Source organism: Mobula hypostoma, chromosome 5, assembly GCF_963921235.1.
Source record: "Mobula hypostoma chromosome 5, sMobHyp1.1, whole genome shotgun sequence".
Taxonomy (NCBI): domain Eukaryota; kingdom Metazoa; phylum Chordata; class Chondrichthyes; order Myliobatiformes; family Myliobatidae; genus Mobula; species Mobula hypostoma.
The window spans coordinates 191,774,995-191,919,173 of NC_086101.1; the positions used below are offsets into that span (position 1 = coordinate 191,774,995).

At 48.2% G+C, this 144,179-nt stretch overlaps 2 protein-coding genes across 6 annotated transcripts; one reads left to right on the top strand and one right to left on the bottom strand.

Annotated features, from left to right (window-relative positions):
• Positions 1–5,038: 5,038 nt before the first annotated feature.
• Positions 5,039–54,303, bottom strand: hmgcs1 (3-hydroxy-3-methylglutaryl-CoA synthase 1 (soluble)). 4 transcript variants are annotated; one of them, XM_063049594.1, is made up of 9 exons: positions 54,218–54,303; positions 21,759–22,216; positions 18,091–18,216; positions 16,804–16,968; positions 13,629–13,797; positions 12,027–12,197; positions 11,698–11,930; positions 9,539–9,705; positions 5,039–5,703 (listed from the first exon to the last, which is right to left on the bottom strand). In XM_063049594.1, the coding sequence occupies exons 2-9, from the start codon at positions 22,204–22,206 to the stop codon at positions 5,614–5,616; spliced, it is 1,569 nt and encodes a 522-aa protein (XP_062905664.1). In that variant the 5' UTR covers positions 22,207–22,216; positions 54,218–54,303; the 3' UTR covers positions 5,039–5,613. The 4 variants fall into 4 exon arrangements, with proteins under 4 accessions (XP_062905664.1, XP_062905665.1, XP_062905666.1 ...); XM_063049595.1 differs by lacking the exon at positions 54,218–54,303 and adding an exon at positions 45,218–45,422; XM_063049596.1 differs by lacking the exon at positions 54,218–54,303 and adding an exon at positions 29,337–29,431.
• Positions 54,304–75,120: 20,817 nt separating this feature from the next.
• On the top strand, positions 75,121–119,013 carry znf131 (zinc finger protein 131). Of its 2 annotated transcripts, none has more exons than XM_063047743.1 (7): positions 75,121–75,202; positions 85,504–85,642; positions 87,079–87,180; positions 101,926–102,070; positions 109,435–110,207; positions 116,575–116,705; positions 118,757–119,013. In XM_063047743.1, the coding sequence occupies exons 2-7, from the start codon at positions 85,513–85,515 to the stop codon at positions 119,000–119,002; spliced, it is 1,527 nt and encodes a 508-aa protein (XP_062903813.1). In that variant the 5' UTR covers positions 75,121–75,202; positions 85,504–85,512; the 3' UTR covers positions 119,003–119,013. The 2 variants fall into 2 exon arrangements, with proteins under 2 accessions (XP_062903813.1, XP_062903814.1); XM_063047744.1 differs by having other exon boundaries at positions 75,133–75,244.
• Positions 119,014–144,179: the final 25,166 nt, after the last annotated feature.

Here is a 144,179-nt window from a genome sequence, read left to right on the forward strand (position 1 = left end):
CACCTTCCCGACCCACAACCTCTACCAGCACCTTCCCGACCCACAACCTCTACCAACACCTTCCCAACCCACCATCTCCACCAGCACCATCCCAACCCACCACCTCTACCAGTACCTTCCCAACCCACCACCTCCACCAGCAACTTCCCAACCCACCATCTCTACCAGCACCTTCCCAACCCACCACCTCTACCAGCACCTTCACAATACACCACCTCTACCAGCATTTTCCCAACCCACCATCTCTACCGGCACCTTCCCCACCCACCACCTCCACCAGCACCTTCCCAACTCAGCATCTCTACCAGCAACTTCCCAACCCACCATCTCTACCAGTACATTCCCAACCCACGATCTCTACCAGCACCCTCCCGACCTTCCATCTCTAACAGCACCTTCCCAACCCATCATCTCTACCAGCAGCTTCCCGACCCACCATCTCTACCAGCACCTTCCCAACACACCACATCCACCAGCACCTTCTCAACCTACCATCTCCACCAGCACCAACCCAACCCACCACCTCTACCAGCACCTTCCCAACCCACCGCCTCTACCAGCAGCTTCCCAATCAAACACCTCTACCAGCATTTTACCAACCCACCACCTCTACCAGCACCTTCCCAATACACCACCTCTACCAGCACCTTCCCAACCCACCATCCCACCCAGCACTTTCCCGACCCACCATCTCCACCAGCCCATTCCCGACCCACCACCTCCACCAGCACCTTCCCAACCCACTACCTCCACTAGCACCTTCACAAGCCACCATCTCTACCAGCACCTTCACAAGCCACCATCTCTACCAGCACCTTCCCAACCCATATCTACCACCACCTTCGCAACCCACCATCTCCACCAGCACCTTCCCGACCCACAACCTCTACCAGCACCTTCCCGACCCACAACCTCTACCAACACCTTCCCAACCCACCATCTCCACCAGCACCATCCCAACCCACCACCTCTACCAGTACCTTCCCAACCCACCACCTCCACCAGCAACTTCCCAACCCACCACCTCTACCAGCTTCTTCCCGACCTACCACCTCTACCAGCACCTTCCCGACCCACCATCTCTACCATCAACTTCACAAGCCACCATCTCCACCAGCACCTTCCCAACCCACCACCTCTACCAGCACGTTCCCAACCCACCACCTCTACCAACACCATCCCAACCCACCATCTCCACCAGCACCATCCCAACCCACCTCCTCTACCAGCACCTTCCCAACCCACCACCTCCACCAGCACCTTCCCAACCCACCACCTCCACCAGCACCTTCCCAACCCACCACCTCCACTAGCACCTTCCCAACCCACCATCTCTACCAGCACCTTCCCAATACACCATCTCTACCAGCACTTTCCCAACCCAACACCCCTCCCAGCACCTTCCCAACCCAGCATCTCTACCGGCACCTTCCCAACCCACCATCTCTACCAGCACCTTCCCAATACACCATCTCTACCAGCACTTTCCCAACCCAACACCTCTCCCAGCATCTTCCCAACCCAGCATCTCTCCCAGCACCTTCCCAACCCACCATCTCTACCAGCACCTTCCCGACCCACCATCTCCACCAGCACCTTCAGCACCCACCTCCACCGGCACCTTCCCGACAAACCTTCTCCACAGCACCTTTCTAACCCATCTCTACCAGCACCTTCCCGACCCACCACCTCTACCAGCACCTTCCCAACCACCATCTCCACCAGCAGCTTCCCAACCCACCATCTCTACCAGCACCTTCCCGAACCACCACCTCTACCATCAACTTCCCAACCCACCATCTCCACCAGCACCTTCCCAACCCACCACCTCTACCAGCACCTTCCCAATACACCATCTCTACCAGCACTTTCCCAACCCACCACCTCCACCAGCAACTTCCCAACCCACCACCTCTACCCGCTTCTTCCCGACCTACCACCTCTACCAGCACCTTCCCGACCCACCATCTCTACCATCAACTTCACAAGCCACCATCTCCACCAGCACCTTCCCAACCCACCACCTCTACCAGCACGTTCCCAACCCACCACCTCTACCAACACCATCCCAACCCACCATCTCCACCAGCACCATCCCAACCCACCTCCTCTACCAGCACCTTCCCAACCCACCACCTCCACCAGCACCTTCCCAACCCACCACCTCCACCAGCACCTTCCCAACCCACCACCTCCACTAGCACCTTCCCAACCCACCATCTCTACCAGCACCTTCCCAATACACCATCTCTACCAGCACTTTCCCAACCCAACACCCCTCCCAGCACCTTCCCAACCCAGCATCTCTACCGGCACCTTCCCAACCCACCATCTCTACCAGCACCTTCCCAATACACCATCTCTACCAGCACTTTCCCAACCCAACACCTCTCCCAGCACCTTCCCAACCCAGCATCTCTCCCAGCACCTTCCCAACCCACCATCTCTACCAGCACCTTCCCGACCCACCATCTCCACCAGCACCTTCAGGACCCACCTCCACCGGCACCTTCCCGACAAACCTTCTCCACAGCACCTTTCTAACCCATCTCCACCAGCACCTTCCCAACCCACCACCTCTACCAGCACCTTCCCAACCCACCATCGCTACCAGCACCTTCCCAACCCACTATCCCCACCAGCACCTTCCCGACCCACCATCTCTACCAGCACCTTCCCAACCCACCACCTCCACCTTTCCAACCCACCATTTCTACCAGCAACTTCCCAACCCACCATTTCTACCAGCACCTTCACGACCCACCACCTTCAGCAGCACCTTCCGGACCCACAATCTCCACTAGCACCTTCCTGACCAACATCTCCGCCATCACTTTCCCGACCCACCACCTCTACCAGTACCTTCCCAACCCACCACCTCTACGAGCAACTTCCCGACCCATCTCCACCAGTACCTTCCCAGCACACCATTTTCACCAGCACCTTCCCGACCCACCACCTCTTCCAGCACCTTCCCAACCCACCACCTCTACCAGCACCTTCCCGACGCACCACCTCTACCAGCACCTTCCTGACCCATCTCCACCAGTACCTTCCCAACGCACCATCTCCACCAGTACCTTCCCAACGCACCATCGCCACCAGTACCTTCCCTACCCATCACCTCTACCATTGAGTTTCCCTCCCGGCCACACATCATCCTGAATTGGAAATACATCCCTGTTCCTTCACTGTTACCGGGTCCAAACTCTGGAACTCCCTCCCTAACAGCACCATGGGTGTAACTCTCACCTCAAGGACTGCAGCGGTTCAAGAAGGCATCTCACCAACACATTCTGAAGGACGACGAGGGAGGGGTTAATGAAATAATGGCTCGACCTGCCAACCTCACATCCCCCATATTATTCACAGAACAGGAGCTGGTCCTCTCACCAACACTTTCTGAAGGACGACTAGGGAGAGGTTAATTAAATATTGGTTCAGCCTGCAAATCCCACATCCCCTGTGTTATTCACAGAACAGGACACCACAGGAACAGGCCCTCTGGCCCACAATGTTATACTGAACACATTAAATTAATAATTGAATGGCTAACCGATCTGTTTGCCTACAGAATGTCCATATCCCCTTTTTCCTCATATTTATGTGCCAATCAAAATGTCTCTTAAATGTTCCAAATGTTTCTGCTTCTACCAGCACCAGACAGCACATTCCAGGCACCCACCACTGCGTGTAACAACTTGACCCTCACATCTCCTTTAAAATTATCCCCTCACCTTAATTGCACACCCTTTGCTAAGTCAAGTCACTTCAACCCTTGAAAAATGGTATTGTCTGTCCAGTCTACCTATGCCTCTCATCTTATAAACTCTTATCAGATCTCTCCTTATCTCCCACTGCCCCAGAGAAAACACCCAGTTTGTCCAACCTCTCATGCCCTCTAATCTAGGTCAACATCCTGATAAACCTCCTCTGAACTCTCTCTAAAGCTTTGACATCCTTCCAATAAATGAACGACCAGAATTGTATGCAATACTCCAGATGCAGCCTAACTACAGTTTTATAAAACCACAACATAACTTCCTGATTTAGTCGGCAAAGCAATCCTATTACCTTGTTCTTCCACAGTTACTACTGGTATCACCTCAAAATGCTTGAGATTCAAGCTGAGAATCTCACTGCCAGAGTTCACATCCTCTTGCTCACAAACACCTTCTCTCAAGGAAGCATCTCTGGAGGGATGTAAACAGTTGCAGACCGAGGCCCTTCATCAGTACCGGCAGTTCCTCCAGCATTTTGTGTTTGTTACTCTGGGACCCCAATCTTGTGGCTTTCTCAGAGATGGGGCAAGAGGAAGTTTAGATACAAAGTCAAGGCAAGGTAAATATTGGAGTCAACACCAAAGACCTCAGGAAAGCAGGCACTCAAAGAGAATGACTGAGATCATTCTTTTTAAAAAAAAGTCTTAAGGTTGTCAGAGTCAGAGGGTGGGGAGGCATAGTGAGGATATTAAATGTTCCCAACAGCATGCATCTCAAATAGCCTCTGACAACCAAGTCCAGCTCCCATCCTTCCCATGTGGCTTGGCTACTAAGCCCAGCAGTACCGTTTCTACTGGCAGAATGGACAAAGGCAGGTTACTCGCACCTTAAAACCAGTCGCTTCAGGCAGATGGGGCTCATCAGCTGTGGTTGGCAGTTCATCTGGAAGGAAAAATCAGATCTCAAACCTCCGCTGCCTTGGGGCTATACCCACTCGTGGGTATAGCCGCAAGGAGTAAACCCAGAGGTAAAAATCCAGAGCTGGTGTAAGGCAGTCCTACATTGAGTTCAACACTGACTGGCAACTCCTGTGACGCCGCCGATGCCAAACTGCACCGGTCTCTGCCGTTCCTTTAGATTCATCAGCTGCATGGAGAGGGGAAGCCTGGTGCATGGGCAACAGTTTGCTCTCCATATCGTACTGCCCTGGTTTGCAGATCAAATATAGATGGCTAGGACACAACCTCATGATCGACCTCAACCAACAGAGGCCTCACTCCCCACCTCCCCTGCTCCAGGAAACCAAATTCACAAGCTGTTTGTATATATTTTTATTTAAAAAGAACTTTACAATGGATCCTAGATTTGTTAACACATTTTGTGTTTTGGATGTAGTTTAATTAACGTTTCTTTTTACACAGCGGATTAAATTAAATCCCAACAGCTCGATAGTCACAAACAGCAGCTGGGGGTAGGGGGGACGGCTGAACAGCATTGCACGTCATTGACTCTGGTGCCAACTCACTGTGCATACTGAACTCTCAGCTAGAATATCGAACAGCTAAATTACAGAGCATATAAACAGGTGGGGGTACAAGGGGCAGCTCCAAACGCACCCCAGCACCAGACAACAAACAGAATTAAAAATAATTACAGCGTCTGATTGCAAATAAAATGAAACAGCCGATGGGCATTGGGGGCAAGGGGTACACACACCAACTGTACATCAAGGCAACCGGCCCGCAGAATTCCCATGCAATCCTTCCCTGGATTCCGGCCGTGACCCAGTGACCTTGCTTCTGGAAGGATCGATCTCCGGTCGCAGTGGGGTGGTGCTGGGCGGATTCTCTCCCCCTCCCCACCTATCCCATCCGTGGGGGTGTGTGGTCAGTCAGTGGCCTCCATTGGTGACGCTTGCGGTGCCAGGCTGGGAGGCCGTCGCTGGGATCCTGGGCATTTTTTTCGCTGGACTGGGTGCAGACTGGGAAAGAAGGTGAATATCGTTAGACGCATGGTTGTGAAGATAGTGCTGGTGTGTGGAGACTGCCCCCTACAGGTTCACTCACTACTTCCATTATAATCGTCCTACACAGAAATCCAAGTTCTGTCTTTACAAATTACTAATAATGTTCTTTCACCCTTTATTTAGAAACTTAGAGACACAGCACAGAACAGATCCTTCCAGCCCACCAAGCTGCACCGCCCAGCAACCCCTGAATTAACCCGAGCTCATCACAGGACAACGTACAATGACCAATTAACCTACAAACCCATACGTCTGTGGACTGTGGGAGCAAACCCACACGCACAGGGGAAGAAGGTACAAACTTTTTTACAGAGGATGCTGGATTTGAACCCCAAACTCCAGTGCCCCAAGCTGTAATAGCATTGCACGAACTACTACGTAGTTTGTTTTACCCTGTTCCAGCTCAAAGCGCTGTGGAATGATTTGATCTGTATGGGAGACTGAGAACTGAACCTCAGTACATGGTGACCATCATAAATCAGTGCAATGCGAGATACTGCCAATGGTGGGAGGGATGTGTCCATGTGACATCAGGTAGTGTAGCGGCTACTGCAATCGCTTTACAGCGTCAGTGATAACCGATTGCTGTTCAATTCCCACCGCTGTCTGTAAGGAGTTTGCACGTTCTCCCAGTGACCGTGGGCTCCCTCCCACAGTCCATAGACATAGTTACGGGCAGACTACGTTGGCGGCAGAAGTGTGGTGACACTTGCATAATCCTTACTGATTTGATTTAATGCAAACAAAGCATTTCACTGCATGTTTCGGTGTTTGATGTACACGTGACAAACACAGCTGATCTTTTTAAAAAAAAATCAATAAACTTATGACCAATTTGCTAATCTATTACCGTAGTTGTGACAAGATAACAGGAACTCCTGACCTCATAATCTACCTTGTTATGACCTTACATCTTGTCTGTCTGCACTGCACTTTCTCTGTAACTGTTACACTTTACTCTGCATTCTGTTATTGTTTTCCCTCGTTCTACCTCAATGCTCTGTGTAATGATGTGATCTGTATGAACAGTACGCAAGGCAAGATTTTCACTGTACCTCGATTCATGTTACCAATTGAAGCCGCCCCCAGCCCCGAGAGTGTCCTGCAATTTGTCCACAACCCCACACCACCTCAATTCAACCCCTCCCCCGAGAGTTCCATGCACCTCACCCACAACCCCACACCACCTCAATTCACATGCCACTGCCCCTCGGTCATCACCACCCACCTTTCCCCCTACTTCACATCCCCACCCACCCAACCCCTGCCTCCGGCCCTCAACCACTCTCCTAATGCCCCTCCATCCCCCTCTCTCAACCCAACAGCTCGCTGTAATCCCAATCACCTCCCATACTCCACATACAGTACAACACCTTTCAGAGAATATAAAACTCTACAGCAGAGTACATGTCCCTTGGCCCATGACCTTTTAGCCAAAGCCACAATCCTTCCCTCCCACATAGCCCTCCATTTTTTTAAATCTGTGCCTATCGATGGATGGCAGGGTGGAGATACGTCTCTACCAAAGGAGGTGCAAGGCACTCCTTCCCTCTGCTGGACTGCAGGTCACCCTTGGGCAAGTATCACATCTGCTTAGCCCCCTGATCAGGATCACATGAAGCCATGGGAGCAGGCGGTGGATGGTCAAATGAGAAACTGGTGCATATCAAGTCCTGGTTATGTGACCACTGATGCCAGGCAGACTATCTCTGAAAGTATTGATAATGGCCAGGATCACCCATCTTGTGAAGGCACTGCCTGGAAGAAGTTAATGGTAAACCACTTCTATAGAAAAATTTGCCAAGAACAATCATGGCTTTGAAAAGACCATGATCGCCCACGTCACATGGCACGGCCCATAATGATGGTGATGATGTGTCTAACTAGGAGTTGTCCCTATTATATCTGCCTCTACCATCATGCTTCAACTGCTCTGTGTAAAAAAACCTACCTTTGACATCCCCTCTATATTTGCCTCCTTGTTCATCAGTCACTGAAAGTAAGCATGCAGGTACAGCAGGCAGTGAAGAAAGCTAATGGCACATTGGCCTTCATAACAAGGGGAGTTGAGTATAGGAGCAAAGAGGTCCTTCTGCAGCTGTACAGGGCCCTGGTGAGACCACACCTGGAGTATTGTGTGCAGTTTTGGTCTCCAAATTTGAGGAAGGACATTCTTGCTATTGAGGGAGTGCAGCATAGGTTCACAAGGTTAATTACAGGGATGGCGGGGCTGTCATATGTTGAAAGATTGGAGCGACTGGGCTTGTATACACTGGAATTTAGAAGGATGAGAGGGGATCTGATTGAAACATATAAAATTATTTAGGGATTGGACATGCTAGAGGCAGGAAACATGTTCCCGATGTTGGGGGAGTCCAGAACCAGAGGCCACAGTTTAAGAATAAGGGGTAGACCATTTAGAACGGAGTTGAGGAAAAACTTGTTCACCAAGAGAGTTGTGGATCTGTGGAATGCTCTGCCTCAGAGGGCAGCGGAGGCCAATTCTCTGGATGCTTTCAAGAAAGAGTTAGATAGAGCTCTTAAAGATAGTGGAGTCAAGGGATATGGGGAGAAGGCAGGAACGGGGTGCTGATTGTAGGTGATCAGTCATGATCACAGTGAATGGCGGTGCTGGCTCAAAGGGCTGAATGGCCTACTCCTGCACCTACTGTCTATTGTCTATTGCCTCCAATCATCCTAACATAAGGATGCCTCCTTATATTAGCCATTTCCGCCCTGGGAAAAAGTCTCTGGCTGTCCACATGGGCGATGTCTCTTATCATCTGGTCTACCTCTATCCAGTTGTCTCTCATTCTCCCTCCTTATAACATTCAAGGCCATTTGGCCCATCAAATACCTGTAAGATCTCAGATCAATCCCAGTAATCCCATTCACCACATTTCTCTCTCGTGTCCACCAACACTCTTTACGTTCTTCTACCTCTCACCCTCTCACTCCAGTGGCAATTAACCCCTGACCCACGTCACTGGGATGTGGGAGGAAACCCATCAGGTGTAGAACGTGCAAACTCCACAGGACAGCAGCAAAGGTTGGGATCGAACCTGGCTCTCTGGAACTGTGAGGCAGCATCCAAAACTACATTGAAGCCCCTCTCCGCTCTCTATCCTCCCTCCTGTTGTTCCTCACCCCTCATTGTGTTGTGAGGAGAGAATCAGAACACCCAGGAAAACAGGCAAACCCCACACAAGGATAGCAGCAAATGTCAGGTTCAAACCCGGTCTCTAGAGTTGTGGAACAGCAGCTCTAACCAGCGTGCCACTGAGCTGCTCCAAACTACACTGGAGCCTAGTTCTCTCTCCCTTCAGCTCCAGAACATCATCCACCCTCCTCCACTGCACCCCTCCAATACCAACCCCATCCCTTATGCCTCTGTTCCCCGCCTCACCCCTCTGTCCACTCGCATCCATTGCCTTCCTCCTCCTCTCCTACTCTGACACCTGCCGCTGCCATTTCCCCATCTGTATCCTACCCTATTTATTTATTTAGAGAACAGGTCCTTCCGGCTCTTTGAGCTGCACCACCCAGCAACTCACCAATTTAATCCCAGCCTAAACACGGGACAATTTACAACGACCAATTAACCTACTAACCCATACATCGCTGGACTCTGGGAGGAAACGCACACACTCACAGGAAAGAATGTACAAACTTGTTCACAGAGGACACTGGAACTTTGATGCCCCGAGGACACAACAGTGTGGTGCTAACCGCTAGGCTATCTTGGTGCCCCAACCCTCCGACACCGCCCCCCACCCTCACCCTCCCCTACCTCTGCAGTGGCAGGGTTGCTGTGGTGCGTGCCGACTGGTGCCTCGAGGCTCCCGTTCTCCAGGAAGGGGCGACGTGCATAGTCCCTCCGGTGCTTCTCGTCCACACGGGTCAGGTACCAGGTGCCGGGAAACAGGTCCTCCACTGCACCCTGGGGCTGCTGTCCGGCTGTAGGGTGAGGATGGGGGTGGAGGTGGGGGGGAGAGGAGACAACATGATCAGCAGATTCAGCAAACATTCAGCAGGGAAGACTCATCTCTGAATATGCAAAGGCTTTTGGTATGTCACCAGACTCTTGCAAATTTCTACAGATGTACGGTGGAGTGCGTTCGGACTGGTTAAATCAGCGTCAGGTATGGAGGGACTACTGCAGAGGGTTGCAAGCTCAGCCAGCTCCATCATGGGCACGAGGCTCCCCAGCACCGAGGACACCTTCAAAGGTGGCATCCATTATAAAGGGACCCCATCACCCAATACATGCCCTCTTCTCATTGCTACCATCAAGATGGTGGTCCAAGACCCTGAAGACTCTCACTCAGCAACTGAGGAGCAGCTTCTTCCCCTCCGCCATCATATTTCTGAATGGACAATGAACCCTTGTACACTGCCTCACTACTTTTTCCTTTATTTTCGCTGTCTTTTTGCACGATTTATTTAATTTAAATTCTTTATGCAGCACTGTGCAAAAGTCTAAGATATATATTTTTTTTATATATATAAATAAAAATATATACACACACAGTTAGGGTGCCTAAGATTTTTCAACAGCACTGTATTACAGTCAACGTGGCACAGAGAGTGAGTTTGTAAATCTGGTAGGAGCAAAGGATGTTGGGATTGGCGAGGGTGGAGTGCTGTGGGAGGGGTGGCGGAGAAGGAGTGCAGGGGTGGGGGGGGGGGTTGTGGTGTGGGTGCAGACACACCCAGCCCTGAGACACCAGGCAAGGTCATTTGATTCCAAACAATTGGTTTATTGATCATTACAGAATGTCTCTCTGGTACTTCCCACTCCCTCCTCTCTCCCTCCCCTTTCCCCAACCATGATTCCCCTCTCCCTGCCCGCTTCCCACTCTCAGTCCACAACAGAGACCCATATCAGAATCAGGTTTACCATCACTCACATAGGTCATGAACTTTGATTTTTTTTTGCGGCAACGGTACAGTGCAATACATAAAATTACTACAGTACTGTGCAAAAGTCTTAAGCACTCTATGTATGTGCAGGAGACAGTGCTATATATACATTTCTTATTGTAATTATGTATTGTAATGTACTGTTGCTGAAAAATAACATATTTCAAGGCATACACAGATATTAAACCTGATTCTGATTCAATACGTGAGGGGATGCACATTGGGAAGAACAGTCAGGATGAGTTACAGCTGCATAGGGCAGGACCCTGGGAAGTACTAAAGAACAAGCCCAAATCCAGCTCCAGGTCTGCAGAAGACAAGCCTGTCCTGGGGTTACGGGACTGCGTACGTGTGTGGGTGGGGGAGAGGAACAGGGCTTGTTTTTGTTGTTGTTTTGGTGCTGTTGTGGTCTGCTGAGCATTGTGGCTGTGCTGTATAGGCACCTGAATGTATGGCGATACTCTCGGGCTGCCCCTACCCATGGGTGTCTCCTCTTCTCTTTTTCTTAGGCCAATCACCTCCGTCCTGGGCCAGTCCTTCACGTTGTCCCCAGGTGTAGTCCATCTTTAAAGACCCTTCCCCTCCCAGGGAGGAGGGCATTGGAGATTTTGCAGCTCTGGGTTTTTAACGGGATGGGGATCGCTCCGATGGTTGAGAAGGGGCTGGTCTCAGCTGAGCTACTGACCCAGGGAGGCTGGTACCCAGGCCGGCTGCGACTGAGCTGCCCCCACCCTCTCCAGCGCTGCGGGGCAGGGAGTTCCAGCACTTGGACAAAGCAACGATGAAGTCGCGGTGACGTATGTCTGAGGCAGGATGGGGGAAGCAGCAGCCGCAGGTGATGATGCTCACCACGCCTGCAGCCCCAGTCCTCCTTGATGGGAGAGCCCCAGGGTTGGAATGATAACCTATTGGGGGGTCGGTGGTGTTGAGACAGGGGTGCAGCGGAGGCAGGGGTTGGGACAGCAGAAGGGAAAGGGGGGTTGAATGTGAGGAAGGAACACCCCCTACTTGAGCCAGTGACCTTACCCAGGTGGTGGGTGTCCTCTCTCATCTTCATACTGGTGGCGAAGACCTCCGGTGCAATCTTCTTGCGCGAATTGAGTCGGGCCTGCAGGTCCGACAGGCTGCCCGCCAGCCTGTCCAGAGCCGAGCCAGGGGCTGCGTCCTGAGTCACCCGCAGGGAGTAGAGGGTGGCAGCCAATCCCGATCCATAGGAGAACAGTCCGATCCTCTGCCCTGCCAGCTGCTTTGCCGAACGCCTGCGGTGGTGGGGAAAGAGGGGAGACGTCAGCCATCAGAGGCGGAGTGTGGTGTACAGAAAACGCGGCTCTCTTCTAGAGTTTCGAGGTACTTACTGCGCCAGGATGGCGGACAGGCAGCCGTAGACGGAGGGTGTGTACATGTTGCCATTCTGGTTGGAGACCATTAGCGAGGGCTGCGTCTTCTCTTTGAAGATCTCGGCGCTGGCCTTCAGAAAGGCCTTTTCCACGTCCCTGTCAAAGTACGTGTCCTCCAGCTTCACGTCCCTGTCACAGAGTGCACACAGCTCGTTAGTCCCAGCAGGCGTCCCCACTCGCAGCCCGCAATCCCAGCAGGGCCACACAGCTCGTTAGTCCCAGCAGGCATCCCTGCACGCTGCCCACAATCCCAGCAGGCATCCCTGCACGCTGCCCGCAATCCCAGAAGGGCCATACAGCTCGTTAGTCCCAGCAGGCGTCCCTGCACGCTGCCCACAATCCCAGCAGGCGTCCCTGCACGCTGCCCGCAATCCCAGCAGGGCCACACAGCTCGTTAGTCCCAGCAGGCGTCCCCGCTCGCAGCCCGCAATCCCAGCAGGGCCACACAGCTCGTTAGCCCCAGCATGACTCCCCATGAGCTGCTCTCAATCTCTCTTACTAATCAAGAATCTATCAGTCTCTGCCGTAAATAAAAGCGATGATTTGACCTCCACTGCTGTCTGTGGTAACTAATTCCTCAGATTCACTATCCTCTGGCTAAAGAAATTCATCTTCAGCTGTGTTTATTTTAGGTATTTAGAGATACAGTGCGGAACAGGCCCAATCAGCCACGTCACCCGGCAACCCACTGATTTAACCCCAGCCTAATCGCAGGATGATTTACAATGACTACCTTACTGGCCCTTACACCTTTGGACTGTGGGAGGAAACCCACACGTACAGATGGGGAGATTGTACAGACTTTCTAATACAGGACGTTGAACTCTGATGCCCCGAGGTATAATAGTGCTGCACTAACCACTACGCTACATCAGAGGGGTGTCCCTTTATTCTGAGGCTGTGCCCTCTGGTCCTCGACACTCCTGCTTGTGGAAACATCTTCTCTACGTCCTTGCAAATAATCTATTTCCCTCCACAGATGCTGCCTGAGTCACTGAGTACCTCCAACTTCCAGTATCTGCAGTCACTTGTGTCTCATTCATTATTGAGTGGAAACAGGCCCTTCAGCCCATTGAGTCTGTGCTGAACAGTAGGAGCTTGAGGAGATTTGACACGTCACCAGAAATTGTTGCAAATTCAAACAGATTTATGGTGGAGAGCATTCTGACTGATTGTGTCAATATGGAGGCTCCAACAGGCCGGATTGCAAAAGGTGGCAGAGGGCTGTAAACTTAGTCAGATTCATCAGTGGCACAACCTGGATATGCTCAAAACGCGATGCCTCAAGAATGGCAGCAACCATTACCACTGAGGATGTGCTCTCTTCTCATTACTACCATCAAGGAGCAGGTACAGGAGCCTGAAGACACACACAGCCTGTCAGGAACAGTTTCTTCTCTACCATCAGATTTCTGAACACTCCGTGAACTTACCTCACTATTGTTAAAAATACATATTCTTATTGTAATTTATAGTAATCTTTATGTCTTGCACTGCATTGCTGCCACATTTCACAAGGAGCCAGTGTTTATTAACGAAACCAATTGGGAACCCACTCACCTGAAGGCCTCCAGGCCACTGAAGATGCCGCTCTCAGTGTTAGGCTTCGAGTCACGGAGGAAGTCATTGAGCAGCAGGCGGGCCACTGACTTCTGGACCAGTTTGCAGTAGGGGGTGTGGAACACCAAGTAGTCGAAGTCCTGCAGAGTGAACCGGGCATCGCTACCCTCTGAAACACAACGCACAGGATGCAGCACTGCCATCAAAACCGTACCGGCTGGTCAATTCACACCCACCACGGGAGGGCCATTCACCCCATCAACTCCCTCCTTGCACCTTCAGAGAATTGCTCCTGCACACAAAACTAACCTCAACAAAGCTCACCTCTGTCCCAGGATACTGACGGACATTTACCGCTGTACCATTGACAGCATACTCACCAACTGCATCTCAGTGTGGTATGGTAATGGTTCTGTATCGGACCGCAAAGCACTCCAGCGTGAAAACTGCCCAGCGGATTATCGGCACCCAATTGCCTACCACTGAGAACATCTACCATAAACGCTGCCTGGGAAGGGCGAAAAGCATCATCAGGGATGCATCTCACCCTAACCATGGACTTTTTACTCTCCTCCCATCCGGTAGGCGCTACAGGAGCCTCCACTCCTGCACCAGCAGGCACAGGAACAGCTTCTTCCCTGAGGCTGTGACCCTGCTGAACCTCTCATCACAGTGCTAAGCAGTATTGCATCAGTATTGTCCTGTCTCAGTACTTTTATATTTGTGTGCTGTAGCACTTTTTTTGTTCGCAGTTATTTTGTAAATAACACTATTCTTTGCATTTCTGGTCAGATGCTAAATGCATTTCATTGGCTTTGTATCTGTACTCGACACAATGACAATAAAGTTGAATCTAATCTAATCAGAACCAGAGGCCACAGTTTAAGGATTAGGGGTAGGCCATTTAGAACGGAGTTGAGGAAAAACTTTTTCACCCAGAGAGTGGTGGGTATATGGAATGCTCTGCCCCAGAAGGCTGTGGAGGCCAAGTCTCTGGATGCTTTCAAAAAAGAGACAGATAGAGCTCTTAAAGATAGTGGAATCAAAGGTTATGGGGATAAGGCAGGAACTGGATACTGATTGTGGATGATCAGCCATGATCACAGTGAATGGCGGTGCTGGTTCGAAGGGCTGAATGGCCTACTCCTGCACCTATTGTCTATTGTCTAATCTACCATTCAGTCACAGAACATTAAAGAATAGGAACAGGCCCTGTGATTAAACTAATTAAATTCCTCACTAAACCAATTCCTTCTGCCCACACAATATCTGTACTCCTCCATTCCCTGCATTAAGAGCCTGTCAGATGCCTCTAAGGCATCTACCTCCACCACCACCCTGAGCAGTACTTCCAGGCAACCACCACCCTCCATGGCAAGGCCACCCTGAGGTCAGAGGAGCAACACCTCAGATTCCATCTAGGTAGCATCCAACCTGATGGCATGAATATCAACTTCTTTTTTCAGTAAGATTCCCACCCCTCCCCCCTCTTCTTCTATATCTCGCTCTGGCCTATCACCTCCCCCTGGTCCCCCTCCTCCTTCCCTTTCTCCTATGGTCCACCCTTCTCTCCTATTAGATTCCTTCTCCAGCCCTTTACCTTTCCCACCACCTGACTTTACCTATCACCTCCAGCTATCCTCCTTCCCCTCCCCACACCATTTTATTCTGGCACCTTCCTTTTCACTCTTGGCCTGAAACGTCAACTGTTTATTCAGTTTTATAGATGCAGCCTGACCGGCTGTGTTCCTCCAGCATTTTGCATGTGTTACTCACCGCTCATTGTGTAAAAAAACTTGCGACACATCTCCCTGAGCTTTCCCTCCATCATCTTAAATGCATGCCCTCTCACATTAGACGTTTCAGGCCTGGGAAAAGGATGGCAACACACACCAAAGTTGCTGGTGAACGCAGCAGGCCAGGCAGCATCTCTAGGAAGAGGTACAGTCGACGTTTCAGGCCGAGACCCTTCGTCAGGACTGAACGCTGCTGTGTTCACCAGCAACTTTGATATGTGTTGCTTGAAATTCCAGCATCTGCAGAATTCCTCCTGTCTGGGAAAAGGATACCCACTCTCAACTCTATCTGTGCCTTTCAATTTTATAAGCCTCTGTAAGCCTCTCCTGTTTCAGAAAAAACAACCCCAGCTTGTTCAGCCTCTCCGCATACCACAAGCCTCTAATCCAGTTAGAATCCTGTTGGCTCTTCTGCACTCTCTCCCAAGTCTCCACATCATTCCTATAATGGGGCAATCAGTACTCTACGCAATGCAGCCTAACCAGAGTTTAGGAGAGTGGGAAAGGGTCCATTTGTGTAATGTCAGGCCTGTATCACACACATAACCCAACAACCGAGGAGTGGACTTGTAGAGGTTTATAAAATCACGAGGGCATAAATAAGGCGAATGGTGACAATCATGACCCCAGGGAAGAGCAATCCAAAATGGAAGGGCAGAGGTTTAGTTCGAGAGAGACAAGATTAAATGGAGACCTGAAGGGCAAGCTTTCAGCAGAGAGGATGAGGGGTATATGGACCAAGCTGCCAGAGGTTCAACATGCACAAGGATAGGGGTGGTTAAAGATAAAGATTAGCTTTATTTGTCAACATGCACAAGGATAGGGGAGGTTAACGATAAAGATTAGCTTTATTTGTCACATGTACATCAAAACACACAGTGAAATGCTTAATTTCCGAGGGTGTGCAAGTGTCACCATGCCACCAGCATGTCCACAACTCACAAATTCTAACCCGTACATCTTTGCAATGCAGAAGGAAACTGGAGCACCCGCAGGAAAACTATGTGGTCACTGGGAAAACGTACAAACTCCTTATAGACAGTGGCAAAATTAAACCCCGATCACTGTCCTATGAACTGTGATATGAAACACGAGCCCACCATCCCAGACAAGTTTTCAACACACAGGATAGTGGGTGTAGGAACGAGCCAACACAGCAAGTGGTTGAGGGTCACATAATTATAGCATTTAACAGACATTAAGCCAGGTACAAGGATAGGAAGGGTTTAGAGCAGGGGTTTCAGACCATGGACCAACACCATTAACTGAGGGGCCCGTGACCCCAGGCTGGGAACCCGTGGGCCAAACACAGACAAATAGGACCAGCTCATGAGGCAACTGGGCCAACATGGGCTAGTTGGGCTGGAGAGTCTGCTCACCTTTCTGCTTCTGTGCCTGGTACTTGTTGCAGTAGAACCTGTAGCAGTGGTCAAGCGCACTGAGGTAGCACTGAATGGAGAGCTTGCCATCCACCACAGGGTACTCTGACACCATGTCGGGCTTGTAGAAGTCGTACACGTGCTGCATGTGGGTCCCACGCAGCCCTGTGGGGAAGGGTACAGTCAGCATTTACAATGCTAGCCCAGGGCAACCACAGAGGCAAACAACCTTCGCACGAGGTGCACACAGACACCTGCATTCAGCAATGAGCAGGCCCCACACACTCACTCACGACTGGCTGGAGACTTACAGAGATGCACAAGGCCATTCAACCCATCAGATCCATGCTGGCTCCCAACGATAAATTCAAGTTTTAAAGAAAATCTTTATTTATTTAGAGATACTGTGTGGAATAGGCAGTTCCAGTCCAATGAGCCACACCAACCAGAAACTCACGTTTTTAAACCTATCCTAACCATAGGCTAACTTACAATGACTAATTACCCTACCAGCCGTTACGTCTTTGAACTGTGGGAGGAAACCACATGGTCACTGGTAGAATGTACAACCCCTTACAGATGACACCAGAACTGAACTCCCAACTGTAATAGCATTGCACTAACTGCTACAGTACTGTGGCACCCAAACTAGTTCATTGTCACCTGACCATACATATATACATCACACACAGCACATAAAACAAAATATTACCACAAATAAGTTAATAAAATATAATTCAAAAAGCATGCGAAGTACATATCAAAGGTCGCTGTCCTAGTGATGACACCCCAGTGTTGGCAGGATATTCATCAGTCTCACTTATTAATAATCTCATCAGTCCAATTCCCACCCCTCGTATTCTCAGGGTGGAGGAGCAACACCTCATATTGCATCTGGGTGGCCTCCAACCAGATGGCATGAACATCAATATCTCTAACTTCCAGTGATTTCTTACTACCCCGCCTTCTCTCTTTTTTCATCCCCCCTCTCCCAGCTTGTCTCCTCGTGCCGACTTTGGGCTCTGGGCTCACTGACTTCAGTCTCTGACATTCGGGCTGCCAACTCACAGGCCTCTGAGCCTGGGACTCGCTGGCCTGGGGAGACGAGGCAGTCGGGAAGGTTCTCTCCTAATGTGCTGAGCACCGTGGGAGGTGCCCTTTGAGGGGATGGGGGTGTTCTACCTCAATGCACTGTGTAATGAATTGATCTGTATGAACAAGCAAGACAAGCTTTTTACTGTAGCTCAATAGAACTCCACATTTGGAGGGAAATTCGTGCTAACGTACCTCGCTCTAATCCCAGGGGTGCGTCAGGTCCGACCAGCATTGCAACGGCGCCGGCCCCTCCCGTGGGGCGTGCACTCCCGGTAGCGTAGACAGCAATGTCACCGGCAACGACCAATGCGTAGCGTCCTGCCGAGCCACAGGCAGAAAGAAAGTGTTAAGAACACGGATCTCCATCACTCCTACCCGCACCTGCCCCTGAATCATCGCCACGGTGTGGGATTTGGTTTCACCGTAAAGTCAGTTTACCTCCTACACAAATCCTCCTCCTCTGCACACCTGTCTGTTCAACAGACTCCACTGTAAGGGCCACAGATCTCTCAGGCAGAGATACGGTAATGGCCGTATCTCAGATTGCGTTAGAGAAGGTTTCATGCTATTTACAGAATTGTCAGATATCACCCATTGTGTCTTACATGTGCACAAGTTAAGATTTGAGAATTTATATTTGTGTGCTGGATATGATCAAGAAATAGGTAATTCTGCAGTAGCACATACTCCTATAACGTAATGCAAAAGTTTCAAATGAGGAACACTGCTTGTATTATAAGGCCAAAGGAGCAGAATTAGGCCACTTGGCTCACTGGGTCTGCTCTGCCACTTCATCGTGGCTGATCTATTTTTCCTCTCAGCCCTGAACTCCTGCCTTCTCCCCCTATCCATGCATGCCCTGATCAATCAAGAATCTATCAGCCTCTGCCTTAAATATACACAATGACTTGGCCTCCACAGCCGCCTGTGGCAACGAATTCCACAGATTCACCACCCTCTGGCTGAAGAAATTCCTCCTCATCTCTGTTCTAAAAGAATGCCCCTCTATTCTGAGACTGCGTCCTCTGGTCATGCGCTCTCCCACCATAGGAAACGTCCTCTCCACATCCACTCTATCAAGACTTTTCAACATTCGATAAGTTTCAATGAGGCCACCTCTCATTCTTCTGAATTCCAGTGAAAACAGGCCCTTTATATGACAAGCTTTTCAATCCTGGAATCATTTTTGTGAACCTTCTCCAATGTCAGCACATCCTTTCTGAGATGAGGGGCCCAAAGCTGCTCTCAATACTCCAAGTGATGTCTCACCTGTGCTTTATGAAGCCTCAACATTACATCCTTGTGGGCTGCTTTTGTGTAGCTGAATTAGGTAAGGACATAACGCTGAGGCTTCATAAGGCATTGGTCAGACCACACTTGGAGTGCTGTAAGCAGTTTTGGGCTCCTTATCCAAGAAAGGATGTGCTGGAATTGGAGAGGGTCCAGAGGAAGTTCACAAGAATGATCCTGGAAATGAAAGGGTTAACACGCAGTACTGTGCAAGTCTTAGGCACATGTAAAACAAATTCTGTAAAGCAAAGATGCTTTCAAAAATAATTAAATTACAAGTTTTCAAATATCAAAAAATTTACTACGAAGAGCAGCAAACAAAAAAAAAAATCAAATCAGCATTTGGTGAGACCACCGTCTGGTTAGAACTGCTTGCATTCTCTTAGGTACACTGTCATGCAGTTTATTAATAATAAAGAAATTTTTAAAAATCGGATAGTAGGTTCTTCCAAGCATCTTGGAGAACTTGCCACAGTTCTTCTACAGACTTTGGCTGTCTCATTTGCTTCTGTCTCTCTCCAGGTACTCCCAGACAACCTCAATGATGTTGAGATTGGGGATCTGCGGAGGCCGTAACATCTGAAACCATATAAAAAATGTCGGGTGCCTAAGACTTGCACAGTCTGTATGAGTAGGATTTGATCGCTCTGGGCCTGTACTCGCTGGAGTTTAGGAGAAAGGGGGAATCTCACTGAAACCCATCAAATATTGAACAGCGCAGACAGAGTGGATGTGGACCGCATGTTTCCTAGAATGGGGACGTCTAGGACCAGAGTGACGTTGATTTAAAACAGAGGTGGAGAGGACTTTCTTTAGCCAGAGGGTGGTGTATTTGTGGAATTCATTGCCACAGATGGCTGTGGAGGCTGTCATTGGGTATAATTAAAGTGAAGGTCAATAGGTTCTTGGTTTAGGCAGCGTGTGAAAGGTTACGGGAAGAAGGCAGTAGAATGAGGTTGAGAGGGATAATAATCAGCTATGATGGAATGGAAGAATTGACTCAATGAGTAACAAACAATCTGCTGGAGGAACTCAGCGGGTCAAGCAACATCCATGGGCGGGAAGGAATCACTGACGTTTCGGATTAAAACCCTACATCAGGAGTCAGGCACAATCCTTGTCCTGGAGCAGAGTCCAGAGCTGAAACATCAACAGTTCCTTCCCCCCACACATTCCTTGACCCGCTAAGTTCCTCCAGCAGATTGTAACCACAACAGGCAGCATCTACGGAGGGGAACAAAGAGTTGACATTTTGAGCTGAAGCTGTTCATCAGAAATGGAAAGGCAGGATCTCCAAGTGGCTACTTACTTCAATCAGCTTTCCATTCCAAGTCTAACAGGTTGGTCGATGGCCTCCTCTACTGCCACGATGAGGTCACACTCAGGTTGGAGGAGCAACTTGTCGAGGTAGCCTCCAACCTGATGTCATGAACAGAATTTCCCTAACTTGCGTATATTCCCCTTCCCCTTCTCCCATAGCCCCAACTTCGGCCCGCTTTCTTTCTAGTCCTGATGAAGGGTCTGCCTGAAATGTTGACTCTTTATTTCTCTCCATAGATGCTGCTCGACTTTCTGAGTTCCTCTGTGTGTGTGTGTGTGGGTGTGTGCGTGTGTGTCTTGTACATCTTTAATAAAGGCAAAGGAGATTGATGTAGATGGGTAAAAAAGACGCAGTGGACGTAGGACCTGCTTCTGTGTGTTTTGAACAAGCTGAAGTTGTGAAGGGTTGTATTAACAACATTCATTTTGAGATGCTTAGAATATAAAAGCAAGAATGTGAAGCTGAGGCTTTACAAGGCATTCATCAGCACTGTGAGCAGTTTTAAGCCCTATTAAGAAAGGATGTACTGGAATTGGAGAGGGAACAGAGGAGATTCTCATGAATGAAAAGGGGGAACGTCGACTCAGACCATGAGAGGCCTGCGTCAGGCATTTTCATGCCTTACAAGGAACAGGTTGGAAGTCTGTGCAGGGCGCCACTCCTTGCACAGACTAGAGCAATGTGTGATTAAGTGCCTTGCTCAATGGCCCAAACACGCTGCCACAGCTGAGGCTCAAACTAGCGACCTTGAGATCACTAGACGAACGCCTTAACCACTTGACTACGTGCCCAAAATGAATGAAAGGGTTAATATATAAGCAGTATTTGATGGCTTTGTATCTGTACTTGTTGGAGTTTAGAAGAATGAGGGGGATGTAATTGAAACCTCTTGTGTATTGAAAGGCCTAAAGTGGATGTGGAGAGGATGTTTCCAATAGTGGGGAAGTCAAGGACCAGAGGGCCCAACCTCAGACGAGTGGGACATCGCTTTGGAACAGAGATGAGAAGCAATTTCTTTAGCCAGAGTAGCCAGAAGGTGGCGTGTCTGTGGAACTCATTGCCACAGACAGCTGTGGAGGCCAAGTCACTGGCGATATTTAAAGCAGAGTTTGATAAGTTCTCAATAAATCCGGGTGTCAGAATGGCCTAATTCTGCGGCAGTGTAGTATGGAAGTCTCGGCGTGTAAGACCAGAGACTCATGGAGATGGGATGCAGCAGGTGGGGGTGAGGGAGGGAGCATGAACCCACCATCCCAGGAGCTGGACTCCACCCAGTTGACAGAGTTGAAGAGAGCAGCCGTGCCCCCATAGCAGGCATTGGTGGTGTCGATGCCCTCGATGTCGGTGTTGCCGGACTCCTCGAAGAGCTGCATCAGCACGGTCTTGACGGACTTGGACTTGTCGATGATGGTCTCGGTGCCCACCTCCAGCCGCCCGATGCTCTCGTAGGGCAGGTTGTTCTGCTCCAACAGGCGCTGCACCACCGTCAGGCAGAGCGAGTTGATGTCCTCGCGGTCCGAGCAGAAGCCCATGCGCGACTGCCCCAAGCCTACTGTGTACTTGCCGGCGTCCACCCCGTCGAATTTCTCCAGCTCAGTCTGCTCCACAAACTGCGCCGGGAAGTAGATCTCCATGGCGATGATGCCCACATCTTTGGGCCAGCGGGCCTCGGCGGTCACGGGAAGGGATCCGGGCATCGTGGAAAGACTAGGGAGACAGAAGGAGAGAGGGAATGAAGATCAGGCACAACAGCTCACACAGCCCCAGGATAACAAAGTGAATCCTGCACACTACGTACACAACACTCCCTTCAGCGATATACTACCCATGAGCTACAGGAGCAGAATTAGGCAGTTCAGCCCATCGAGACCACTCCTGATACCTTTCTCTCCCAAACCATTCCTACCTGAACCCCATTACCAGCCAATGTATGTGTACCTTCTGCCCTCCAAGACGACCACAATCACGTTGTGGTTTGGAGGCCTATGTGCTGGCTGTAATCAGCTTTGGCTCTTGGTAGGGCACCTGGTCCTCGAGGTAAGGGAGGGGAGTTCAGCTCAGGATAACAACCCCGACTGGTAAAACAAAATTGTTACAGAAACAGAAATGAAGAATCCTTCTATGTCTGAATGTTTCAGTATGCAGAACTTCCCACTATTCAGGACATTTACAGAGACAGGTGTGTAAAAAGGGCCCAAAGGATCATCGGGGACCTGAGTCACCCCCAACCACAATCCGGGAAATGGTGCCGCAGCATAAAAGCCAGGACCAACAGGCTTCAGGACAGCTTTTTCCACCAGGCCATCAGACTGATTAATTCACGCTGATACAATGGTATTTCTATGTTATACTGACTGTCCTGTTGTACATGCTATTTATTACAAATTACCATAAATTGCATATTGCACATTTAGACGGAGACATAACATAAAGATTTTTACTCAGGTACGTGAAGAATGTAAGTAATAAAGTCAATTCAGTTCCTGAGTCTGCACCCAGGATCTGCATGACCAACAGTAGTGAAAACCAAGGAAGGTATTGACATGATGAATATCACCAGAGATGGAGGACCTTCATTACTGCTCTAAACACCAGCGGCATAACAGCCAGTAAGTAGCTTCTGCATCAGACATTTCAAGTTCTCCTCTTCTTAACCTAAATAGCAAGGATCTCTCTCTGTACACACCACGCTCTGACATTGACTGGTTAACGGAGCACAGTTCAAACCCATGAGCCATTGTTGCAGGGGTCTCTGCGACAAGGCAGAATTGTCCCAGGACACGATCTGTCAGTGACTGCAGTTCAGCATATCAGCACTTAACCTTGGTGTGAGAGCACGTTACCTGGGACTTGACTGACTATGTCAGCGCAAGCCTTTACTGTCTCGAAATCTTGGCAAATCGTGGTGAAGCTGACAGATACCTGCACAGGCTGCAGGTGAACACAGTAAATCACAGTCTCACACACACAGAAAGAGGGGGAGGGAAAGGAAATTGTGAAGGGAGAGAGACACGCAAAGAGGGTCAGAGAAAAAAAAACATAAAAAGCAGAGGGAAGGAGAGAATGGAGGGACACACACACACACACACACACACAGGGAGGGTGTTGGAATAAGGGAAGGGTGAGGAGAGACAGAAAGAGGGAGAGAGAAGGAGAGAGAAAGGGAGACAGACAGACAGACCAACTGTAATGCAACAATGATGTAGGGCAGTGAGACACTGTGTGGAAAACACACCCATCAATCCCAGATCACTGAGTCACAAGCACACATTTCCGCTGGCACGGAGTATCACATATACATGGCAAGTCCTGACAATCCAAACTTCAAGCAGACTGTAATGCCTTATCAGCCACAAATCACCAGAGAACTCAGTGAATGAGCAGCTTCAGCACAACAATGCCTCCTCCCTCTCGCGCTCTCTCTCTCTCTCACACACACACACGCATACACACACAGTACCTGTAGGCCGTGGGAACGGTGTGGCATTCCACTGCATAAATGCGCAAAGCTGCAGACTGTTAGCAATCCACCCCCGGGCCGCCCACAGTCTGGGTCAGCACGGTGTGGTGACTGGGGCTCAGCCAATGTGCTCCGAGCCCTGACGTAATGCAACACGATCAACACTGACAGCTCAGGGGCGGAGGGGAGGATGCAGATAATACCGGCCCTCGGGAAAGGAGAGGTGGGGGAAGAGGCAGATAGGCAAACAGAGAGAATGCAGGTAACACGCAGCTCTGAAGGAGAAAAGGTGGAGAGAGGCAGGGACAGTAAATGTAGAGGAGTGTGTAGATTTGAGGACAGAGAGAAGCTGTTTAGACGGAATGAGGGGAAACTGCCTGCAGTCCTACACTCTCTGAGAAAGCTGTGATTGTTAGATGATCCAAGGTTTACCCTGCACAGACCATGTTCCAAGCTGCTGAATTTCCAGGCTGTGTAAAGCCCACCATAAACCTCTGCAGCTGACAGAATTGCTGCTCATAGTCGCTCATTCGGTTCAACGTAACGTGTTCATCAGGAACCACCTTCTGAAGTATCTGGGATATTTTTTGTACTATATCAAGGAGACTCTGTAAATGCAGAGAGTCCGGGTGGTCACGGGGAGAACGTACAAACTCCTTACAGACAGTAGCAGGGATGGAACCTGGGTCGTTGGCACTGTAACAGCATTATGCTAACCACCACACTACTGTGCCAACCCAGTAGTGATACATTCTAAAGCATTTTTCAACTCACAATAACAGTAAAGTAGTTCATGGCATTCATTAAAAGCTGGATGACAATTGATGTTAAAGTCAAGATTCAATGACCATAAGACATAGGAGTAGAATTAGGCTTTTCGGCCCATAGTGTCTGCTCCACCATTTCATCATTAAAGACCCCTCACACCCTCTCTGTGAACTGTTTGTTCTACCATCAGGCAAACGTTACAGGAACATCAAAACCACAAGGTTACTAAACAGCTTCCTCCCACAGGCAGTCAGACTCCGAAATAGCTGCTCTACCTGACTCTGCTTTGGACACTTTTAACTTGCACTGGACACTTATAACTTGATTTAACTGACATGTGGCTGTTGTGTTTTACTATTTATTGTTATGTGTATTATTTAGTGCTGCGTTTGTTATGTTATGATTGCACTGCTCCTGAGAAACGCTGTCTCATTCTGCTTGCAGAGCTGATGTACGGTTAGAATGACAATAGAGTTTTTGAATCTTGAATCATGACTAATTTATTATTGCTCTCAACCCCTTTCTCTTGCCTTGTCCACTCTTCAAGAAGAGGGAGAGGCAGAAGAAAGGAAACTACAGGCCAGTTAGTCTGACCTCAGTAGTCGGGACGATTGAGTTGATTGAGGATGACGTTTCAGGGTACTTGGGGTTACATGATAAAATAAGCCATAGTCAGTATGGTTTCCCTAAGGGAAAATCTTGTCTGACAAATGTGTTGGATTCTGTGTAGAAATAACAAGCAAGATAAATAAAGAAGAATCGGTGGATGTTGTATACTTGGATTTTCAGAAGGCCTTTGACAAGATGCCATACACGAGGCTGCTTAACAAGCTATGAGCCCACAGTATTACAGGAAAGATTCGAGCATGGATAAAGCAGTGGCCGATTGGCAGGAGGCAAAGAGTGGGAATAAAGGAAGCCTTTTCTGGCTGGCAGCTGGTGACTTGTGGTGTTCTACAGGGGTCTGTGTTGGGACTGATTATTTTTATGTTATTTATCAATGACTTAAATGATGGAATTGATGTCTTTGTTGCAAAGTTTGCAGATGATATGAAGATAAGTGGAGGGACAGGTAGTTTTGAGGAAGTAGAGAGGCTACAGAAGGACCTAGATAGATTAGGAGAATGGGGAAAGAATTTGCAGATGGAATAGTGTCAGGAAGTGTATGGTCATGCACTTTGGCATTAGAAATAAAAGTACTGACTATTTTCTGAATGAAGAGAAAATACAAAAAACTGAGGGACTTGGGAGTCCTTGTGCAGGATCTCCCAAAGGTCAATTTGCAAGTTGAGTCTGTGGTGAGAAAGGCCAATGCAATTTTAGCATTCATTTCAAGAGGACTAGTATATAAAAGCAAGGATGTAATGTTGAGACTTCATAAAGCACTGGTGAGGCCTCACTTGGAGTATTGTGAGCAGTTTTGGGCCTTTTATCTTAGAAAGGATGTGCTGACATTGGAGAGGGTTCAAAGGAGGTTCACAAAAATGATTCCAGGATTGAATGGTTTGTTATATGAAGAGTGATGGCTTTGGGCCTGTGCTCACTAGAATTCAGAAGAATGAGGGGTGACCTCATTGAAACCTATCAAATGGTGAAAGGCTTGATAGGGTGGATGTGGAGAGCATGTTTCCTAGGGTGGGAGAGTCTAAGACCAGAGGACACAGCCTCAGAATAGAGGGGTATCCTTTCACAATGGAGGTGAGAAGGAATTTCTTTAGCCAGAGGGTGGTGAATCTCTGGAATTCTTTACCACAGGCAGCTGTGGAGGCCAAGTCTTTATGTATATCTAGGGCAGAGGTTGATAATTTCTTGATTGGTCAGGGCATTAAGGGATTTGGGGAGAAGGCAGGAGATTGGGGCTGAGAGGAAAATTAGATCAGCCATGAAGAAATGGTGCAGCAGACTTGATGGGCTAAATGGCCTAATTCGGCTCCTATATCTTATGGTAACCTTTGACACCCTGACTAATCAGGGACCTATAAAACTCCACTTTAAATGACCCAGTCTCCACAGCCGTCTGCGGCGATGAATTCCACAGATTCACCACCCTCTGGCTAAATAAATCAAGTCATGTCAAGTTTATTGTCATTTAACTATAAATATGTATGTAACATATAACTCATATAGAAACCGGTCATTTCTTGAACCAGGGTGTAAAGCACAGTAGTACACATAGCACATGATAACTTATGAAGGAGAAGGAAATTGCTCCTCCTCTCCATTTTAAAGGAAACATCCTTTTATTCTGAGGCGATGCCCTCTGGCCCTACACTCCACTTCTGCTGGAAACATCCTCTCCACGTCCACTCTGTCTAGTGCTTTTCAATATTCGATAGGTTTCAATGAGATCCCACCCGCATTCTGCTAAACTCCAGCGAGTTATAAGGAATGGGGTTATAGCCTGTGAGTGTCCAGTACTGATACAGGACGTCACAAGGAACATTACCATAGCCACCCAAGAAAACCTAGTTGTCAAGTTAGAGCAAGATCTCAAAAATAGCAACAAGACCACAAGACATAGGAATAGAATTAGACCATTCAGCCCACTGAGTCTATCTGCTAGCCCTTCGTGGCTGATTAATAATTCCTCTCAACCCTATTCTCCTACCTTCTCTCCACAATGTCAGACATTAATAACATTTCAAAGAATTTGTACGAGAGAGTGGTGGTAGAGGTAGATACTTCAGGGATTTTTAAGAGACGTTTAGATAGGCACATGAATGTAAGGAAAATGGACATTGTGGAGGCAGAGGGGATTAGACTAGCTGGCTATTTGATTACAAATGTAAACAACAGGAATTCTGCAGATGCTGGAAATTCAAGCAACATACATCAAAGTTGCTGGTGAATGCAGCAGGCCAAGCAGCATCCATAGGAAGAGGCGCAGTCGACGCTTCCTATGGATGCTGCTTGGCCTGCTGCGTTCACCAGCAACTTTGATGTATGTTGATTACAAATGTAATTGGTTTGGCACAACATTGTGGGCTGAAGGGCCTGTTCTTGTGCTGTGCTCTATTAAGTAAGCAATAAAAAACACCAACACAGTGGGTCGAGCCCCAGTTGTGGAGGTAAACAACCAATGTCAAACTCATTGTTTAAATGACATTGATTGTGGGATAACAACCAGCCATGACACCAGAGAAATCTCACTGGTCTTCAAAATGTCAGGGGAGTTCATGTCCACTTCATAACATAGAAGTGTGGTGCGTAGCTAAGTGGTTAGGGCGTTGAACTAGCGATCTGAAGGTCGTGAGTTCAAGTCTCAGCAGAGGCAGTGTGTTATGTCCTTGAGCAAGGCACTTAACCACACAATGCTCCAGTCCACCCAGCTGAAAACAGGTACCGGCAAAATGCTGGGGGTTAACCTCGCGATAGACTGGCGTCCTATCCGGGGGGGGGGGGGGGTACTCAGTTGCTTCACGCCACGGAAACCGGCATAAGCACCAGCCTGATGAGCCTATAAGGCTCAGAACAGACTTTAACTTCTTATAACATAAAACATTGAACAGTGCAGGTTCTTCTGCCCACAATGTTGTGCTGACCTCTTAACCTAGATCAATCTAACTCTTCCCTCCATTGTTTTATCATCCATGTGCATATCTAAGAGCTTCTAAGTGCTCCTAATGTACCTGCCCCTACCACCACCCTGGCAAGACACTCCACACATCCACCACTCTGTGCAAAAAAAAACCTGTGACATCAACCCCCCTCCCCCCAAGACTTTCAACCAATCACCTTAAAATTATGTCTGGTCTCTGGCTGTCCACTCTTGATGCCTCTTATCAACTTATACACCTCCATCAAATCACCCCTCATCCTCCTTCACTCCAAAGAGAAAAGCCCTAGCTCACTCATTCTATCCTCATAAGACATCATCCTGGTAAATTTTGCAGCCTCTCTAAAGCTTCCACATCCTTCCGATAATGAGGCAAGCAGAACTGAACACAATATTCCAAGTGTGGTCTAACCAGGGTTTTGTACAGCTACAGCATCATCTTGCGGCTCCTGAACTCAGAGGATTGAATAATTCTGACTAATGAAGGTCAACACCATATGCCTTTTTAACCACCGTATCAACCTGCATGGCAACTTTGAGGGATCTATGGTCATGGATCTCACGATCCCTGCTCGCCCACACTGCTAAGAATCCTGCATCTTGCCTGTTATCTGAAAAGCTGCGGTACCCATGGTGTTCTGATCAGTCTTGATTGAAGATCTTGCCCTGAAATGTAAACTAGACACTGCCTGACCTGCCGAGTTCCTCCAGCATTTTGTGTCTGTTGCTGATGACACATCATTGTCTCAGCATCCTGCCTTGTGAGCCTGGCTGAAACACATGCTCAGGCCTGTGGAATAAGAGCAGATCACAGAGCCTGGCTCGAACAAGAGCACACGTCCACTGAGACACAGCTAAAGCCCGGAAGCACCTGATTCCTCTCTGTATGACAAGACCTACCTCCTCAGGGTTGTGAACTTATCAGTAACTGTCGCTCGTAGGAAAGTTGTAGAGGCAACGTGTCCACAGCGAGAGCTGCAGTCAGGACACACGAATCGGCCAAGTCTGGCGAGGACACGGAACATGATGGATGAGTTACGTACGTGTGTGACAGACAGCAGAGGCAGCAAGGACAGCTATCCTGAGATCCTGAATGTCCGGCGTCACTGCCTGCATTTATATAGCTAGCTAGGGTCCTCCCCCTCGGACTCTTGTGCTCATTAGTATCAAAGGTCAACAGAAAGTGTCCAACAAAGCAAGTGCAGCAACTGATGAATCATTTACCCATGGTCAGCAGAACAGAGCTCTCAAGATTGCAATTCGAACCTTTCCCCTACTTTCACCAACTTCGAAAACAAGTCAAATCTACCGGAACACTCAGTTGTTAGTAACTCTGTTCAGCCCAGTCTGCTTCCTCAACACCCAAAAACATTCCACCCCTAAGATTCAAGATCGCTTAATGTTGGCAAGGATCTGGAAGCCATTTGACAATTTGAACTGTTTCTTTTTATTTTCCCTAATATGTTTGCCTAAATCAAATGTGTCAATATTACAGCAATCCATGACTTCTGGCAATTTAGAGGGGCTGGCAACATTCAGGATTATTTAATGCCACTTTAGTAAACAAGTGTAAAGGAGAATGAAATAATTGTTACTGCTGATCCGATGCAGCACAAAAAGAAACACATACACACTCAATAAGATAAAGACAATAATTAAAAACATGCCATAAATATAAATACATAATATAGCTTAAATACATAGATTGATCGTATGCTCATAAATTAATGCTAGGGCCAAGAGTGTCTGTACAGAATGTGAAACTAATTAGATAGCTTCATGACCTTAAAAGTTTCTCCAGTAAGTTTTGAAATCTCTTCCAGTTAGTGATCTTGTCACCATCCAGACTCTACAATTACTAACAATCTTTATTTACTCTGGTTTAATTAGTTTACAACTGTAACACTTTCTATCAAGTTAATCTTTTATCCTTAATCTCCACCATTGTAAAATGTTGTGGAACAAAGGAATTGTGTTAAAACCCTGTGTCAGATTGCGAACCTCACCCAAAGATAACAATTTAGAACAACTCTCACATAATGCTGGAGGACCTCAGCAAGCCAGGCAGCATCTATAGAGAGGAATAAAACAGTCGATGTTTTAGGTCCCTTCATCAGGACAATGCACACAATGCTGGAGGATCTATGGAAAGGAATACAGTCAAGGTTTCAGGCTGAGACTCTTCATCATGACAAGGGAGCAGGGAAAAAAACATTAACTGTCTATTTCTCTCCATAAATTCTGCCTGACCTGCTGAGTTCCTCCATAATTTTACGTGTGTTGCTCTGGATTTCCAGCTTCAGCAGAATCTTTGCATGGTAACGTAGCAGTTAGCGTGATGCTATTCAAGCTCGAGGAGTTCAATTCTGTCACCGTTTGTATGTTCTCTGGGTGCTCCAGTTGCCCACAAAAACATACTGTACATACCCGAATCAAAATCTGCGGATGAACCAGTAGGTCTTTAGTCTGCTGAGAGCTAAATCTGTGGTTTTTAAGTCTGGAGTCCCAGGACTATACAAGGAGGCCATTTTCAACTTACGGAGGGATATCTCAAGAACAAAGCAACAATTCCGAACGAGGTTAGAGGCAGAATCGGATGCACGTTAACTTTGGCAGAGTTTGAAAGCCATTACTTCCTACAAAGCAAAACCTAACATCACGAATGGCAGTGACGCTTCATCCCAGATGAACTCAACGCCTTTTATACAAGTTTTGAAAGGAAGAATAAAATTACAGCTATGAGGATACCAACAGCTTCCGGTGACCCCGTGACTTCTGTTTCGAAGGCCAACACAAGACTGATTTTCAAGGTCAACCCTCGAAGATGACAGGCCCTGATAAATACCTGGTAGGGCTCCGAAACTTTTGCTAATTAACTAGCAGAGGTGTCCAAAAGTATTTGCAGTCTCTCATTGCTACAGTCACGAAGTCCCACCTACTTCAAAAGAGCAACAATCTCACAAATGCCCAAGAGCAGGGTGAGCTGCCTCAAAGACTATTGACCAGTGGCACTCACATCTACAATAATGAAGTGCTTTGAGGGGTTGGTTATGGCTAGAATTAACTCCTGTCTCAGCAAGGACCTGGACCCACCGAAATCTTAGATCTGTAATCTAAGTGACTTTGATCATGGAATAACTAATGGTGCCAGATGGGGTGGTTTGAGTATCTCAGAAACTGCTGATCTTCTAGGATTTTCACACACAACAGTCTCTAGAGTTTACAGAGAATGGTGCAAGAAACAAAAAGCGTCCAGTGACTGGCAGATCTATGGGAGAAAACACCTTGTTAATGAGAGAGGTCAAAGGAGAGTGGTCAGACTGGTTCAAGCTGACAGGATGGGGACAGTAACTCAGATAACCACTCGTTACAACAGTGGTGTGCAGAAGAGCATCTCTGAAACCTTGAAGTGGATGACCGCACCGAAGTCCACTCCTGTACCTCATAAAGTGACTAAGTGTGTGCAGTTGAGACTTGATGGGCTGAAGGGCCGTTTCCGTACTGTATGGCTCTACATTTTATAGGCTTTCCTTGAATGGAAAATCCACAAAACATAGTGGATACAGCCCAGTTCATCACAGGTAAAGTCCTCCCCACCAGTGAAAGCATCTACATAGAGTCCTGTTGCAAGAAAGCAGCTTACATAATCAAGGACCCACACCAGGGATTCCCAACCTTTTTTTTATGCCATGGACCCCTACCATTAACTGAGGGTTCTGTGGACTCACGCCATCCAGGCTAAGCTCCATCCACTGCTACCATCAGGAAGGTGGTGCAGGAGCCTCAGGAACAGTTATTACCCCTCAACCGTCAGGCTTCTGAACCAAAGACGATAATTCAGTTCTCTTCTGCCACCCACCCCAATCCCTCCCGCGGCACTCCACCTTCACTATTCCCAACATCCTTTGCTCCCGCCAGATGTACAAACTCGCTCTCTGCTCCACGTTGATATATACAGTACTGTGTAAAAGTCTTAGGCACCCCAGCTATATATATCCGTCTAAGATTTTTGGACAGTGATGTAAACCTACTTACTGCAATTTATAGTTCTTTTAAATTATATTTCAGGTACATTTATTATTAAAGAATGTATAAATTTTACAACTATGAGATTTGCTTGCTTACAGGTAGTCACAAAGCAAGAAACCCGAAAGAACCCAATTAAAGAAAAAGAATAAAAATAAAAAACCAACACTTGCTATGCAAGAAAAAGAACAATGCAAATCATGCAAACAATTGAAGCGAACAGCATTCTGAACCAAAATTGAGCCCTCAGATCCGAACCCTGGATGTATAAATAAATTATCGTTTTATTACATATTGGAATGTACTGCTGCTGCAAAACAACAAATTTTATGACATAAATCGGTGATAAAGCTGATTCTGATTTTAATTTCTGTGAAGAGAGGAGGCAACCCACCTCAGGCATAGGGTCAGTGGGGGCCAGCATCAGACAGCAAAATCTTTCCTCAACTATCATTCTTCTTTGGTGACGCAGCACTCTCACCGAGTGAGCTAGCAGAAGCGAAAGGGCCAAAGTTTGCCAGAGTATTGAAAATGCAAGGGTAGGCACTTGGGTAGGGAAGATGTTTAAACAGAGGACTATTAATCAGTGCTGTTGGGTGGCACAGGAGTTCAGTGGATAGCAGAATGCAGTTACTGCACCCGAAATTGTCGTTCAATTCCTGTCAGCCTCTATAATCAGTTCATACCTTCTCCCCATGACCAAGTGCATTTCCTCCATGTTCTTCAGTTACCTCCCGCACTCCAAAGATGTACGGGTTAGGGCTAGTGAGTTGTGAGCAGGTTATATAGGCTTGCGGGCTGACCCCAACACACTTTTGGACAGTGTTAGCCGCTGACGCAAACAATGCATTTCAGTGTTTTGATGAACTTGTAATACAGCTTGTAACTTTTATGTTTACAAACACTCAGTTAACAGGAAGTAGTTAGGGAGCAAACAAAATGCTGGCCTCTTGAAAGAGAATGGAACATAAAACTAGACAACTCTTCTTACAATTATACAAGGTGCTGACCAGACACCAGAGAAATGTGAATAACTTGTTCAGGACATTGAGGGGAGTCTAAAACTAAAGGGCACAGATTTAAGATGAGGGGAAAGGTTTAAGAAGAAATGGCAGAGGCAGGAATAATTACTGTTTTAAAAAAACAGGTTCGTGGACAAGAAAGGTTTGGAGGGTTCTGGGTCAGTGGGACTAGTCTGGATAGATATCTTAGTCAGCGTGTATGAGTGGGCCGAATGGTCTGGTTATGTGCTGTTTGAATGCACTGGAAGTAGATCAGGGAAAGTTTACCTATGGGATGAGAGAGTTTTCTGAAATGGAATGGCTGAGCTGCATGACACTCGAATAATAAGAGGTGATGTAAAGGAGACTGATGGGTCTCAACAGGATGGACCTCAAGAATCCAAAACGGGTACAAGGGGCACTAGCCTCCGTAGTACCAGGACATTTTCAAGGAACAATGCCTCAAAAAGGTGGTGTCCTCATAAAGGACCCCCGTCAAGCCTTGTTCTCATTGCTATCACCAGGAATGAGGTACAGAAACCTGTAAACACACACTCAGTGATTCAGGAACAACTTCTTCCCGCTGCTGTCCAATTTCTGAATGGACACTGAATTCATGAACACTACCTCACTACTTTATTTCTATTTTTGCACTACTTATTTAATATAATGATTTAACATGCAAGATATATCTCACTGTAATTCAGTATTTTTCTATTGTACTGCTGCTGCAAAAACAGCATATTTCATGACATGTGATGGTGATATTAAGCCAGATTCTGGGCGTCAAGGGTGTGGGGAACAGACTCCAGGTATCACACAGCCAACTTCTGCTTATGTTTTTAATCACAGAGCTTTACTGACTGCCACAACTGCAGCAGCTCTCTCAGGAGAGGCTTAGTCATTACGGACATACAAATAAGGAGCCTGGCCCTCAAATCTGCTTCGTAATTTAGTAAAATCATAACTGATCTAACTGTAACTGTGATACTATATTGTAAATTTCTACTCCACTTGCTCAAAAATCTATCTTTCTCTGGCATAAAAATTTTCTATTTCCAGCACGGGGTACAACATGGGGTACAAGGAGAGAGATAATAGGGTGTTGACCTCAGTATCTGTTCGGTTTATGGTGGGCACTGATTAAAATTAGAAATTGTTCTGTTGCTACTCAGTATGACCCTTCTCTGTCACATGCACTGGGTCCAACGGTAAACAGATTAACGGCCAAGAATCAGGTCTCCCACCATCTTCAATTACCTACCTTCCTCTCAACGCTAATGCACTTCCCTCAATATTTATCCAGCTTATCGATGGATAAACATTACAAAGTTCGGACAGAATGTCCACACAAAGCCATAACTCATTTACATTGGCTTCAAAGCAGGCACTTTAAAATATAGGTGAAAGGGCAGGCTGGAGATTGCTTAAACAAGACGAAATTACAACAACATAACTCATCCTGTATGATGTGAAGAAATGCTACAAATCTCTTTTGGGAGGATTAACACTTAGACAAGTCAGAAGAGGAGAATGTCAATTGTGACACAGTAACGTAGTGGTTAGCACAACCATTTTACAAAGTACAAAGTAAGTTTATTATTAAAGTACATATATGCCACCATACACAACCCTGAGATTCATTTCCTTGAGCATTCACAGTAAATATAAAGTAAACCAAATAAACGAGCAATAAATATTGAGAACACTCGAGATAAAGTCCTTAAAAGTGAGTCCATAGGTTGTGGAATCAGTTCAGTTTTGAAGTGAATGAAGTTATCCCATCTGGTTCAAGAGCCTGATGGTTGAGGGGTAACTGTTCCTGAACTTGGTGGTGTGGGCCCTGAGGCCCCTGTACCACTTTCCTGATGGCAGCAGCGAGAAGATAGCATGACCTGGACGGACAGGGTTCCTGATGATGGATGCTGAATTCCTGCACAGCGCTCTGTGTAGATGTGCTCAATGTAGGGGAGGACTGGGCTGTAACCAGTACTTTCTGTAGGTTGTTTCGCTCAAGGGCATTGATCGCCAGTGATCACCAACAGGGGATCGATTCCCACCACTGTCTGCAAGGAGTTAGTATGACTGTGTCGGTTTCCTCCCGCATTCCAAATGCATTCGGGTTAGCAGGTTGTGGCACGTAAGCATAGTGACACTTGCAGCTGCCCCCGGAACATCTTCAGATGGTTGTTGTTAACTCAAACAATACATTTCACAGCAGGTTTTGATGTACATGAGACAAATACAACCAATCTTTTACCTAGCTTTAAATTTTATGTTCATGTCTTGTCTTAACCTCCTCCGCCCTAGGGAGAACAGACACAGCACATAACATCTCAGAATGAAATGTAAAACAAGACTAGTGCAGTATGAATCACTGAATCTTACTGGAACTGTTCCAAATGACTGCGCAGCACCAACATGTTCCATCAAATACAGGAGTTTGAGGACAATTGGTATGTACCCAAATACTCTTGCAAATTTCTACATACATACAGTGGAGGGCATTTTAACCGGTTGCAACAGCCTCTAGAATGGAGGGGCCACTGTACAAGATCTGAAAAAGCTGCATAAAGCTGTAAACTCAGTCAATTCCATGGTGGGCACTGGGCTCCTCAGTATCCAGGGCATCTTCAACAGGGGCATCCATCATTAAGGACCCCACCACCCGGGACATGCCCTTTTCTCATGGCCAGCATTGCTCCTGCACGGTGGTACACGAGTCAGAAGACACACACACAGCATGCTGTTCTTGGACTACAGTTCAGCATAGTTCCATCCAGGCTCAGCAAGAAGCTCTGAGACCCCAGCCTTGACCCTGCCTTCTGCAGCTGGATACTGGACTTCCTGTCAGATGGCCAGCAGGTGGTAAGTGTGGCTTCCCTCACCTCTAACCCTCAGGGCTGCGTTCTGCGTCCTGCGTCCCCTCCTTTACTCCCTGTATACCCATGACTGTATCACCACCCACAGATCCAATCTGCTAATTAAATTTGCCAACGACACTAATTTGATTGGCCTCATCTCAAACAATAACGAGGTGACCTACACGGAAGAAGTCAACTCTCTGACACAGTGGTGTCAAGAAAACAATCTCTCCCTCAGTGTCGAAAAACAAAGGAGCTGGTTATGAATTACAGGAGGAATGGAGACAGGCTAACCCCTATTGACATCAATGGGTATGGGGTTGAGAGGGTAAACAGCTTCAAGTTCCTCAGCATCCACATCACCGAGGACCTCATGTGGCCTGTACACACCAACTGTGTGGTGAAAAGTCACAACAGTGCCTCTTTCACCTCGGACGGTTGAGGAAGTTTCGTATGAGTCCCCAAATCCTAAGAACTTTCTACAGGGGCACAAATGAGAGCATCCTGACTGGCTACATCACTGCCTGGTATGGGAACTGTACCTCCGTTAATTGCAGGACTCTGCAGAGAGTGGTGCAGACAGCCCAGCGCATCTGTAGTTGTGAACCTTCCATGATTCAGGACATTTACAAGGACAGGTGCGAAAAAGGTCCCATAGGATCACTGGGGACCCGAGTCACCCCAACCACAATCTATTCCAGCTGCTACCATCCGGGAAGTGGTACCGCAGCATAAAAGCCAGGACCAACAGGCTCAGGGACAGCTTCTTCCACCAGGCCATCAGACTGATGAACTCACGCTGACTTGAGTGTACTCTATATTACATTGACTGTTCTATTTATTATAAATTATTATGATTGCACATTGCACATTTAGATGGAGACGTAACGTAAAGATTTTTACTCCTCATGTATGTGAAGGATGTAAGAAATAAAGCAATTCAATTAAAAAATATAAGATAAAAGACATTAGTTACAAGTAAGATTAAATAAATAGGTTTTGAGCTGGTGCTTAGAAGTGCCAACTGAGACTGCATCCCTTAGAGCTTTAGGTATTGAAATCCAGTTTATGAATGTAGTTCAAAAAAGCTGGCATGCCAATTATCTTTTGAGGGAGATTGTTTAAATTTAAGAGAAACGGGTTTTTGGTGATTAATACTAGGAACCTGAAGCTCTGAATGTTAACACCATTGATTAAGACAGGAGCATGATCACCATAACCACCCCCCACCACCCCTGGCCAAGTCCCTTCCTGATATCAATGCTACTACTAGGGAGTGTAATTAAAGACTCAACTCTGTACAAGGTCGAACAGTTTACCAGCGGAAAATAATTAGCACTCAGTGCTTCATCTGAATTAGTCAAGTGTGATTAAAGCCTTTAAAAGAATATGCTTGGAATATTTTAAAGAAAATCCCAGCTGGAAGGCGCCCTGTGTAAGCAACAATGGAAAGTGCTAATGGATTTCCTACTTATCCGAGATTGCACATTGACAAAACCTTGAGAAAATGGAAACAGAGGTGTCTCCTCATGAGAGGATCTAAACGTAGGAGTCTGCTTAAATAAAAAACAATCTGTTGGAAACACTCAGCAGGGCAGCCCACACCTGTGGAAAATGGCACAAGCATCAACATGGACACCTCCAAAGGGCGATGCCTCAACAAGGCAATATCCATCACTAAGGACTCCCATCACCCAGGACATGGCCTCTTCTCATGAGGGAGGAAGTACAGGAGCCCAAGGTACACACTCAATGTTTCAGGAACAGCTTCTTCCCCTACGCCAGCAGATTTCCGAACCCATGAACACTACCTCACTACTTTTTTCTTTCTTTTTGCTCTACTTATTCCATTTAAGTTTTATATATTTCTTGTAGTAATTTCGATAGGCATCCGTTAGTCTCAGAGACCATGGATTTGTGCCTTGGAAGGTTTCCAGGGCGCAGGCCTGGGCAAGGTTGTATGGAAGACCAGCAGTTGCCCATGCTGCAAGTCTCCCCTCTCTACACCACCGATGTTGTCCAAGGGAAAGGCATTAGGACCCATACAGCTTGGCACCAGTGTCGTTGCAGAGCAACGTGTGGTTAAGTGCCTTGCTCAAGGACACAACACGCTGCCTCAGCCAAGGCTTGAACTAGTGACCTTCAAATCACTAGACGAACACCTTAACCACTTGGCCACACGCCAACACAGTAATTTATTGTATTTTTCATTATGTATTGCACTGTACTGCTGCCACAAAACAACACATTTCACGTCATATGTCAGTGATGTTTAACCAGAGCAACAAAACGCAGGAGGAACTCATCAGGTGAGGCAGCATCTATGGAGAGGAATAAAGAGTCCACGTTTCAGCCCGAGACCCTTCACCAAGAGAGGAGAGTGGACCATAGGAAAGTAACTGTGTGTGAGTGTGGTGGTCTTGGTGTGTATGCTTCTTAGTCTCATCGCTGATGGGAGTGGGACAAACAGTCCATGAGCAGGGTGGGTGGGATCCTTTATGATGTTATTGGCCCTTTTCAGGCACCTTTCTGTAGAAGCGCCCTTGTGAAAGGTAAGCTGGTGCCTGTGATGTGTTGAGGTGTTTGCACTCATCAACCCATATCACAACTTCATACTCCAGGAGAGGCAAGTCTATGCAGGAGGGTCTGGTCTTCAAACATCCTGGGCCCTCTTGCCATCAGATCAAGTCCTTATCAATTAAACGTACTTGTCACACGTGAATCGAAGCAGACAGTGAAGTACGTTGTTTGCATCAGAGACTAAAGCAGGCTGAGGATGTGCTGGAGTCAGCCCGTTGTGCAATGCCATGTTTCCAGTGCCAAGTTATCAGACTGTTACAAACCTTTAATCACATTATGGAAACAAGCATGACAGCAGAGGGAGCTGTCATTGTACAGTCAGAGGCATGATTTTAAAACAGATGTGAGGGGCAGCTTTTATTTTACACACAGAGTGGTGGGTGCCTGGAATGAGCTGCCTGGGGAGGTGGTCGATGCAGATACATTAGAGGCTTTTAAAAGACGTTCAGATCGGCACATGGATGTGAGGAAAATGGGAGGAAATGGACATTGTGTAGGCAAAAGGGATGAGTTCAGTTGGCCATTTGATTCCTAATTTATTTGTTCAGCACAACATTATGGGCTGAAGGGCCTGTTCCTGTGCTGTACTCTCCTATTAACTTGAATCCAAGTTCACACTCATTGTTACTCAACATAGCTTGACATCGATGGTTGGGAAGTTGTTGGAGTCGATTGTCAAGGATGAGTTACAGAGTACCTGGAGGCATATGACAAGATATGCAGAACTCAGCATGGTTTCCTTAAAGGAAAATCCTGCCTGACAAACCTATTGCAATTTTTTGAGGAAATTACAAGTAGGCTAGACAAGGGAGATGCAGTGGATGTTGTACATTTGGATTTTCAGAAGGCCTTTGACAAGGTGCCGCACATGAGGCTGCTTAACAAGTTAAGAGCCCATGGAATTACGGGAAAGTTACATACCTGGATAGAGCGTTGGCTGATTGGCAGGAAACAGAGAGTGGGAATAAAGGGATCCTATTCTGGTTGGCTGCCGGTTACCAGTGGTGTTCCACAGGGGGCCGTGTTGGGGCTGCTTCTTTTTACGTTGTACATCAACGATTTGGATTATGGAATAGATGGCTTTGTAGCGAAGTTTGCTGACGATACAAAGATAGGTGGAGGGGCTGGTAGTGCTGAGGAAACAGAGAGTCTGCAGAGAGACTTGGATAGATTGGAAGAACGGGCAAAGAAGTGGCAAATGAAGTACAATGTTGGAAAGTGTATGGTTCTGCACTTTGGCAGAAGAAATAAACGGGCAGACTATTATTTAAATGGGGAGAGAACTCAAAGTTCTGAGATGCAACAGGACTTGGGAGTCTTCGTGCAGGATACCCTTAAGGTTAACCTCCAGGCTGAGTCGGTGGTGAAGAAGGCAAATGCAATGTTGGCATTCATTTCTAGAGGAATAGAGTATAGGAGCAGGGCTGTGATGTTGAGGCTCTATAAGGCACTGGTAAGACCTCACTTGGAGTACTGTGGGCAGTTTTGGTCTCCTTATTTAAGAAAGGATGTGCTGATGTTGGAGAGGGTACAGAGAAGATTCACTAGAATGATTTTGGGAATGAGAGGGTTAACATGAGGAACGTTTGTCTGCTCTTGGACTGTATTCCTTGGAGTTTAGAAGAATGAGGGAGGACCTCACAGTAACATTTCGATTATTGAAAGGCATGGACAGAGTAGATATGGCAAAGTTGTTTCCCATGATGGGGGAGTCTAGTACGAGAGGGCATGACTTAAGGATTGAAGGGTGCCCATTCAGAACAGAGATGCGAAGAAATTTTTTTAGCCAGAGGGTGGTCAATCTATGGAATTTGTTGCCACGGGCGGCAGTGGAGGCCAAGTCATTGGGTGTATTTAAGGCAGAGATTGATAGGTATCTGAGTAGCCAGGGCATCAAAGGTTATGGTGAGAAGGCGGGGGAGTGGGACTAAATGGGAGAATTGATCAGTTCATGATAAAATGGTGGGGCAGACTCAATGGGCCGAATGGCCGACTTCTTCTCCTTTGTCTTATGGTCTTATATACCAGTAAATGACACAACACTCAGAACAACTGCAGAACAAATACAGCCTAAAAGACCAAAGCACCAGCAGGGAGATAACATCGAGCATGACTGGTCATGATAAAAACAAAACACATGAAAGTCGAAGAATCGAACAGTGAAATAAATTCACTGGTTGTCCTGTCACTGCTGATTGGGCAGAATGGAAATTATTGGCATTAAAATTTAGAGGAAAAATTAGTTTGAATTTTCCTACTGTATACCAGCACGGTAATCTAAAAATGATCATAATGCTTTCCAGTGCCATTTAAAAGGCGTATGGGTTGGGGGGAGTTACGGTTACGTGACATTGACGCCAGAAGGGTGGCAACACTTGTAGGCTGCCCCCAGCACATACTCAGACTGAGGTGATGACGGACACAAATGACACGTTTCGACGTGCATGTGACAAATAAAAGATAATCCTTCTCAGTCTGGAACATTCAATAAAAGAAGCTGCCAAGCTGAAACGTAATTGCCAGAAGCTCTCTGTACATTGCAGCAGGGTTACGTGGAACACAAGCTGACCACAAACTGGGCTGAGCCTCTTGTGCTTTTCATATATCAGCAGAAAAGGTATCCAGCAGTGTGGCAGCCCACACACAAAATGCTGGGGGAGCTCAGCAGGCCAGGCAGCGTCTATGGAAATTAATAAACTATCGTTTAGGGCCAAGACCCTTCGCCAGGACAGAAAAGTTGCCGGTGGGTGGGGGGGTGGTGGTGAAGAAGCTAAAATACAGATGTGGGGAGGGGAAGGACAGCAGAGATCACAGAGGCTCTCACTGAACTCCTGTTGAAGAGAAGAATTATACTTCTTCAGGGTAAGAAGGACTTCAGATTTAAACCTTCCTCAGGAGAACGGAGAACAGAAATCCAGGCTACGCCAATCCTGTCCCAGTGCTGGCGGTGTTGCAATGCTGCTCTTCCAGATTGTCAAACGTAGATCCTTCAGAAATGTGACACCAACCTCCTGTGCTTTCTCAGGAGGGAGCAGAGAAAGGGTCCAGGATGAAATTTGAAGGATATCATCTCATTCGTAGAAGGACCACAGCTGGAATACTGCACTAAATTTAGACCCCTAACACTAAAAAGAGATTTACTTGGTTTAGAGCATGTACAGACTGCCAGTAATTGCAGGTCTTTCACACAACAAGAGATCAAGTAGTCTTTGAGATCGTTGTTCAATTGCCACCACTGTCTGTACGGAGGTTGTACATTCTCCCTGTGACTGTGTGGGTTTCCTCCAGGTGCTCCAGTTTCCTCCCACATTCCAAAGGTGTGCAGGTTAGGGTAAGTTGTGGGCATGCTATGTTGGAACTGGAAGCATGTGCCCCCAGCACAGCTCTGACTTTGGTTGTTAACTCAAACGCTGCATTTCAATGTATGTTTCAATATCAGACATCCCACCTCTCCCGGAAGTTCCGGGAGTCTCCTGCAAATTGATGGTGCTACCGCCCTGAAATGAGTTTTTGCAGGGTGAGATGTCTGCAATATACATGTGAGAAATAAAGCTGATCTTTTTTAAAAATACATCTTTAACCTGTACCGAATAGAGTTAAAGAACAAGAGGTGACCTCACCAGAGCTCTTAGTGGACTCAAAAGAGGGAAAGGCGGCAGGATGATCACCCTACCTGAGTGGCTGGAGCCAGATAAGAATTGACAACATCCAAAGGCTCACCACCATTAAGCATGTCTCTGTGGAGAATTGTCGCAAGAAAGCAACATCCATCATCAAGAGCCTCAACACCCACAGCAGCAGGTTCAGGAACAGTTATTACCCCTCAACCATCAGGCAGGAGGTACAGGAGCCTCAGGGCCCACACCACCAGGTTCAGGAACAGTTATTACCCCTCAACCATCAGGCAGGAGGTACAGGAGCCTCAGGACCCACACCGCCAGGTTCAGGAGCAGTTATTACCCCTCAACCATCAGGCTCCTGAACCAGAGGAGATAACTTCACTCACCCACCACTGAATTGTTCCCACAATCTATGGTCTCACTTTCAAAGACTGTTCGTCTCATGTTCTCATTATTTATTGCTTATTATTGTTGTTTTTCTTTTTGTACTTGCACATTGGTTGTCTATCTGCTTTGTGCGGTTTTTCATTGATTCTATGGTGTTTATTTGTATTTACTGTGAATGCCCTCAAGAAAATGAATCTCAGGATTCTACACGATGACGTATGTACTTTGATAATAAACGTACTTCGAACATGAAAAATGTTGCACAGCACAGAAACACCAGGTCGTTGACATAACTAAATTTGTTCCACAATTAGGCATACATTAATTCTATTCTATTGTGTCGTGGAGCAACGTGGAGGCTCAGTCACAGAATTCACTAAACACAGACGGATAGATTTTTGGACTTTAAGGGAATGGAAGGATATTGTTGTAGGGCAGGAAAATAGAACTCGCAGCAATTTTATTATCAAAGTACATATGTCACCATAGGTGTGTGCTGCTGAAGGGTTTCTGCCCGAAACATCAACTGTACTCTTTTCCTAGAGGCTGCCTAGCCTGCTGAGCTCCTGCAGCATTTTGTGTGTGTGCACTCAGATTTCCAGCCTTTGCAGATTTTCTCGTTTGTCACCAGAGATATATGTCCGTATGATTTCACGTCAATGAGTGCAGCTTCATTTCTTGTAACAACATTCAGAGTGCAGCCTAAAGTCCCACACACAACGATTCAGAAGGTCGGGTACAGAGTCTAAAGTTCCACACACAATTCAGAGAGGATCGGGTACAGAGCAAAAGTCCCACAAACACGATTCAGAGAGGGTCAGGCACAGGGTCTGAACACCCACACACGACTCAGACAGGGTCAGGTACGGGGGTCAAAACACCCACACACGATTCAGAGAGGGTCAGGTACAGGGTCTGAACACTCACACACGATTCAGAGAGGATCAGGTACAGGGTCTGAACACCCACACATTATTCAGAGAGGGTCAGGTACAGGGTCTGAACACCCACACACGACCCAGAGAGGGTCAGGTACAGGGTCTGAACACCCACACATGATTCAGATAGGGTCAGGTACAGGGTCTAAACAGCCATACAGAATTCAGAAAGGGTCAGGTACAGGGTCTAAACACCCGCACACGATTCAGAGAGGGTCAGTTACAGGGTCTGAACACCCACACATGATTCAGAGAGGGTCAGGTACAGGGTCTAACGACCCACACACGATTCAGAGAGGGTCAGGTACAGGGTCTGAACACCCACACATGATTCAGAGGGGGTCAGTCACGGGGGTCTAAAGCTCCACACACGATGATTCAGAGGTGGTCAGGTACAGGGTCTAACGACCCACACACGATTCAGAGAGGGTCAGGTACACGGTCTAACGACCCACACACAATTCAGAAGTTATTGCTTCTGTTCCATAATCAGATTCGTGCATGGTCCATGAACATTACAATACATAAAAGTTGCTGGTGAACGCAGCAGGCCAGGCAGCATCTCTAGGAAGAGGTGCAGTCGACGTTTCAGGCCGAGACGCCTGCTGCGTTCACCAGCAACTTTTATGTGTTGCTTGAATTTCCAGCATCTGCAGAATTCCTGTTGTTAACATTACAATACACTTTGCTTTGTTCATTTTTATAATTTATGGTCATTAGAGCTATTGCACTGTACTGATACAGCAATGCAACAACGTCCTATGGTGTCAGAGACACAGATCTAATTCTGATCATCAAGAAACTCGGCATCGCACAGTACACAGGAGCCCACTTGGTCAGCTCCACATCTACAACTGTTTCTTCACTCCACCACGACACACAGTAGCAGCAGATTGTCCGTTCTAGACGAACAGACTGCAGAAACTCACCGAGATTGTTCAGACAGCACCTTCCCAACCCCTCACCTCTACCAGCTGGAAGGACAAGGGCAGCAAAAGACAGGGAGCACCACCCACTGGAAATTCCCTCCAGGTCACAGACTGTCCTGGCTTGGAAATCTACCCCTGTTCCTTCACCGTCAATGGGTCAAAATCCATCCGAGAACTCCCTAATAACATCGTGGGTGTTACCACCACCTTAAGACATGAAAAAAATGCTGACTCGGTCTGTATCCCTTCATTGCACACATAAAAGATATTTACAGAGAATGCTAGAATAGACTGGAGAAGCTAAGTAGCCGCGGCAAAACCTCGCATTCTGTTCCCCTTCCGCTATGCCGTGACTGCTCTTGACAACCCCTGCCACCCGTCCAACAGCCGGGCCCTGTCAGGGAGCGGCCTCCCGTGACTGACAGGGATACGTCAGGCCGAAGGGCCTCCTTCCGTTCCCCCTCGCCGATTGGATCATGCTGTGCCCGATTCCGCCACCTACCCACCCATAAGGCGGGAGAGGAAAGAGTTCGCGGCGCCAAGAAACTGTTCTCTCCCGCATCCCCGATCGCCGCTCACCTGAGCCCGAAACTCAGCGCCGGCCCACAAGTCGTCTTGTCCGACAGCAACCACCGACCGAGCTCCGAACCCGGGCTCTTAACAGCCGAACCGGCGCTTCATTCGGATCCCGCCGCCTGCGACCCCAAGCCGACCGCCGTGGCCGCCGCCATCTTGGAGAGGCGGGAGCAGATTGCGCATGTGCCCTGAATGCGGGGTATAGACTGGGCATGCGCGTTCTACCGCCTCCTGCAGGAAGGTCGGGGAGCGGCAGCACCAATCCTAGCATGAGGGAATACCAACTGAGTCCCAGCAGGAGGGAATACCAACAGAAACGGTCCCAGCAGGAGGAAAAAATTCCAACAGAATTAGTGCCAACAGGCGGAAGGAATATCAACAGAAAGTCCCAGCAGGAGGAGGGAATACCAACATAAACAGTCCCAGCAGGAGGAGGGGATATCAACAGAAACAGACCCAGGAGGAAATTCGAACAGAAACAATCCCAACAGGATGGGAGAATATCAGCAAGAAAAGCCCCAGAGGGAGGTGGTAATCAGAATCAGGATTAATATTACTGACATGTCATAAATAAACATCGCAATAAATTATAACAGAACTATAAATTATAATATGGATATTGTAATTTATAAATTAGATTAGTACAAAAAGAGATAAAATAGTGAAGTAATGTTCATGGGCTCATTGTCCATACTTAAATCTGATGATGGAGGGGAAGTAGATGACCCCAAATTTCTTTAGCCAGAAGGGTGGTGAATCTGTGGAATTCATTGCAACAGGCAGCTGTGGAAGCCAAGTCAATGGGTGTATTTAAGGCAGAGGTTGATAGGTTCTTGGTTGATCAGGGCATGAAGGGATGCAGAGAGAAATCAGGAGATTGGGGCTGAGAGGAAAAATGGATCAGTCATGATGAAATGGCAGGGCAGACTTGACAAGCCAATCGGTCTTACTCTGATCCCCATGCCTTATGGTCTTATGGTCTAAAACATTGTCAGAAAGAGCAGATCCAACAGAAGGAGGGAATACCAATAAAAACAGTCCCAGCAGGAGAAGAGATTACGCACAGGAACAGTCCCAGCAGAAGGGATTACACGCAGGAACAGTCCCAGCAAGAGAAGGGATTTCACACAGGAACAGTCATAGCAGGAGAAGGGATTACGCACAGGAACAGTCCCAGCAGAAGAGATTGCACACAGGAACAGTCCCAGCAGAAGAGATTGCACACAGGAACAGTCCCAGCAGAAGAGATTGCACACAGGAACAGTCCCAGGAGAAGAGATTACGCACAGGAACAGTCCCAGCAGAAGGGATTTCACACAGGAACAGTCCCAGCAAGAGAAGGGATTTCACACAGGAACAGTCCCAGCAGAAGGGATTACACACAGGAACAGTCCCAGCAGGAGAAGGGATTACCAGCAGAAACAGCCCCACCGGGAGAAGGGAAAACCAGTAATGTCCACACAAGTCTTTTAAACCATGAGGGGCAGAGATGGGATAAATATTAAGATTTTTCCCTAGGAGTGGGGAATCCAGAATGAGAGACCATAGGGTTAAAGTGAGAGGGGAGAGATTTAACTGGGAAGTTTGTTTTAAATTAGGGTGGTAGTTATGTGGACTGAGTTTCCAGAGGAAGTCATACAATGACAATGTTTCATTGACAGGTGGACAGAATTGGAATCAGGTTTTTGTGGTGGGGTGGTAAACCTCCTCTAAACTTTCCCTACCTCTTACCTGAAGCAGATGCCTGTCATTATAAATCCCTCTGCTTTGGAAAGATTTTCCAAATACCTGCCCTTTTTTTGCCCCTCATAACTTTGTTTAGTCACCCTTCAGCCCTCTCTGCTCCAAGAAAAACACACCTATTCCAATCTCATAACCAACATGCCCCTCAAATTGCACCATCTAAAAACCACCAAGAGGATCATTGGGTTCTCCCTTCCCCCTATTTGTGATATTTACTAGGAGCGTTGTAGAAGCTTTGTTGAGGATCCCGACCACCCAGCCCACAATTTCTCTGACCCACTACCATCAGGAAGGAGGTTCGGGAACATCAGGGCCAGGACTGCCAGACTGGGTAATGGCTACTTCCCTCAGGTTGTGAGACTAATGAATACCCTGCTATAAATTTGATTGTGGTAACATTTTGTTTTATGTGCTGTGTAATATACTGTATGTTCTGGGGGCACACTGTAGTCCAGAGGAATGTTGTCTCATTTGATTGAATATAGGCACATGTAAAAAAAAATCTGTAAAGCAAAGATACTTTGAAAAATTGTGAAATTATAAGTTTCTAAATATCAAAAAAATTACTATAAAAAAACAGTAAAGTAAAAAAAAATCAAATCAATATTTGGTGTGACCACTGTTACATACCCCATGGGTATCTTGTGACTGTCTTATGAGCATGACGTAATGGTCTTGTGGAGGTCACATGATGTAATTTTCCCACCAGTGAAGTCACATGATCACCTGTTCACAACAGGTATGAAGGAGACCCCTGGTGTGACGCAGTTAGTTTTCAGTTGAGTTTTTGTTTGTTTTATTAGTTACTCCGTTATGCTGCGTATTCATTTCATGACGCAGTTTCGTTTTAAAACGGAGTTTTACTTTCTATTGTAAGGTAGGGAGGGAGGGAACTCCCTTTCCTAAGGTAAAATCATTGTGCCGGCAGTTTCACCAGTCGCTGCCAGCTTTGTTGGTGTATGTTTGATTTACCTTTACAGTAGTATTGGAGAGTGAAGACCTTACTAAAGGATGGGAACCTGAAGGATCGAATAAAGTTGGAGTCGTTCGGCAGTTTAATAAAGAATCGACCTTATTAAGTCTTCGTTCAGAAAAGTGACCTGTATCTGAGATAACTCCTGCAAGAGCAGAGAAGTTGTGCAGTGTTCACTCGCCAGGAAAAAGTCAGTTCCTTTAAGCCGTTTTATTTCCTTTGTCGTGAATCCTTTGGAGAATCAGCAGTAACGTCACGTCTTTGAAGTAATTCGTTTCCAGAGAAGTCTCTTCATATTGACTGTGTAAATCACTTGGACTTGCGAATTTACCACTTTAAGAACTGTTTCCGAATTTACCCTTTTAAGAACTGTTCCAGAGATGCCGTATAGCAGTTAACTTCCGGTTAAGTTCGTCGTTGGAATACTTTTCGCTATTGTTGAGCAGAGTTTAATAAATGTTTGTTTGTTTTCATTAAACCTGCCTCAAATGATAACTCATTGTTGCTGATCACGTGACACCACCCTTTCCCTTTAAAACTGCATGTACTCTCTTAGGTACACTGTCATGCAGTTTTATTAGTGATAAAGACATTTTTAAAAATTGGCTGGTAGGTTGTTCCCAGTATCTTGGAGAACTTGCCACAGTTCTTCTGCAGACTTTGGCTGTCTTGCTTGCCTCTGTCTCTCTCCAGGTATTCCCAGACAGTCTCGATGATGTTGAGATCTGGGCTCTGTGCCATACCATCTCAAACCACATAAAAAATCTAGGGTTCCTAAGTGGTGCTGCTGGAGCTGACAGTCCCATGGGAAGATAGCTTGGAAGAGGCCTTTGAAAGGAAGCTCTCCAAGTACGCAGGACTGGTCAGCAACTGTCAGCAGGCTGGATGGAGAGCGAGGTGTCTCCCAGTGGAGGCTGGTTGTGGGGGATTCAAAGCCCGTTCCTTAGCCAGAGCCTTCAGCATTTTGGGCATCGAGGGAGAGAGGAAGAGGAGAGCCATCTGCAGTACCACCGATGTGGCAGAGAGGGCCTCAAGATGGCTGTGGCTCAAAAGAGGGGAGCCATGGAGTCATAAGTAGCTAGCCATCTGGACACAAGCTGGGGTCTGATCAGCCCCGGCTGGGTCACCTGGAGGAGGGTGTATGATGTTGAAAGTCCCGAGACACCCGATGATTGCAGGAACATCACTGAAGATGTGTGCAGAAGCATCAGTAGATGTATGTACACAGACTTTTACACAGTCTGTATGTAATCAGATAATAATAAACTTGAACTTGATTTGAATCTCCTCTGCACCCTCTCCAGTGTAAATACTTACTGTACTGAGAGTGTTCAACAGCCTGAGCTGGTGTGTTTGACGGGGAATTCTACAGTGAACACTCTCCAGTGTAAATACTGACTGTACTGAAAGTGTTCAACAGCCTGAGCTGGTGTGTTTGACGGGGAATTCTACAGTGAACACTCTCCAGTGTAAATACTGACTGTACTGAAAGTGTTCAACAGCCTGAGCTGGTGCGTTAGACAGGGAATTCTGCAGTGTACTCAGCGTAAGGGCACTTCCAGTAACTGAAACTCACTCTTACGGAACTCATGAACCACTAGCAAACTATCTGTGATACGTATTACATCTTCATCTCTCATAGTTTATATAAAACCAACTATTAAAATTATATAAAGTAACTTTATTATATAAAGATAGAAATAGTGATGATATTAGGAATATGTGCCACGGTAGTGTAGCGATGCTATAAAGCTCAGGGCATCGGAATTCCGGTGTACCTGTAAATTTTTACGTTGGTTCATGTGAGCATTGGTTTTCTCTGGGTCTCCAGTTTCCTGCAACAGTCCAAGATGTACCGGTTACTAGGTTAACTGGTCATTGTAAATTGTTCTGTGATTAGGCTGGGGTTAAGTCGGTGGGCTGGAACAGCCTGTTCTGCACTGAACCTCTAAGTAAAGAAAATAAATAAACAAAACTGGAGATCTGTAAGGAGGCGTGGTAGACGAGCAGCTACCAAAACACTTCACAGCGCCAGTGACTGGGGTTCAATTCCTGCCATTGTCTGTAATCAGTACGTACGTTTTCCCCGAGACCACGTGGGTTTCGTCCGGGTGCTCCAGTTTCCTCCCACATCCTGAAGTTGTACTGGTTCGGGGTCGTAAGATGTACTGGTTAGGGTTGTAAGATGTACCGGTTAGGGGTCATAAGATGTACTGGTTAGGGTCGTAAGATGTACTGGTTAGGGGTCATAAGATGTACTGGTTAGGGGTCGTAAGATGTACTGGTTAGTGTCATAACGGGGGGGGGGGGGCGCTGGGAACAGACCCAGATGCAAGACACAGACACTGAAGTACTAGGAACGGGACTTGACTAGAGAGCTGGGACAAGAACACAGACTTGGGCTAGGACATCGGCCAGGCAAGCAGGACCAGGACAAGGAACTGGGAACTAGGAGCCTGGGCTTGGACTCCGAGCTGGAGACTGGACAAGGACCCAGACCAGGGTCTTGACTCGGGCTCGGACCTCGGAACTAGGCGAGGACATGACGTGGCTACAGGACTGGACATGGTCTGGGTTCTTCGAGGCAAGGACATGACAAGGCTTGGGCTCTTTGAGGTGAGGACATGATGAACTAGGCGAAGACATGACGTGGTCTTGGGAGACAGAACTAGGCAAGGCTACAGGACAGAACGAGAGACTCCTAGGTAAGACGAGGGAATTCCAGCACAGGACAAAGCACATGGACAGGGCGAGGCACATGAAGCCTTGACTTGGTACTCAGGAACAGTTGAGCCTAGGACTTGGGATGACAGGAATGCAGAACACAGAACCTTGGTCTTGGGGAAGACAGGAACACAGAGCCTTGGTCTAGAGCACGGGAACACGGAGCCTTGGACTTGAGAGACAGGAACATAGGGACGTGGAACACAGAGCCAGGACCCCTCTTTGGGAACAGGACTTGGAGCCGGGGCTCTACACAGAATGCTGAACACGACGAGACGGTTCCCAACACTAGGTAGCGGCAAACGGCCGGACCTACCTAGCGAAGGCAAGGACACAGAGACAGTTCCAACTCAACGATAGACAGTTCTTTATCTTGACACAGCAAGGTTCTGGTCTCGCTCCAGTGATTGAACTTGACAAGATTGCAGGCAAGGCTTCAAAAGGAAGGGGAAGGGAAGGGAACAGTCCAGCCTCAGGGTAACAGCAAAGATGACCTGGCTTACCCAACGGAGGCAAGGACAGGAAGGGACAGATCCAACTGCAGGGTAAGGTAAAACAGCCTGACTTACCCCACGGAAGCGAGGACGGGATACTGATGAGACGAATCAGCACCCACACTCAAACCCAGGGCCACTTATATTCCCAGCCCAAAGATGAGCATCAGGTGCCTATGATTAAGCCCAACTGAAACAAGGGCCAGCCGGAAGACCTGGAGTCCAAAGTCCACGGACCGGACTGTGAACCGGAACGCGGACTTCAAGGACCAGACCATGACAGTTAGGGGGTTATAAGTTGTACTGGTTAGGGGTTGTAAATTGCACTGGTTAGGGGTTGTAAGTTATGGGCATGCTATGTTGTAGTGGTTAGGGATTGTAAGTTGTACTGGTTAGGGGTTGTACTCACATGACATGTGGACATGCTATGTTAGTGTTAGTATGTTGTCACATGCTATGTTGCACTGGAAGCATGGCGGTACTTGCGGGCTGCCCCCAGCACAAGCTCGGACTGAGTTGATCGCCGACACATTTCACTGTCTGTTTCCATGTACATGTGACAAATAAAGTAATGGTTGATAATACTGTATACTCTGTGTTACAGCAGTTCGAGTAACTGAAATTCACCTTTACAGAATTCCCAAATCATGCGTAAAATATTTCCAGATTTTCCAACTGGATTATTAAAACAACAATTTCACACCATCTTAGAAGTTTCTTTCCCCAGTGAATTAATCTGATCAACCATTCTAGTTAGACCCCCCCCCACACACCTCGATTATCAAGTCCCTCAGTCACTGCTCTGTAAACACACGCTGGTATTTATTTACTTATGCCTAAATGTGTATAACTAGATACGGATACGGATATTCCATATCCGTACTTTAAACTCTAACTTTATAGAATTAATTATTCATTATAATTGTTGAAGGTTGTTTTTGTTACAAGTCATGCCAACACACCACAGCAAATTCCTAATACATGTCTATGTATCTGAAAATAAAATTGATCCTTGATAAAATTTCCATCTTACAGAATTTATATAAAAATAACTAAATAAATGCAAACTGTAAAAAACAAACTTTGCACATTTTTGTTAAGGATTCACATAATGGGTGTAAAATGGGAATTCAGACAGTTTTCAAAGAACAGAACCCCTGAGTGCCACAGGGACGCACTGTATATAATAAAAGGACATGGTTATTATCTCTCAGAGGACAGGTTGGGAAATACGAACCGTTGAAGGCAGCTGTACAGTTTGCTTCCACACAAGAGGCAACTCCATGATCACTGGTTGTCAGCACTGTGGAGGCAGCTCACGTTCCAGTTCACTGTTAGCTGACTGTACATAGCTACAACCAAACGAAACAGCCTTCCTCCGGACCACACTGCACCCACACAACGTATATCACACACAGCTCATTAAAAAAAAGGATTACCACAAATACATTAACAAAATGTAATAACAAAAATATAATAACAGGTAAACAGATCACTATCCTATCTCTGTATAATGCAGGGTATACTGTAGAATTCTTTCTCAAACACACCAGCTCAGGCTGTTGAACACTTTCAGTACAGTCAGTATTACACTGGAGAAAGTTCACTGTAGAATTCCCTGTCAAACACACCAGCTCAGGCTGTTGAACACTTTCAATACGGTAACTATGACACTGGAGTGGGTACAGAGGAGATTCAAGTCAAGTTCACGTGTACTGCCATCTGACTGTACATATCTACAACCAAATGAAATAATGTTCCACTGGACCACGGTGCACCCACACAACGTATATCACACACCGCTCATAAAACAAAATATTCCCACAAGTTTATATAATGTAATTCAAAATTCATGTAGTGCACAGCAAACAGCTCCCCGTAGTAGTAGTGACGAGACCTCGGTGGAGGCAGGGTCTCCCAGGCTGAAGGGAAGAAACTGTTACCCAGTCCGCCAGTCCTGGGCCTGATGCTCCCGTACCTCCTTCCTGACGGTAATGGGTCAGAGAGATGGTGGGATTCTGGGTGCTCGCGATCCTCACAATGCTTTGGGCCCTTCGACCACAACGCTCCCGGTAAACGTCAGAAATTGTCAAGTTTGTTGCCATTTAACTATGTACATGTACACCATCAAATGAGATATTTCTCCGGACCAGGAAGTAAAGCACAAAAGTACACAGAATACACATGTATCTCATATGGGTGTGGGGTGGGGGGGGGGGAGCCGGACCCCAGTGATCCTCTGGGCAGTTTTTACTGTCCTCTGTTGTGTCTCTCCGGAGACAAAGATCGTGTACAGTACGTATATACAACCAAATGAAACAATGAACCTTGTATATATGTACAATAATCTTGAACTTGTGAGAGTGGAGTGGGATTGACGACTGACTCAACGCTTTTAGGGAGGAAAAGAGCAAGAATATGAAAATCCTCAGCCCTTGGAGAACCCAGCCACAACATAAATCACTAAAACAGTAATTCCTTCATCTTTAACACTGTACAGACAGACCTGTGAGAAATATCAGCCGCTTCTCATCACTCAGAGATATTTATTCGTATGGGTATTTTTAAATGCAACGTTTCCCGCAGTTTGAATGAACGTAAATGTGAATCAGTCAATTTGATTCAAGACTGTATAATATCATTTCCAGTGCACCAGGGTAAAGGAGAACGAAATAATTGTTACTCTGGATCCGATATAGTGCAAAAAAATAACACAATAAGATAAAAAACTATAACATTACAACACAATATACATAAATACTGACAGCTTATATACAAAAATTGATCGTATGTCCTTAAAGTGATGCTAGCCTAGATCTCAGCAGCGCTGAAATGATTGCACCACTCATAATTTCTCCTGCAACAAAATCATAAAACAGATCTAAATTCAGATCGAATTATAAACATGTACGTATTAAAATAAAGCTCGGTTACGGGTACGCAAGATCCGAAATAATTTACTTATTCATTTAGGGAGCCAAAGCATACAAAATAACCAATAAAAATAGATTGAAAATGATTAATTTTTCATATTTGCAAAACAAAACCTTTATTTTTATTTATTTGTACCTGTTTGAGGTGTGCCCACTGCGCTCACGCTGACCGCTGCCTTGCGTTCTCGCACCGCACTGGTACTGTTCATCTGCACAATGCCACCTAGCTTTATATACCACAACCAAACCTGATGTGTATGGGAAGGTTGTCAATCGACATGACTGATAGACACATTAACCAATGGAACAGCAGACGTGGCTGCTGGCGCGATCGGAAGCGCAGGAATTAGCCAATGGGAACCAGCGAGGGCAGCCCCACTCTCTTTGTGAATGGGTCTGCAATGGTGTGAGCGAGACCGTCATCTGGTGAGAGGGGACGGCGGCCAATCAGAGCGGTAGACCTCAAGCTCATAGGGCTCGAGCGCTCGATGCCAGCGGTCGCCCCTGGAGACGGTTGTCCCGGTAACGAGAGGAGGCCTACAAAGAAAAACCGAGGAACCATGGATGCAAAGACTTGAAACTAAATTCAGTACAGCAAATTAAAGATGATCGTTCTTGTTCAGAAATACATCCATGGCCCCTCCCTACCTGTTGCCCTGTAAAACTCACCTGATACATCATAGCTTGGTGTAGCAACTTCTAATTGCACAGAATTATGGATACATAACATAACATCACATCATGGAAACCAGCCTGTCTACACTTCTTACTGTCTCCTTAAAGCAGCCAGCATAATCAAACACCCCACCCACCCCAGACATTCTCTCTTCTCCCCTCTCCCACTGGGCAGAAGATACAAAAGCCCGAAAGCACATCCCACCAGGCTCAATGACAGCTTCTATAAGACTATTGAATGGTCCCCTAGTACAATATATGGATTATATCTCTTATGTCTTGGACCTTATTGTCTGTCTGCAGTGCACTTTCTCCTTAACTGTAACAAGATCAAAGTAAATTTATTATCAAAATACATATATGTCAACATATACAACCCTAAGATTTGTTTTTTGTGGGCATACACAGTAAATCCAAGAAACACAATAGAATCGATGAAAGTTCACACCCATGGGACGGACAAACGACCCATGTTCAAAGGACAACAATGTGCAAATACCAAAGAGAATACAAAATAACCATCATCATACATAATAAATAAATAAACAATAAATATCTCAAACATGCGATGAAGAGTCCTTGAAAGTGAGTTCAATATTTCCCTCCCCCTCCTGTCTTCTCCTATCATTTTGGATCTCCCCCTCCCCCTCCAACTTTCAAATCCCTTACTCACTCTTCCTTCAGTTAGTCCTGACGAAGGGTCTCGGCCTGAAACGTCGACTGCGCCTCTTCCTAGAGATGCTGCCTGGCCTGCTGCGTTCACCAGCAACTTGTATGTGTGTTGCTTCAATATTTCAATGATGGGGCAGGTGAATTTGTGAAGTTATCCCTCTGGTTCAAGAGCCTGATAGTTGAGGGGTAATAATGGTTCCTGAATCTAGTGGTGTGGGTCCTGAGGCTTCAGTACCTTCTTCCTGGTGGCAGCAGCGAGAAGAGAGCTTGACCTGGGTGGTGGGGGCCCCTGATGATAAATGCAGCTTTCTTGCTACAACGTTTTGTGTAGATGTGCTCAATGGTGGGGAGAGCTTTACCCGTGATGGACTAGGCCATATCTACTATTTTTGTAGGATTTTCCATTCAAAGGCATTGGTGTTTCCATACCAGGCCGCGATGCAACCAGTCATAACCAGGGAGGTTCTTTTTCAATATTTTTATTAATTTCTTACATAAAAGAACACAGAGTACAGTAGGACAGTGGTCCCCAAAGCATGTACTACCAGGCCGCGAGGAAATGGTATGATTTGGCGATAGGAGTCAGCAGCACCTTTCCTCATTCCCTGTCACGCCCACTGTTGAGCTTGAACGCACGCGAGGTCATTACACACGCGAGGTCATTACCCGCGCATCATCCATGCCAGCACGGGAAGAAGATCAACTCCTCGAGCTTGCAAATGACGGCGGGCTGAAAAGTACGTTTGACATAACATTTCTGCCGGCATTCTGGATCAAAGTCAAGGCTAAATATCCTGAGATAGCCACAAAAGTACTGAAAAAGTTCCTTTCATTTCCAACATATCTCTACAAAGCGGGATTTTCTGCAATGAATGCAACGAAAACTAAATTCTGGAATAGACTGGACATAAGGAACCCCCTTCGAGTATCACTGTCTCCCATCACCCCGCGATAGGACCATGTTGTTGCAGGGAAACAAGCCCAGGGCTCCCACTGATTCAGCGATACTGGTGTGTTGCAATGATTTTATATGTTCATACAGGGAAAATATGCGCCGTGTGTTTAATATCCAAACGTTACTTCAAATGTTATGATGCTATTGACTTATAATTGACTTATCACTATATTCATGCGAAGAAAATATGCAGTGTGTTTAATATTAAATAATAATAATATTAAGATAAACCCTTTTATAAACAAAATTGAGTGTATTAGCCACTTATCATCTATATTCTGGTCGTGATTAACATCCCCCCCGAACAGAATCGCCAAGAACAATGTGTAGAAAAAAATCGGCACGTACACGCATGCGCACTGGTGCCCGTGTAAGGCTTCATGGTCATGGTAGTCTTTCTCGGGGTAAACACAACGTATTTGACTGCTACTCTTGTCCATTTGCAACCCCACCTTCCCCCGCCGCCCAGTCGGCCGGTCCGCAAGAATATTGTCAATAATAAACCGGTCCGCAGTGCAAAAAAGGTTGGGGACCCCTGCAGTAGGATATATAATATATATTGATCACAATATATTGAAATCACAGATAAAGTGTAATTACCCCATATCCATATAAATTAAACTTAAACATAATATTGAAAAGAGATAATTCTATTATACAAAAAATCTAAACCCACTACCAGAAAAAAAAAACAGCTGTTTGGTTAAGAAAAAAGGAAAAACTCCTTAACATATAGTAAAACATATTGTTAGCCAACATCTGTACTTAATAGCAAATCAAAGATTTTGAAAATAATTCAAAAAAGGTCCCCACAATGTTAAAAAATCTTGTCTGGGTTCGGAAATTAAACAGTGAATCTTCTCTAAATTTAAACAAGCCACAACATCATGTAACCAATGAGTATGAGTAGGTGGAGTGACATCCTTCCACTTAAACAACAATGCCCTCCTGGCTATAAGAGAAATAAAGGCCAAAATGTGCAAATCATGTGACTCCAAAATAATATAATTTCCTCCAACAATACCAAATAAGGCAGTCAAAGGATTAGGTTTAAAATTTACTTTTAAAAGCACCAAAAAAGTTTGAGATACTTCCTTCCAATATTTTTCAAGACTCGGACAAGTCCAAAACATATGGATTAGTGAAGCTTCTCCATTGTTACATCTATCACAATAGGGAGATATATCCAAATAAAAACGAGTCAGCTTATCTTTAGACATATGGGCCCTATGAACCACTTCAAATTGTAGAAGGGAATGACGGGCACATAACGATGAGGTATTAACCAATTTAAAAATTTCATTCCAAGTGTCCTCAGAAATTGAAATCTGTAAATCTTGTTCCCAAAGATTTTTAATTTTATCTGAAGGAATATTTCTCATTCCCAACAACATACCATAAATATTAGATAGAGTTGCATTATGGAAGGGTTTCAAATTAAAAATTATATCAAGTAAATTTTTATCTGGACTTTTAGGAAATGTATGTACTTGAGAACGCAAAAAGTCTCTAATTTGTAAATATCGAAAGAAGTGAGTTCTGGGTAAGCTATACTTAACTGACAGTTGTTCAAATGAAGACAGACTATCTCCAACAAACAAATCCTGAAAACATTTAATATCCAATCTATTTCACTCTTTAAAAACTACATCAGTCATAGGAGGTTTAAAAAAATAGTTAGAAAAAATGGGACTGGAAAGTGAAAGACTCAATAAACCAAAATATTTTCTGAATTTTAGCCAAATCCTCAAAGTGTGTTTAACTACAAAATTATCAGTTAAGTTACTTAAAGATAAAGGAATTGAGGATCCGAGAAGAGAAATGATAGAGAATTTATTAACAGAATTAGCTTCTAAAGAAACCCAGACCGGACAGTTCTCTTGATTAATAAAATATAACCAAAACGTAAGATTCCATATATTGACTGCCCAGTAATAAAACCTAAAATTGGTAAGGCTAAACCTCCATTCTTTTTAGGTTTTTGAAGATGAACTTTATTTAATCAAGAAATTTTATTTTTCCATATATAAGAAGATATAATAGAATCCAAAGAATCAAAAAAGGATTTAGGAATAAAAACAGGTATGGCCTGAAATAATTACAAAAATTTAGGCAAAATATTCATTTTAATAGAATTGATTCAGCCAATCAACGATAAAGAGAGAGATGACCAATTTGATATTGCCTTCTTAACATAATTCAGAAGTGTAAAAAAAATTTCTTTAAAAAGGAATTTATAATTCCTAGTAATCGTTACGCCCAAATAAATAAATGATTTCTTACAATTTTAAAAGGAAGGTTAGTAACTAATATCAAATTATTCAAAGGAAAAAGTTCACTCTTATGAAAGTTAAGTTTATATCCTGAAAACTGACTAAAGCGGGAGAGTAAAGAAAGTAGAGAAGGTAATGAAGATCCACATTAGAAATGTAGAGCAAAAGGTCATCAGCATAAAGCAAAACTTTGTGGGTAATACCCCTCCTTAAAATACAAGTGATATCATTAGATTCCCGGAAAGCAATAGCTAAAGGTTCTAAGACCAAATCAAAAAGCAAAGGGCTCAAAGGACAACCTTGTCTAGTTCCACGATGAAGTTTAAATGGTTTAGAATACTGAGAGTTAGTAAGGACCTGACCAGAGGGAGTTAAGTAAAGTAATTTAATCCATTGAATAAAATCGGTCCCAAAGTTAAACTTTTCTAAGGTTTTAAATAAATAATTCCATTCAACCCAATAAAAGGCTTTCTCAGCATCTAAGGATATCACACATTCCAAAATCTCTTTAGAAGAATAAATAACATTCAGTAAACGACGAATATTAAAGTGGGAGTATCGATTTTTGATAAATCCAGTTTGATCATCAGAGATAATAGATGGCAAAATATTTTCAATCCTATGAGCCAAAAGTTTAGATAAAATTTTAGTACCAACATTAAGTGAGGAAGTAGGTCTATAAGAAGAGCATTCAATTGGGTCCTTATTGTTGGATCGACCTATTTCTTATGAGGAAATTGCTGAGGTTGTTCACTCCTTGCACTCGGGGATGGCTGTGGGTCCTGATGGATCTTCTGGAGAGTTTTATAAGGTTTTCCTCTTTGCTTATACCTCGTTCATATTCAGTCCTTTTTGACCCTTTTAAATTAGGTAAGTTGCCACAATCTTCTTATGAAGCCTCTATTTCACTTATTCATAACCAGGGAGGTTACGTGCCAATTTATAAAACCTTGGTTAGACCAGAGCTAGACTACTGTGAGCATTTCTGGTTACCACTCTATAAAACTGATGTGACAGCGTTGGAGAGAGTGCAGAGGAGACTCAGCAGGATGTTGCCTGGGATGGAATGTTTCAGATTTCTGGGGACTGGAGGGGCTCAGTCTGTTCCCTCTGGAGTCGAAGAGGATAAGAATGGACACGATAGAAAAAAATAAAACTGTGAGGATAGTCAACAGGAATTTATTTCCCTGTGTCAGAGGTAGATTAAACTAGAGGGCATTTATTGAGGAACAATTCTAAATGGAATTGGAATTAGTTTATTATAGTCACATGTACTGAGATACAGTGAAAATCTTGTCTTGCATACCGTTCACACAGATCAAACTATTGCACAGTGCATTGAGGTAGAACGAGGGAGAACAAGAACAGAATGTAGAATAAAGTGTAAGGTACAGAGAAAGTACAGTGCAGGCAGACAATAAGGAGCAAGATCACAAGATCAAACGTCTATGTTATTGTAGCAGGGCATTGCTCAATAGTCTTATAACAGCAGGGTAGAACTGTCCTTCAACATGTTGATACATACATTCAAAGTTTTGTATCTTCTGCTGGATGGCAAGGGGGAGAATCAGAATTAGGCTTAATGTCATCGGCATATGTTGTGAAATTTGTTGTTTTGTGGCAGCATAATAATAAAAAGGATCAATTACAGTAAGTATATATAAAACAAGAAAATTAAAACAAAGCAAATTAAATTGGAGTGGATCCAAGTTGCTTCTCAGGCAAGAGTTGATATGTTTTATCACCAACCAAAGTAATTCATTACAGTGGATGCAAGTGCTACTGGACAATAGTCATTAAGATAGGTTAGGACATTCTTTTTAGGCACTGGTATGATTGAAGCCTGTTTGAAGTGGGTAGGTACCTTGAACTGCTGAAGCGAGATGTTAAAGATATCAGTGAACACTCCAGCCATTTGATCAGCACATATCTTTAGTACTTGGCCAGGTAGGTGCCCTGGCTGATCAGATGCTTTCACTGGATTGATCCAGCTGAAGACTGCTTTCACGTCAACCTCAGAGACTGAAATCAAGATATCATCGGGGGCTGTCAGAGTTTGTGATGATGCTGAGAGGGAGCATAGAAGGCACTGAGCTCACCTGGGAGTGAGGCCTCGTTGTCTGTGTTGCTCAGTTTCCCTTTGTAACAATGATAGAATGCAAGCCCTGCCACAGCTGTTCAGCATCCCCAGTGTCTCAAATTCAAAGTTCAAAGTAAATTTATTATCAATGTACATATATTCACCATAAACAACCACCAGATTAATTTTATTGTGGGCATACTCAATAAATCCATAATAGAATCAATGAAAGACAACACCAACTTGGGTGTACAAAAGACACTAACTGTGCGAATAAATAAAATCAAACAAACAAATAAACAAGCAAGCAATAAATAAATATCAGGAACATGAGATTAAGAGTCTTCGAATCAGAATCAGGTTTGATATCGTTTGCATATGTCATGAAATTTGTTGTTATGTGACAGCAGTACAATGCAATAATAAAACTGCAAGAAGTATATGTATATTTAAAAAGTTAAATTAACAGTGCAAAAAGAGAATAAAAAATCAGTGAGGTGGTGTTCATGGGTTCAATGTCCATTGAGAAATCTGATGGTGGAGGGGAAGAAGCTGTTCCTGAATCGCTGAGTGTGTGTCTTCAGGCTCTTGTACCTCTTGCCTGATGGTAACAATCAAAATCAGAATCAGAATCAGAACCAGGTTTATTATCACCGGCACATGATGTGGAATTTGGTAACCTAGCAGCAACAGTTCAATGCAATACATAATCTAGCAGAGAGAAAGAAAAAATAATAAATAAAATAAAACAATAATAAATAAACAAGTAAATCAATTACATATATTGGGAAAAATTTTGTAAAATGTGCAAAAAAACAGAAATATTGCATATTAAAAAAAGTGAGGTAGTGACGTAGAAGGCAGTCCTGGGTGATGGGATCCTTAATGATGAGATGTCCTGGATGCTCGGGAGCCTTTTGCCCATGATGGAGCTGGCTGAGTTTACAACTTTCAGCAGCTTATTTCGATCCTGTGCAGTGGTCCCTCCATACCAAATGGGGAAGCAGTTATTCAGAATGCTCTCTATGATACATTGGTAGAAATTAGAGTGCCTTTGGTGACATATCAAATCTTAAACTGATTTGATGGAGAAAGGACGTGAAAGCACAGAGGAACATCTGGAGAAATTTCTGAAACACTCGCTCACTGCTGTCGTTACTGCGTGGTCGGGAATCTTTCGGAGGGTAGGCCTCAAAATCCCCAGCTTTGCCTGCTGTTGGCGACTGAGGTTGAGATCGAATCATTCGGACAGAGATGGCGCTCAGTACTCGGTGTCAGAAAGCTGATCAGAGCTCGAAGTTTTCAGATGACTCAGAGTCGGACTGTGGTCGGCATGGCAGGGAGAGTTTTTCCTCCTTTTCCCATCTGCATGAGATGTGGGACATTTGAAAGACTTTGAACTTTTACTGTGCTCATGGATTTCTTCATCAAGTTAAGGTATTGTTGCACTGTTGTAACTACATGTTATAATTATGTGGTTTTGTCAGTCTTTTCAGTCTTGGTCTGTCCTGTGTTTTGTGATATCACACCGGAGGAAATATTGTATCATTTCTTAATGCATGCATTACTAAATGACAATAAAAGAGGACTACGTGTCTTCATAATCTAAAAAGAAAACTGCGAAGGAAATATAGCCACCGTCCTTAGAGATGTTGACACCCAGGAATTTGAAATTGCTCACCCTTTCCACTTCTGATTCCTTGATGCAGACTACTGTGTGTTCCCTTGTCTTCTCCTTCCTGAAGTCAGCAATCAATGCTTTGGTTTTACTGATGTTGAATGCAAGGTTACTGCTGCGACACCACTCAACCAGCTGAACCACCACTCAACTATCTCGCTCCTATATACCTTCTCATCACCACCTGAAACTATGCCAATAATATTTGTGTTGGCAGCAAATTCATAGATGGCATTTGAGCTGTGGCGAGCCACACAGTCATGGGTATAGAAAGAGCAGAGCAATCCTCAAAATGCAAAAGGGTCGATTATCAGTGAGGTGGAGATGCTATTTCCAATCCTTCCCAGACTTTGGTCTTCTGGTGAGGAAGTCATTATTCTAGTTGAAGAGGGAGGTACAGAGGCCCAGGATTTGGAGCTTTTCGATCAGAACTGTAGGAATGATTGTGTTAAATGTTGAGCTGTAATCAATAAGCAGCAGCCTGACGTAAGAATTAGTATTGTCCAGGTGATCCAAGGCCGTGTGGAGAGCCAATGAGATCTCAGCGGCTGTAGACCTATTGTAGCGACAGGCAAATTGCAATGGGTCCAGGGCCTTGCTGAGGCAGGAGTTAATTATAACCAGAACCAACCTCAAGCATTTCATCACCACAGATGTGACTGTGACTGGACGATAGTCGTTAAGGCAGATCTCCCTGCTCCTGGGCACTGGTGTGATTGTTGCCCTTTTGAAGCAGATGGGAGCTTCTGACTGTAGCAATGAGAGACTGAAAATGTCTTTGAAAACACCAGCTGGTTGGTTAGCACAGGTTTTCAGAGCCCTACCAGATACTCCATCGGAACCTGGCTCATCAACCTCTGGTCCTCTTCCAAGTTAATAATCAGTTCTTTCATCTTCCTCCAAGAGGACCACAATCTTGTTGTAGGGTTTGGAGGCTTGCGTACCTCAATGACCTGGAGAACTATGTTGGCTGGACTCAGCGCCTTGTGCTTTGACTACTGGCAGCGTCACCCATGCCAAATAGGTCAAAGGTAGAGGCCAAACTGGTCCTCGAGGTTTGGGGTTCAGCTCGGGGATAACAACCCTGACTGGTCAAAAAAATTGTTTTGAAAACAACAATGAAGAATCCTATATTCCTGAGTCTACACCCAGGATTTGCATGAGTGACAGTAGAGAAAAGCGTGAGGAAGCCACTGGTATGATGAACGAAGCCCTGAATACTGCCAAGATCAAAATCAAAATTGTGTTTCGGAATGTACAAGATGCGGGAAACCAAAGGTAGCTTAGCTCTGTACAGTAGAGGTAGAAATGAGCACCCTGGACCACACCTGGGGCACAATAGAGAATATGGTCAAGGACAGACAGAGATGGAGGACCTTCATTGCTGCCCTAAATGCCAGCAACGTGACAGGCAGTAACTAACTCTTATCCTGCTGACATTGAGTAAGAAGTTGTTGTTGTGGCACTACTCAGCCATATTTTCAATCTCCCACTGAAATGCTGATCCGTCACCACCTCAGCTTTGGTCCATGACGCTGGTGTCATTAGCAAACCCGAAGCTGCGCTTAGCCACACAGTCATAAGTGTAAAGCAAGTAGAGTGGGGGCTGAGCACACAGCCTTCTGGTTCACCTGTGCTGATAGCGACCGTGGAGAGGGTGTTGTTACCAATCTCAACTGACTGGCAAACTCAAGGGTCTTCAGGTGGATAAGTCACCTGGACCAGATGGACTACATCCCAGAGTCCTGAAAGAGGTTGCTGAATAGATAACTGATGCATTGGTCAAGATCTTTTTTTTATTGATTCTGGCTTGGTCCCAGACGACTGGCAGATGTCACTCCACTCTCAGAAGGGAGGAAGACAAAAGAAAGGAAATTATAGGCCAATTAGTCTGACCTCAGTGGTGGGGAAAGTGTTGGAGTCTATTATTGAGGATGAAATTTCAAGGTACTTGAAAACTAATGATAAAATAAGTCAAAGCCAGCATGGTTTCTGTAAAGGGAAATCTTCCCTGACAAATCTGTTAGAGTTCTTCGAGGAAGTAATAAGCAGGGTGGACAAAGGAGAGGCAGTGGATGTCATTTACTTGGATTTTCAGAAGGCGCTTGATAAGGTGCCACACAAGGCTGCCTAACAAGATAAAATCCTACAAGAAAGATACTGGCATGGACAGCAGAGTAGCTGACAGGCAGGAGGCAGCAAGTGGGAATAAAAGGGGCCTTTTCTGGTTGGCTGCCTGTGACTAGTGGTCTTCCTCAGGGATCAATATTGAGACCGCTAATTTTCACATTGTTTGTCAATGGTCTAGATAATGGAATTAATGGCTTTGTGGCAAAGTTTGCAGATGATATAAAGACAGGTGGAGTGGTAGGAAGTGCTGAGGAAGCAATGTGATTGCAGCAGGACTTACACAAATGGACAAAAAGTGGCAGGTGGAATACAGTGTTGGGAAATGGGTGATAATGCATTTTGGAAAAAGGAAAAATATAGTGCAGACTATTATCTAAATGGGGAGAAGATTCAAACATTGGAGATGCAGAGGGACTTAGGAGTACTCATGCAAGACTCCCAGAAGGTTAATTTACAGGTTGAGTCTGTGGTAAATGTTGGCATATATTTCAAGAGGAATAGAATATAAAAGCAAGGAGATGATGCTGAGGCTTTATAAAACACTAGTCATGCCGGACTTGGCATATTGTCAACAGTGTTGTGCCCCATATATCAGAAACGACGTGTTGTCATTGAAAGTCCAGGGGAGATTCAGGAGGATGTTTCCAGGAATGAAGGGGTTAACATATGAGTGGCATTTGGCAGCTTTGGGCCTGTACTCACTGGAATTTAGAAGAATGTGGGGGATCTCGTTGAAACCTACCAAATATTAAAAGGACTAGATAGGGTGGATGTGTGGCCACTGGGTGTATCTATGCCGCGGCTTGGTGATCTGTGCGACGGATGCCCCTCTCTCTTTCCTGGCTTTCCACAGCACATCTGCTCGGGCCGCCACCTCCCGGGGGTTGTTGAAATCTGCGTCGGACAGCAGCAGGCATATGTCCTCGGGCAGTTGCTCTCGGAACGCCTGCTCAAACATGAGGCAGGGTTTGTGTCCTCCAGCCAGGGCCAGCATTTCGTTCATTAATGCTGATGGCGGCCTGTCTCCCAAACCATCCAGGTGCATTAAGCGGCGTGCTCGTTCACGCCGTGAGAGTCCGAAAGTCCTTATGAGCAGGGCTTTGAATGCTGTGTATTTGCCATACTCCGGGGGCGACTGTATAAACTCCTCAACTTGTGCAGCTGTCTCCTGGTCGAGGGAGCTCAGCACGTAGTAGTAGCGAGTGGACTCCGAGGTTATCTGCCGAATGTGGAATTGTGCTTCTGCTTGTTCGAACCATAATTGGCATCACAGCGTCCAAAAGCTTGGCAGTTTTAACGAAACTGCGTGAGCAGATGCAGCGTCGGTCATCTCTGGTCCAAATATCGTTTGGGCCGTCGGGGTCACCAAATGTAGCGGTGTGCTACACACAGCGCTAGAATAACCACACAGAGTCGGTGAGTTAGAGTTGCGATGAAAGAGATTTATTCAAACTTCGCAGCCTGCTTTAAAGCCTTCCCATTTCCGCCCTCCCTGGGGCGGGACTGCTGTGGGGAATGCATATTCCCAGACCCTTTCTGCGCGCGGGATTTTCTCCCTGCTGGTGAAGATGGCCTGGCGCCCTTTTTGGGGCCGACCCTCTCGCGCTGTTGTGAGCCGGTTCATGTGTGCCAGAAAGTGGGTCGCCACAATGTATCACAATGTACCAGAATAGTACAGCACAGTACAGGCCCTTCGGCCCACAATGTTGTGCTGACCCTCAAATCCTGCCTCACATATAACCCCCCCACCTTAAATTCCTCCATATACCTGTCTAGTAGTCTCTTAAACTTCACTAGTGTATCTGCCTCCACCATTGACTCAGGCAGTGCATTCCACGCACCAACCACTCTCTGAGTAAAAAACCTTCCTCTAATATCCACCCTGAACTTCCCACCCCTTACCTTAAAGCCATGTCCCCTTGTATTGAGCAGTGGTGCCCTGGGGAAGAGGCGCTGGCTATCCACTCTATCTATTCCTCTTATTGTCTTGTACACCTCTATCATGTCTCCTCTCATCCTCCTTCTCTCCAAAGAGCAAAGCCCTAGCTCCCTTAATCTCTGATCATAATTCATACTCTCTAAACCAGGCAGCATCCTGGTAAATCTCCTCTGTACCCTTTCCAATGCTTCCACATCCTTCCTATAGTGAGGCGACCAGAACTGGACACAGTACTCCAAGTGTGGCCTAACCAGAGTTTTATAGAGCTGCACAATTACTTCGCGACTCTTAAACTCTATCCCTCAACTTATGAAAGCTAACACCCCATAAGCTTTCTTAACTACCCTATCCACCTGTGAGGCAACTTCCGGGGATCTGTGGACATGTACCCTCAGATCTCTCTGCTCCTCCACACTACCAAGTATCCTGCCATTTACTTTGTACTCTGCCTTGGAGTTTGTCCTTCCAAAGTGTACCACCTCACACTTCTCCGGGTTGAACTCCATCTGCCACTTCTCAGCCCACTTCTGCATCCTATCAATGTCTCTCTGCAATCTTCAACAGTCCTCTAAACTATCCACACCACCAACCTTTGTGTCATCTGCAAACTAGCCAACCCACCCTTCTACCCCCACATCCAGGTCATTAATAAAAATCACGAAAAGTAGAGGTCCCAGAACAGATCCTTGTGGGACACCACTAGTCACAATCCTCCAATCTGAATGTACTCCCTCCACCACGACCCTCTGCCTTCTGCAGGCAAACCAATTCTGAATCCACCTGGCCAAACTTCCCTGGATCCCATGCCTTCTGACTTTCTGAATAAGCCTACCATGTGGAACCTTGTCAAATGCCTTACTAAAATCCACATAGATCACATCCACTGCACTACCCTCATCTATATGCCTGGTCACCTCCTCAAAGAACTCTATCAGGCTTGTTAGACACGATCTGCCCTTCACAAAGCCATGCTGACTGTCCCTGATCAGACCATGATTCTCTAAATACCCATAGATCCTATCTCTAAGAATCTTTTCCAACAGCTTTCCCACCACACATGTAAGGCTCACTGGTCTATAATTAACCAGACTATGCCTACTACCTTTTTTGAACAAGAGGACAACATTCGCCTACCTCCAATCCTCCAGTACCATTCCCGTGGACAACGAGGACATAAAGATCCCAGCCAGAGGCTCAGTAATCTCTTCCCTCGCTTCGTGGAGCAGCCTGGGGAATATTCCATCAGCCCCGGGTACTTATCCGTCCTAATGTATTTTAACAACTCCAACACCTCCTCTCCCTTAATATCAACATGCTCCAGAACATCAACCTCACTCATATTGTCCTCACCATCATCAAGTTCCCTTTCTTTGGTGAATACTGAAGAGAAGTATTCATTGAGGGCCTCACTCACTTCCACAGCCTCCAGGTACATCTTCCCACCTTTATCTCTCATCGGTCCTACCTTCACTCCTGTCATCCTTTTTTTCTTCACATAATTGAAGAATGCCTTGGGGTTTTCCTTTACCCTACTCGCCAAGGCCTTCTCATGCCCCCTTCTTGCTCTTCCCAGCCCCTTCTTAAGCTCCTTTCTTGCTTCCCTACATTCCTCAATAGACCCATCTGATCCTTGCTTCCTAAACCTCATGTATGCTGCCTTCTTCCACCTGACTAGATTTTCCACCTCACTTGTCACCCATGGTTCCTTCACCCTACCATTCTTTATCTTCCTCACCAGGACAAATTTATCCCTAACATCTTGCAAGAGATCTCTAACATACTGCTGCAACATATTTCAGGCCATATGCCAATGATAGAAACATAGAAAACCTACAGCACAATACAGGCCCTTTGGCCCACAAAGCTGTGCTGAACATGTCTTTACCCATAACCCTATATTTTTCTGAACTCCATGTACCTGTCCAGGAGTCTGTTAAAAGACCCTATTGTATCCGCCTCCAACACAGTCGCCAGCAGCCCATTCCACGCACTCACCACTCTCTGCGTAAAAAACTTACCCCTGACATCTCCTCTGTACCTACTTCTAAGCACCTTAAAACTGTGCCCTCTCGTGCTAGCCATTTCAGCCCTGGGAAAAAGCTTCCGACTATCCATACGATCAATGCCTCTCATCATCTTGTACTCCTCTATCAGGTCACCTCTCATCCTCCGCCATTCCAAGGAGAAAAGGCCGAGTTCACTCAACCTATTCTCATAAGGCATGCTCCCCAATCCAAAAAGGCAACAATTATACCAGTGCCTAAGAAGAATAGTGTGAGCTGCCTTAATGACAATTGCCCAGTAGCACTCACATCTACAGTAATGAAATGCTTTGAGAGGTTGTCATGACTGGACTGAACTCCTGCCTCAGCAAACACCTGGATCCACTGCAGTTTGCCTATCCCCACAATAGGTCAATGGCAGATGCAATCTCAATGGCTCTTCACACGGCAATACAAACACCTGTGTCAGGATGCAGTTCATGGACTATAGCTCAGCATTTAATACCATCATTCCCACAATCCTGATTGAAAAGTTACAGAACTTGGGCCTCTGTACCTCCATCTGCAATTGGATCCTCAATTTCCTAACTGGAAGACCACAATCTGTGCGGATTGGTGATAACATCTGCTCACTGGTTAGCGTAACCTTAGGGGCGTGTGCTTAGCCCACTGCTCTACTCTCTCTATACCCATGACTGTGCGGCTAGGCACAGCTCAAATACCATCTATAAATTTGCTGACGATACAACCATTGTTGGTGGAATCTCAAATGGAGGTGATAGGGCATACAGGAGTGGGATATACCAACTAATGGAGTGGTGCTGCAGCAACAACCTTGCACTCAATGTCAGTTAGACGAAAGAGCTGATTGTGGACTTCAGGAAGGGTAAGACGAAGGAGCACATACCAATCCTCATAGAGGGATCAGAAGTTGAGAGAGTGAGCAGTTTCAAGTTCCTGGTTGTCAAGATCTCTGAGACCTAACCTGGTCCCAACATATCAATGCAGTTATAAAGAAGGCAAGATCGCGACTACACTTCGTTAGGAGTTTGAAGAGATTTCGCATGTCAACAAAGACACTCAAAAACTTCTATAGATGTATTGTGGGGAGCATTCTGACAGGCTACATCACTATCTGGTATGGGGGGGGGGGCCTAATGCACAGGACCAAAAGAAGCTACAGAGGGTCATAAATTTAGTTGGCTCCATCTTGGTATTAGCCTACAAAGTACCCAGGCCATCTTCAAGGAGCAGTGTCTCAGAAAGGCAGCGTCCATTATCAAGGACCTCCAGCACCCAGGACATGCCCTTTTCTCACTGTTACCATCAGGTAGGAGGTACAGAAGCCTGAAGGCACACACTCAGCGATTCAGGAACAGCTTCTTCCCCTCTGCCATCCGATTCCTAAATGGACATTGAACCTGTGAACACTACCTCACTTTAAAAATATATATTATTTTTGTTTTTGCACGATTTTCAATCTATTTGATATACGTATACTGTCATTAATTGATTTATTTACCTTCTATATTATGTATTGCAGGGGTCCCCAACCTTTTTTGCACTGCAGATGGGTTTAATATTGACGATATTCTTGTGGACCGACCGACGGGTTGGTGGGAGGGGTGGTGTTCATCTTCAACAGTGCACACTGGCGGCACCAGAGATGTTTTCTTGCTGGTGCTACAGTGGGGCTGAATTATTCAGTGATGGTGCTGAGCGATGTGCTGTATGGTAATATGTATTCGCAAGCCAGACACGTGGCGTTCAAAAGTCAGTTTCAAGCATTATGTGCCTACTATAAATGCCTCTGTTGATTCACAAGCAACAGCAATTGATAAATATATTATAGAAGTGAACTGTTACAGTGTCAATGGCATCTGAGACAACCCGGGCTACACAGAGCATAAACAAACAAACCAACAGAGCATCCAACCCACAGCGTACAACATGAATCATGCACCAATCTCGCAATCAGCATCAAATGCGTGCTTTTCAACTGAAAAACACAACACTAACCCACAATGTCCACTGTTATTCGCATTACATAGACAGACAAGGCCAAAAGATACACCGTTATTAAAGTCAAATAAGGCAAACAACAGATGCAAGACTTTACCAGGAGTTGGACAAATTGTACTCTGACCATGCAATACCTCAATTAATTCGGCTACTAAATTTAAAACAAAAATCAACAGAATCACCGCTTGGAAGTCTAAGCAAAACCAGTAGGCTTAATAGCAGTAAATGTAATATTTTAGGATTTGCAGGAAACATAAGGACTATGGGGTATCCACCACAAAATAATAACAATAATCAGCGTTAGTCTTGGCCCAAGTTTAAAAAAAATCAACTGCACTCACCATTGATGTTCTCAGAGAAGCACAATCCGTCTGTTGTTGTGATTGGTGGTGAAAGCATCAATGATTTTCTGGATGTCAAGTGCTTTGGTCCTCCGGCTGTTTATGTCCAACAGGGCCAAGTTGCTGTTCCGAGCATCGCCGCTGCTATTCCTTAGGTAGTTTTTGACGCGTCTGAGGCAAGAGAAACTCCGTTTGCATGAGGCAGATGTCACAGGCAGAGTCAGTGATATGCAGATTAGTTTGTATAAATCTATAAATGCATCGCGGTAGGGTCTCATTGGAGCTAGAAATTCCACTGTGTCATTCACTCTCTGTCCTTGCTAGAGACTCAACCACTGCTCTCATATACTCATGATTTTCTTGGACAATCTTTGCATGTCCTTTGTCAAGCATATTTCCCACTCTTGAACCGTCTTGTTTTCTCAGTCTGAATTCCGCCCATGCCTCCATTGCGAACTTATGAGCTGCATTTACATGGTGGGTTTTAGTTGCGGTAACCGGTGACAGTGAAGGTAGACTCAGAATGGAACCCATGTCTTCCACACAGGAAATGCCTGCATGCGAAGCAGAATGTAGTATCTTTCGTGATTGAATATTCCAGCCAGGAGTACAGGTCAAACCAGCCACGAATAAAACTCCTTTGCTGATTGCCAAACTGTTGCGAGCAGCGAAGGGTACTTTTTCAATGCTAGCCCACGGGTTCCTTCCTCAGGCTGCTGGCTAACATCACTAACAGTATTCCCACTCGCACTAAGAGCAGCTTCATCCACTTTCTCTTCCCAATCTCGCTCCATTTCTTGTTCCTCTACTTCGCCCTCACACTCCTTCGCTGAACTGCTGTCGTCCTCATCCCCACTTACTTCTTTCTGCATGTCACTTTCAATTAAGACAGGTTCAGGCTGAGACACCACTGATTCCTCTGGATGAGGTCGTTTTCTCACTAAAAATCGATCCATTTTTCACGCCGCCAAAATAATGCACGTGCCAGGCCGGCGCTAGCTTGTAAAAACACAATGTGTGTGTGGCATCCGTTAGTCTCGCGAGACCATGGATCTGCGCCTGGATATATACTATCAATCTCCCGTGTGAGAGAGAGTGAGTGACATCACCACCTTAAGTGATCTTAGATCAGCTTAACTGATCTGAGAACAGCAACAGCAAGGCATTGACAATGAACGAATAAGTAGAAGTGTAGAGTGGATCTGACAGAGTTTATAACTTGCAACACACATAAAAGTTGCTGGTGAATGCAGCAGGTCAGGCAGCATCTCTAGGAAGAGGTACAGTTGACGTTTCGGGCTGAGACCCTTCGTCAGAACTAAATGAAAGAAGAGCTAGTAAGAGATTTTCCAGCATCTGCAGATTTCCTCGTGTGTGAGAGTTTATAACTTTATTGCTGCGTGGGTGCTATGGTAATTGGGGGCGCTGTTTCACTAGATCAAATGGCGAAACAAGCTGTATTCAAAACTATACAGAGAAAGCTAATCAGCTGCAATTTGTATGTGAAATTCCAGTTAATTTCTTGGTGGTGCTACGCTGGTGCTATTGCAATTTCTGCTGGGGCTATAGCACCAGCTAGCACCACCTTAGCGCTGTCCCTGACAATGCATGACTGGGAATGAGGAAAGGAGCAGCTGACTCATATTGTTTCATATCGCCAAATCATATTGTTTCCTCGCAGCCTGCGGCCTGGTGGTTGGGGACCACTGATGTACTGTATTGAACTGCTGCTGCTAAGTTAACAAATTTCACGACACATGTTGCTGAGAATAAACCTGATTCTAATTCTTCTAAATTCCAGTGAGTACAGTCCCAGGCGATTCAATCCCCCATCATCTCTGGAATCAACCTGGAATCTCCTCTGCACCACCTCCAAAGCCAGTATATCCTTCCTTAAGTAAGGAGACCTGAACTGCATGCAGTACTCCAGGTGCGGCCTCACTAGTACCCTGTATAGTTGCAGCATTACCTCCCTGCCCTTCGGTTTAGTTCCTCTAGCAATGAAGGACAATATTCCATTTGACTTCTTGAAAGCCTGCTGCATCTGCAAACCAACCTTTTGTGATTCATGCACAAATACCCCCCAAGTCCCTCTGTACAGCAGCAAGCTGCAATTTTTTTTACTATTTAAATAATCTGCTCTTCCACTTTCTCTTCCAAAGTGGATGACCTCGCCTCTCCCAACATTGTATTCCATCTGCCAGACCCTTGCCCACTCGACCTATCTATATCCCTCTGCAGACTCTCCGCATCCTCTGCACAATTTGCTTTCCCACTCAATTCAGTATCATCAGCAAACTGAGATATATTACGCTCATTCCCCTCTTCCAGATCGTTAATGTATATCGTGAACAATTGTGGGCCCAGCACCGAGCCCACACTCTGTGACGCTGCTGCGAGTCCGTGTCTCATTACACCTCTGCACACAAGTGGTTATCCATAAGAAAATAACTCACTGCTCTGATGAACTGAGCTGCACACAATACTTAAAGTGGAGGCTCACAAGTTTTTGATTAGTCAGAGGTTCCAGGGAGAAGGCAGGAGAATGGGTTTGAAGTAAATCAGGCATGAGTGAATGGCGGGACAGAATCGATGGGCCAAATAGCTTAATTCTGATCTCCAGTCCTGATGAAGTGTCTCGGGCTGAAACATCACCTGTTCATTCCTTTTCATATAGATGCTCTCTAACTTGCTGAGTATGTTAGTCTGGATTTCCAGCACCCGCAGAATCTCTTGCAGATGTATATAAAGATGCCAGAAAAGGGCCAGAAACATCATGAGGATTCTTTTTTTTGTTGGTTCATCCATCGATGAAGACCTCGACACCATTAGTACTTTTTACGAGGTCGAGTTGCTAGCTCGATGGAAAGCGTGCCTGGGAGCAGCTTGACTGGATTTGAACTCGGGAACCTTCGCTCCTGGAGTCCGGCGCTGATGTCACTGCACCACCAGCCGGATTTTTTTTGTTGGTGTCGAGACTAGCACTTGATTTGGATTTAAGTGAGGGAGAGTTGCGCAGCGTCAGCCTCACTCTCTCTTCCCAATTCCCATCTGGATCCAGTGGCAAGACAAGAGTTGAGACGGCTGGAGATGGGACTAGGCGCAGTGGATGACCAGGACATCTTCTGTGTCTTGTCCTGCTCTGTGCATTCCACGACACTTGCAGAGACCGCCTTCTTGACAGTTGGACTTTCCATCGGTCTCATCTGCTCATTCCGCCGGAGTCTGTCTTCACATGCTGGGATAGACAACTCCCTATCTCACCGAGGGTTTGAGACCCGTCGGCTACCCTCACCTGGTTTAGCCGGCTTGTCGAAGCCGTTGCCTGGGGTGTGGCCTCTATCACATGCAAACAGCTACGGGGAGCCACAGGTGAGAGCTGAGTGCCAGGTGGGACCCAAAGGTGGGCAAACTGCCTTGTAAAGGACGCGAGGATTCACATGCACCATGTTTACGGACTGTTTGCCCCACTCCCATCATCAGGGAGGAGGCCACGTAGCATCCTTGCCAAAGTACGTATGAATCACTATATACAATTGTGAAATTCATGTCCTTGCAGGGACACTCAATAAATCCATATTAGAATAATAACCATAACAGAATCAATGAAAGACTGCACCAACTTGGGCATTCAACCAGTGTGCAAATACAAAAATAAAGAAATAATAACAAATAAATAAGCAATAAATATGACTAGTCCTTGAAAGCAAGTCCATAGGCTGTGGGAATGGGGTGAGTGAAGTTATCCCCAGGTTCAGGAGCCTGATGGTTGAGAGGTAATAACTGTTCCTGAACGTGGTGGTGTGAGTCCTGAGGCTCCTGTACCTCCCTCCTGATGGCAGCAGCGAGAAGAGAGCATGGCGTGGGTGACAACTTTTCGTGTAGATATGTTCAATGGTGAGGAGGGCTTTACCCGAGATGGACTGGGCCTTATCTGTAGGCTTTTCCTTTTCCTTTCAGGGGTATTGGTGTGTCCATACCAGGCTGCAATGCAGCCAGATACTATACTCTCCACTGCACACTATTGTTTCCAATTCTGATCCTATGATTCATGGTCTATAATATTCCAACATATCACCCGCTCCCTCTGCCTTTGCTGCCGATTATTTTGAACCTTCGCCCAGCCGTGGACTCATCCCTCTCCGCCCCACTCGCTGACCAACGCCGCTGTTGCTGAAGCCGGATCAGGGCCCGGTTACTCTGGCAACTGCCCGCGTCCCCTCCTCCCCCACCCCCTCTGCGCCGCCGGTTGTCAGGGTGAAAGGTCAGCTGCCGCACGGGCTGCCGGGAGAGTGAGGCCTCGTCCGACTCACGGAGCGGCGGGAAGGGAGCGGTGCGCTCTGCTCGGCACAGGTCAGGTCCCGGTTCCGGTCCCGGCTGGCCGCCGGTGAGATGGTCAGTGGCGGCGGCCGGACGGCAGCGATGGGCGAGAGGGGAGGGGGGAGATGTGAAATGCGCGATGTGATGACGTAACGGCAGTCGACTGTCGCCGCCGCGAGGGCGGGAGGTGCCGCCGGCTCTTTCCCCTCACATCTCTCTCAGCCTTAGGGCTGGGTGAACACCCGGGACGGTCGCCAGCGATGGCAGAGCTGTTTTTGGTGCATTACTGCGCGAATTATCCGATTTTTCTGCTCGAGTTGAAAGCCCAAAAGTAGGCCTTCCGGTGCTGATGCGGTAGATAAAGTGGCACCACCCATTTGACCGGATACTCCTTCACCGGGTGATTGAAGTGTGTTCCCATCTTTTATTGGTGGTTTGTGTGTTGATTGATGGGAAGCAGCGGCTTGTCATTGGTGGATCTGATGGGAGTCAGTGGACAGTCATTGATGGGTTTGGGGCTGTTTGATGGGAGACAGCAGACAGTCATTGGTGGGTTTGGGGCTGTTTGGTGGGAGCTAGCGGGCAGTCATTGGTGGGTTTGGGGCTGTTTGGTGGGAGATAGCGGGCAGTCATTGGTGGGTTTGGGGCTGTTTGGTTGGAGCCAGCGGGCAGTCATTGGTGGGTTTGGGGCTGTTCGGTGGGAGCCAGCGGGCAGTCATTGGTGGGTTTGGGGCTGATCGGTGGGAGCCAGCGGGCAGTCATTGGTGAGTTTGGGGCTGTTTGATGGTGATATCAGAATCAGGTTTAATATTATCAGCAAACGTGAAATTTGTTCTTTTGTAGCAATCAGTACATAGTATAAAACTATAAGTTACAATAAGAAGTATGCATAAAATTAAGACCACAATATATAAAAATTAAATTGAATAAATAGTGCAAAAAGGAAGGGGAAAGTACTGAGGAACTGTTCGTGAGTTTATTGTCCATTCAGAAAAATGATGACGGAGGGGAAGACGCTGTTCCTGAGTGTGTGTCTTCCAGCTCCTGTACCTCCTCCCTAATAGGGTTAGGCTTCTTTGTCTTTTAAAAGTGGTTCTGGTACTGTTGGTGTCTGTGATAGAGACCCACCGCATTCAACATCAATAAGACCAAGAAACTGAGAACTTCAGGAAGGGGAAGTTGAGGGAACACAACCCTCATTGAGGGATCAGAAGTGGAAAGGGTGAGCAGTTTCAAATTCCTGGCTGTCAGCCTCTCTGAAGATCTATCCAGGGACCCAGCTGTTGATGCAATTACAAAGAAGGTACATCACCAAGACACTCATAAATCTCTGCAGAGGTACCATGGGGAACATTTTAACTGTCTGGTGTGAGGAGGCATTGCACATGAATGGGAAAAGCAGAGAAAGTTGCAAACTCAACCAACACCATCGTAGGCACTAGCCTCCCCAGCATCAAGGACAATTTTGAAAGGCAATGCCTCAAAAAGACAGCATACATCATTAAGGACACCCAACACCCTAGACATGCCCTCTACAAAAGGGCTGTTTGATGGGAGATAACAGACAGTCATTGGTAGGTTTAGACTATTTCATGGGAGACAATGGGTTGATATTGGTGGGATGGGACCATTGGTGGGTTTAGGCTGTTTGATGGGTGGCAGCAGGCTGTCGTTGGTGGTTTGGACTGTTTAGAAACAATGGGGCTGGCATTGGTGGGTTTGGACTGCTTAATGGGAGATAGTGGGCTGTCATTGGTGGATTTGGACTGTTTGGAGACAACGGGCTGTCATTAGTGGGTTTGGGCTGTTTGATGGGAGACAATGGGCTGTCATTGTTGGGTTTAAACTAGTTGGGAGAGAGTGGGTTGTCATTGGTGGGTTTAGACTGTTTATTGAGAGACAACAGGCTGCCATTGTTTGATGAGAGATTGTAAGTGGTACAAGGTCTTTTCCTATTGGATGTTGATTGTTGGGAAGGTCTGATCATCATTGGTGGATTGGGGTACAATTCGTAAGTTGTTTTTTTAAACAGGAGATTCTGGAAATCCAGAGTAACACACACAAAGTCCTGGTGGAACTCAGCGGGTCAGGTATAAACAGTCATCATTTTGGATTAAGACCCTTCATCAGGACCAATGAAGGGGTCTTGGCCCGAAACGTTGACTACTTATCCCTCTTCATGGACCTGTTGAGTTCCTCCAGGACTTTGTGTGTGTTACTCTGGAAAGTTGGGTTATTATTGATGTTTGTACTGAGGTACAGTGATCAAACTTTGTTTTACGTACCATCCTTCCATTTTGTCTCACCACATCAGTGCATTGAGGTGGATCAAGGTAAAACAATGAAGTGTTACAGATACAGAGAATGTGCAGTGCAGGCAGAAAATACGGTGCAAGGCCGTAATGAGGTGGATTGTGAGGTCAAGAGTCCATCTTATCATACCGGAGAACAATTCCCTGTGGACTCAGTGGCCACTTTATTCAGTACCTCCTGTACTAACAAAATGGCCACTGAGTGTATGTTCATGATCTTCTGTTGCTGTAGCCCATCCGCTTCAAGGTTTGATGTGTCGTGTGTTCAGCGATGCTCTTCTGCACACCACTGTTGTAACGCATGTTACTGTCGCCTTCCTGTCAGCTTGAACCAGTCAGGCCATTCTCCTCTAACTTCTCATTAACAAGGCATTTTCACGCTCAGAGCTGTCAATTGCTGGATTTTTTTTTTAATCTTTTTTTTGCTTCACTTTCTGTAAACTCTAGAGACAGTTGAGCGTGAAAATCCCAGGAGATCAGCAGTTTCTGAGAAACCACCAGTCTTGCAAAAGCAGTCATTACAAGGTTAGGGACACTTAGATCACGTTTTTTCCCCATTCTGATGTTTGACCTGAACAACAACTGAATCCGAGAGAAGCTTGAAGGTTGGCTGTCTGCCAGGAGGCAAAGTGGGGGAATAAAAGAGGCCTTTACTGATTGGCTGTGAGTGACCAGAGATGTTCAGCAGGGGTCAGTGTTGGCACTGCTTCTTTTCTGGTTCCATGTTAATGATTTGGATGATGGAATTGATGGATTTGCGGCCAAGTTTGTGGACCATGGGAAGCTAAGTGGAGGGGCAAGTAATGTTGAGGCAATTATCGTGCAGGATTCCCCAAAGGTTAACTTGAAGGATGAGTTGGTGGTAAGGAAGGCAGATGTAACGTTAACATTCATTTCAAGAGGACTAGAATATACAAGGCGTAATGCGGAGGCTTTATAAGTCATTGGTCAGACCGAAATTGGATTATTCAGAACAGTTTTGGACCCCTTATCTAAGAAGATATATTCTGGCATTGGAGAGGGTTCGGAAGAGGTTCACGAAAATTATTCCAGAAATGGAAGGGTTAATATATGAGGAGCATAACAGGAGGAGATAGCAGAGGTACTTAATGAGTACTTTGCTTCAGTATTCACTACAGAGAAGGATCTTGGCGACCATAGTGATGACTTGCAGCGGAATGAAAAGCTTGAGCATGTAGATATAAAGAGGATGTGCTGGAGCTTTTGGAAACCATCAAATTGGATAAGTCACCAGGAGCGGATGAGATGTACCCCAGGCTACTGTGGGAGGCGAGGGAGGAGATTGCTGAGCCTCTGGCGATGATCTTTGCATCATCAATGGGGACGGGAGAGGTTCCGGAGGATTGGAGGGTTGCGGATGTTGTTCCATTATTCAGGAAAGGGTCTACAGACAGCCCAGGAAATTATAGACCAGTGAGTCTTACTTCAGTGGTTGGTAAGTTGATGGAGAAGATCCTGAGAGGCAGGATTTATGAACATTTGGAGAGGCATAATATGATTAGGAATAGTCAGCATGGCTTTGTCAAAGGCAGGTCGTGCCTTACGAGCCTGATTGAATTTTTTGAGGATGTGACTAAACACATTGATGAAGGAAGAGCAGTAGATGTAGTGTATATGGATTTCTGCAAGGCATTTGACAAGGTACCCCATGCAAGGCTTATTGAGAAATTAAGGAGGCATGAGATCCAAGGGGAAATTGCTTTGTGGATCCAGAACTGGCTTGCCCACAGAAGGCAAAGAGTGGTTGTAGACAGGTCATATTCTGCATGGAGGTCAGTCACCAGTGGTATGCCTCAGGGATCTGTTCTGTAACCCTGACTCTTTGTGATTTTTATAAATAACCTGGATGGAGAAGTGGAGGGATGGGTTAGTAAATTTGCTGATGACAGAAAGGTTGGGGGTGTTGTAGATAGTGTGGAGGGCTGTCAGAGATTACAGTGGGACATTGATAGGATGCAAAAATGGGCTGAGAAGTGATAGATGGAGTTCAACCCAGATAAGTGTGAGGTGGTTCATTTTGGTGGGTCAAGCATGATGACAGAATATAGTATTAATGGTAAGACTCTTGGCAGTGTGGAGGATCAGAGGGATCTTGGGGTCCGAGTCCATAGGACGCTCAAAGCTGCTGCACAGGTTGACCATGTGGTTAAGAAGGTGTACGGTGTATTGGTCGTCATCAATCGTGCCATTGAGTTTAGGAGCTGAGAGGTAATGTTGCAGCTATATAGGACCCTGGTCAGACCCCACATGGAGTACTGTGCTCAATTCTGGTCACCTCACTACAGGAAAGATGTGGAAGCCATAGAAAGGGTGCAGAGGAGATTTACAAGGATGTTGCCTGGATTGGGGAGCTTGGCTTATGAGAATAGGTTGAGTGAACTCGGCCTTTTTTCCTTGGAGCAAAGGAGGATGAGAGGTGACCTGATAGAGAGGCATTGATCGTGTGGATAGTCAGAGGCTTTTTCCCAGGGCTGAAACGGCTAGAACGAGAGGGCACCAGTTTTAAGGTGCTTGGAAGAAGGTACAGAGGAGATAGCAGGGGTAAGTTTTCTATTCAGAGAATGGTGAGTGCGTGGAATGGGCTGCTGGCGGCGGAGGTGGAGGCGGCTATGATAGGGTCTTTTAAGAGACTGCTGGACAGGTGCATGGAGCTCAAAAAAAATAGAGGGCATAGGTAACCCTAGGTAATTTCTCAGGTAAGGACATGTTGGGCACAGCTTTGTGGGCTGAAGGGCCTGTATTGTGCTGTAGGTTTTCTATGTTTCTATTTGACGACTCTGTAGCTTAGAAGAATGAGAAGGTTGGATGTGGAGAGGATGTTTCCAAAGCAGAAGAGTCTAAGACTAGAGGGCACAGTTTCAGAATTGAGAAATGTCCATTTACAGCAGAGATGAGGAGGAATTTCTTTTGCCAGACGGTGGTGAATCTGTGGAATTCATTGCCACAGACGGCTGTAGAGGCCAAGTCATTGGGTATATTTAAAGTGTAGTTTGATAGATTCTTGACTAATAAAGGAGTCAAAGATTACGGGACGAAGGCAGGAGAATGGGGTTGAGAGGAATAATAAATCAGACCTAATGGAATGGTGGATCAGACTCGATGGGCTGAATGGCCTGCTTCTGCTCCCATGTCTTATGCTTCTGTGCATTGAGTTGCTGCCAGATGATTGGCTGCTTCGCTGAGCAGTTGGACCTGATAAAGTGGCCACTAAGTGAACTTGTACCTTCAGATGAGTTCTGCTTTTGGGGGTTCGCAGCCGTGGTAAAGCCGTAAAGTTTAAATGTCCGCCATTCTCTGTGGCCTGGTTCCCCTGCTGCGGTTCTTTGTTCTATTATTTCCAGCGAGCTTCCAGCACAGGAAACCTGCTACAAATTAATTTTCACTCCTCCGTCAGGGTGTCACTGTTATACAATCTGCTTCCTGTTTCTGGTTTCTCTCGCACACGATGGCATATTCTGGTGAACTCTCACTGGGGGTATTAGTCCCAGTCGAGTCGACCCACTTAGAACTTAGAGCAGTGCAGTATCAGACTCTCGTGGACCACAGAGCCAGGGATCCGTGTCTTCTCTCCCCCACCTGCCCATCATCTCCCACCTCACCTGGATGCACCTGGCACCTGTCACCTGCCGGCGCAGCTGAGGATGCTCTGGGGGCAGCCCGCAAGTGTTGCCCCACTTCCTGGAGGCAACACAATGCCTAGCAGAGCAACACAACCCCGGTGTAACAAGCCCCTTTGCCCCCACCCACCCACCCACCCACTCATACAGGTCTCCAACACCACGACAGCTCTCCAACCTCTGACCCCCAGACATCAGGTCTCTAGCTTCAGCCTGCCCGAGGTGTCACTGATTTTGGTTTGACCTTCAGGCTTCAATGCCAGACAAGCTCAGAGCTCTGACTCGGTGACCAGGCCCTTGTGACTCCTCTCCTTTGCCTGCCCCGCATCCACCTCACCTGGATCCTGCAATCACCGACCAGCCCCCGTTCCACTCCTCCCTCTCACCTCTTCATTCCTCCCACCTCCCCTCCACGCTCTCAGCCTGAGTCGGGGTCTTGGTTCAACAGGTCAAGCTCTCCTTTCCGTCCGCAGATACCGCCTGACCCTCTGAGTTCCCCCAAAAGCAGTTTCTTTGCCTGAGACCCAGACGACGTGGAGGCAATGGCTGTTAGGTGCTATCAAAATGAGAGACAAAAACCTTCTTCATGTTCAATATCATGATCGTCAATGTGACCCTCACAGTCAGCACCATAGGGGTCACCGTTGCCCAGAAGCTCAACGGGAAATGCCTCATGGACTGTGGAACACAACTGCACGGTAGTCTCGCGGTTGTCACGGTAGCATAGTGTTAAAGGAATGCTATTTTAGCCCGGGATGTTCCGAAGTTCAGAGTTCAATTCCAGTGCTGTCTCTAAAGATTTTGTACGTTCTCCATTTGACCTTGTGGATTTCCTCCGGGTGCACCGGTCTCCTCCCACAGTCCAAAGACGTACAGGTTAGGAGGTTAATTTGTTATTGTTAATTAGACTAGAATTAAATGGGTGCATTAGTGACCGGTGTGACTTGTTGGGGCACAAGGGCCTGTTTCATGCTGTATCTGTAAATAAATTTAAAATAAGTACAGGCCCTATGGCCCACACTGTTATGCAACCTCTTAACCTACCTTAAGATCAGTCTAAATCTTCCCGCTACACGGTCCTCTGCTTTCTTTTTAACTATGTGCCTGTCCCTTACTTAATGGTATTGGTCCATGTATAAAACAGGTTGGGAACCCCGCTTTAGAGGCTTGATGTAGAGATGGTTAGATGGGAGGTTTAGGATCGGATTCTTGGGTATGGGGAACTGAAGGCACAGGGGTTTATTTTGTTGCCTTGTTCCCTTTTGGCAACTGCGCATTGTATGTGGTGAAAGTCCAGACTTATTCTCAGCTGCTTGAAGTCAAGAGGCTATGTTGCAACTTTATAAGTTTAGGCCACATCTGGAGTATTGTGTACAGTTCTGGTCACCCCACTACGGGAAGGATGTCGAGGCTCTGGAGAGGATGCAGAAGAGGTTCACCAGGATGCTGCCTGGATTAGAGGGCGTGTGCTATAACGAGAGGGTGGATAAACTCGGGTTGTTTTCTCTGGAGCGACGGAGGCTGAGGGGAGATCAGAGAGAGGCTGATAAGATTATCAGAGGCATAGAGAGAGTGGATGGACTGTATCTTCTTCCCAGGGTTGAAATGTCTAGTGCCAGAGGGCGTGGATTGAAGGTGAAAGGTGTCGGTTCAAAGCGGGTGTGAGGGGCAAGTGTTTCACTCAGAGAGTGCTGGGTCCCTGCAATGTGCTGTCTGGTATGGTGGTGAAGCCAAATACATTGGAGGCAATTTACAGACATTTGGATAGGCACATGGATGTGAGGAAGAATGGGGGGAGGGATATGGACATGGTGTAGGTAGGAGGGGTTAGGGTTTGAGTGTTTTTGATTTGTTTTTTAGTTGGTTCAGCACAGTGGAGTGGGCCAAATGGCCTGTTCTTGTGCGGCACTGTTCTATGTTCATTGTATCAGGAGCAATCAATGTTCAAAGTAAATTTATTATCAAAGTGTGCATATGTCACTGCATACAAGCCCGAGATTTATTTTCTTGCAGGTACTCACAGTAAATACAAAGAAACCCAATAGAATTAATGAAAGACTGTACCCACAATAGGACGGGCAAATGGCCAATTTGCAAAAGATATCAAACTGTGCAAATACAAAATGAAAGAAAAAATAATTAATAAATAAATAATAAGTATTGAGAATAGGCAATGATGAGTACCTGAAAGTGAGTCCGGTTTAGTGGGAACAGGGCAGTGATGGGGTGAGTGAAGTTATCCCCTCTGGTTTGAGAGACTGACGATTGAGGGCTAATAATTGTTCCTGAAGCTGGTGGTGTGGGTCCTGAGGCTCCTGTACCTCCTGTCCAACGGTAACAACAAGATGAGAGCATGGCCTGGGCGGTGGCAGATCCTCATGATGGATGTTGCTTTCCTGTGAAAATGCTCCACATCTTATCATGAAATCAACCTTGTGTAAGACAGCAAATCTGCTTGATGCTTCCCCTCTGTGCATGCTGTGTGCTAATTCCATCCCCATCTCCAGCTCCAGTCATTACACAACACTACCCTGCTCTCTCCTCTCGTCAGCTGCTCCCGTCGATGCCGGTTACTTTGAAATGAATCATTTGTTTCACAAATGAAACCAATTGCAGGCAAATTAATATAGAACACGGAACAACACACCCACAAAGTGCTGGAGGAACTCAGCAGATCAGGCAGCCTCTGTGGAGCGGAATAAACAGTCCACGTTTCCGTCCCAGGTCCATCGGGACCGGAAAGGAAAAGGAGAGGAGCCAGGTTAAGAAGGTGGGGGGAGGGGAAGGTCTACAAGCTAGGAGGTAACACACATCAAAGTTGCTGGTGAACGCAGCAGGCCAGGCAGCATCTGTAGGAAGAGGTACAGTCGACGTTTTGGGCCAAGACCCTTCGTCAGGACTAACTGAAGGAAGAGCTAGTAAGAGACTTGAAAGGGAGAGGGGGAGGGGGAGATCCAAAATGATAGGAGAAGACAGGACGGGGAGGGATGGAGCCAAGAGCTGGACAGGTGATTGGCAAAAGGGATACGAGAGGATCATGGGACAGGAGGCCCAGGGAGAAGGAAAAGTGGGGGGGGGGAGAAGCCCAGAGGATGGGCAAGGGGTATAGTCAGAGGGACAGAGGGAGAAAAAGGAGAGAGAGAGAGAAAGAATGTGTGTATATAAATAAATAATGCATGGGGTACAAGGAGGAGATGGGGCTAGAAGGCGATGGGTGAAGCCGGGTGCTTGGTGGGGGGGGGGTGTGGAATGAAGTAAGAAGCTGGGAGGTGATAGGTGGAAAAGGTAAAGGGCTGAAGAAAAAGGAATCTGATTGGAGGACATACAACAGTACAGTACAGGTCCTTCTGTTTGTGATGTTGTGCTAACTTTTTACTATACTCTGAAATTGGTCTAAATCATCAGAGCTGTACATTTTCATCTAGATGCTTTATGCATAAGCATATTACTCATTTTATTTATATATTTATTTTTTGGCATGTTATGTCCATAGATCCCTCAATGTTCTGCACAATTTGATTGTTAAGAAGGTACATGGTATGCTGTTCTTCAGTAGTCGGGAGATTGAGTTCAAGAGCCATGAGTTAATGTTGTAAATCTATAAACCCTGGTTAGACCACACTTGGAGTATTGTGGCCATTCTGGTCACCTCGGTATAGGAAGGATGTATACTTACAGAATGGTGCCAGAATTGAACTCCAAAACGCCCCGAGCTTTCATAGGGTCACGCTGACCACGATGCTACCGTGGTTTGAGCAAGCTCTTTGGAGCGAAGGAGGATGAGAGGTGAGTTGACAGAGGTATCAAGATGATTGAAGGCATACTTCAAGTGGACAGCCAAACTTTCTGCTGGGCCGCCAATGGCTTATATGAGGGGGCATAATTTTAAGGTGATTGGAGGAAAGTATTGGGTGGGGGGGGGGAATGTCTGAGGTAAATTCTTTACACAGGAAGTGGTGGGTGTGTGGAATGTGCTGGTGGTAAAGGCAGAAAAATGAGGGGCATTTAAGAGACTTAGATAGACACATGGATGGTAGAAAAATGGAGGGTTATGTGGGAGGGAAGGATGAGATTGATTTTAGAGTAGATTAAAAAGTCGGCACAACAGTGGGCTGAAAGGCCTTTACTGTTCTTAATGTTCTATGTTTTAGGTCATTGATCCTTTCTCAACTGTAGCGCATAACACATGGAGCAGAATTAGGCCATTCTGTCCATCGAGTCTGCTCCACCATTCCATCATGGCTGATTTATTTTCCCCCTCAACCCCATTCTCCTGCCTTCTCGCTGACCCAGAACTTGGAACTCACTCACTCAGAACTCTGAACTCTTCAGCAATTCTGTTTTTAAATGTTAACCCTCATGGTGGTTTGTGGGTTCTTTGCAGTAATCCGATATGGAGGCGGAAGAGATGTTGATGGATAGTGTTGATGAGGTGCCAAGCCACTACTACAAGCTGGTGTTAGACCGGCTGAATGAGCAGCGACAGCAAGAGCAGTTTACAGACATCACCCTCATTGTGGATGGTCAGTATTTCACACCTCTTTTCAAACTGGAATGGGTCCTTGGGAGAGCTCTATCCTTTTGACGCGGACTTGTTACTTGTAATGTAAAACAGCAGCACAGAAACGGGCCCTTTGGCCCATCGACTGATTCTGTTAATCTGCCTAGCCCATTGACCCACACCGAGGCGATAATCCTCCATAACCTCCCATTTTATGCTAACTTCTCTTAAATGTTGAAAATGGAATCTGCATCCACTACTTCCGCTGGCAGCTCACTCCACATTCTCACCACCCACCCCCTGAGTGAGAGAAGTTCCCCTTAAGTATTTCACCTTTCACCCTTTACCCATGACCTCTAGTTCGAGTCTCGCCCAACCTCAGTGGAAAAATCCTCCTTGCATTTACTCTAAGTATACCCCTCATAATTTCGTACACCTCCATCAAATCTCCTCTCATTCTCCTACACTACAGGGAATTAACTCCTAACCTATTCAACCTTTCCCTGTACAGTTAAAAAATACTTGTCTTGTATTCGGACCATACAGATCAAATCATTACACAGCACATTGAGGTAAGTCAATAACAGAGTGCAGAATAAAGTGTTACAGTTACAGAGAAAGTGCAGTGGAGCTAGACAATAAGGTGCAAGGTCATAACAAGGCAGATTGTGAGGTCAGGAGTCCATTAAAGTAATTAAACGAGTATTTAAATGCCCGAGTAAACTAATCCCTTCTGCCTACACAATGTCCGCAGCACTCCATTCTCTGCACATTCATGTGAGTTCCGAGGAGCCTCTTAAACACCTCTATCATATCTGCACCCACATTCCAGGAACCCATCACTCTGCGTGTAAAATTAAAGAAAATGTCCTGCACCTCTCAATCAAATTTACCCCCTCAACTTAAACACATGCCTTCTAGTATTTGACATTTTGACCCTGGGAAAAGTTGGAGAAATTCCCTTTTGAATTCTCAAAAGTTCAAGGTAAATTTATTATCAAAGTACATATATGTCACCATATACAACCCCGAGATTCATTTTCTTGCGGGCATACTGAATAAGCCCATAATAGAATAATAACCATAATAAAATCAATCAAAGACCGCGCTAACTTGGGCATTCAACCAATTTAGGAACAGCTTCTTCCCCTCTGCCATCAGATTTCCGAATGACTTTTGAATATTACCTCACTATTTTGCTTTCATTTTGCACTTTATTTATGTTTTAATATATTCTTATTGTAATTTATTGTATTTTTTAATGTATTGCACAACAGAACAAAATTCATGATACCTGTCAGTGGTAATAAATGAATTCTGGTTCTGAATGCCATCCGGTGCCCACTGCGTCCTGTTTGACCAGGTGTGGGCACTGTCTTTGGCATGGCTGTTTGCTGGAAACTGGTCAGAGCATCGCTGGCGTCTCATGGAGAGTGAAATGGCATTGTGTTCCCACAGGTCACCATTTCAAAGCCCACAAGGCCGTCCTTGCTGCCTGCAGCCAGTTCTTTTGTCGTTTCTTCCAGGACTTCAGGGAAGAAAACTTGGTTGTGATTGAAGGTAAGTTTTGGCAATGAGTTCACTGAGATAAGAGGATTTTTTTTTTGTTTCAAGTCAAGTTGAGTTTATTGTCATTTGTACAAGCACAGGTGATGTACAGCTTCAAAAACTGCAATGCTCTTGTATGGACCGGATACAGGTTGGGGAATTAGAAACATAGGAACATAGAAATCTACAGCACATTACAATGTTGTGCCGACCGTGTGGCCTATGGGCTTTGTACAAGACCAGGTACAGGTTGGGGAACTGCTCTCTGTGAGACCAGATTCCAGAAGTCCAGTCAGCGGTGGGAGCAGAGCACTTGAAAGACTTTCCTCACAGGTCGGCGATGCTAGTATAAAAGGAGGGCTTCGCAGGCGTTTGGACATTCCGGAGGCCCAATCAGCAGCGGGAACAGGACGTTTCAAAGTAAATAAAAGTACAGAAGGAACAAGCAGGGTGGTTTCTGTTGGGAGTAGGCCAGTGGTGAGAGTGAGAGCATAATGCTCGGACTCAAGAGGCCAAAGAAGACGCCGAGCCCAAAGACACGGGTTAGTAGAGTTGTTCTTGGTTGCCCATCGTACAGTGCAGGCAGGATGGCAGATATGCCAGTGCAATGCTCCCCCTGTCGGATGTGGGAATTCATGGAACCTGATGGTTTCCCTGATGACGACACCTGCGGGAACTGCAGCCAACTCCAGCTCATGAAAGACGCAGTAAGGAACTGGAGCTGGAGTTGGATGAACTAAGGATCATCCGGGAGGCAGAACAATCGATAGATATGATTTTTGAGCTGGTGGTTTTGCCCAGAATGCAGAATTCAGGGAGTAGATGGGTGAACACTGAGAGAGGTGAAGGGAGAAGGAAGTCACTGCAGCCTCCCCCTGTGGCCATTCCCCTCAGCAACAGGTATACCCCTTTGGATACTGCTGAGGGGGATGACCTATCTGGGCAAGGCAGCAGCAGCCAGACCAATAGCACTGTGGCTGGCTCTGAGCCTCAGTAGGGTAGGGTCAGGCGAAACAATAGTTATAGGGGACTCAATAGTTAGGGAAACAGGTAGAAGATTCTGCGGCAGCAAAAGAGAAGCCAGGATAGTGTGTTGTCTCGCGGGTGTTAGGGTACAGGATGTCTCTGAGCGGCTGCAGAGTATTCTTGAAGGGGAGGGTGAGCAGCTGGAGGTCGTGGTACATGTTGGTACCAATGTCATAGGCAGGAGAGGGGTAGAGGTCCTGCACAGTAAGTTTAGGGAGTTAGGTTGAAGAGCAGGACCTCCAAGGTGATAATCTCCGGATTACTCCCAGTGCCATGAACTAGGGAAGGTCAGAACAGGAAGATAGCACAGATAAATGAGTGGCTGAGGAGATGGTGCAGGGGGCAGGGTTTCAAGTTCTTGGTTCATTGGAACCGTTTCTGGGGAAGGGGTGACCTGTAGAGGTGGGACGGGACAGGTTGCACCTGAACTGGAGGGGAACCAATATCCTGGGAGGGAGGTTTGCTAATGCTGTTGGAGAGGTTTTAAACTGGATTTGCTGGGGGGTGGGAACCGAAGTGAAGAGGCAGAGGATGGAGAGGTTGGCGCACAAGTAGAGACAACTTGTAGGGAGTTTGTGAGGAAGGATGGGCAGATAATAGAGCAAAAATGCACTCAGCCAGATGGTTTGAGATGTGTTTATTTTAATGCAAGGAGATCTTAACAAGGTGGATGAACTTAGAGCGTGGGTCAATACATGGAACTATGACGTTGTGGCCATTACAGACACTTGGATGTCTCAGGAGCAGGAATGGCTGCTGAGTGAGCCAGGCTTTAGATGTTTCAAAGAGGACAGGGAGGGAGGCAAAAGAGGTGGGGGGGGGTGGCACTGCTAATCAGGGATAGCATCACGGCTGCAGAAAGGGAGGAAGTCATGGAGGGATTGTCTACTGAGTCATTGTGGGTGTAAGTCAGAAACAGGAAGGGGACAATAACTCTACTGGGTATTTTTTTTAGACCCCCCCCAATAATAATAGAGATATCGAGGAGCAGATAGGGAGGCAGATTCTGGAATGGTACAATAATAATAGGGTTGTTGTGATGGGAGATTTTAATTTTCCTGATATTGATTGGCATCTCCTTAGATCAAGGGGTTTAGATGGAATGGAGTTTGTTAGGTGTGTTCAGGAAGGTTTCCTGATACAATATGTAGATAAGCCATCCAGAGGAGAGGCTGTACTTGATCTGGTATTGAGAAATGAACCTGGTCAGGTGTCAGATCTCTCGGTGGGAGAGCATTTCGGAGACTCTAATCACAACTCTATCTCCTTTACCATAACGCTGGAGAGGGATAGGAGCAGACAATTTGGGAAAAGAATTTGGGGGAATATGATGCTATTAGGCAGAAGCTTGGGAGCAGGTGTTCGCAGGGAAATGCATGGCAGAAATATGGCAAACGTTCAGGGAACATTTGCATGGCGTTCTGCAGAGGTATTTTCCATTGAGGCAGGGAAAGGATGGTAGAGTTAAAGAACCATGGTGTACAAAGGATGTAGAAAATCTAGTTAAGAAGAAAAGAAAAACTTACGAATGATTCAAGAAACGAGGTTTGTTAGAGCTCCAGGGTGCCAGGAAAGAGCTCAGGAATGAAATTAGAGCTAGAAGAGGCCATGAGAAGGCCTTGGTGAGCAGGATTAAGGAAAACTCCAAGGCATTCCACAGGCATGTGAAGAGCAAGAGGATGAGCCATGTGAGAATCAGGTGCAATGGTGGAAATGTGTGCTTGGAGCCAGATGAGGTAGAGGAGGTACTTAATGAATACTTTGTTTCAGTATTTGCCAATGAAAAGGACCTTGACAATTATGAGGATGACTTACAGTGGACTGACACGCTTAAGGGTATAGACATTAAAAAAGAGGATGAGATGTACCCCAGGCTACTCTGGGAAGCGAGGGAGGAGATCGCTGAGCCTCTGGCAATGATCTTTGCATCATCAATAGGGACGGGAGAAGTACCAGAGGACTGGAAGGTTGCAAATGTTGTTCCCTTGTTCAAGAAAGGGAGTAGAGATAACCCAGGAAATTATAGACCAGTGAGTCTTACTTCAGTGGTGGGCAAGTTGTTGGAGAAGATTCTGAGATGCAGGAGTTATGAGTATTTGGGGAGACGTAATTTGATTAGGGATAGTCAGCATGGTTTTGCCAAGGGCAGGTCATGCCTTATGTGCCTGAGGTAACTAAACACATTGATGAAGGTAGAGCAGTGGATGTAGTGTATATGGATTTTACTAAGGCGTTTGATAAAGTTCCCCATGCAAGGCTCATTCAGAAAGTAATGAGGCATGGGATCCAGGGAGACATTGCTTTGTATATTCAGGATTGGTTCGCCCACAGAAGGCAAAGGGTGGTCGTAGATGGTTTCTATTCTGCATGGAGGTCGGTGACCAGTGGTGTTCCACTGGGATCTGTTCTGGGACCCCTCCTCTTTGTGATTTTTATAAATGACCTGGATGAAGAAGTAGAAGGGTGGGTTAGTAAGTTTGCCTTCTAGTTGGGGGTGTTGTGGATGTCACACACAAAATGCTGGAGGAACTCCGTAGGCCAGACAGCATCTATGGACAAATGAACATCTGCAGATTTTATCCTGTTTGTGGGGTGGATAGCCTGGAGGGTTGTCAGAGGTTATTGCAGGACATTGATAGAATGCAGAACTGGGCTGAGAAGTGGCAGATGGAGTTCAACCCAGATAAGTATGAGGTGGTTCATTTTGGTAGACTCTTGGCAATGTGGAGGATCAGCGAGATCTTGGGGTCTGTGTCCACTCGAAGCTGCTGGCAGGTTGACAGTGTTGTAAGAAGGCGTATGCTGTGATGGCCTTCATCAACCGCGGGATTGAGTTCAAGAACTGTGAGGTGATGTTGCAGCAATATAACACCTTGGTTAGACCCCATTTGGAGTACTGTGTTCAGTTCTGGTTATCTCACTACAGGAAGGATGTGGATACTATGGAGAGAGTGCAGAGGAGATTTACAAGGATGTTGCCTGGTTTGGAGAGCATGCCTTATGAGAATAGGTTGAGTGAACTTGGCCTTTTCTCCTTGGAGCGATAGAGGATGAGAGATGTCTTGATAGAGGTGTATAAGATGATGAGAGGCATTGATTGTGTAGATAGCAAGGGGCTTTTTCCCAGGGCTGAAATGGCTAAGATGACAGGGCATAGTTTTAAGATGCTTGAAAGAAGGTACAAGGGGGATTTCCGAGGTAAATTTTTCACTCAAAGAGTGGTGAGTGTGTGGAATGCACTGCCAGCGACGGTGGTGGAGGCCGATACAATAGGGTAATATAAGAGACTCTTAGATAGGTACTTGGAGCTTAGAAAAATAGAGGGCTATGTGGTAGGGCAATTCTAGGCAGCTTCTAGAGTAGGTTACATGGTTGGCACAGGGTGGAGAATTGCTTTGAACAAGACCAGATACGGGGTGGGGAATTGCTTTGTCGACCGGCTTCACTTGGTTCACCATATCAGCCAAGGTGGCCGGGTAGTGTAGCATTGCAGTACCAGTGATCACCGATCAGGGTTCAATTCCTGAATTCCTGCCACTGACATTCCACCCGCCCCGCTCTGTCCACAAGGGTTTCTTCCTGCTGCTCGTTTACTCCCACACATCCGAAAGATAAGGGTTTTGGTTAGTGAATTGTGAGCCTGCTATGTTAATGCCTCTTGTGGGCCACCCAGCACCATCCTTGGTGATTTAACTTAGTGCAGACAATGCATTTTACTGGATGTTGCAATAGACCATAAACATTGGAGCAGAATCAGGCCATTCAGCCCATCGAGTCTGCTCCGCTATTTGATCATGGCTGATTTATTATCTCTCTCAATCCCATTCTCCTGCCTTCTCCCCATAATCTTTCATGCCCTGACCTATCAAGGATCGGTTAACCTCCGCTTTAAATACACCCAATGACTTGGTGTCTACAGCTGCCTGTGGCAATGAATTCCACAGGTTTACCATCCTCTGGCGAAAGAAATTCCTGCTCCTCTCTGTTATAAGTGGACGTCCCTCTCACTGAAAGTTGTGCCCTCCGGTCCTAGACTCCCCCACCATAGGAAACCTATGACAAATAAAGCTAAAACCTTTAACCTCCCAGAGGCCATTCACTTTAATTTCTCTTCCGATTCCTTCACTGGCCTGTCTACCTACAGCCTCCTCTAGATATTAAAGCAATGGCACCTCATTTTCTGCCTTGGTGGCCTCCAACCTGATGTCTTGAGCACTGCTTTCACTAACTTGCAGCAACTGCTTCCCCACTTTCTTTCCCTGATCCCGATCACTCCATGTCTTCTCCCTCCCTACCCCGTTGATCTGCATTCATCCCTCCTGGCCGCCTACCCTGTACTCCATGGTCCGCTGTGTTCTCCTTTCAGATTCCTCCATCTTCTTCAGCCTTTTCCACTTTCATCTGCTCTACCTCTCTTTATATTCCTTCCCTTAGTGCCCCTTATCCTCCCCCTTCTCCCATGGTTCACTCCTTCACTTTCAAATTCCACCTTCTTCAGCCGCTTACCTTTTCCACCCATCACCAGCTTCTTACTTTATGCACTCTCCTCCACCCCCCCTACCCTCATCTGGCTTCATCTATCACCTTCTAGATTGTACTCCTTCCCTCCCCTTCCCCCACCTTCTTATCCTGACTTCTGCCTCCTTCCCTTCCAGTCCTGAAGAAGGGCCTCGGCTTGAAACGTTACACGTTTATTCATTTCCATAGACGTGCTGAGTTCCTCCAGCATCTTGTGTGTGTGTCGCTCTGGATTTCTAGCATCAGCAGGATCTCTTGTGTTTATGATCAAGAGGGAGTGGGGTGGGAGCTCCTCTCTTTCTTTTCATTCCTGGTGAATGTGGGGATCTCAATGAAACTATTGAATATTGAACGATCTAGATAGAGTGGATGTGGAGGGAGTGTTTCCCATTGTGTGGGAAGTCTAGGACCAGAGGGCACAGACTCATAATAGAGGGTGTCCGTTTAAAACAGAGATGAGGAGGAGTTTCTCCAGGCAGAGGGTGGGTGGTGAATGTGTGGAATTCATTATTACTGATGGCAGTGGTGCCAAGTCATTGGGTGTATTTAAAGCTGATGTTGACAGGTTCATGATTAGTCTGGGTGTCAAAGGTTGTGGGGTGAAGGCAGGAGAATGGGGTTGAGAGGGTTAATAAATCAATCATGGAATGGCGGAGCAGACTCGATGGGCCGAATGGCCAAATTCTGCCCCTGTGCCTTGTGGTCTAAGGGTCTCGCCTGGCGCTGTTGACTATCTTCTTTCCCTCCACAGATGCTGCCTGATCTGCTGAAGCTCATCAGCTTTTTGTGTTGGTCCTGATTTTATTTATTTATTCATTTACGGGATCTGGGTGTCAGCATTTGTTGCTCGTCCCTAGTTGCCCATGAGGAGGTGGTGGTGAGCTGCCTTCTTGAACTGCTGCAGTCTCTGAGGTGTAGATGCACCCATAATGTACCTACAGAATCTCTTGTCTCTCCCTTGTATAGTTCCTGCCTGTTATTCTTCCTGTGTATCATATTGTGTGTTGTCTGAACTTCAGCCTCCGATGCCTTGCCCCATTCCAACTTGATGGGCTGAATGGCCTAACCCTTCTCCTATATCTTATGTGTAAGTGTATTGGAAGACTTTTTCTTCCCGAGGGAGCTGCCCAGACTCCTGTGCTGGTTGGGAGACTGGCTGATTTTGAGAATGCACTGCCAGTGAAGCTGGTGGACTCAGATACAGTCACGGCAGTTACAGGCGCCTTGGCCCACACTTACCTGAGCCACTCGGGCAGACCCAAGTCCAGGCAAATAGGATTAGTGTAGATGGCCGAGAAAAGAGGCCGGGGTGGACGTGGAGGGTTGAGAGGCCTGTTTCTCTGCTCTACCCCTCTATCAACCTGTTCATCAAGTGTGAATGATCAGCTTTCTCGTTTCTACGTATTAGGAATTCTGCTGTGGTGTGTTAGTCAGGGTGCAGCGTGCAACTAAAAATGACATTGAACAGTTGTAAAAAAAACAAAGTATTGTATAAAAATAAAGCTAGAGGTTACAGCATGGATATGGAATAAAATGTGCATAAACACATAAATCCCAGAATGAATTTACAATGTAAACAGCATCATAAAAGTGACACACACAAAATGCCGGAGGAACTCAGCAGGTCAGGCAGCGTCTATGGAAATGAGTAGATAGTCGACCTTTTGAGCCAAGAGGGTCTTTGGCATTTTGTGTGTGTTTGATTTCCAGCATCTGCAGACTTTCTCAAGTTTATTATAAAACTGGTTCAAAGTGTTTGCAGCGCAGGGCAGAGACGGATAATCCAATCAGTGGTCACTTTATTAGGTACCTCCCGTACTTAATAATTCAGCCACTTTCAAATGGCGGAGCAGGCGTAATACCCTCATGCTGCTGCATCTTACCATCCTATCCCAGGCCCAACGATATCAATATGCTTCTTTAAATCTCATCACATAAGGATTATGTGTGTGTCTCGAGAGCAGGGTTCCTAACCTTTTTGATGCCATTTACTCCTACCCCTAACCAAGGGGTCCGTGGACAACAGGTTGGGATCCCCCTGTTGGAGAGGAAGGTGGATGAAGCTGAGACAGTTAGCCAGGATCTCCAAGGCTTCAGGCTTGGCATATCTCTCAGAGCAGGTCACTCAGCAGTTCCTGGTCTCTCAATTGTGTCAGGAGATACCTTTACCTAATTGTCCTCAGAAAGGCACTTGGGACATGGAGGGAGCTTCGAGGAAAGAGGACCGGGTCGAGACAACAGAGACTTATGGAGAAGAGGAGTTCGTTGGGTAATAAAATGGACGAGTTCACGGCGCTAGCCAGACGTCAGAGAACGTTTTGGGAGTTCAGTGTTATGTGTTTCACTGGAACGGGGCTGCACGAGGACATACCCGATCAAAACTTTTCCATGGACGGCTTCCAGCCCGTTCGAGCTGACCGGAAGTGTACTGAGAGCAGTAAGAGTGAAGGAGTTGGGTGTTTACTGTTCTGGTTAACAACAGATGGTGCAATCCGGGTCATATTATGATCAAGGAACGTACTTGTAGACTGGATATTGAACTTTTTACTGTTGGACTTCGGCCACATTCCACCAAGATACAACACTGGGCGGCACGGGAGGTCGTTCCTGCCTGTGGCCATCGAACGTGCAGCTCCTCCCGTTGAGGGTCAGACACCCTGAGCCAATAGGCTAGTCCTGGATTTATTTCCATCTGGCATAGTTTGCATTTTGTTGTTTGATTGTTTGTGGATTTTGTATTACTATATTTATGCTTTATTCTTGGTTGGTGCGCTGTAACGAAACCCAATTTCCCTCGGGATCAATAAAGTATATCTATCTATCTATCATTTCAGGTGAAGACAGATTCAGTTGAGTTTTTTGTCATATACGATATACACAAAATGTTGGATGAACTCACCAGGTCAGGCAGCACCTATGGAGGGGAATAAACAGTTGGCGTTTCAGGCTGAGACCCTTAGGCGGTTCTTATAACTCCTGGTGTCAGATTGTATTGATTTAGCCATGAAACTCTGTGGGATGTTTTGGATTACCGGTGCCATACAAGTGAAAATTGTAATACTATTGTAAACACAAGAGATTCTGCAGATGCTGGAAATCCAGAGTAACACACGCTCAAATACTGGAGGAACTCAGCTGGTCAGGCAGCATCTGTGGTGGGGAATAAATAGTCAACATTTTGGAAGGGTCTTGGACCAAAGCGTTGACTGTTTACTCCCCTCTGTAGATGACGCCTGACTTCCCAGTTCCTCCAGAATTGTGTGTGTGTTATTTGGATTTCCAGCATCTGAAGAATCTCCTGTGTTTATTCTTGTTAATGAGCGCAGAACAGCAGAACTGTGCGCAGAACAGCAGAACGGTGCACAGGACAGCAGAACAGCAGAACTGTGCGCAGAACAGCAGAACGGTGCACAGGACGGCAGAACGGTGCACAGGACGGCAGAACGGTGCGCAGAACAGCAGAACTGTGCGCAGAACAGCAGAACGGTGCACAGGACGGCAAGACAGTGCACAGGATGGCTGGATGGTGCACAGAATGATGTACAGAACACAGGATGGTGCACAGAATGGCAGGACGGTGCCCGGAATTGTGTACAGAACACAGGATGGTGCACAGAACGGTGTACAGACTGGTAGGATGGTGCACAGGACAGTGCACAGAATGGTGTACAGAACACAGGACAGTGCACAGAATGGTGTACAGACTGGTAGGATGGTGCACAGGACAGTGCACAGAATGGTATACAGAACACAGGACAGTGCACAGAATGGTGTACAGATTGGTAGAATGGTGCACAGGACGGTGTACAGAACACAGGACAGTGCACAGAATGGTGTACAGAACACAGGACGGTGTACAGAATGGTGTACAGAACACAGGACGGTGCACAGAACAGTGGGGGAAACTGAAGTAGTGCAGAGAGTAGTGCTAAAGTAACAATCACAGAAGAGATAGAGTGAGGGGTTCAAGATGTGACGACACCCTGGGGAAGAGGATGTGAAATAGACACCATCCTTTCACAATTAGGCATGAGCATTCCTCCAGCCTTACTCACCTGGTAAGGGTCCTTGTAAATTCTTTTTTTCTCTCCACCACCACAAAATTGTCTCCACCACCAACTCAAATAGAAAGACATGTTCCTCTTTCTGTCTCTGTCTGTCATTCTCTCCCCCTCTCCCCCTCCCCCTCCCCCTCTCCCCCTTCTTTCTCCCCTCTCCCCCCTCTCTCCCCCTCTCCCTCTCCCCCCATCTGTCTTGCTCTTGCTCTCTCTCTCTCTTTCCACCAAACATCTCCATTTTTCAGTTCATTGATCCCTGTGAAGGAGAGCTGGCTGTGAGTACCTACCCCTCTTCTCAGCATCCACTCTGCTGGTCCCTACACGGAGAGCCATTTGTTTTGGACCATGGCCACTGCCTGCCCTGATGTCAGGAAGGAGAGAGCATTCCTGCACATTTCAGAGTTTACAACAATGCTGAGGGGCTGACGACTTCTCTGTTGCCTTTCGGGAAGCCTCTGTCGATGTAGCAGGGTCGCTATGCTCTTGAGCCTGTCTGAAGCAAATGGTGACAGGGCCACAAGGAAGGTGAGTCAGTTTGAGCAGGTTGTGATGGGGCTCATGCAAAACAGAGGCTGTCCTTGTCTTCCTGTGATGCCGTGGTCACAAAGTGGTTAGCCTAACACTTTACGGTGCTAGTGATCAGGGATCAATTCCCGCCGCTGTCTGTAAGGAGTTTATACGTTCTCCCCATGACAGTGTGAGTTTTCTCCGGGTGCTCTGGTTTCCTCCCACATCTCGAAGACATGCAGGTTGGTTAGGGTTAGTAATTTGTAGGTATGCCACGTTGGTGCCTGAAGCATGGCGACTCCTGCGGGCTGCCCCCAGCTCATCCTCGGGCTGTGTTGGTCAGTGACACAAACGACGCGTTTCACTGTATGCTTCAACGTTTTGACGTAAGTGTGACAAATAAAGCTTACCTTTGTGTTAGGGCTGAGTAACTGGCATTTCAGCACCTGACTGAGTTCGCTTACATTGTCAGAGCAATGAATTGGTAAGAAGTGAGCCACCTGAATTCAAATCGCAGCACCTTCAAATAGGTCTGACTAATCTGGTTTCACCAAATTATATGCTGTGGAAATGAATTGGAATTGGGCCATCGTTTAACCAGGGCAGCTACTTATTTGCGACAACTCTTGAAGAACAAAAACTAGTCCCGAAAATAGCTGGCAATCCCTTCTTCTCTTTGGGACATTATGCTGTTTAATTGGGACATGAGGCTTGCTGAACAGTTTCTATCTAGTGTCAATCAAGTGCACTTGTTGTGGCCGTTAGACACTACACCATGATTAGAGCAGACAGCTTTTAAATGGCGTCAGTTGTGTCTGCTCATGTTGTGTTATTCCAAATCAAAAAGCAGTGATTTTTGATAACTTGGCTCATGGATTATGATGCTGTTTCATGCAGGAAGGCAATGAAGGCAGTCCATTATCTGCACTGGGTGTCAGTGCTGATATTGTTCACTTATAGTCAATCAATAAAACTCGGCAGCGTAGAGCGGATCAATTCCACTGTCGATAGCTGTTAGCAACTAATGCACACTTCTATAGTACTGTGGTAATATTCTAATGTGTTCTGTATTTCATTTAAGTACATAATTTGTTATTCAGTTAAACAATAGTTTGTTCTTTTTTTTTATACCTTTTTAACTATTTCCATGAAACTGCAGCTAATTGGGGCAGCTGCTTAATTGGGCCAAAATGTACTGGTCCTGATTAACCAGAATCGACTGTATTGGTGAAGCAGAGGGAATGTTCTAGAGGGATGATGTACCCATAAACTCAGTCTTTGCTTTTTGTTCTTCACCCTGGGGATTAAGGATGGCACAGAAGCACAGCGGTTAGTGTAAGGCTTTACGTCTCCAGTGATCGGGGCTACACTCCTGTCGCCACCTGTAAGGAGTTTGTACGTTCTCCCCGTGACTGTGTGGGTTTCCTCCGGGTGCTCCAGATTCCTCCCACAGTCCAAAAATAGTAAATTACTTAGTAAGTTGTGGGCATGCTATGTTGGTGCCAGAAACATGGGCTCCCGTGGCACATCCTTTGCTCGTCTTTTTTGTTGATGCAAATGACACATTTCACTGCCTGTTCAAAGTTTTAGCATACACGTGACAAATAAAGCTAAAGTAACCTTTAACATTAGAAATTCTTCAGAGGCTAGAAATCCCGAGCCACACGCACAAAATGCTGGAGGAACTCGGAAGGTCAGGCAGCATCGATGGAAATGAATAATCAGTCGACGTTTCGGGCTGAGACCCTTCATCAGGACTGGAAAGGAAGAATAAAAAGATGGGGGGTGCAGGGGAATGAGGATAGCTGGAAGATGATAGGTGAAGCCAGGAGGGTAGGAAATGTAAAGGGCTGGAGAAGGAGGAATCTGATAGGAGAGGAGAGTGGGCCATGGGAGAAAGGGAAGGAGAAGGGAATCCAGGGAGAGGTGATAGGCAGGCGAGAAGAGTGGGGAATAGAAGACGACAGGAGGGGGAGGGATTTTTTTTACTGGAAAGAGAAATCAATATTCATGCCATCAGGTTGGAGGCTTCTGTGTCAGGGGTGAGTAATGTGACGTTAGGACTGCTGAGATACTCATCAGGGTCGCTCTCGTCCATTTCCATTTCCAAAACCTCCCTCCCCTTTTCCGATCTCACTGTCTCTATCTCGGGACACAGCTTATCCACTAATGTCTATTACAAACCCACAGACTCTCACAGCCATCTGGACTACAGCTCCTCCCAACCTGTTACTTGTGAAAGGCACCCATGTCGACTTCATCCACTATACCTCTAACTTTCACTCTGCCCCCAGATTCACCTGGTCCATTTCCGACACTTCCCTTCCCTTTCTCGATCTCACTATCTCTGTCTCTGGAGACAGCTTATCCACTGATGTCTATAATAAACCAACAGACTCTCACAGCTACCTAGACTACACCTGTTACTTGTAAAAATACCATCCCCCTTCTCTCAATTCCTCCATCTCCGGCACATCAGCTCTCAGGCTGAGGCTTTTCATTCTAGAAAGGGGCTTCCCTTCCTCCACCATCATCACTGCCCTCAAACACACCTCTTCCATTTTACAGACATCTGCTGTTACCCCATACTCCCACCATCCTACCCTGGGATAGTGTTCCTCTTGTCCTCACCAGCCTCTGCATCCAGCACATAATTCTCCGAAACTTTTGCCACCTCCAATGGGATCCCACCACCAAGCACACCTTCCACCTCTTACCCACCCTCCCACCACTTTCTGCTTTCCGCAAGGATCACTCCCTACGCGACTGTCTTGTCCATTCATCCTTCCCCCACTGATCTCCCTCCTGGCACTTATCCTTGCAAGCAGAACAAGTACTACACCAGCCCCTTCACTTCCTCCCTCACTACCATTCAGGGCCCCAAACAACCCTACCAGGTGAGGCGGCACTTCACCTGTGAGTCTGTTGGGATCATATACTGTGCTCCCGGTGTGGCCTCCTGTATATCGGTGAGATGTGACGTAGATTGGGAGACCACTTTGCTGAGCACCTACGCTCTGTCCGCCAGAACATGCAGGATCTCCCAGTGGCCACTCATTTTAATTCCACTTCCCATCCCTATTCCGATATGTCCATCCACGGCCTCCTCCACTGTCGTGATGAGGTCACACTCAGGTTGGAGGAACAACCACCTTATATTCCATCTGGGTAGCCTCCAACCTGGTGGCATGAACATCGATTTCTCAAACTTCCGGTAATGCCCCCTGTTATGTACCCCTAGGGTTCATATTTTCTGTGGACTGTCACTTTAAAACGTCAGGAGAATGAGACTGACTTTTGGACACTGTTTGAGCTGCTCCAGAGAGAGAGAGGTGGAGTTATTTGATGGACAATCAATGTTGCTGTTTCTCTGCAGCTTGTTTTGAATATACAAGGACACACAGACACACACAGGGACACAGAAGAAAAGGACACGCAGATGCACTAAGGTGTGGCGAAATTACCACAACACTTTCAGGTGCCCACGAGTGTGGGACTGAGGATTGATTAAGAGGAATCGATCTGTGATTATTAGTGCATGAAAGAGTGACCCTGTGGAGCCTACCAGTATGTCTAACTCTTGCCTGGGTTGGTAGATTATCACTTGAAGATGGCGCTCTTAAGTTGGTCAAGTTTGGCAAACTTGGAAGTTTCGGAGGACAACGGGAAGAATCGACGGCATCGGCTCACGTGGACAACAAACCATCTCTCTCTCTCTCCTCAACTCTACTCAATTCCATATCACGAACTGAACTGACTTCGTTTACCTACCATCGTAAGACTGTATCCATTACCACCTAAGCTTGAAGAAGTTTGTGTTTTATATTCCCACACCTATATATGCATAAACTCTGCTAACCTGTTCGATTTATCTAGTTTTATATTACAGTATTGCATATTTACTAATAAAAGTAGTGTTAGTAAACAGCAAAACCAGACTCCAGGTGTGTTCCATTTCTGCTGGTTCGTTTAACCCGTTACGGGGTACGTAACGCCCCCACACACCCCCCTTCACCATTTCCCATCCCCTTTTCCCTCTCTCCTTGCCCACCCATCACCTCCCTGTGGTGCTCCTCCCCCCTTTTCTTTCTTCTATGGCCTTCTGTCTCTTTCACCAATCGACTTCCCAGGTCTTTGCTTGGGTCTGTTCCACCCATTCAAGATATTTATCAGGAGCACTGCGTACGCAGGGCCCTTAGAACCGTCAACAACCTCTCCCATTCCTCCAACAATCTCTCTGACTCCCTACCATCAGGCAGGAGGTACCGTAGCATTAGGACAAGGACTGTAACACCACTAAACTCCCTGCCACCACCCAGATCTCTTCACGTATAGAGCATAGGCATTACACAGTTTAGTTTTTAACTTGTACAGCGTATGATTTGTGAATTTATTTGTGGTAGTGGTACTTTACGTGTTGTGTGCGTGTGTTATATGTACTGCGTTGCACACTTTTGTTTGGAAGAACATTGTTTTGTTTAGCAGTGTACATGTGTGTGGTTGAATGACAATAAACTTGAACTTGACATTTAAACTGTCAAATTCACCTACACCGCTGGGGCTGGGCGTAGGTGGTCGGTGGTGGTGAGGGTTATGCAGGAGGTGAAGATGGCGGTGGTCCGGCTGATTTCTCACTGTTTGGTCTCAGGGGTGAGCAACCTGGCGTTTCAGCACCTGATCGAGTTCACCTACACTGCCAAGCTGATGGAGCTGCAGCAGGAAGAGGCGAGTGACGTGAGGAAGGCAGCAGAGTATCTACAGATGGAGGAGGCTATGAAAGCCCTCAACAACCGGTAACACTGGGGGCTTGTGTTCATCTCTGCTCCTTTGGGGAGGGGCAGGTACACTGGGCTGAGTGAGCTCCATCATCTTCTGCTGATTCCGCTGGCCAGTTTCAGAAACGGGCAACACGCACAAAGTGCTGGGGGAGCTCAGCAGGTCAGGCAGCATGATGGAAATGAATAAACAGGCCAAGAGTCTTCATCAGAACTGGAAAGGAAGAGGGAAGATGCCAGAATAAGAAGGTGGGGGGGGGGAGGAAGATGACGTTCGAAGGTGATAGGGTTAGCCAGGTGGGTGGAGGGTAGTGAGGAATGAAGTAAGAAGCAGAGAATAGGTGGAAAAGATGAAGGCCTGAAGAGGAGGGAATCTGTTATGAGAGGAGTGTAGATCATAGGAGAAGGGGCAGAGGTGATAGGCAGGTGAGAGGCCAGAGTGGGGAAATGAAAAAGAGAGAGGGAGGAGGGGAAATTTTCTGGAAGTTGGAGCATTTGATGTTTATGTCATCAGCTTGGAGTCTACCTTGACAGGATATAAGGTGTTGCTCCTCCACCCTGATAGTGGCTTCACCCTGTTGCTCTTTCAAACTGAGAGTGCAGAAATGGGAAGGTAAGTGGCAGATGGAATTCAATCCTGGCGTGGGTGAGGTGCTGACCTGAAGGGAGATTCCACAGTTAATGGCAGAGTCCCAAACACCATCCCACACCCACCAGGGAGGAGGCTACATCCACGCCAGGGCCACTAGACACAAAAACAGTTACCTTCCCCAAGCAGTAAGGCTGAACCCACCCCACCACACCCCAACCACCACTACTTTATCAGTTTGTCAGTCACCTTATGTACAGACACTCCTGTGCCTAGCGTCACTTTACCGACATATATACATATATGCTATCTATGTATATTAACTGTTCCATGAATTTATATTTATTGTGTTTTTTATGCTGCTTTGGATCTGAAGTAACAGTTATTTGGTTCTTCCTTACACTTAAAGACACATCCCAACCCAGATACGTGCTGTCAATCTCCTGCCGTCGGGTAGAAGATACAGAAACATCTTAGCTAAGACAGTGAGACTGAAAAACAGCTTCTTCCTGCAGGCTGTTGCACACTTGAATAATGCTACACCCTGGCTTGCCAATGACCTTGTACTGTAAATATCTGTTTTGCACGGACTGGAGTAGCACCACAATCTCGTTGACTTGAGCAATGACAATAAAGTTCTGTTCTTTTCTATTCACTGCACTGGGAATGACGTTATACAACCTAGAATGTTGTTATCTTGAACAGCGGGATCTTAGGCTCTGGCAACATGGCTCCCTAGAAATGACCGCCAAGGTCAGTAGGGTGGTGAAGAAGGCAACAACATGCTTGCCTTCATTAGACAAGGGACTGAGTTCAAGGGTTGGGAAGTTATATTGCAGATTTATAAAACTTTGCTTAGACTATCTTTAGAGTATTGCATTCAATTCTGGTCACTTCATTGTAAGGAGGATGTGGCAGTTTTGGAGAAGGTGCACAGGAGGTTTACGAGAATGCTGCCTGGTTTGGAAGACGTACTATGGAAAACCTGGGGCCTTTATCTCTAGAGTGACTGAGGCTCAGGGGAGATTAGATAAAGTTAATAGAATTAAGAGAGGCATAGATGGAGTAGATATCCAGTATCTTTTTCCCGGGATTGAAATGCCCGGTACGAGGGGTAGGTAGATTCAAGGTTGTTTAATATCATTTCCAGTACACAAGTGTAACGGAGAATGAAATAATTGTCACTCCGGATCCGATGCAACAGGAAAAACACAATCAGATAAAGAACACAATAATAAAAAACACAATAAATAAAAATAGGTGCATTTAATGTCAGAGAAATGTATACAATATATATCCTGAAATTCTTTTCTTCACAGACGTCCACGAAAACAGAGGAGTGCCCCAAAGAATGGGAGGGAGGGAGGGAACATTGACTCAGACCATGAGAGGACTGCGTCGGGCATTTTCATGCCTTACAAGGCGCAGATTGGCCCAAAGAATGAATGACAGTTAAAACATTAGAACTCCAAAGCACCCCCCCCCACAGCTCCCCCCTCCCACGCACAGGCAGCAGCAAGGCACCGACCCACCCCCCAGCAAAAAAGCATCAGCACCCTCCGCCGAGCACTCAAATGTGCAGCAAAGCATCCATAAAGACACAGACTTGCAGTACCCCAAAAACTACTCATTCACCCAATAATTTGACATACCACAGGCTCTCTCTCTCCTTATTAAGGGAGAAAAGGTGTCCCCATTTCTCAGTGAAGGAGGGGGGACAAAAAGAACTGGCTGATTTACGATGTTAGAAGTCTGTTGCGTCGCTTTATCCAAGCTCTGTGCTCAGAGAGTCGGCCCCAGAAAGGCACAGCTCTCCGGACACACAACCCCCGGCAGCTAACCCGCTGCTCCTGACGTTCCGTGTTCTCCCGCGACACTTCAGTCAGGGGCACTGGTCTTGAATCAGCACATCCCCATAGCCATGAAATCCCAGAACCCTGAAGGCATTCTCGTCTTCCAGGCTGTGTCCTTGTGATATCAAAAAGCAGCCGTTTGTGAGGCCCTGAGAGTGGATCCCATTCCTGTAAAGAACCGAAATCAGAGTGAACCTCCAGGTCAGGGTCTTCAAAAGAACCACTTGCACCCTGAAAAGAAAAGAAAAAGGTGTCAAAGGTAAAAGTCGATCTGTTTCTGAAGATGCAAGCAAAGGAGGCGCTGGCTTAACTCGCCCCATCTTCACAATATACATCAGATAGTTTATAAACACAGATCGATTGTATGTCCATAAAGTGACACCAGACACAGGAGTGTCTGTACACAAGGTGACTGACAGGAAATGATAAAGTTATGGTGGTTGGGGGGGCAGAGGAGTGGATTAGTGGGTGGAGGTGTTGATCAGCCTTACTGCTTGGGGAAAGTAACTGTTTTTGAATCTGATGGTGCTGGCATGGATGCTACGTAGCCTCCTCCCTGATGTGAGGCCCCTGGGCAGGGTGGGTAGGATCCTCCCTAATGGGAGTGGGACAGACGGTCCATGAGCAGGGTGGGTGGGATTGTCCCTGACGGGAGTGGGACAGGCGGTCCATGAGCAGGGTGGGTGGGATTGTCCCTGACGGGAGTGGGACAGGCGGTCCATGAGCAGGGTGGGTGGGATTGTCCCTGACAGGAGTGGGACAGGCGGTCCATGAGCAGGGTGGGTGGGATTGTCCCTGACGGGAGTGGGACAGGCGGTCCATGAGCAGGGTGGGTGGGATTGTCCCTGACGGGAGTGGGACAGGCGGTCCATGAGCAGGGTGGGTGGGATTGTCCCTGACGGGAGTGGGACAGGCGGTCCATGAGCAGGGTGGGTGGGATTGTCCCTGACGGGAGTGGGACAGGCGGTCCATGAGCAGGGTGGGTGGGATTGTCCCTGACGGGAGTGGGACAGGCGGTCCATGAGCAGGCTGGGTGGGATTGTCCCTGACGGGAGTGGGACAGGCGGTCCATGAGCAGGGTGGGTGGGATTGTCCCTGACGGGAGTGGGACAGGCGGTCCATGAGCAGGGTGGGTGGGATTGTCCCTGACGGGAGTGGGACAGGCGGTCCATGAGCAGGGTGGGTGGGATTGTCCCTGACGGGAGTGGGTCAGACGGTCCATGAGCAGGGTGGGTGGGAGTCGGACAGACGGTCCATGAGCAGGGTGGGTGGGATTGTCCCTGACGGGAGTGGGACAGACGGTCCATGAGCAGGGTGTGAGGGATTGTCCCTTTCGGGAGTGGGACAGACGGTCCATGAGCAGGGTGGGTGGGATTGTCTCTGACGGGAGTGGGACAGACGGTCCATGAGCAGGGTGGGTGGGATTGTCCCTGATGGGAGTGGGACAGACGGTCCATGAGCAGGGTGGGTGGGATTGTCCCTGATGGGAGTGGGACAGACGGTCCATGAGCAGGGCGGGTGGGATTGTCCCTGACGGGAGTGGGACAGACGGTCCATGAGCAGGGCGGGTGGGATTGTCCCTGACGGGAGTGGGACAGACGGTCCATGAGCAGGGTGGGTGGGATTGTCCCTGATGGGAGTGGGACAGACGGTCCATGAGCAGGGTGGGTGGGATTGTCCCTGATGGGAGTGGGACAGACGGTCCATGAGCAGGGTGGGTGGGATCCCTCATGATGTTACCGACCCTTTATTGTCAATGTGGAGCAGAGAGTGAGCTTGTAAATCTAGCGGGAGCCAAAGGATGTTGGGAATGGTGAGGGTGGAGTGCCGCGGGAGGGGTGTGGGACAGGTGTCAGAGAAGGAGAGCCAGGGGTGTGTGTGGTGTGGGTGCAGACACACCCAGGCCCTGAGACACCAGGCAAGGTCATTTGATTCCAAACAATTGGTTTATTGATCATTACAGAATGTCTCTCTGGTGTTTGTGCTCCCTCCCCTCTCCCTTCCCCTTTTCCCAACTTTGCCTGCCCCCTTCCCACTCTCAGTCCACAGTAGAGACCCGTATCAGAATCAGGTTTATCATCACTCACATGTGTCATGAAATTAGCTTTTGTTTTTGTGACAGCGGTACAGAGCAATACATACAATGAAATACGTACTGTGCAAATGTTTGGGCAGCCTTGCTATATAGTATATATGCCCCTAAGACTTTTGAATGTTGTTGATGGCAGGTAGGCTGATAATATGCAGAGAAAGGAGGGGGAATGGGAAGAGGGATTAGATTAATTAGCAGTCATTAGGTAGTTAATTCAGCACAGCATTGCAGGCTGAAAGGCCTGTCCTTTCCTGTACTGTGTACAATGGGGAAATCTGGCAGAGGAAGAGAAAGGCTGGACTTGTTTTCCCAGGAGCAAAAGAGGGTGCACAGATGACCTGAGAAGAGGTGTATGAGATTATGAGCAGCATAGAGGGCGGCAAGTGGTCCAAATCTTTCCCATGTTATGACTATCAAACTCAAGAGAGTGTAGGTTTAAGATAGTGAGTTGATCTGAGGCCTCTGTTGGTCAGGGTCGACGGTGGATGTTGCATCCTATCTGACTTGTATGCAAGCCAGTGCAGTACAGTATGAAAAGCAAGCTGCTGGCTCCCTCCTCATCATGCAACTGGTGAATCCAAAGGAACAGCAGAGACCAATACTGTTTGCCACCAGCAACATCGCAGGAGTTGCCAGTCAGTGCTGAACTCAGCGTAGGACTGCCTGAGGGCTCCAGCTCCAGCTGGTTCCCTCAGTGTGTACTGAGTGGGTATAGCCGCAAGGCAGCGGAGGTTTGAGATCGGAGAAGGAATGGAAGGATATTGCTCTAATGCAGGTGTAGCCCCCCCGGCCACCCTCAGGGTCGCTCGGCTCGCTGTCGTCTAGGGAAACAGCCTCGGCCCCGCCAAACTGGGTAATAGTTTGTTTGGATGTTGTGTGAGGTACCCCACCCCGCCCAAATAACAGACAATACACCAGATGCAATTAAATGATTTACAGTTTATAGATATTACTGGAACTATATAATTAAGAGAGAATAAAATATAAAAGGAAAATAAAAGGCGCCACACTTATCAAAGTTCAATCTCTTCGTGCACAAAACAGTTGGAGCTCAAGGACCTTCTTCTTCACCCTGCGACCCCTCAGACCACCTCGACCGGCTGCCTGGGACCAACAACGGTGGTCGACCAGACGCTCCACACGAGTCCGTCTCCGTCTCCTCGCTGAACGCCCTCCTCGGGGTCCGACCCCGTTAGCGGACATCACAGCACCTCGTCCATCCTCTGTCTCACTCTCCCGCCTTCTGCCCCAAAACCCCGCGCATACAGTATCTTCAAATACACCAAAACCATAACAACTATCCCAATTGGTTATTAGCACCCTGTTATCACCCTCTAAACCAAAACAAGCTGCTAGCGCAAACTTTCTCAGCGTTTAACACAACAAAGCCGCATTCCCCAGATTAACATAACAAAGACACCATTTTAATTAGCCTCCGCAGTAACATAGAAGTCGAAACCCCCTTACACAGGCAAATGGGTTAGTGTAGAGATGAACAAAGTTGGGCCCCATATCTAGGAAAGGATGTGCTGGCATTGGAGAGGGTCCAGAGGAGGTTCATGAGAACGATTTCGTGAATGAAAGGGTTAATGAATGAGGAGCGTTTGATGTCTCTGGGCCTGTATTCACTGGAGTTTAGAAGAATGAGAGGGGATCTCATTGAAACCTATCGAATGTTGAAAGGGCCAGATTGAGTGGACATGGAGAAAATAGTCATAGTCATACTTTATTGATCCCGAGGGAAATTGGTTTTCGTTACAGTTGCACCATAAATGATTAAATAGTAATAAAACCATAGATAGTTAAATAGTAATATGTAAATTATGCCAGGAAATAAGTCCAGGACCAGCCTATTGGCTCAGGGTGTCTGACCCTCCAAGGGAGGAGTTGTAAAGTTTGATGGCCACAGGCAGGAATGACTTCCTATGACGCTCTGTGTTGCATCTCGGTGGAATGAGTCTCTGGCTGAATGTACTCCTGTGCCCACCCAGTACATTATGTAGTGGATGGGAGACATTGTCCAAGATGGCATGCAACTTAGACAGCATCCTCTTTTCAGACACCACCGTGAGAGGGTCCAGTTCCATCCCCACAACATCACTGGCCTCACGAATGAGATTGTTGACTCTGTTGGTATCTGCTACCCTCAGCCTGCTGCCCCAGCACACAATGTTTCCTATAGTGGGAGAGTGGGACCAAAGGGCACAGCTTCAGAACACAAGGGCGTCCCTTTAGAACGGAGATTAGGGGGAATTCCTTTAGCCAGAAAGTGGTGAATCTGTGGAATTCATAGCCACAGATGGCATGGATGGTAAATTATTGGGTATATTTAAAGTGGAGTTTTGTTAGGTTCTTGATTGGTCAGGGCATTAAAGGTTACAGGGAGAAGACAGGAGAATAGGGTTGAGAGGGAAAATAATTCAGCCACGATGGAATGATAGAGCAGACTTTTTAAATCTTTTTATTAATTTTTCAAAATTATAAACTCAATAACAAAGTTAATAGAGCAGACTTGATGGGCTGAGTGGCTTAATTCTGCTTCTGCAGTATATGTTGTCAGCTATGTGCTCTGGGAGCTCAATCCATATACATAAAAACCTTTGTGTAAAAGAAGTTGCCCCTCAAGTTCTTATTAAATTTCTCCACTCTCACCTTAAATCTATGCCCTCTGGTTCTTGATTTTCCAACGCTGTGAAAAAGACTCAGTTCATTCACCCTACCTATGCCCATCTCACTGACTTGTGTGTCTCCCTTGCTGCCCTGCTCTGCATCCTGGGGTTTTGCCTGCTGCGCTGAGCGCTGTTCCCGATCTTTCCGTTTCCCCTGATTATCCTGTTCTGCTTCCCAGGGACAGCGCCAGGTCTCCGACGGCGCAAGCCACGAATTTTCACAAGAGGAAAGCCATGAATCAGACGCTAACAGAGACGTCCATCGTCATCACAGAAACGCTGCCCACCATCCAGGAGACGGAGACGGTGGAGATCGATCAGGAGAACGTCTTTGCGGCTGAGATCGTGGAGATTGGTGGGGACACTGAGCGGATGGAGGAGGAGGCGACGGACACTGGAGTGACCGTGGCAGAGGACCAGCCCGTAGCAGACGAGACAGCGCAGGCGTCTGGCGGTGTGCCGAGCTCGGAGCAGCAGGCTGAGTCGGCCCTGGCTCTGCTCGCCGACATCACCAGCAAGTACCAGCAGGACAGTGTGGACAAGGAGCCGGAGAGGGAGGGGGAACTGGAGCTCGCGGGCCAGCCCCAGGAAGAGGAGGAGGAGGCAGAGGCGGAGGTGGCCACCATCTCCACGGAGGAGAGCATCCACATCGTGGAGGTGCTGGCGCAGGGCGACAAGGTGTTCTGCTGCGAGAAGTGCAGCCGCATCTTCAGACTCTTCTACCACTTCAAAGAGCACATGAAGATCCACTCGGGGGAGAACTACGTCTGCCACCTCTGCAGCAAGCAGTACACACGGGAGAGCGCCTGGAAGCAGCACCTCTCCTCCCACCGCGACGACGAGGGCACCAACAAAAAGCCACGCTGTGTCCGCAAGGTACACGTGTGCCAGTACTGTGAGAAACAGTTTGACCACTTCGGACACTTTAAAGAGCACCTAAGGAAACACACGGGTAAGAACGGAGCTGGTTTATTATCGTCACACAGTACATTGAGGAGGAAGTGCTTAGGGGTGAAGTGAAGTGAAGTAGCTGTTCCTGACTGGTACTGGTTCTGGCCCTCTCAGCCAGGGCCGTCATGGGCACTAGCCTCCCCAGCACTGGGGACATCTTCAAAAGGCCATGCCTCAAAAAGGTGGCATCCATCGTTAAGGACCCCCATCACCCAGGACATGCCCAATTCTCATTGCTACCATCAGGAATGAGGTACAGGAGCCTGAAGGCACACACTCAATGCTTCAGGAACAGCTTCTTCCCCTCTGCCATCAGATTTCTGAACAGACAGTGAACCCATGAACACTATCTCTTTTTTTCTGCACTGCTTATTTAATTTGTTTATATATATCTTACTGTAATTGTTGGTTTTTAATTCTTTTTATTATTATGAATTGCTATGTATAGCAATGTACAGCTGCCGCAAAATTTGTTTCCCTCAGTAGATGCTGCCTGAGCTGCTGAGTTCCTCCAGCATTTTGTACATGTTGCTCTGGATTTCCAGCATCTGCAGAATCTTTTGTGTTTATGATTTGCTGCTCCACTGCGAAGTCTCTGATGGAAATTCAGTGAGACCCTCTCTCACTGCTCTCCCTCTGTGATCCCTGCTGCTCTCTGACTCACCTGGGCTCAGTACCACAACCACACACCACCTTCCAGCTAGCCTTCTTCCCCTCTCTGTAGCACCTTTCCAGTCCTAACGAAGGGTCTCAGCCTGAAATGACAACCGTTTGTTCATTTCCATAGACACTGCTGAGTTCCTCCAGCATTTTGTGCCTTCCACCTCCTTTGGTAGAAAGGTATCTCCGCCCCGGCACCCATTCCCCTGTGCCATCGGATTTATAAAAACAGTCGTAGTTGAGTGTGTTCCTGCAAAATCATTCAGCCTTCCCCAGTCAGAAGCCCTGGATGAACCATGAGATCTGCAATCTGCTGAGGGCCACCTCAGGGGCATTCAGGTCTGGTGACCAAGAAGGTTACAAGAGGTCCAGGTACGATCTCCGAAAAGCCATCTCACTGGTAAAGTAACACACATCAAAGTTGCTGGTGAACGCAGCAGGCCAGGCAGCATCTCTAGGAAGAGGTACAGTCGACATTTCGGGCTGAGACTCTTCGTCAGGACTAACTGAAGGAAGAGTTAGTAAGAGATTTGAAAGTTGGAGGGGGAGGGGGAGATCCAAAATGATAGGAGAAGACAGGTTGGAGGAACCTCCTGTACTGTGAAGATGAAGCCACACTCAGGTTGGAGGAACAACACCTTATATTCCGTCTGGGTAGCCTCCGGCCTGATGGCGTGAACGTCGACTTCTCTAACTTCCGCTAATGCCCCACCTCCCCCTCGTACCCCATCTGTTATTTATTTTTATACACGCGTTCTTTCTCTCTCTCGCCTTTTTCTCGCTCTGTCCCTCTGAATATGCCCCTTGCCCATCCTCTGGTTCCCCCCCCCCCGCTTGTCTTTCTTCCCGGACCTCCTGTCCCATGATCCTCTCGTATCCCTTTTGCCAATCACCTGTCCAGCTCTTGGCTCCATCCCTCCCCCTCCTGTCTTCTCCTATCATTTTGCATCTCCCCCTCCCCCTCCCCTTCCCACTTTCAAATCTCTTACTCACTCTTCCTTCAGTTAGTCCTGACGAAGGGTCTCGGCCCGAAACGTCGACTGTACCTCTTCCTAGAGATGCTGCCTGGCCTGCTGCATTCACCAGCAACTTTGATGTGTGTTGCTTGAATTTCCAGCATCTGCAGAATTCCTGTTGTTCACTGGTAAAGTGGCAATTCTGGACTAAACTTGAATTAACGAAGGATGCTCAACAGTTGTGGCAGGGCTTGAATGCTGTCACCTCTTACTAAGTGAAATCAAGTGACACAGGCAGAGTAGTGAGGTAGAGTTCATGGGTTCATTGTCCATTCAGAAATCTGATGGCAGAGGGGAAGAAGCTGCTCCTGAATCACTGAGTGTGTGTCTTCAGTGCTCCTGTACCTTCTCCCTGATGGTAGCAATGAGAAGGGGGCATGTCTTGGGGATGGGAGTCTGTAATGACGGACGCCGCCTTTTTGTGATGTTGCTCCTTGAAGGTGATCTGAATGCTGGGGAGGTGAGTGCCCATGATGGGAGCTGACTGATTGTATAAGTCCCTGCAGCTTAGTTCAGTCCTGTGCAGTCCCCCCTCTCCCCCCCAACAATACCAGACGGTGGTGCAACCAGTTACAACACCCATCTGTAGAAACTTGTGAGTGTCTTTGGTGACAGACCAAATCTCCTCAAACTCCTAATGAAACAGAGCCATTGTCGTGCCACCTTTGTAACTGCATTGTTATATTGAGCCCAGGGTAGATTTTCAGAGATGCTGATACTCAGGAACTTGAAGTTGCTCACCCTTTCCACTTCTGTTCCCCCTGTGAGAACTGTTCCCTGATCTGACCCTTTCTGAAGTCCACAGTCAGCTCTTTGGTCTTAGTTGAGTGCCAGGTTCTTGCTTGATGCCACTCAACCAGCTGCTGTATCACAGATCTGCAGGTGCTGGACATCCAAGCGACAGACACAGAATGCTGGAGGAACTCAGCAGGCCAGGCAGCATCTATGGAAAAGGTACAGTCGACATTTCGGGTCAGGACCCTTCAGCAGGGCTGGAGAAAAAAAGATGGGGAGTAGAGTTAAAAGGTGGGGGGAGGGGAGGAGTGAAGTAAAGAGCTGGGAGGTTGATTGGTGAAAGAGATACCGGGCTTGAGAAGGGGGCGTCTGACAGGAGAGGACAGAAGGCCATGGAAGAAAGAAACAGCGGGAGGAGCACCAGAGGAAGGCAATGGGCGGGCAAGGCAATAAGCTGAGAGAGCGACAAGGGGACGGGGAATGGTGAAGGGGAGAGAATTATAGGAAGTTTAAGAAATTGATGTTCATGCCATCAGGTTGGAGGCTACCCAGATGAAATATAAGGTGTTGTTCCTGCAACCTGAGTGTGGCCTCATCGTGACCGTGGAGGAGGCCATGGACGGACATATCGGAATGGGAAGTGGAATTAAAACGGGTGGCCACTGGCAGAAGGAGCGTAGATGCTCGGCGAAGCAGTCTCCCAATCTATGTCAGGTTGTACTGATATACCAGAGGCCACACCAGGAGCACCAAACATAGTATATGACCCCAACAGACTCACAGGCGAAGTGTCAGCTCACTTGGAAGGACTGTTAGGGGCCCTGAGTGGTAGTGGTAGGAGGGGTAGGGGCAGGTATAGTACTTATACCACTCTCAAGGATGAGTGCCAGGAGTGGGATCAGTGGGGAGGGACGAGTGGACAAGGGAGTCGCATAGGGAGCGATCCCCGCGGAAAGCAGAAAGTTGAGGGGGGGAAGGATGTGTTTGGTGGTGGGATCCCGTTGGAGGAGGCGGAAGTTTGGATGTGGAAGCTGGCGGAGTGGTAGGTGAGGACAAGAGGAATCCTATCCCTGGTAGGGTGGCGGGAGGATGGGACGAGAGTAGACGTGTGTGAAATGGAAGAGACGCAGCTGCGGGTTGATGGTGGAGGAAGGGAAGCCCCTTTCTTTGAAAAAGCTGTTATATCTCACTCTTGTACACCTTCTCGTCACTATTTGAAATTCTGCTAACAATAGTTGTTTCATCAGCAAATTTGTAGATGACATTTGAGCTGTGCAAAGGCACACAGTCATGGGTGTAGACAGAGTAGAGCAGTGGGCTAAGCACACACCCTGAGATGCACCATCAGTGGAGGAGGTATCACAAACTCCACAGCCCCCGATGATCCTGTGATTTCAGTCTCTGGGGCTGATGTGACAGCGTCCTTCTGGAGGGTGAATCGAAGGAAAGCATCCGGCCCAAATAGGGCACCTGGCTGAGTACTAAATACCTGTGCTGATCAACTGGCTGGACCCTTCAGTATTTTTTACCTCACAGTTCGGTTCACGGCTTCAAGCAGCCTTCCATTATACCGGTGCCAAAAAAAGAACGTGACAACCTGTCTCAATGATTATCAGCCAGTAGCACTTACATTCGCTGTAATGAAGCTCCATTTTGCCTACCGGCACAACAGGTCATCAACAGATGCCATCTCAGTGGCTCTTCAATCAACCCTGGAACATCTGAACAGCAAAGATGCATACATCAGGATGCTCTTTATCGACTACAGTTCAGCATTCAGTACTATCATTCCCTCAAACCTGATCAATAAGCTCCAAGACCTCGGCCTCAATACCTCCTTATTCAATTAGATCCTCAGTTTCCTCACTTGCAGACCCCGGTCAGTTCGGTTTGGCCGCAACATCTCATCAGCACAGGTGCACCTTAAGACTGTGTGCTCAGCCCCCTGCTCTACTTGCTCTACACTTGTGACTGCGTGGCTGAGCTCAGCTCCAAAGCCATATTCGAGTTTGCTGACGACACCACTGTCGTAGGCCGAATCAAAGGTGGTGATGAATCAGCGTGTGGGAGGGAGACTGAAAATCTGGCTGAGTGATGCCACAACAGCAGCAATCTCTAACTCATTGTCACCAAGAATAAGGAGCTAATTATCAACTTCAGGAGGAGCAAACCAGTGCTCATCGGGGAATCAGAGGTAGAGAGGGTCAGCAATTTTGAATTCCTTATCGTTTCAGAGGACCTGACCTAGGCCCAGCACATAAGGGCAATTACGAAGAAAGCCTTTACTTCCTTAGAGGTTTGTGAAGATTCAGCATGATATTTAAAACTTCGACAAACTTCTATAGATGTGTGATGGATAGTATACTGACTGGCTGCACCACAGCCTTGTATAGAAACACCAATTCCCTTGACCAGAAAATGCTACAAAAAGTAATGGGTACGGCCCAGTCCATCACAGCTAAAGCCCTCCCCACCATAGAGCACATCTACACAGAATGCTGTCGTAGGATTCATCATCAGGGACCTCCAGCACCCAGGTCATACTCTGTTCTCACTGTTGCCATCAGGAAGAAGTTACGGGAGCCTCAAGACTTGTACCACCAGGTTTAGGAATACTTATTACCCCTCAACTATCAGGCTCTTGAACCAAAGGGGATAACTTCACTCAACTTCACTCACCCAATTGCCCAATCATTGAACTGTTCCCACAACCTGTGAACTCACTTTCAAGGACTCTTATCCCATGTTTTCAATATTTATTGCTTATTTATATTTTACTTATTGTATTTTCTTATTTATTATTATTTCTTATTTTTCTCTCTTTTTATACTTACACAGTTTGTTGTCTTTTGCACACTATCTGCCCTGCCGGTGTGGTCTTTCATTGATACTATTATGGGTAGTGGATTTATTGAGTATGCCTGCGAGAAAATAAATCTCAGGATTGTATATGGTGACACATATGTACTTTGATAATAAATTTACTTTGGATGTTGGACTTTGAGATTTCTGAACGGCCCGTGAGCCCATGATTGCCACCTCACTGTTCTGCTCCCTTTTTGTTCTGTCTATCTATAATCTTACTGTAATCAATAATTTTTATATCTTGTACTGTTGCCACAAAACAACCAACTTTGTGATATACAGTCGGTCAGTGATAATAAGTCTGATTCGGATATGTAATTTCTTGTCTCCCATCCCCAACAGTCAGTCCCTTCTAAGATCTGAATCAGATTTATTAACGTGTATGATGTGAAAAATGCTTTTGTTTTGCAGCAGCAGGACAATCTAAAGGCATAAAATTATAATAACATGAAATAAATAAATGGTGCAAAACATGGAATAATGAGGTGGTGTTCGTGGGTTTATGGTTCATTCCGAAATCTGATGGTGGAGTGGAGGAAGCTGTTCTTGAAACACGGAATATGGGTCTTCAGGCTCCTCTACCTCCTGCTCGTGGTCTTCTGCTGCTGTAGCCCATCCACTTCAAGGTTCGTTCAGAGATGCTCTTCTGCACACCGTTGTTGTAACGTGTGGTTATTTGAGTTACTGTCACCTTCCTATCAGCTTGAACCAGTTTGAACCATTCTCCTCTGACTTCTCTCATTAACAGAGGTGTTTTTGCCCACAGACCCACTACTCACTTGATATTTTTTGTTTTTCGCATCGTTCTCTATAAACTCCAGAAATCGGCAGTTTCTGAGACACTCAAACCACCCTGTCTGGCAGCAATAATGATTCCACGGTCAAATTCACTTAGGTCACATTTCTTCCCCATTCTGATGTTTGGTCTGAACAACAACTGAACCTCTTGACCACATCTGCATGCTTTTATGCACTGAGTTGCTGCCACATGATTGGCTGATTAGATATTTGCATTAACGAGCAGGTGTACAGATGTACCTAATAAAGTGGCCACTGACTGTAACGGAAATGCCTACTGTTCTTGTCCTGCAGGTGAGAAGCCCTTCGAATGCCCAAACTGTCATGAGCGCTTTGCCAGAAACAGCACCCTGAAATGCCACCTGGTAGCCTGCCGTACAGGTATGGGTGCCAAGAAAGGAAGAAAGAAGATGTACGAATGCCAGGTACCGTCTGCTGACCTGCGCAGGTCACTTCTGCCCCTCCAGGCGAGAACAGCGATCTCTGAGATGAGAGCAGGAAACCCAGGAAGAACTCAGCCTACTGAGTTGCATCTGTGGAACGATTGCCATCAGTTTCCGTCATTTCCAGCCCTTTGTACCCCTGCCTCTTCAACCTCCCAGCCTCTGTCACTATCTCCACTCCCTGTCCTTCAGCAACAGTACAGTGTAAAGCCCTATTACCTATTGCCTGTTACCATCTGCCTATTACCTCTCCTCACCTGGATCCACCTATCACCCGCCCGCTCTTGCTTCACATCTCCGTATACTGGCCGGCTGCTCCCCTGTCTTTCAGTCCTGATGAAAGGCAGTGACTTGAAACGATGATTTTTCCACGGAAGCTGCCTGACCCACTGAGTTCCTTTAGCATCTGGTTTGTTGCTTCAAATTCCAGCACCTGTGGCTTCCTATGTTTCTACTGGAGAATTCAGTGTCCACTCCAGAACAATGTCTCTGTTACACATTGCTTTGGCCCTGTGGAGGAGGCCTGAGAGTGGTAGTAAATAGTTGCCTCTGACTGGAGGCCTGTGACTAGTGGAGTGCTGCAGGGATCGGTGCTGGTTCCTTTGTTGTTTGTCATCTATACAGAAACATAGAAAATAGGTGCAGGAGTAGGCCATTCGGCCCTTCGAGCCTGTACCGCCATTCAGTATGATCACGGCTGATCATCCAACTCAGAACCCTGTACCAACCTTCCCTCCATACTCCCGATCCCTTTAGCCACAAGGGCCGTATCTAACTCCCTCTTAAATATAGCCAATGAACTGGCCTCAACTGTTTCCTGTGGCAGAGAATTCCACAGATTCACCACTCTCTGTGTGAAGAAGTTTTTCCTCATCTCAGTCCTAAAAGGCTTCCCCTTTATCCTTAAACTGTGACCCCTCGTTCTGGACTTCCCCAACATCGGGAACAATCTTCCTGCATCTAGCCTGTCCAATCCTTTTAGGATTTTATACGTTTCAATAAGATCCCCCCTCGATCTTCTAAATTCCAACGAGTATATATCAACGATCTGGATGATAATGTGGTTAACTGGATCAGCCAATTTGCGGATGACACCAACATTGGGGTGTAATGGACAGTGAGGAAGACTATCATGGCTTGCAGAGGGATCTACATCAGCTGGAAATGACGGAATCTGATCGCAATCGTTCCACAGATGCAACTCAACAGGCTGAGTTCTTCCCGCATTTCTTGCTCTTACCTGAAACGTGGCAATAGAATTTAATGCTGGCAAGTGTGAGGTGGTACACTTCAGGAGGACCAACCAGGGTAGGTTTCGCACAGTGAACGCTAGGGCACTGAGGAGTGTGGGAGAACAGAGGGGTCTGGGAGTACAGGTGCATAATTCATTAAAAGTGGAGTCACAAGTAGATAGGGTTGTAAAGAAAGCTTTTGGCACATTAGCCCTCATAAGTCAATGTATTGACTACAGGAAATGGGATGTCATGTTGAAGTTGTACTAGTCATTGCTGAGGCCTAATTTGAAGTATTGTCTGCAGTTTTAGTCACCTACCCACAGGAAAGATATGAATAAGGTTGAAAGAGTACGGAGAAAACTTACAGGGATGTTGCCAGGACTTGAAGACCTGAGTTATAGAGAAAGGTTGAATACGTTCGGACTTCATTCCCTGGACTGTATGGAAAAAGGGGGCGATATGACAGAAGTATACAAAATTACAAGAGGTACAGACAGAGTAAATGCAAGCAGGCTTTTTCCACTGAGGTTGGGTGAGACTAGAACTTAGAGGTCATGGGTTAGAGGTGAAAGGGGAACATGATGGAGAACTTGTTCACTCAGAGGGTGGTGAGAGTGTGGGACGAGCTGCCAGTGGACGTGGTGGCTGCGAGTTGATTTCAGTGTTTGTGAGGGGTATGGTGAGCCGTGGTCCGGGTGCGGGTCAGTGGGACGAGGCAGATAGGCTGAGGAGCCCGTGTCAATGCTTCGTGCTGTGATGGATGTCAGTGTAATGTGCGTTCATTGTCCCGTCCGCCAGGTCTGCACCAGCGTCTTCCCCAGCTGGGACCAGTTCAAGCACCACCTGGCCGAGCACACGGGAGAGAAGCCCAACCACTGCACCCTCTGCGACATGTGGTTCATGCGTGCCAGTGAGCTGCGGCAACACGTGAAGGAGAAGCACGGCAGCACCGAGCAGGGGACGGGCGCCCTGGCGGAGATCGTGGTGCTGATCAACACTGAGGCCATGGAGAGCGAGACAGTCATCGAGGAGGTGGCCGTGTAGGAGGATCGGGGACTGGGAAAGGGGAGGGGAGGGGTGTGGGTGGGGGTGGGGTGGGCACTTCCACGCCCGGCCCAACGTCAAGAGGTGGTGGGAGAATGACTAGGGTGATCGGTACACCAGCTGAGGGCAGGGTCAGCCACTCTCCCACCCCAACCCCCATCAGACTTCTGGTTTCAAGCTTCAGCAAATAATGGTCAGATTACTCTGCCTCTCAAGTGGAACTACCATTCAAGACTGTGTAGTCAAAGCTGCCTTGCCAGTGTGCACGAGGAGTTTCTGCAGCTGCTGAGAGTGCATCGTCCCGAGCGGCTGCCCGTCACCGGCTCCGCAAACGAACTGGGGCCCACCGAGGCTGTCGGGAAATATAAAGGCCAGAAACTCAGTGCTGGTCGGTGACTGCGAGACCTGGCTCTTCACCCTTCAACCGCCCGGAGGGAGCAGCGACTAACACCCGGTCGATTGTTCTGTGTTGCCGCTGCTGGGGACTGTCCAGGAGAACTCGGTTCCCGAGGCTGTTATCACCACTGGTGTCATCTGCCCCTGTTCTCTGTCCAGTTTGCACTGTCAGGTTGGAGTGCCGTGCCACAACGCACCTCGCGCTTGGACCTTTGTTACTGACGTACCTCGGACACAATGCAGAAAGGACTGCATTTCCGCTGGAGATTTCTGGCCACTGTAAATGTTCATGGAGGAATCAGCTGTTGAATCCATTTACAGGCCCGTGAATAAAGTAACTGGCTGATTCTGCAGGCAGTCATTCATGTTGTCTTTAACTGGCATTGTTTCCCATCGCTTCTCTGGCCCTGCACTCACCACTGCCCAGGTCTTACTTCCCCGTGGCAGCCGGGAAGGTTGGAGTCCAGTGCTGATGAATTTCTTTAATGTATTCAGAGATACCACATGGTAACAGGCCCTTCTGGCCCGTGGAGCCCATGCCCCCAATTAACCTACTAGCCCACATGTCTTTGTAATGTGGGAGGAAACCAGAGCACCTGAGGAAACCCACGCGGTCTCGGAGAGAAGGTTCCCATTCCTTACGGACAGTGGTGGGAATTGAACCCGGGTCACTGGCGCGGTGAATTGCTGGGCTAACCACGATGCTGCCACTGGCCTCCACGAGGGCTGGAAGAGATGAGAGTATTTCGCATTTGTAGCTCCCGGTCTCTGCTCGGTGACTCCACCTGGGATGTGTGTGACTGTGATGTATGTGCTGAGGCCCGTGTTGATCACTAAACACACAAAATAGTAAAATTAACTGCCACAATGAGGCAACTCTCAGCTTGGAGGAGCAACACGTCATATTCCACCCGAGTACCTTCCAACCTGATGGCATGAACATCGATTTCTCTAGCTTCTGGTAATTTCTCCTTCCCCACTCCCCTCTTCTTGAAATCCCTACACTGTCACCTCCTCTTAACCTCTCCTCTCCTCACCGCCCTGTCACCTCCTACTGGTGGCCTTTCTCCTTCCCTTTCTCCCATGGTCCACTCTCCTCTCCTATCAGATTCCTTCTTCACCTTCCCACATTCTTACTTCATACCCCCTCCGCACCCACCTGGCTTCACCCCTCACCTTATAGCTTGTACTTCTTCCACTCCCCACCTGTTTAGTCAGACTTCTTGCCCCATCCTTGCCAGTCTGGATGAAGGGTCTCGGCCTGAAACGTTGACTGTTTATTCATCTCCACAGACCTGCTGAGTTCCTGCAGCATTTTGTGTGTGTTTCCCTGGATTTCCAGCATCTGCAGAATCACTGTGTTTATGAAATGTTAATCCTACCCTCTGCTTTCGTTGTGAGGCAAATTCTTAGTAAATTTATGTTCATTGAGGTGGAGTTCTCCACTGAAGTGTTTTCACGTGACCCGTTCCCTAGTTCCACTCCCTACACCTCCAGCCAGAGACAGAAGAACACACCATCTAAGATCAACAACTGGTTAGATGTAAAGAACCTGCTACATTGTCCCATTAAACACTCCCAGTATGGGGAAGGTACAGGTTAGGTTCAGAGTAAGGCTCCCTGTACATTGTCCTGTCACACACTCCCAGGTGCGGGGCAAAACAAGTTAGGTTCAGAATTAGATTTCTCAGTACTATTCCATTAAACATTTCAAGGCTAGGGACAGTGCAGATTAGGTTCTGAATGAAGCTCTGTCTACCCTGTCCCATCACACACTCCCGGGGTCAGATACAGAGTGAAACTCTCACTACACTGTCCCATCACACACTCCCGGGGTCAGATACAGAGTGAAACTCTCACTACACTGTCCCATCACACACTCCCAGGGTCAGATACAGAGTGAAACTCTCACTACACTGTCCCATCACACACTCCCGGGGTCAGATACAGAGTGAAGCTCCCTCTACACTGTCCCATCACACACTACCGGGGTCAGACACAGAGTGAAACTCCCTCTACACTGTCCCATCACACACTCCCGGGGGTCAGAAACAGAGTGAAACTCCCTCTACACTGTCCCATCACACACTCCCGGGGTCAAACACAGAGTGAAGCTCCCTCTACACCATCCCATCACACACTCCCGGGGTCAGACACAGAGTGAAACTCCCTCTACACCATCCCATCACACACTCCCGGGGTCAGACACAGAGTGAAACTCCCTCTACACTGTCCCATCACACACTCCCAGGGTCAGACACAGAGTGAAGCTCCCTCTACACCGTCCCATCACACACTCCCGGGGTCAGACACAGAGTGAAGCTCCCTCTACACCGTCCCATCACACACTCCCGAGGTCAGACACAGAGTGAAGCTCCCTCTACACTGTCCCATGACACACTCCCGGGGTCAGACACAGAGTGAAACTCCCTCTACACCGTCCCATCACACACTCCCGGGGTCAGACACAGGGTGAAACTCCCTCTACACTGTCCCATCACAAATCTCATAGAATTTTTTGAGGATGTAACTAGTAGAGTGGATAGGGGAGAACCAGTGGATGTGGTATATTTGGATTTTTAAAAGGCTTTTGACAAGGTCCCACACAGGAGATTAGTGTGCAAACTTAAAGCACACGGTATTGGGGGTAAGGTATTGGTGTGGGTGGAGAATTGGTTAGCAGACAGGAAGCAAAGAGTTGGAATAAACGGGACCTTTTCAGAATGGCAGGCGGTGACTAGTGGGGTACCGCAAGGCTCAGTGCTGGGACCCCAGTTGTTTACAATATATATTAATGACTTGGATGAGGGAATTAAATGCAGCATCTCCAAGTTTGCGGATGACACGAAGCTGGGTGGCAGTGTTAGCAGTGAGGAGGATGCTAAGACGATGCAGGGTGACTTGGATAGGTTGGGCGAGTGGGCAAACTCATGGCAGATGCAATTTAATGTGGATAAATGTGAAGTTATCCACTTTGGTGGCAAAAATAGGAAAACAGATTATTATCTGAATGGTGGCCGATTAGGAAAAGGGGAGGTGCAACGAGACCTGGGTGTCATTATACACCAGTCATTGAAAGTGGGCATGCAGGTACAGCAGGCGGTGAAAAAGGCGAATGGTATGCTGGCATTTATAGCGAGAGGATTCGAGTACAGGAGCAGGGAGGTACTACTGCAGTTGTACAAGGCCTTGGTGAGACCACACCTGGAGTATTGTGTGCAGTTTTGGTCCCCTAATCTGAGGAAAGACATCTTTGCCATAGAGGGAGTACAAAGAAGGTTCACCAGATTGATTCCTGGGATGGCGGGACTTTCATATGAAGAAAGACTGGATGAACTGGGCTTGTACTCATTGGAATTTAGAAGATTGAGGGGGTATCTGATTGAAACATATAAGATCCTAAAGGGATTGGACAGGCTAGATGCAGGAAGATTGTTCCCGATGTTGGGGAAGTCCAGAACGAGGGGTCACAGTTTGAGGATAGAGGGGAAGCCTTTTAGGACCGAGATTAGGAAAAACTTCACACAGAGAGTGGTGAATCTGTGGAATTCTCTGCCACAGCAAACTGTTGAGGCCAGTTCATTGGCTATGTTTAAGAGGGAGTTAGATATGGCCCTTGTGGCTACAGGGGTCAGGGGGTATGGAGGGAAGGCTGGGACGGGGTTCTGAGTTGGATGATCAGCCATGATCATAATAAATGGTGGTGCAGGCTCGAAGGGCCGAATGGCCTACTCCTGCACCTATTTTCTATGTTTCTATGTTTCTATCACACACGCTCGGGGTCAAACACAGAGTGAAGCTCCCTCTACACTGTCCCATCACACACGCTCAGGGTCAAACACAGAGTGAAACTCCCTCTACACTGTCCCATCACACACGCTCGGGGTCAGACACAGAGTGAAGCTCCCTCCACACCGTCCCATCACACACTCCCGGGGTCAGACAAAGAGTGAAACTCCCTCTACACTGTCCCATCACACTCTCCCGGGGTCAAACACAGAGTGAAACTCCCTCTACACTGTCCCATCACACACTCCTGGGGTCAGACACAGAGTGAAGCTCCCTCTACACTGTCCCATCACACACTCCCGGGGTCAAACACAGAGTGAAGCTCCCTCTACACTGTCCCATCACACACTCCCAGGGTCAGACACAGAGTGAAGCTCCCTCTACACCATCCCATCACACACCCCCAGGGTCAGTCACAGAGTGAAGCTCCCTCTACACTGTGCCATCACCCACTCTCTGGGTCAGATACAGAGTGAAACTCCTTCTACACTGTCCCATCACACACTCCCGGGGTCAGACACAGAGTGAAACTCCCTCTACACTGTCCCATCACACACTCCCAGAGTCAGACATAGACTGAATCTCCCTCTGCACCGTCCCATCACACACTTTCTAGGTCAGACACAGAGTGAAACTTCCCCCTCACCGTCCCATCACACATTCCTGGGGTCAGGTATAGAGTGATGATCCTCCACACTGTTTATTTTGTATATCCAGTCCCACTCACCTGTACTGGGACAATACAGCCCCTTGTACAGTGTCCTGTGACAAACTGCCAGGACAGGGCCAGTTAGGAATGCTTGCTACTGTTGACTCGTGCTGGTGACTGCATCATGTGACCATAGATCATGTGACATTCTGGAATTCTAGGCACTGCTGTAACTTTCAAACTAGACTGGAGATGGGAGCATTGCACACATAATGCTGGAGGACCTCAGCAAGTCAGGCAGCATTTATGAAGGGGAACAAACAATTGATGTTTTGGGCTGAGATCCTTCATCATGAATGGACATTAAGGGGTAGGAGCCAGACTAAGAAGGGGAAGGAGTGCAAGCTGGCAGGTGATAGGTGAGGGGAAGATGGGGATTCCCATTCTGACATGTTGGTCCATGGCTTCCTCTATAGCCACGACAAGGTTGCAGAAGCAACACCTCAGATTCTTTTTTGGTAGCCTCCAACCAGGTGGCATAATCGTCCATTTTCCCAACATCTTTTTCAATTCCCATTCTAGTTTGCCTTTTACTCCTTCTCACCTGCTCATCACCTTCCTCTGGTATCATTGCTCCTTCCCTGTCTCTCATGGTCCCCTGTCCTCTCCTTTCAGATTCCTTTTTCAGCCCTTTACCTCTTCCACCTCTCCCCTCCCAGCTTCCTCCCCCTCACCTGGTCACACCTATCACATTCGAGCTTGTGCTCCTTCCCTTTCCTCCACCTTCATAGTCTGGCTTCTTCCCCCTTTCTTTCCAGTCCTGCTGAAGGGCCTTGATCCGAAACATTGACATTATTCCTCTCCATAGATGCTGCCTGACCTGCTGAGTCTCTCTGGCATTTTATGTGTTGTTAAGATTTCCAGCATCTGCAGAATCTGTTTGTAAATCTTTCCTTTGCTTTACGTGAAGACAAGGATTGTAATCATCTGAACAAAGAGTTTTCCTGCAACTTAACCCTGTAGTATCCTCCTCCCTAAACCCCATCACCTTTACACTGCTTCAAGCCTCTTTTTTTCTCACCCCAAGTACAATAACACTCCATCACTTTGTGTGTGTTGCTCAACATTTCCAGCATCTGCAGAATCGCAGGTGTAGGAGATAAGAGGAGTTTTGTTTACTTTTGTTTTGACTGGCCACAGTGACCACTTTGGCTTGCCTCAGAGAATGAACGCCGTTCCCCTAAATTATTCCATTTTTGCAAAGGTTGAGTTGAGCTAATCGCTTATAGCGGGTGTTTTCTCTATTTCTACTCTTTGGCTTTAAGAAAGCTTGTTCTCATCTTTGCAGGTGCAGACAGAGAGCAGATGACCATAAAGATTAGTTTTATTTGTCACACGTACAGTGATGCTGTTTGCACCAATGACCAACACAGTCCGAGGACTGTGCTGGGGGCAGCCCGCAAGCGTTGCCTCACTTCTAGTGATAACACGGCAAACCCACAACTTACTATCCCTACCATGTACGTCTTTGGAATGTGGGAGGAAACCCATGCAGTCACGGCGAGAATGTCCAAATTCCTTGCAGACAGCGATGCCAGTCGGTGATGCCAGGCGTTGTGTAGAGCGTTGTGCCAACCACTACTCTACCATGCTGCCCCTTAGAATTACAATTGCCTTAACGTGTCCACACGAGTTTCCTCTGCGCATCTATCTTCTCTCTAAAGAAGAGGTATACCAGGTTACTGCTTGAATTAGAGGACAGGTGCTATATATAATGGATGCTTCAGGTAAGATGGCGGCATGTTCAATCACAGCGGCTTCTACCAAAGGTGTTACTGTATTTTTTAAATGTATTTTTTTTACGATCACGAGACCCTGCTGGACAATAAGAAGTTGAAGTACTGCAGATCTACCCCATCAATGATTTGCTCACTGCCAGAGAAATTGAAGGAGCTGGGCAGTGCGAATGGTGCTGCCACCTGTGTCAGAGAGGTGTTAGCGAAGGTGGTGTGCAGTCTAGCAGCGAGTGATCATCTTAGTCGCTTTTCTTTTGATTGTAAGACCCTGCTGGACATCGTTAATGTGGAATGCTACAGGTCTGATTCACTAATTCATTGGCGGATGGGGGGGGGGGTTACTGCGTTTCCTCAGTCATAGCGAGGACCAGGCCTCAAGCTGTGGTGTCACTTGTTTACAGCTGCTCAGGAGAGAGGCGCTGTGGTGCAGTGTCCAAGCTGGAGTCGTTGCTGACCCAAGTGTTCGCTTGGCAGAAGACAAGCTGTATTGTGTTCAATTGCAGTTTTCTGCAACATTCGTGGACCCAGGGTCTTGGACTGTATTGATTTGTCTTACGGTATTTCATTGCTATCTTGTTTATGTGCCTTGTGCTGTGTATGTCTGTTGGTATTGTGTTTTGTACCTTGGCCCCAGAATAACATTGTTTCATTTGGCTGTATTCATAGACAATTCAACTTAAAAACTATAACTATAACTCAAGGTTGGATGAACTTGGGTTGTTTTCTCTGGAGTGCTGGAGGTGGAGGGGTGATCTGATAGAGGTTTATAAGATTATGAGTAGACACACTGTAACTTTCTCCCATGGTTGAGATGTCTAATACCAGAGGACATGCATTGAAAATGAGAGGGGGCAATTTCAAAGGAGATGAGAGGGACAACTTTCTTGCATAGAGAGTGGTGGGTGACTGGAATGCGCTGCCTGGGCTGGTGGTAGAGGCAGATACATTGGGGACGTTTAAGAGAGATAGGCACATGAATGTGAGAAAAAAATGGAAGGATATGGATGTTGTGTAGGCAAAGAGATTAGTTCAATTGGCCATTGGATTGCTAATTTAACTGGTTCAGCACAACATTGTGGGCCGAAGGGCCTGTTCCTGTGCTGGACTGCTCTGTGTTCTTCTTTTCTCTTATTTCTTAACCTGGTGACAGATCTTTCATAACGGCTTTAGTAAACCACACTATTGCAGTAAAACTAAGTAACCTAAGCAGCCTAAGTAACTACAGTAGCCTAAGTAATTACCTCACAGAGAATATCAAGTAGCACACCAGCTCTTTTTCTAAGCCACTGACTCCAGCCACCTCCCTGACAACTCCCCCCGACCCTGAATCACGTTGCTCATAACTTTTGTTCCATATATGCCCCTCCTCTCCGAGGTGAGTGACAGACCCTCACACTGTTCAGTTACTAAGATTGAGCTGCGTAGTGCCCATGAGGGATGTGAGACAGGACACTTTATCAGAGGGAGGTGGACCAAGAGGAGAGTGCTTCAGGCTGAGGGGAAAGAGAAAGAGAGACAATGTTCTTCACCCAGAGAGTAGTGAACACACCACCTGAGACAGCTGTCTTTCCTCTCTCCCTTGAAACAGGCCCCTCCAGCTGACCAGCAATCCACCAATTTAACCCCAGCCTAATCACAGGGCAATTGACAGTGACTAATTAACCGGTAAGCCTTTGTGATGTGGGAGGAAACTGTATCACCTGGGGGAAAGCCACGCAGCTATGGGGAGATCAGAAAAATTCCTTACAGACAGTGTTGGAATTGAGCTCCTAGTTCTGACTCTCTGAGCTGTAACAGCATTGTGAGAACACTACCCTAGCGCAGCACCCCAAACTCCTTACAAATTGCGGCAGGAATTGAACCCCAGTGGCTGGCACTGTAAAGCGATACACTAGCCACCCTTGTAATGGGCACTTGAATCACCCAGTCACAGCAGGCTGCGGGACAAATGCTGGAAGACAGGGTTAACATAGCTGGATACTCACTACTCGTGCGAATGGCCTGTGGACTCGATGACATGATTAACCTTTTCCACCAGCCTTCCATCCACTTGCCATTGAACTGAAGTCATCCAAAGCTCTGCTGTCTGTCCTAACCAACCTAACATTCCATTCCTCTTTTATCCCAGTGGCTGTTAGTTAAATTATACCCAGTTCCCATCATTGGTAACAAATCCCTCACACAAACCTTTCATCATCCTGTCTCCACAATCTTCTCCACAGCTTTCTCCTTCAACCCCAGTCCGTCCCCGGAGCTCCCCCAGTCCGTCCCCGGAGCTCCCCCAGTCTCCCCCAGTCCATCCCCGGAGCTCCCCACGTCTCCCCCCGTCCGTCCCCGGAGCACCCCCCGTCTCCCCCCAGTCCGTCCCCGGATCTCCGCCCGACTCACCCCAGTCTGTCCCCGGAGCTCCGCCCGTTTCCCCCAGTCTGTCCCCGGATCTCCCCCACTCTCCCCCAGTCCGTCCTCAGAGCTCCCCACGTCTCCCCCCAGTCTGTCCCTGGAGCTCCCCCCAGTCCATCTCCAGAGCTCCACCCATCTCCCCCCAGTCTGTCCCCGGATCTCCGCCCGTCTCCCCCCAGTCTGTCCCCGGAGCTCCGCCCGTTTCCCCCAGTCCGTCCCCGGAGCTCCCCCAGTCCGTCCCCGGAGCTCCCCCAGTCTCCCCCAGTCCATCCCCGGAGCTCCCCACGTCTCCCCCCGTCCGTCCCCGGAGCACCCCCCGTCTCCCCCCAGTCCATCTCCAGAGCTCCACCCATCTCCCCCCAGTCCGTCCCCGGATCTCCGCCCGACTCACCCCAGTCCGTCCCCGGATCTCCGCCCGTCTCCCCCCAGTCCGTCCCCGGATCTCCGCCCGTCTCCCCCCAGTCCGTCCCCGGATCTCCGCCCGTCTCCCCCCAGTCCGTCCCCGGAGCTCCACCCGTCTCCCCCCAGTCCGTCTCCGGAGCTCTGCCCGTCTTCCCCCAGTCCGTCCCCAGAGCTCCCCTAGTCTCCCCCCAGTCCGTCCCCGGAGCTCCGCCCGTCTCCCCCAGTCCGTCCCCGGAGCTCCACCCGTCTCCCCCCAGTCCGTCTCCGGAGCTCCGCCCGTCTCCCCCCGGTCCGTCCCCAGAGCTCCCCTAGTCTCCCCCCAGTCCGTCCCCGGATCTCCGCCCGTCTCCCCCAGTCCGTCCCCGGATCTCCGCCCGTCTCCCCCCAGTCCGTCCCCGGAGCTCCGCCCGTCTCCCCCCCAGTCCGTCCCCGGAGCTCCGCCCGTCTCCCCCCAGTCCGTCCCCGGAGCTCCACCCGTCTCCCCCAGTCCGTCCCCGGATCTCCGCCCGTCTCCCCCCAGTCCGTCCCCGGAGCTCCGCCCGTCTCCCCCCAGTCCGTCCCCGGAGCTCCGCCCGTCTCCCCCCAGTCCGTCCCCGGAGCTCCACCCGTCTCCCCCCAGTCCGTCTCCGGAGCTCCGCCCGTTTCCCCCCAGTCCCTCCGCGAGGATCAACTGGGCGAAATGTTCCGGACATTTAGTAGGCCAGCGGCAGGTGGACTCCCTGCCGGAGGAGATGAGAGCTTTTGAGTGGAGCACCAGACGCCTTCTCTATCTGGGAGTCTACCTGAGTCCTTCTGGGGAGGCCTGGCTGGCGAACTGGCAGGACCTGGAGACAAAGGTCATGGCCCGGCTAGGGCGCTGGTCAGGCCTTGTCAGGGTGCTTTCCTATCGAGGCAGGGTGGTGGTCATAAACCAGCTGGTGGCCTCCATGTTGTGTTACCGGATGGTCACCTTGGACCCCCCTTCCCCTTTTGTTGCGAGAATGCAGAGGAAGCTAGTGGACTTCTTCTGGGGAAACGGGAAACACTGGGTCTCTGCAGCGGTTCAGAGTCTCCCAGTAGGAGAGGACGGACAGTCGCTGGGGTGTGTACGCACACGACTGGCGGCTCTTCGCCTCAGGACTCTGCAGAGATTCCTGTACGCCGAGCGCCCTCCCAGGTGGCACGTGTTGGCGACTTTCTTCCTCCGGAGGGGCTGCTGTCTTGCCGAAGATATTCAGCTACCACCGGCGGGCGTCAGCCGTGCTGCTTTGCAGAGGCTGCCCGGCTTCTACCAGAACCTACTGAGAGTCTGGAACATGGTTGCCTGAGGCCGGGAATCCCCTCCTCTGGCCGAGGGCGGGGTCCTGGCCGACCCTTGCCCTGCCTCAACGGATGTCGGTGCGGCTCAGGTGTGTGGATCGACTCAAGCTGAGCTGCTCGTCGGGCCCAGGCCCCGCAGCCTTACCCGAGAGACGAATCCACACAACTTGAGCCGTCTCTCATCGACACCCACAATCCCATTCAGGGATGCAGGCAGGAGGTACCTTTATGGGCTGATGCTCCACACCCTCCACTTCCTGGCCCTTGTCCACCGTCCCGACACGCCATGGCGGTCGGTCTTTCCAGCTGGAGGTGAGGGGGGTCCCCAATGGAAGTCCCTTTACGAGGGAGTCCTCCCCATGCACCTTGGGGATCTCGGCTGGAGGGTGCTGCACAGAGCGGTGCCCTGTAATAAGTTCTTTAGTTTGTACACGGATCTCCCAGCCGCATGTCACTTCTGCGGGCTGGAGGAGACCGTGTACCATATGTACATGAAATGTACGAGGCTGCGGCCCCTTTTTGCGTATTTGCGTGGGCTGCTTCTCGCCTTCTGGTGCATTTCAGTCCCACCCTATTTATATATGGTCATCCAGTAAGGACGGGGGCACAGAGAGATGAGGATGTCCCTGTCAACTTGCTCCTGGGGCTGGCGAAAATAGCCATCCGTGGCTCCTGGAAACGGTTGGCGGGAGGATCTCCCCGGGCGGACTGCCTGGCTATGTTTGCGGGGTATGTTCGTGCTCGGGTGAATATTGAAAAGGAATACGCACGGCGACCGTAGAGGTGTTCCGGGACCGTTGGGCTCCGCGGGGGGTAATTGTCATCATTGATAGAGATGGTAATACTTTGGTTTAATGTATATTGTTTATTTGCAGTGAAGTAATTGTATTAGCCACTGTTTTGTATGTATTGTATAGCACCGATATTTGGAATAAAGAATTTTGGATTTAAAAAGTGTCAGACACAGAGTGAAACTCCCTCTACACTGTCCCATCACACACTCCCGGGGTCAGACACAGAGTGAAGCTCCCTCTACACTGTCCCATCACACACTCCCAGGGTCAGACACAGAGAGGAGCTGTGCTGACTGAGCTGGGAGAAATCGAAGGAAAACTACTGGATAAAGTTCGTGGAATACTTTGGAGGTGGCTCTAAAAGTCTCTTGGACAACTGAGTGAGTGACGGCGTTGGCGTGGAAGCTCGGTGTGGAGTTTTTGCTGCCGGTTTGGACTGGGTTTGTTGGCGGCTGCTTACTGCGTAGCTCCCAGCTGCGGCCGCTGGCAACTCGCCAGTAAGCCGGTTCGCTCCAAAACCGGAGGCAAACGCCGTCGTTTTCCCCCCATTGACATCGGGGCAACGTTCCTCCTCCATTGTTTTCCTGATTTTTCGTCCGGTGTCGGTGCCGGTGCCGGAGCATCTGGAAGGACGTTTCGGCCTCTCCCGGCCTGGGTCTCTGCAAGTCCGACGGAGCCTTTCCTGGCGCCGAGCCAGCGAGGAACTGTCGACTGCAAACTTTCCCGGCCAGTTACTCGTTTCGCTCCAGGACTTCTAATCGACAGCGCTGTAGGATTCTCGGACTGGAAAGAGCGCCAGCATGCCGGACCGGTCTCCAGGGAGTCGCGGGCCTTCGGGGAGTTACGCAAGGGCGGCTGCCTCCCCGGCCTCGGACAACGCCCTGTTTCGGTCGGTGAAGGTGGAACGTGGGGTGCAATGTATTTTGCGCCCTGGAATGACACTAGAAAAGTGTACGGAGGCAATGGAGGACCTTGTGGGGAAAGGTGGTATTCTGGCCACCGAGAAGGAGTTCGGAAAGGCGGTGTTCTATCTGGTGAATGAAGAGCTAGTGCACCGGGCCCTAAGCAGGGGAGTCACGGTGGACAACATCTTTTTACCTATGGAGCTGGTGACGGCCCCCACGCAACGTATCGTGCTTGGGCATGTTAAGCCTTTCATTCCAAATGAGGACTTGCTTCCCCCACTGGCCCGTTTAGGGCAAGTAAGGTCGGAGATCACTGCCATCCGACACAAATTTAAGAGACGCACCCTCCGCACCGTAATCTCTTTCCGGCGTCAGGTTTTCATGCAGCTGGAAAGGGAGGACGATGTTGAGGGCCGCTTTACTGTCCGGCACGAGGGAGTAGATTATCAGGTGTACTGGAGCTCCGAGCGCCCACGGTGCCATGCGTGCAGGGAGGTGGGGCACTTTCGGAGGGACTGTCCTGCCGCCCGGAACCCGAGGGAGCCCACTTCGGGCACCAGTGCCGCAGCTACCTCTGCCCCGATCCTACTCCTGCGCGTGCGCCTGCACCTGCATCTGACCCTGCCCCCGCCCGTGATCCTGCCCCAGCCCCTCACCCTGCCCCTACCCCTACCCCTGTCCCTACTTCTACGGTTGGGTCGGTCCCTGCTCCTCTCCCTGTAGTTCAGGTGGGGGACGGGGTGGAGTCTGTGCGGAGTAAGAAGGCAAAGGGGAAATCCAAACGTAGTAAGAAGCGGGCCTTTGAGGCCGCAGAGCTCACACCCATTTCGTCTGAAGTGGAGCGTGGGGCTCGGGGAGGTGCGCAAGCAGACGGGGCGATGGAAACAGAAGGCGCCGCCCCATCGGTGAAGCCTGCACCTGTGTGCTCCTCCAGCGTGAAGAGGAGAAGGGAACGTTCCCGCAAGAGGGCAGGGGATGTAGATGCGGGGGAGTCCCAGGAAGGGGTGGGAATCCGGGTAGGGGTTGGTTCTAAACCTGAGTCCTCAGATGTAGCCACCAGTCCTGGGGTAGATGGTGTGGTTGTGCAAAAAGCTTGTGATAGGCCTGTTTGCACAAATGAGGCAGCCCTGGAGGCCTCCACCCAGGACCTACAAGTCAGCGCCTCTCTGGAGGCCAGTGTACCGAATAGTGTAAGAGGAGACGAGGCAAAGCTCTCTCATTCTCAGCACCAGGCGGCTTATGAATCCCTTGGACAAAGGTGCCGGGTTCCCCTCTATGCCTGCCCCCTAGGGAGGACGATATTCTGTGCACATCGACCCCAGCAATAAATGACTTGCAGGGAGTCCCTGGGGATTGTCTCTCCACTGTCGCAAATGTGGATGAGGCTGATGCGACGGTGGAGCGGGCAGGTAAGAGCGAGGTGCCCGCTGCGCGGTGTGGGTCGCAGGCGCAGCCATCTATTGGAACATGCGGGGAGGCCGATGGGGATTCTGTCTGCAGTGACGGGTTGGAGGGGGACTCTTTCGATAGTGAAACAATGGACATCCTCACCCCTCCTGAGAAATCCCCATTGATACCTGTAGAGGAAATTAAGCATTTCATTCTCACCTCTGAGGGTGCCAAGCACCGGCCTCAGCTAGCCTCGCTTCGCTGGCCCAGCATGCCGAGGCTGGTGAGGTCCCTGCGAGTCATCCTCAGACGAAAGGGAAAGGGAAAGAGGAATGCGGTGTCGGGGAACGACAGACGGCAACTAAAATCTTTCCTGGATGACCTAGTAAGGGACATCAGAGGGAGAAGCAGCCTCGCTCCTACGGGGGATGGTGGGTCACAGGGTGTTGCTGGTACCGCTCGAGCCCGGAAAGCAAAAGGTATCTTTGCTTTCTTTCCGGACAGTGTGGTGGAAGGCGCCTCCGCTCTCACCGAAATGGGCGTAGCTGCTGAGACCTAGTGTGCTCCCGCCATGAAGCTTACCATAGCTAGTCTTAATGTAAACGGCAGCAGGGGTCCTCTTCGCAGGCATAACAATCTCTCAGTCCTCAGGGATGGGCGGTATACGGTGAGTTTCCTGCAGGAAACCCATACCATCCCTGGGGACGAGTCTGCTTGGCTCCTGGAGTGGCAGGGCGGGGTCTACATGAGCCACCTCAGCTCCATTTCTAGCGGGGTGGCGATCCTGTTGGCCCCGACCTTCCAGCCAGTAATTGAAAGGGTCCAAGACGTTGTGCCCGGCCGTCTGCTCCACCTGGTTGTGCGCCTGGATGGCGTACCATTGCATTTTATCAATGTGTACGCTCCCAGGCGCGGTGTGATGCAGACGCGCCTATTCTGTCAGCTGTCCACCCTGCTGAGCTCCATCGATCCTGGGGACTGCGTCATCCTCGGGGGAGATTTCAATTGTACCCTCGAGGCGGAGGACCGTTCGGGCCTCCAACGCGACCCAGCATCAGCAAAAAAGTTAAAGGAGCTAGTCGGCTCCTTTGACTTGGTGGACAGCTGGCGGAATTTTCACCCCAACTCTAGCGCCTTCTCGAGAAGGTCTAGAGAAGGAGGTTCCAGGATAGACCGCATTTACATCTCTCGGGCCTACGCCTCCCGCGTGTCGGCGTCCTCCATGCGGCCAGTGTCGTGCTCGGATCATCACCTTGTGTGGATGGAATTTATTCCACTACACCCTCGGGTGGGATCCGGGTATTGGCATTTTAACAACCGGCTGCTGGAGGACAGCTGTTTCCGGGATTCGTTCCGAGCGTTCTGGGTCTCCTGGAAGGAGAGGCGGAGAGAGTTCTGCTCCCTACGGCTATGGTGGGATGTGGGCAAAGCCCACATCCGGTTTTTATGTCGGGAGTACACTAGGGGGTCGACCAAAGGGCGGGGCTCTGAGATTGAGCGGCTTGAGAGAGCGTTGCTTGACCTGGAGTCCCGCCTCGGTCCGACCACTGGAGACCAGCAGCTGTGGCAGGAATACCAGGAGAAGAAGGACGCACTAAGGGACTTGCAGCTTCAGCAGTCCCGAGGTGCGTACGTGAGGTCACGGATCCAAATGCTGCAGGATTTGGACCGTGGCTCACCCTTCTTCTACTCGTTGGAGAGGTGGCGGGGAGTTCAAAAGCAGCTAGTGGAATTGCTGGCTGCCGATGGCTCCTCCATCACGGACCCTGATGGAATTAACAACGAGGTCCGTTCATTCTATCGGTCCTTATTCTCGCCTGATCCGTCAAATGCGGAGGCGTGCAATGAGGTCTGGAAGGATTTGCCTAAGGTCAGTCCAGAGGATGCAGTGCGTCTGGATGCCCCCCTGACTCGGGAGGAGCTGTCCACTGCCCTTCGGCAACTCCGGAGGGGCAAGTCCCCTGGTTTGGATGGACTGAGTGTTGATTTTTACCAGGCTTTTTGGGATGTCCTGGGGGATGATTACAGCCTTGTCCTAGGGGAGAGCCTAGCCACCGGAGAAATGCCCCTCTCATGGCGAAGAGCTGTTGTGGTCCTACTGCCCAAGAAGGGAGACCTCCGCCTGCTAAAGAACTGGCGGCCGGTCTCCCTCTTGTGCGCGGACTACAAGATCTTCGCCCGGGCAATGGCCAACCGTCTGGGTTCGGTAATTGGACAGGTGGTCCATCCTGACCAATCTTACACGGTCCCGGGCCGCTCCATCCAGGACAATGTCCACCTAGTACGGGACCTGATCCACCTGCTCCAGGAGACTGGGACCCCGGCAGCGTTTCTTTCTCTTGACCAGGAGAAGGCGTTTGACAGGGTGGACCACAGTTTCCTGCTGGGCACCCTGCAGGCTTTTGGGCTCGGACCACACTTTGTGGCCCGAGTTCGGCTCCTGTACTCTGCCGCAGAGTGCCTAGTTAAGATCAACGGATCACTGACAGGACCTATCCACTTCCGAAGAGGAGTGCGTCAAGGGTGCCCCATGTCCGGTCAACTGTATGCGATCTGTGTCGAGCCATTCCTCGGCCTTCTTCGGCGAAGGCTGACAGGTCTGGTTCTGCGCGAACCGGACATGAGGGTCGTCCTCTCGGCCTACGCCGATGACGTACTCCTCATGATGACAGACCCCTGTGACCTGCGGAGGATGCGCGAGTGCCAAGATGTTTTCTCGGCGGCATCCTCCGGCAGGATCAACTGGGCGAAATGTTCCGGACTCTTAGTAGGCCAGTGGCAGGTGGACTCCCTGCCGGAGGAGATGAGAGCTTTTGAGTGGAGCACCAGACGTCTTCTCTATCTGGGAGTCTACCTGAGTCCTTCTGGGGAGACCTGGCTGGCGAACTGGCAGGACCTGGAGACAAAGGTCATGGCCCGGCTAGGGCGCTGGTCAGGCCTTCTCAGGGTGCTTTCCTATCGAGGCAGGGTGGTGGTCATAAACCAGCTGGTGGCCTCCATGTTGTGGTACCGGATGGTCACCTTGGCCCCCCCTGCCCCTTTTGTTGCGAGAATGCAGAGGAAGCTGGTGGACTTCTTCTGGGGAAACAGGAAACACTGGGTCTCTGCAGCGGTTCTGAGTCTCCCAGTAGGAGAGGGCGGACAGTCGCTGGGGTGTGTACGCACACGACTGGCGGCTCTCCGCCTCAGGACTCTGCAGAGATTCCTGTACGCCGAGCGCCCTCCCAGGTGGCACGTGTTGGCGACTTTCTTCCTCCGGAGGGGCTGCTGCCTTCACGAAGATATGCAGCTACCACCGGCAGGCGTCAGCCGTGCTGCTTTGCAGAGGCTGCCCGGCTTCTATCAGGACCTACTGAGAGTCTGGAACATGGTTGCCTCAGGCCGGGAATCCCCTCCTCTGGCAGAGGGCGGGGTCCTGGCCGACCCTTGCCCTGCCTCAGCGGATGTCGGTGCGGCTCAGGTGTGTGGATCGACTCAAGCTGAGCTGCTTGTCGGGCCCAGGCCCCGCAGCCTTACCCGAGAGACGAATCCACACAACTTGAGCCGTCTTTCATCGACACCCACAATCCCATTCAGGGATGCAGGCAGGAGGTACCTTTATGGGCTGCTGCTCCACACCCTCCACTTCCTAGCCTTTGTCCACCGTCCCGACACGCCATGGCGGTCGGTCTTTCCACCTGGAGGTGAGGGGGGTCCCCAATGGAAGTCCCTTTACAAGGGAGTCCTCCCCATGCACCTTGGGGATCTCGGCTGGAGGGTGCTGCATAAAGCGGTGCCCTGCAATAAGTTCTTTAGTCTGTACACGGATCTCCCAGCCGCGTGTCACTTCTGCGGGCTGGAGGAGACCGTGTACCACATGTACGTGGAGTGTGTGAGGCTGCAGCCCCTTTTCGCGTTTTTACGTGGGCTGCTTCTCGCTTTCTGGTTGCATTTCAGTCCCACCCTATTTATATATGGTCATCCAGTAAGGAGGGGGGCACAGAGGGATGAGGATGTCCTTGTCAACTTGCTCCTGGGGCTGGCGAAAATTGCCATCCGTGGCTCCTGGAAAAGGGTGGCAGGAGGTTCTCCCCGGGCGGACTGCCTGGCTATGTTTAGGGGGTATGTTCGTGCCCGGGTGAACATTGAAAAGGAATACGCACAGTCCACGGCGACCGTAGAGGTGTTCCGGGACCGTTGGGCTCCGCGGGGTGTAAATGCCATCATTGATGAGGATGGCAATATATTGGTTTAAGATGTATTGTCTGTTTGTAGTGTAGTAAATATGTTAGTCACTGGGTTTGTAAATATTGTATAGCACCGACATTTGTAATAAAGAATTTTGTAAAAAAAAGAAAAAAAAAAGGGGTCAGACACAGAGAGGAGCTGTGCTGACTGAGCTGGGAGAAATCGAGGCAAAACTACTGGATAAAGTTCGTGGAATACTTTGGAGGTGGCTCTAAAAGTCTCTTGGACAACTGAGTGAGTGACGGCGTTGGTGTGGAAGCTCGGTGTGGAGTTTTACCGCCGGTTTGGACTGAGTTTGTTGGCGGCTGCTAACTGCGTAGCTCCCAGCTGCGACCGCTGGCAACTCGCCAGGAAGCCGGTTCGCTCCAAAACCGGAGGCAAACACCGCCGTTCCCCCCATTGACATCGGGGCAACGTTCCTCCTCCATTATTTTCCTGATTTTCGTCTGGTATCGGAGCTGGAGCATCTGGAAGGACGTTTTGACCTCTCCCGGCCTGGGTCTCTGCAAGGCCGACGGAGCCTTTCCTGGCGCCGAGCCAGCGAGGAACTGTCGACTGCAAACTTTCCCGGCCAGTTATTCGACTCGCTCCCGGACTTCTAACCGACACCGCTGTAAGATTCTCGGACTGGAAAGAGCGCCAGCATGCTGGACCGGTCTCCAGGGAGTCGCGGGCCTTCGGGGAGTTACGCAAGGGCGGCTGCCTCCCCGGCCTCGGACAACGCCCTGTTTCGGTCGGTGAAGGTGGAACGCGGGGTGCAATGTATTTTGCGCCCTGGAATGACACTAGAAAAGTGTGCGGAGGCAATGGAGGACCTTGTGGGGAAAGGCGGTATTCTGGCCACCGAAAAGGAGTTCGGAAAGGCGGTGTTCTATCCGGCGAATGAAGAGCTAGTGCACCGGGCCCTAAGCAGGGGAGTCACGGTGGACAACATCTTTTTACCGATGGAGCTGGTGACGGCCCCCACGCAACGTATCGTGCTTGGGCATGTTAAGCCTTTCATTCCAAATGAGGACCTGCTTCCCCCACTGGCCCGTTTAGGGCAAGTAAGGTCGAAGATCACTGCCATCCGACACAAATTTAAGAGACGCCCCCTCCGCACCGTAATCTCTTTCCGGCGTCAGGTATTCATGCAGCTGGAAAGGGAGGACGACGTTGAGGGCCGGTTTACTGTCCGGCATGGGGGTGTGGACTATCAGGTGTATTGGAGCTCCGAGCGCCCACGGTGCCATGCGTGCAGGGAGGTGGGGCAGTTTCGGAGGGACTGTCCTACCACCCGGAACCCGAGGGAGCCCACTTCGGGCACCAGTGCCCCTGATCCTACTCCTGCGCGTGCACCCGCGCCTGCATCTGATCCTGCCCCCGCCCCTGATCCTGCCCCAGCCCCTGTCCCTACTCCTACGGTTGGGTCGGTCCCTGCTCCTCCCCCCGTGGTTCAGGTGGGGGACGGGGTGGAGTCTGTGCGGAGTAAGAAGGCAAAGAAGATATCCAAACACCCTAAGAAGTCGGCCTCTGAGGCCGCAGAGCTCACGCCCATTTCCCCTGAAGTGGAGCGTGGGGCTCGGGGAGGTGCGCAAGCAGACGGGGCGATGGAAACAGAAAGCACCGCCCCATCGGTGAATCCTGCACCTGTGTGCTCCTCCGGCGTGAAGAGGAGAAGGGATTATTCCCGCAAGAGGGCAGGGGATGTAGATGCGGGGGAGTCACAGGAAGGGGTGGGAATCCGGGTAGGGTTTGTTTCTAAACCTGAGTCCCCAGATGTAGCCACCAGGCCTGGGGTAGCTGGTGTGGTTGTGCAGAAAGCTTGTGATAGCCCTGTTTGCAGAAATGAGACAGCCTTGGAGGCCTCCACCCTGGACTTACTAGTCAGCGCCTCCCTGGAGGCAAGTGTATCCAATAGTGTAAGAGGAGACGAGACAAAGCTCTCTCACTCTCAGCACCAGACTGCTTGTGAATCCCTTGGACCAAAGGTGCCGGGTTCCCCTCTATACCTGCACCCTGGGGAGGACGATATTCTGTGCACGTCGACCCCAGCAATTAATGGCTTGCAGGGAGTCCCTGGGGATTGCCCCTCCACTGTCGCAAATGTGGATGAGGCTGATGCGACGGTGGAGCGGGCAGGTAAGAGCGAGGTACCCGCTACGCAATGTGGGTCACAGGCGCAGCCATCTATTGGAACATGCGGGGAGGACAGTGGGGAATCTATCTGCAGTGAAGGGTTGGAGGGGGACTCCTTCGATAGTGAGACAATGGACATCCTCACCCGTCCTGAGAAATCCCCATTGATACCTGTAGAGGAAATTAAGCATTTCATTCTCACCTCTGAGGGTGCCAAGCACCGACCTCAACTAGCCTCGCTTCCCTGGCCCAGCATGCCGAGGCCGGTGAAATCCCTGAGAGTCATCCTCAGACGGAAGGGAAAGGGGAAGAGGAATGCGGTGTCGGGGAACGATAGACGGCAACTAAAATCTTTCCTGGATGACCTGGTAAGGGACATCAGAGGGAGAAGCAGCCTCGCTCCTACGGGGGATGGTGGGTCACAGGGTGACGTTGGTACCGCTCGAGCCCGGAAAGCAAAAGGTATCCTTGCTTTCTTTCCGGACAGTGTGGTAGAGGGCGCCTCCGCTCTCACCGAAATGGGCACAGCTGCTGAGGCCTAGTGTACTCCCGCCATGAAGCTTACCATAGCTAGTCTCAATGTAAACGGCAGCAGGGGTCCTCTTCGCAGGCAGAACAATTTCTCAGTCCTCAGGGATGGGCGGTATACGGTGAGTTTCCTGCAGGAAACCCATACCATCCCTGGGGACGAGTCTGCTTGGCTCCTGGAGTGGCAGGGCGGGGTCTACATGAGCCACCTCAGCTCCATTTCTAGCGGGGTGGCGATCCTGTTGGCCCCGACCTTCCAGCCAGTAATTGAAAGAGTCCAAGACGTTGTGCCCGGCCGTCTGCTCCACCTGGTTGTGCGCCTGGATGGTGCACCATTGCATTTTATCAATGTGTACGCTCCCAGGCGCGGTGTGATGCAGACGCGCCTATTCTGTCAGCTGTCCACCCTGCTGAGCTCCATCGATCCTGCGGACTGCGTCATCCTCGGGGGAGACTTCAATTGCACCCTCGAGGCGGAGGACCGTTCGGCCAACGCGACCCAGCATCGGCAACAAAGTTAAAGGAGCTAGTCGGCTCCTTTGACTTGGTGGATAGCTGGCGGAATCTTCACCCCAACTCTAGCGCCTTCTCGAGAAGGTCTAGAGAGGGGGGTTCCCGGATAGACCGCATTTACATCTGTCGGGCCTACGTCTCCCGCGTGTCGGCGTCCTCCATGCGGCCAGTGTAGTGCTCGGATCATCACCTTGTGTGGATGGAATTTATTCCTCTGCACCCTCGGGTGGGATCTGGGTATTGGCATTTTAACAGCCGGCTGCTGGAGGACAGCCGATTCTGGGATTCATTCCGAACGTTCTGGGTCTCCTGGAAGGAGAGGCGGAGAGAGTTCTGCTCCCTACGGCTGTGGTGGGATGTGGGCAAAGCCCACATCCGGTTTTTATGTCGGGAGTACACTAGGGGGTCGACCAAAGGGCGGGGCTCTGAGATTGAGCGGCTTGAGAGAGCGTTGCTTGACCTGGAGTCCCGCCTCGGTCCGACCGCTGGAGACCAGCAGCTGTGGCAGGAATACCAGGAGAAGAAGGACGCACTAAGGAACCTGCAGCTCCAGCAGTCCCGAGGTGCGTACGTGAGATCACGGATCCAAATGCTGCAGGTTTTGGACGGTGGCTCACCCTTCTACTCGTTGGAGAGGTGGCGGGGAGTTCAAAATCAGCTAGAGGAGTTGCTGGCTGCCGATGGCTCCTCCATCACGGACCCTGATGGAATTAACAACGAAGTCCGTTCATTCTATCGGTCCTTATTCTCGCCTGATCCGTCAAATGCGGAGGCGTGTAATGAGGTCTGGAAGGATTTGCCTAAGGTCAGCCCACAGGACGCAGTGTGTCTGGACGCCCCCCTGACTCGGGAGGAGCTGTCCACTGCCCATCGGCAACTCGGGAGGGGCAAGTCCCCTGGTTCGGATGGATTGAGTGTTGAGTTTTATCAGGCTTTTTGGGATGTCCTGGGGGATGATTACAGCCTTGTCCTAGGGGAGAGCCTAGCCACCGGAGAAATGCCCCTCTCATGGCGAAGAGCTGTTGTGGTCCTACTGCCCAAGAAGGGAGACCTCCGCCTGCTAAAGAACTGGCGGCCGGTCTCCCTCTTGTGCGCGGACTACAAGATCTTCGCCCGGGCAATGGCCAACCGTCTGGGTTCGGTAATTGGACAGGTGGTCCATCCTGACCAAACTTACACAGTCCCGGGCCGCTCCATCCAGGACAATGTCCACCTAGTACGGGACCTGATCCACCTACTCCAGGAGACTGGGACCCCGGCAGCGTTTCTTTCTCTTGACCAGGAGAAGGCGTTTGACCGGGTAGACCACAGTTTCCTGGTGGGCACCCTGCAGGCTTTTGGGCTCGGACCACACTGTGTGGCCCGAGTTCGGCTCCTGTACTCTGCCGCAGAGTGCCTAGTTAAGATTAACGGATCATTGACAGGACCTATTCACTTCTGAAAAGGAGTGCGTCAAGGGTGCCCCATGTCCGGTCAACTCTATGCGATCTGTGTCGAGCCATTCCTCGGCCTTCTTCGGAGAAGGCTGACAGGTCTGGTTCTGCGCGAACCGGACATGGAGGTCGTCCTCTCGGCCTACGCCGATGATGTACTCCTCATGATGACAGACCCCTGTGACCTGCGGAGGATGCGCGAGTGCGAAGATGTTTTCTCGGCGGCATCCTCCGCTAGGATCAACTGGGCGAAATGTTCCGGACACTTAGTAGGCCAGCGGCAGGTGGACCCCTGCCGGAGGAGATGAGAGCTTTTGAGTGGAGCACCAGATGCCTTCTCTATCTGGGAGTCTACCTGAGTCCTTCTGGGGAGACCTGGCTGGCGAACTGGCAGGACCTGGAGACAAAGGTCATGGCCCGGCTGGGGCGCTGGTCAGGCCTTGTCAGGGTGCTTTCCTATCGAGGCAGGGTGGTGGTCATAAACCAGCTGGTGGCCTCCATGTTGTGGTACCGGATGGTCACCTTGGATCCCTCCCGCCCCTTTTGTCGCGAGAATGCAGAGGAAGCTAGTGGACTTCTTCTGGGGTAACAGGAAACACTGGGTCTCTGCAGCGGTTCAGAGTCTCCCAGTAGGAGAGGGCGGACAGTCGCTGGTGTGTGTAGGCACACGACTGGCGGCTCTCCGCCTCAGGACTCTGCAGAGATTCCTGTACGCCGAGCACCCTCCCAGGTTGCACGTGTTGGCGACTTTCTTCCTCCGGAGGGGCTGCTGTCTTGCCGAAGATATTCAGCTACGGGCGTCAGCCGTGCTGCTTTGCAGAGGCTGCCCGGCTTCTACCAGAACCTACTGAGAGTCTGGAACATGGTTGCCTCAGGCCGGGAATCCCCTCCTCTGGCAGAGGGCGGGGTCCTGGCCGACCCTTGCCCTGCCTCAACGGATGTCGGTGCGGCTCAGGTGTGTGGATGGACTCAAACTGAGCTGCTCGTCGGGCCCAGGCCCCGCAGCCTTACCCGAGAGACGAATCCACACAACTTGAGCCGTCTCTCATCGACACCCACAATCCCATTCAGGGATGCAGGTAGGAGGTATCTGTATGGGCTGCTGCTCCACACCCTCCACTTCCTTGCCCTTGTCCACCGTCCCGACACGCCATGGCTGTCGGTCTTTCCACCTGGAGGTGAGGGGGGTCCCCAGTGGAAGTCCCTTTACAAGGGAGTCCTTCCCATGCACCTTGGGGATCTCGGCTGGAGGGTGCTGCACAGAGCGGTACCCTGCAATAAGTTCTTTAGTTTGTACACGGATCTCCCAGCCGCGTGTCACTTCTGCGGGCTGGAGGAGACCGTGTACCAGATGTACGTGGAGTGTCTGAGGCTGCAGCCCCTTTTCGCGTATTTGCGTGGGCTGCTTCTCGCCTTCTGGTTGCATTTCAGTCCCACCCTATTCATATATGGTCATCCAGTAAGGAGGGGGGCACAGAGGGATGAGGATGTCCTTGTCAACTTGCTCCTGGGGCTGGCGAAAATTGCCATCCGTGGCTCCTGGAAAAGGGTGGCAGGAGGTTCTCCCCGGGCGGACTGCCTGGCTATGTTTAGGGGGTATGTTCGTGCCCGGGTGAACATTGAAAAGGAATATGCACAGTCCACGGCGACCGTAGAGGTGTTCCGGGACCGTTGGGCTCCGCGGGGTGCAAATGCCACCATTGATGAGGATGGCAATATATTGGTTTAACATGTATTGTCTGTTTGTAGTGTAGTAAATGTGTTAGTCACTGGTTTTGTAAGTATTGTATAGCACCGACATTTGTAATAAAGAATTTTGTTTTTTAAAAAAAAATGGGTCAGACACAGAGTGAAGCTCCCTCGACACTGTCCCATCACAACATCCCTGGGTCAGACACAGAGTGAAACTCCCTCTGCAATTTCCCATGTCTCAATGCTGCCCTCTGCTGTCCTATTGATGTATGGCTAATTTATTGTCCCTCTGAACCCCATGCAAAGGTTCAAAGGTTTATTTTATTATCAAAGTATGTGGGCAGAATACTACTCTGAGAATTGTCTTCTTCAGATAGTTGTAAAATATAGAAAATGATAGAAGTAGTTGATAGAAAGACATCAATCCCCCCTGCACAAGAAGAAAAAGGAACAAAAACTCGCAAACCCCAACCTCCCCATATGTCCTCTCCCCAAAACCATTTATCTTCTTACCAGTTAAAAACCTATCAATCTCTACATTAAATATGTCCAATGACTTGACCTCCACAGCCATCTGGGATAATGAATTCCACAGATTCACCATCCTCCGCTGAAGGAATTCCTTCTCATCTCTGCTGCAAATGGACGTCCATCTATTCCGAAGCTGTGCTCTCTGGTTGTAGACTCTCCCACGATAGGAAGCATCCTCCCTACACTCACTCTGCCTCAGCCGATAGGTTTCAATGAGATCCCCTCCTCATTCTTCTAAACTGTCCAGCCAGTACAGGCCCAGAGGCATCAATCCTTTCATTCCCAGATCATCCTGCCACTTTCTCCTGTGTGCCTG

Excerpts from the sequence above, each read along its gene's own strand:
- hmgcs1 (XM_063049593.1), bottom strand. The coding sequence starts at position 29,318 with ATGTTCCGTGTCCTCGCCAGACTTGGCCGATTCGTGTGTCCTGACTGC. Across the intron at positions 16,969-18,090 it reads ACCCCTGGGATTAGAGCGAG|GGCTGCGTGGGACCCACATG; the intron begins GTACGTTAGCAC and ends CCTTCCCCACAG. Across the intron at positions 13,798-16,803 it reads CCAGGCACAGAAGCAGAAAG|AGGGTAGCGATGCCCGGTTC; the intron begins GTGAGCAGACTC and ends GTTGTGTTTCAG.
- znf131 (XM_063047743.1), top strand. The coding sequence starts at position 85,513 with ATGGAGGCGGAAGAGATGTTGATGGATAGTGTTGATGAGGTGCCAAGC. Across the intron at positions 85,643-87,078 it reads CATCACCCTCATTGTGGATG|GTCACCATTTCAAAGCCCAC; the intron begins GTCAGTATTTCA and ends GTGTTCCCACAG. Across the intron at positions 87,181-101,925 it reads AAACTTGGTTGTGATTGAAG|GGGTGAGCAACCTGGCGTTT; the intron begins GTAAGTTTTGGC and ends GTTTGGTCTCAG.